The sequence below is a fragment of the Mastigoproctus giganteus genome, chromosome 6, assembly GCF_048544385.1.
Source record: "Mastigoproctus giganteus isolate SK-2022 chromosome 6, ASM4854438v1, whole genome shotgun sequence".
In the NCBI taxonomy this organism is placed as follows: Eukaryota; Metazoa; Arthropoda; class Arachnida; order Uropygi; family Thelyphonidae; genus Mastigoproctus; species Mastigoproctus giganteus.
In genome coordinates this window covers 231,759,240-231,903,418 of record NC_143580.1, presented here as the reverse complement: position 1 = coordinate 231,903,418, position 144,179 = coordinate 231,759,240, and the positions used below count along the sequence as shown (strand labels likewise).

Genomic DNA, 144,179 nt, shown 5'->3' with positions numbered 1-144,179 from the left:
ATAATTTCGGCACTGTTACCATGGCGACTGGGCAGATAAGAGTCGTAATATCTCACGCGAGTTCTTCTGCTTTGCAGACCGTGACGAGAGGGGTTTTGTCATGGTGTCGGCATCGTTAACAGCGGGCTGCACACTTCACCAAACTTTCGGATGGCGTAGGTGGTCCGAAGTTTCAGTGGGTACTCCGAGGATTAGCTCTCTGGAATACGTCTTGGGGGAAAATAATTTACTGCACTTCGATCAGCAGGGAACAACCCATAATGCCACGCACACTACAACTTACATCAACTTGATTGCCAATCGCTGCCTTTTCTCCATTTCTCAGAATTTATGTGTCCCCTTCCCAAAATGTGTTCGTCGTGCTTTAAGTGTTCACTAAAAAAAAACTTTAAAGTACTTTGTTTTTATGTGTCCTCCAAGTGTCTTGTATTTTTGTAGACAACTAATCCATCTCCTTTTAGGAAACAAAGTTGTAAATACCTGATGCATCGTACCTGATGACTCTTGCTCCAATGACTGTGTTTTGTCAATATTTTGTTTATAGTTTATACTTTTATATGTCCATTCTGCTGATTCCATTTCTATATCCACAAGAGTACGAAAAAAATGTCCTACTTATTATCATTATAGTTTTTACAATCCCCATAGTAGGGCCACTTTTGCCCATTTTGCCCAGTGCACTTTGTGGCACGAATTAGATTATTTGGTGTCTAGCTCCAGATTTGGTCATTCTTCTATCAGGATATTTGTAAGATGCTGTATTGTGGTCGATAATAAAGAACTGCGAAGCTGAACTGTAGTGTCCATCATATCCCAGATATCATTAAATGGATTCAGATCTCCATAATTAGAAATGGATATTGGGAATATTCCTCGAACTGTTCACATAAAATTTTTGCACGGTGAGCATTTGAGCTGTAGCCTTGAAAGATCCATCTCAATCCTGGTAAAAGCGACCAGTCATCGTAGTAATAGAACATACCCTACACCTTGATACCACTTCCAGCCGCTTAGATGATGGGCACGAGACAGTCATGGCTTCAGGAAGTTCAAGCCACACTTTCACCCTTCCATCGTGCAAAAAATGGAGACGCGTCAGATTACAGTCCTTTTTCACTGTCTTGGAATTAGTGGCACCAATCCTGTTGAATCTTTTGATTTTTTTTATAGAAAGAAGTGGCTTTGGTGCAGCGACAGACTACCAACTCCCAAATTCTTCAACACCCGCCTTATAGTTCAGTTGTAAATGGGTCTTTCTTTGCCTAAATTGAATTTTATACCTTTTATGACACGCACGTTATATACCACGAATACTTAGCATAAGCACGAGTAGTAATATCTCATACATTTGGCAGGGTAGTGCCCACATCTAGTTATCATTCGTCCTCCAGACGACCCCTTTTGTGCTTAAACACACACACACATACATAAAAAGTCCAACAGATCGGGGAATTGCTTTCGGTGTATTTACTCTTTCAAGAATCACTCTGTCGTCTGCAATGCAACTAAGGAGCGGGCAGCTGAGAGATATTACAGTCGAAGAAGGGGTGTTAGACAAATCTAAGTGGATTTTAATCAGCTGCATCGTATCGATCTGTCAGACACGGCGCTACCCTCGCCCGGAACTCCGCTACTTTTAAAAATATAGAAAAAACGAATAAATAACCTCGCAAACGGCGCTGCTTGCGATGGGGTTGCTCGAAGTACTCTGCAATCAGCGGATCCGATTGCATAATCGCGAGCAGATAAGTGCAGTAAAAATTGATTCCACTGCTCGAGAATCAATCACTCGGCTGCCTCGACTGCCCTCGAATTAATTTCTGTGACAGACGTGTAATTTTTAGGAACCCGGCCCGGATTTCCATTTTATTGACTTACATCGGCATCGACACATCTGCGAGAGCTCCCCGATCGACTTTAATTGTAGCCGCAGCTGGACTGTCGCTCTCCACGAGCAGCTACATTTCTGGAAACATCCCCCTCTCTGGAACATTTACAAGAAGTTGGTAAAGACGTCATGCCACGAAAGGGAAATAGATCTACTTATATCCATCTGCAGCCTCTGCTGAATACTTATTTTCAGATGTACACATGCACTAATTTGCATATTTCACCAATGACCCGCTTTATGAAGATTCAGCAAAAACAGGCAAATCGACCACAGAATACAGCAGTTTAAACACACAATATAATGGCTCCTCATTGCCTTAGTTACTTTGGTGCTTAAACACATACCTCCTCCACTGCTATCACATATATTTTTAACTGAATGTTTTAAGGTGGACGTGTGGTCAATAACTTTTCAAAGTGGAATTGCCGTTTGCCTTTTCGTTTGTCCTTTGCTATAGACATGGACATGGAGCTTCTCATTCGAATCCTAGAGGAAAATTTAAGTGTGGCCTTTATCTTTTATACTAACCGATTGATAGCCGTTTCTCTTTACCTTTAAAGTCATTGACATCGGCCAGGATCTTTGCACCTCTGTATTCTTATTTAAGACAACCCTGCAAAATACCTTCAGTGATCACTGAATTATGGAATCTACAGCCATACTGCCTATGGAAATAGATGACTGTCCCGTGTCCATACGCCCCACTTCCTGTTCCAAAACATCCCACAGTTATTCAGTTGGACTGAGGTCAGGCAAATTTGGAAGACAATCAAGATGGGTGAGCTCCTGAGTGTGTTCCTCGAATCACTCGAGGGCCTGATGACACGGCGCATTACCGTCTTCGGAGATCCCGTTTCTCTCCTGGAAAAATGCAACATGGCAGGTGCACATAGTCTCCTAAGAGCTGCCAGTAGACCCCACCAGTAGACATATGGGAGAAACTCTGAAGATTGAACAAAAAAAAAACAAAAACAAAACACATAAGACCTCACCAGTGAAACGTTGGTCTGTGCGTACTAGGGTTTCTAGTTCTTACCAGAAAAACATTTCCCATATTAAGCAACTACCTCCACCCTCCTAGACAGTGGCCAAAATGGGTCCATGGACTCGTGTTGTTTGCACCACAAACGAATTTCACAGTTCTATCGGCAGGTATTTGGATTCACTGCACCAGCAAACTCGTTTCCAGTCCTCCAGTGTCCAACCAGCGTGTTGTTAACACCATAGCATTTGCCGTCGACGATGATCAGCGGTGAGGAAAGGGTCTCTTGGGTCGTCTGCTGTGGAACACCATACGTTTGAGTGTGCGGTGCATCACCATTTAGAACATTGTTCTTGAATTCGCCATATTGTATTGCAATGTCAACTGTTGCACAGTGACCTGCCATTGAGCCCGTACATCCACTTTGCGTACTCCTTTGCAGTTCTGTCCACGGGAGGTAGTTTGACCACCGTTCTTTGTACTACTGTGAGCCGTGAGCAATCAATCAGACGTGCAGTTTCCAATATCGAAGTACCCGATGGACAAGCTCCTACAATCATGCCTTTTTGAAACTCCCTAATATTTTTATGTTGCGAGCTATGTGGCATAATCCAGTACGGTGGGGTGGCCACAATTTAGTGATCACTGAGTGTATATCCTATCAGTTGCTTAAGATGATAAATATCTTCCCCAATGTCTTGAGCAATATCGACAAACCTTTTCACGAATATTAACTCTTGTTTCTAGTAAACAGGAAATTTTTCAGGGATTCATCTAAGAGGATATGTATACGAAAAAAAAAAATAAATAAATCAACGGCGAAAGCAAATATTGAAGATGAGTTCGTCTATCCGCTTCTACAATACATTGACCCACTTATCGAAGATTAAATAAATAGGTGGGTGGATCGATAGAGACCCATCAGCTTATCGCTCACATACAGACAACACTCTTTCTTTCTCCCCACCTACCCACCTATTGACCTAACTTCTGGTCCTCTTTAGTGGAACGTGACAGTCGCTGAAACGCACGTTCCGAAATCTGTTAGATAACGGAGTAAACTCAAAGCGGATGCCGCTCAAACAGGGTTCTATGGACGAACGCCATCAATCAAAGTATAATGAAAAAAGATCAAATGTTTAACCGCATTCCCTTGAGAAAGCTATTTATCTCCATCCTCCTCGATGTTATGAGGCTTTCTCTTGGCTCGAGCATTAAATTGAAGTGGGGAAAGGAGTTGGGGGTGGAACTATCTTTTTGTGCAAGTTTGTAAATCCCCTTTTCGACTGCACTCCTTTCTCTCCTCTCCTCTCGGAAATGGCAGATATGAGACTTTCTAATTTTATCGGAGATTTTAAATCCCCTGTAAAAGGAGTTGGCACGATAACCGAATCCGAATAGGGTGTAGGATTCATGTGAGCATGCAACTGAGGCACACCTGCGCTGTAGATATCCTCCGGTGTTAAAGATATTTGAAACGCTGGCAAGGAGATTAATTTTAACGCTATTCCTTTTTTCTCCTGCTCAATGCTTTTGGAAGCATCGCTGCAAGAGTAATCTGCCTATTGAATTATCTGTAGGCAGACCTCCTGAGGAGAAGGAGCTGCATGTATCTGGTGATGAAGCTCTTTATTCAAAGAAAATGTTAATGCAAACATTTTCTCTTCATTTAATAAAATATTAACATCAAAGATTCTTACTAGACTGTAACTTATAGATTAAAATTTTATTATTTCGTGTGAAAATAATGCGTATGCACAATGAAACTGCCTTCTGCCACCTGTCTGAAACATATCTCACTCCATATCCAGCTTCATGTACTGTTGATGAATTTAATTAATTAATCGATAAATTTTATTTATTGCCCAACCTCAGTGGTTTCGTGGACCATTTATTTCTTAGTCCTGTTCTAATGAATGTGTCAGTAATTTTGATTCCACTATGTTTCGAGGTTGTGCTGCTGTAACAGAAAGAAGGAAGACGCCCATGTCAAATTATGGATTTGCTGAAATTGGAGCATCGTTCAGTCATCAACTTTGTCACCAAAGAAGGAAATGGGCCAAAGGCCATTCACGTAAAGCTGTGTATGGCAACAGTGCACCTTCAGAGTACCAAGTGAAATTCTGGTCAAAACAATTCAAGTGGGACAGTGAGTCCATCGAAGATGATCCACTTCCAGAAAGGCCTGTGAAAGTTACCACTCCAGAAATGTTCGAAACTGTGGAAACTCTTGTGTTGAATGACAGACATTTAAACTCTAGGGAATGTGACACATTTGAGGGAACAGTTATAACTATCTTCCATGAACATTTGGAGATGACTAAGGTCAGTGCAAGGTAGGTCCCGAGATTTATTACCTCTGTGCAGAAGCAATCCAGAGTACGGTGTTGTGAGGAGAATTTAGAACTTTATGGAAACTTTCATCTCCAGAATTGTTAAGTGTGATGAAACACCGGTTCATCACTGGGATCTTGAGACCAAGCAAGAATAAATGCAATGGAAGCACAAGGTGCTTCCATTCCAGTGCTCCCTTATCCAAAGAATTTCGGACACAACCTTCAGCTGGACAGATTATGGCCACCATTTTTGGGATGCTGAGAGAATTTTGTACATTCACTACTTGGACCACAAGCAGACAGTCATTGGGGAGTCATATGCATCCCTACTGTACAACCTAAGGGATGTCATAAAGGAAGAACGCTGTGGAAAACGTTCCAGATGTGTGTTGCTTCTTCATGCACGAGTGCACAGGTCAAATGCTGCTGCCGCTTTGAGACACTGTGACTTTACAGAACTACCCATCCACCTTACAGTCGGATCTGGCCCCCAGTGAATATTTTCTGTTTCCACACCTTCGAGAAAAACGTACGTGCTTTGCTGATGATAATGAACTGAAGTCTGCTGTTTCTGCTTTCTTTGATGGACAGGATTTTATTTGTCTGGTATTTCCTCATTTCCAACAAAATGGAACAAATCTATTGATGATCAGGAGAGTTATTTTGAAAAATAAAAAGAGATTTTTGCCTCTATCTCATTTCCTTCATAGGTAGGTAGATAATTTATTGAGCCCCCCTCTCTTATTAACTTCCCTTTTCAGCAAGGCTTAGCAGCTATACAGGATAGCTACCTTTCAAATAGTGTAATTGATGAATGTGACGATTGGAACACTCCACTCTAGCAAGTGTCTCGTTTGAGGCTTATTGATTTCAGCCTCTACAGCCTGGAGTGCAGACATATTGTGATGAACTGCTGGTGGAACAAAACAAAACTGCATGGGCTTGTGAACATTACTGATATTCATTAATGTCCATGGGGACCATACAGGTTAGAATAAAAATGACTAATTTATATTTCCTAAACGAATGTTTAATTTCATTTAGTGTCCCAATACATGTTTTGGGGTAGTGTACGTATTTTTGAAATAAATAAAGGAAATTTCACTCTTTTACAGCGATCAAACAGAGAACTTAAGAAATTTTGATAATGAAGTAATTAAGTTGTTGCAACTTCCTCGTAAATGTCTTCAACGGACATCCGCTTGCCTTTGTTCTGTAAGGACCCGTCCTTACATTAATTAATAAAAATTGTTAAATATTATGAGAATTTAACTGTAATATGAATAGTGGTTTTCTGGTAAAAACAACATCAGTTAAGTAGCACTGGAATTCAAAAATACCTTCCAGTCACTCCCTGTTTAGTTGTAGTTTGTTTGTATGGAAATTCTTTGACGAGTCAGTAAAAGTAAATAACCGTGACAAATCCCCATTAAGACAGAGGCAGATGCACCATAGTAAGGGCCAAGAGCACTTAAGTTGGCTCTCTTAGAAATTTCACGGTGAAACGCCATTAGAGGTGGGCGACGTCACCAGGTGTGCGCGCGTGAGGTCACGGGAAGAGCTGTGACGTTTCTCAGTTAACCTGAACTTCCGCCTCTCGTTCTAGATGGTTCTCGTATATTCTAGGCCACGGAAGTTGGGAAGAAGACCCGCCCACGGAAGATGAGAGAAGACAAATGAGAGCACAGGAAAAGGGATGCGCAGATCTCCTATTGGCCAGGAAGAAAGTGGAGGGAATTTTGAGAGGGAGATTAGGAAGAAGTTTTCGTGGCATTCAGGGAGAAGCTTTCGTGGCATTCGGAAGAAGTTTCGTGGGATTCGGAAGACGTTTTCGGAGGATTCGGGAGAAGTCTTCGGGGGAGTCGGAAGAAGTTCTCGAAGCGGTCTGGAGAATGATTGGAATGAGTGGAGAACGATACAAAGCAGAGCAGTAGTCTAATTTGGGTGATAGCTGCAGACCTGAGGTAGATGGAAGCAATGATAGAAATTCTGCGTATCCCGACAGCCCGTAGGAATGTTCACCTGTAAGCATGGAAGCCGTAGCAAGGAAGAATCACATCCTGAAAATTATGTAGGCAAAGCCAGTCGAATGAGTGGTCGAACCATTGACCTACTAGACAACTCCTCTATCCACGGAAGAAGAAATGCTGACCGGTAAAGAATATACGACCCTGATTGATTCCAGCCGTGCAGTATCCGGTAGGGAGACACCATAAATCACCGAGATCCCCAAATGAGCGCCCCCGCATTCCAGTACCTGAATGACCGATATGAAAGGAAGCCGAGCAGAGAGGAAAGTTCCAGGCCAAACATGTAAGTGCTATAGAGTTTACCGAAATAGGTGTACCTAATTTATTAAGGAGAGGACTTTAGGAGAAATAAATATATATAGTTAAGGAGGGAGATTTAAGCAATGAATATATGTATAAAAGTGTAATGTATTTAAGACGGACGTAGCCTATAATTTGAAGTGAAGCTCCTCATAATAATGCTTGATGGAAGGAGAGGGTTTAATAGATAACTGAGAATTGTTTAAAGTTGGGAAAGGTTTTTATAATATGTATGAAGTTAAAGGTTGGAATTTTGATTTATAATGAGTTGATTTGTGGAGAGTATTTCTGATTTGAGTAGGGGCTAATTAAAAGTGATATATATAAAGGTATAGGGGATTAACGGTCCTGAAGGGTAATGTTAAATTGAATTGATTAATATTTCCTGTTAACCTGATTGCAGTAAAGGTGTCTAATTGAATAAATGAAATTTTCTTACAAATTGAGACACGAACTCTGAAGGTTTTTGTGAGCCAGTTCATTGGCTGGTAGTTGTTGGTGTATTATATAGACTGTTCAGAAGAAGAGTTGGAAGAATCTATGTGAAGTGAATACCACGACCTATCCAAGTCCCTGTAAAGAACACGAAGAGACACCATTGCATAATGAATAATAATGTGTATTAGAATAGGATATCTGATGATAAAACATTGGAGTTTGAACAAGATATTTACACATATAAAGGTTAATGAAATAACAAGTCACTATTATTAGTTTCTGTATGATATGTTAATAAACATTGTTTTATTTTACATTCATGTGTTGGAGTCTGTCATTCCGAAACTCAGCCAATCCTGTGGAGAAATACTTAAAATAATTAAGGTCCCCTTCGAGTCAGGTAATCTTCTGAGAACAAACAAGTCAGATGCTAAAGTGGGAGGATTGGACTACGGGGATATACATATAAAAAAAAAGGGGATAAATTATAATAATTAAAATATAAAGAAAATTAGGGCAATCAAGAAAAAACATAATACCCAAGACCCCCACAATTGGCGATATGCCAGCCAGGAAAACTCCTCAATGGAAGGCTGTGTTTAGAAATGACAAAACAAAGATTCATTATAATCAGTTGCTGAAACTGTAAAATTCAGCTGGCGAGCCAGAAAGCGTAAGTTAGAATTATATATGTATTACTGAGTTGATTATTGTTGAATGAATTTAGATTGAACAGGTAAATAACGGTGGATTTTAGAGACAAGTATTGATTTAGCATTGAACGGGAAATTATTATTTATGTACAATTGAATTAATTAGTGAGACCGGACAGGGAAACTTCAAGGATAGATAGGTAAAAAAACTTAATAAGTTTTATAATTATTGGGTTGAAATTTTACTAATTGATTATTGATCAAGCAGGTAAATGTTAATGGTAAATTGAATTAGATTATCTAATATAGTTAAAGAATTGTAGAAAGATTAATCGGCAGACATTAATTAGTTAAAGTTGATAGCCAGAGATTAATAGATATAAAATAAAAATGCCAAGAAAGGGTAGGAAACGCGGCGAGGACTGCGAAAATTTTGGGGGCCACAGTGACGAACATGAAGACCAAGTGGGCATATGGGGAAGCGAAATCGAAGGGTTAGCTAAACATTTAAATAGCATCGAAAGAAAGATGGAGTGGATGATGGAAAGGCTCTCTTTAAGCAATGATGCTAGAGAAAATCAGCAACAAACGGAAGTGAAACAAAGATTGGGCACAGTTTCACGAACATACGAGGGGGGAGACAAGGACGGCGGTCGAAAATGGTGTTATAAGTGCCAGAACTCAGACCATTGGACCCGCTACTGCAAAGTGAAACAGGGTGCTAAAGAAAGCTGGGAAAGGGAAGAGTATTGGGAACGAGACAGGTACCCACACGTAAAAAACCCCAGAAACATGGACAAGCACAGGGAGGAAAGGCATTGCGCAAAACAAGGGGGGTATCGGAATGAACGAGAGCGCATTAACAATGCCGTAGTCAAGAGACATGGATCTTTTAGACATGCCCGCTGCAGGAGGCCATCATTACACTTAAACACCGCCAAAGGAAAGGCCATATCTTTAGGTGCGGTAAGTGCTAATGGCAGTAGAAACGACCTATTATATGTGAGAGGCAGCTTAGGAGGGGTACCAGGTAAGTTTCTGGTGGACACAGGAGCCTCGAGGTCTATTTTAATGTGGGACTACCTCATTAAATACTGCAAAAGGCCGAGTAAGGGAGATATAAGATGTTGCCGCGATTTTCTTGTGGAGGGGGTAGGTGCTGAAGGAATTCACACCGATTATATTGTCAGAGACAAGGTAAGAATACAGGGGTGTGAAAACTTGGTGGCCCATTCATATTTTGTGGCAAACAGAATAAACAGTCGTCGACACGACGCAATACTAGGCACGGACCTCCTAAGGAAATTAAGAGCCAAGATAGATGTGAGAAATGGCCGCATTACCTTCGGCAGTAATGCCCAGGAGAGTCCAAAGGTAGACAGGAGGCGAAAGGCAGGCGGCAGAGCCCAGTATGAGCCAGAGAAAGGGGAAACTTCGAAGGAAGCTAGTGGGGAAGAATTAGAAGGGTGTAAGGCAAGCACAGATAATAAAGTTCTGGTTACACAAAACAAATGGAAATTAAATAAGAACACCAAAACAAATAGGAATAATGAGGGAAGGTGCCAAGAGAAGGGGAGGGTGTTACACGTAGGAATTTTGGAAACGAGAGAAAGGGTCGGTTTACATTCGGGAGAGAAAACACATGAAGGGGGAGAGAATGGCTGTGATGAGAAGGATCGCAAATTAAATGGAGCAACAGAAATTAAAGGAATCGAAGGATTAGGAAATTACAGAACTGAAGCTTCCAGTGAGGAGAAGGCACACAAACTGAAGGAAATAAACAGGATGCAGCAAATGTATCTAGGAGCAGTATTCGACGAAAATATGGGATGGGAGTAGTTAATGAAGCTTAATATAAGTTTAAGTAATGTCTGGTATATAAGTGTAATTAGAAAATATAGAAAGGCAATTAGAGGAGATTGGCTGTCGATAAAGTGGATCTGGGATAAAGGAATATCCGTCTGAGGACAGAAAAGAAAAAAATTTATATATGGAATATAAATTTTTTTTAGGGGAAGAGGAATGCTATGTAAGGACCCGTCCTTACATTAATTAATAAAAATTGTTAAATATTATGAGAATTTAACTGTAATATGAATAGTGGTTTTCTGGTAAAAACAACATCAGTTAAGTAGCACTGGAATTCAAAAATACCTTCCAGTCACTCCCTGTTTAGTTGTAGTTTGTTTGTATGGAAATTCTTTGACGAGTCAGTAAAAGTAAATAACCGTGACAAATCCCCATTAAGACAGAGGCAGATGCACCATAGTAAGGGCCAAGAGCACTTAAGTTGGCTCTCTTAGAAATTTCACGGTGAAACGCCATTAGAGGTGGGCGACGTCACCAGGTGTGCGCGCGTGAGGTCACGGGAAGAGCTGTGACGTTTCTCAGTTAACCTGAACTTCCGCCTCTCGTTCTAGATGGTTCTCGTATATTCTAGGCCACGGAAGTTGGGAAGAAGACCCGCCCACGGAAGATGAGAGAAGACAAATGAGAGCACAGGAAAAGGGATGCGCAGATCTCCTATTGGCCAGGAAGAAAGTGGAGGGAATTTTGAGAGGGAGATTAGGAAGAAGTTTTCGTGGCATTCAGGGAGAAGCTTTCGTGGCATTCGGAAGAAGTTTCGTGGGATTCGGAAGACGTTTTCGGAGGATTCGGGAGAAGTCTTCGGGGGAGTCGGAAGAAGTTCTCGAAGCGGTCTGGAGAATGATTGGAATGAGTGGAGAACGATACAAAGCAGAGCAGTAGTCTAATTTGGGTGATAGCTGCAGACCTGAGGTAGATGGAAGCAATGATAGAAATTCTGCGTATCCCGACAGCCCGTAGGAATGTTCACCTGTAAGCATGGAAGCCGTAGCAAGGAAGAATCACATCCTGAAAATTATGTAGGCAAAGCCAGTCGAATGAGTGGTCGAACCATTGACCTACTAGACAACTCCTCTATCCACGGAAGAAGAAATGCTGACCGGTAAAGAATATACGACCCTGATTGATTCCAGCCGTGCAGTATCCGGTAGGGAGACACCATAAATCACCGAGATCCCCAAATGAGCGCCCCCGCATTCCAGTACCTGAATGACCGATATGAAAGGAAGCCGAGCAGAGAGGAAAGTTCCAGGCCAAACATGTAAGTGCTATAGAGTTTACCGAAATAGGTGTACCTAATTTATTAAGGAGAGGACTTTAGGAGAAATAAATATATATAGTTAAGGAGGGAGATTTAAGCAATGAATATATGTATAAAAGTGTAATGTATTTAAGACGGACGTAGCCTATAATTTGAAGTGAAGCTCCTCATAATAATGCTTGATGGAAGGAGAGGGTTTAATAGATAACTGAGAATTGTTTAAAGTTGGGAAAGGTTTTTATATTATATATGAAGTTAAAGGTTGGAATTTTGATTTATAATGAGTTGATTTGTGGAGAGTATTTCTGATTTGAGTAGGGGCTAATTAAAAGTGATATATATAAAGGTATAGGGGATTAACGGTCCTGAAGGGTAATGTTAAATTGAATTGATTAATATTTCCTGTTAACCTGATTGCAGTAAAGGTGTCTAATTGAATAAATGAAATTTTCTTACAAATTGAGACACGAACTCTGAAGGTTTTTGTGAGCCAGTTCATTGGCTGGTAGTTGTTGGTGTATTATATAGACTGTTCAGAAGAAGAGTTGGAAGAATCTATGTGAAGTGAATACCACGACCTATCCAAGTCCCTGTAAAGAACACGAAGAGACACCATTGCATAATGAATAATAATGTGTATTAGAATAGGATATCTGATGATAAAACATTGGAGTTTGAACAAGATATTTACACATATAAAGGTTAATGAAATAACAAGTCACTATTATTAGTTTCTGTATGATATGTTAATAAACATTGTTTTATTTTACATTCATGTGTTGGAGTCTGTCATTCCGAAACTCAGCCAATCCTGTGGAGAAATACTTAAAATAATTAAGGTCCCCTTCGAGTCAGGTAATCTTCTGAGAACAAACAAGTCAGATGCTAAAGTGGGAGGATTGGACTACGGGGATATACATTAATACAAAAGGAAAAGATACAAAAAAAAAAACCCCATAAGTAATAAACGTTACCCCGCCCCCCACAGTTCCAACCAGTCAGAAGACGTTCACGAAGTAAGGTGAAAATCTTTACCAGCAAGGACAAGACGGTTCTTGAGTGCATCGAAACTTAATTATACAACTTTCAGAGTTTCCGTAATCCTGAAATTGTGTTGAGACACTCTATGCACTTCCTAAATTCGTGTTGACAACATAAACAAGCCCATGTCACGGATGTAATATGAATACCTTTTATCTCAAATGCTTTCCGCCATCCAATAAACGCTGAAAATTTTACAACAACAACGGTTTACTTTCATCTGACACAATGACATTAAAATCTACAATTTAAATATAATATTTAAAATTTCTGCCTACCAATTAAGATGTTATCCTAACTCAACAATTGATGTATTTATCCGATGTTGTTGTTGTTGTTGTTGTTGTAGTAGGGTTTTAGGAGCATCGGCAACTAAGGCCATATTGTTCCTTGTACAATATCTGTAAATTGCAGTTTTGCAGTTGATCTTCTGTTTTCTGGACAGAAACCTCAAATTTCAGGGAGAGAAACCATGTTACTCTTGCCTGAGACCGATTAACTTGGTCACGTTGTGAAAAATGCCCATAAAAATTCTTGACGTCATCGACAGGCCTTAATGACGTCAAGAATCCACGAGTGCGTTTATCTAATGTATTCATGGTATTGAATCACGGGATTTTGATGAATTTACATTAATTTGGATATGTTTTTGAGTCTTTTCATAGACCATAGGGTAAAAAACCTAGCAAACTTACCATACCCTTCGAGGCTATGTTACCTGGGAAATTGTAACCCAACGATTAGTGTCCGCTATGTTCAATCTTTTATTTGCAGAATTTATACATCTTTCGGAAATGAAAAACAGATAATACTTGATGGCAAGAGGCTATCCTGTTTCCTTGAACTTTTATTGGTTTTTACTTGCTTTTCCAGTTAACTATTTGCAGATGATGAGGAAATATGATCCTTAAAAAAAGGCGAGAGATATTCTCTAGCTATGTCTATGTCCTGGAGTAGACATACTTGCAATCAAGCACGTGGAACTAGTAAAAGTCGCAATGATTCCTGTCTGGAGGACAAACAGGATTGCTCAAGGACTCTTCTTAGTATTGTCGTGAAAAATCATTAAATATTTCCAAGAAATGAGGACCCTTTTGTTGTATTTCTGGTAGCAAATGCCTCACCAGAAGTGAATGGTAGAAGATGCCGATTACTTTAAAAGCATCATATTCACATATTCGGCGCACCTTGCAAATCTATGGACAGAGAAGCAACTTTACCATTGTCGTACGCTTAGGAATCTAGAAAATGAAAGAAAATGTAAGTGAAAGAAAAGGAAGGAAGGAGAGAGAGAGAGAGAGAGAGAGATAAAAATGAAAGTGAAAGAAAAGGAAGGAGAGAGAGAGAGAAAATGGAAGGGAAAAAAATGGAAATTAAGACAGGAAATGATAGAAAACGAAAAGGAACATGAGAGCGAAAGAACGTTAAGAAGAGATGAAATGTGAGTGATAAATGGGAAAAGAGAGGGGCAAGGAAATAGAAAGAGAGAGACGGAAAGTACGATAAAATCGAAAACGTATGTTGTTTTTGTAGGGTTTTAGGCGTATCATCAACTTAGACCATATTGCTCCGTGTACAGTGTCTGTAAATTGCGTGCGTTCTGTGGTCGATTTGCTATTTGCTCTATGAAATATCCAATTTTCCGGGAGAAAAATCATTCTACTCTCGCCTGTGACTGAATAACTCAGTCACTTTATGGAAAAAAAGGTCCATAAAAATTCCTCGCGGGATTGTTGGGATTCGTATTCAGATCTTTTCTATCCTGCGTCGGAAAAGAGAGAAAGAAAAAGAAAGTGAGATTGTTGTTAGGTTTTAGCAGCATCAGCAACTAAAGCCATATTGTCTGCAAATTGCATGTGTTCCGTAGTCGATTTTCTGTTTTCTCGAAGAAAAACCCGAGTTTCCGTGAGGAAAAAACCATGCTACCCTTCTCCTGATACCGACTAACTCAGCCACGTTGTGAAAAAGGCCCTCCCGTTATCGACGGGATCGAACTCAGGTCTTTTCCACCCGGTGTGGGTATAACGGCAATCCTGAGAACTGTGCCACCCACACGAGCAGAAAGTGAGGTAGAAAACGAAAGAAAAAGAAAATTAAAGGGAGAAGGAAGAGGAATGTGAAATAGAAAGAAAATGAAATGTAGAGAAAGAAATAGAAAGTGAGATGGAGACTGAAAAAAGAAAAGTGAAAAGGAAAAATAAAAGCGAGAGAAAGTAAAATAAAATAGAAAGAAAAACAAGACAAGTAAAATCACAGTGGTGAAAGAAAAGGAACGTTAGATAGAAAATGAGAGGAAGAGAACAATGAAGAACCTGAAACAAAAGACTGCAAGAGAGAGAGAGAGAGAGAAAGAAATGGAAAGGAGGAAACCTGTTTTCTAATTCTGTGATGCTGAGGTGTAATGGCTCAGGAAATTGGACTGATCAAAAACAGTTTAATGTGGTTTTTTTGTCATGTCTTTAAAATTAAGCTTCTTAAGAAGTTCTAAACTAGCACGAAGTGTGCTCGATGCTGTGCACAGCCTTCCGTTTGGACAAGAGAGCCCTACTGTTTATTAAAGCGCGCTTGTTTATCTATGTAAACGAGGGGTTGCTTCCTCGCTCATGTCTTCTGCATCTCCACCGGTTGCTTGCCCGATAACAGAGAGGGATCCATCATCGACTGGCAGTCAACAGTAAAACCGTCCACGCTTGTCTTTCCACGTCATTCGTTGAACAGTCCCGATTAGGGGTGGCGATTTTTGATTTATCTTCGTTGTCCAGAGGAACGCTGATATTTGTCATTTCTCCGACGTCGCGTCACCAACAGATCGTAGATTATCACCCGAACGCAAAAATAGCAAAGAAATTCGCAATTACGACAACTGACAGTCCCCCCCCCCCATCTTGGCGACTTCCTGAAATTGCATTAGCATTGATTCGCATTAATCCTGTTCGCCAGCGTCAAGAGGGGCCCCGCCTTTGAGCCGCTAACGAACGTAACAAGCACGGACCCCGTCGTAAGATTTCTGGTTCTCGAAAGCACTTAGCAAAGACACTGATGAGAATTCAATCTCGAACACCTCTTAAACATTCAAACTAGAAACACGTGAAGCGGTTAGAAAAATGAAAATAATGAAACTTAATGAAGAAGTAAGAGCAAACGACACTACAGTAACACATTTTCCACGCCAGCCCTCTGCTAGTCCCGGTAATTAACATGATGAATGAGATTCTACGTTATCAGATTTTCTGACGTTAAGGGTTAATGAGATTCAAAGAAAACGGATTATTTCGAAATTTTAGCGAAGAGAAAGGCAAAAGACGTGCGCTCATTACCACGCCAAGCAGATCCGCGTTAAAACGTAGCGAGTTTTGAACCGTTTCGAAAGTGGTGTAACGTTTAAACAAGTTCGATTCCAATGAAATCAAAAATTAATTCCTTTTTCTGCTATGTTTGAAGCACTATGATAGTTTTACTTTTTAAGCAATTACACCAACTTTAAATTAGTTATAAATTATATATTTATTATAAATAAATTACCAATAAATTACCAAATACCAATAAATAAATTACGAATAATTAATAATGAATTAATATTAATAATTCAAGTCAGAGAAAACTGATTTCTATTTCTATTTCTATTCCATTTAATGTTCAACAATGGATGGTACTTTGCTCTCTGGTAGTGGATCTGTTTTTTTCTAATTTTTTTTTAATATTTGTACAACAATGAATGATACTTCGCCCTCTGGTAGTGGATCTGTTTTTTTAACGAGAGCGGAAGAGCAGAACGAAATCCACACCAGAGGGCGACAATGTAACTTCAAAAAATGTTTATTTGTAATTATCTTTCGACTTTTCTTTAAATTATTATAATTAATGGTTGAAATTCAAAATTTCGCATAGCCCAGTTTGTGAATGCATGGATTTGGTACAAGTTTTACACATTTAAATGTAATTTTACAAATTATTTAATTAAACTTTTATTTAAAATGAGGTTCCGGTTACTTTATTCGATAAATATTTAAGTTATTAATCATTTTTATAAATCGGTTATATGTAGTAGTAATAGAGGCATGTGATGCAAGAAATCAAGCTTATGTAGCATCAACCAAAAAAAAAATTGCACACATCCATTCCTTTCAAAAGTTTGTCCAGTTTCTCCTTGAATTTATTTAAGCTATCAACTTCCACAACGACAGATGGAAGTTTGTTCGAGCAATCAACTACCCTCTGGCTAAAGGCAAATTTACACATATCTACTTTACAACTGTCTTTCCTCAATTTGAATTTATGCCCCCTCAGGTTCGTAATCTGAGCAAGAGGAAGAATTACATCAGAATTGAGCCTGCTCAACCCATTCAAGGTCTTATACACCACAATCTGATTACCTCGGAGGTACCTAGTCTCCAGACGCTACAATTTAAAGAACTTAAGCCTTTCTTGGTAAGAGGACCACATCGTTCTTCTCACCTATCTTGCTGCCCTTCTCCGTATTCGCTCAAGCAACTCTACATCCTTCCTAAAATGGGGCCTCCAGAGCTGTATGCAGTACTCAAGGCGTGGCCTTACCATTACCTTATACAAAGGAATAATCACCTCCTTTCCCCTATGTTATAGTTCTATTTCTATATTCCGTTTTCAACCGAACGAAAAACAATTTGTCTGTTGGCTTATATGTTTATTTTTGTTAAAATAACGTCAGAGTTAGTTTAAAATAAACAAGGTATTATAAATTAAATATTATATCGCTCACTGGTAATAAAAATACTTATGGGGCTGTTTTTATATTTTTTTTTTCATCCCGGAAATCAAAAGCTAAAGCTAATGTTATTTTACTCAAAAATAAGTAGAACCTACTTGAAGTAGGTTAGAAAAATTATTATTATTATTATTATTATTATTATTATTATTATTATTATTAGCCATATGATGCAAGGAAGCCTGAGGCTTATGCTGCACCAGCCAAAAAAAAAAAAAAAAAAATTCCGCATTACCCTGAGAGAGAGAGAGAGAGAAAGAGAGAGAGGGAGGGAGGGAGAGAGAAAAGTAGAAGGGAATCACCAAGAAAGAGAAGAATGATGATATCCAGCTGAGGACCCCTGGGTTTGCCAAGCCCATACTCACCAGATTTAACTCCTGATTGAACAATAAGGTGGAAATGCATTTCCAAACCATCGCAACATAGTCAAAATTAATAGATTTATTAGATCCAGGCTATTCGTAAAACATTTATCTTTGTTTCAACAGAATTTTTGTTTAAGTTTTATTTTAATATGATGAAGTCCAAAAGTTTAATTTAAAACTGTCTCTTGTAGAATCAAATATGGGGTTTTGTCCAGGTTCCTGACAACACCAAATTTAAAGGGTGGAGTTTGAAGATATTGGGCCTTGAGTTGGAAAATAATTCCTTTGAGTTAACATACAACAATCAACTGCCAATGAATAATCGAATTCATGTACGATGCGTTATGCGGCAAAGCAACTAAGCCTATTAGAATATTGTGCCTGTAATTCGCGTGTATTCTGGGATCGATTTGTCTGTTTGCTGGATGAAAAACCCGAGATTCCGGAAGGGGGAAAAACCCGCGAAACCGTCACTAGAGACCGACTAACTCAGCTACGTTGTCATTGGCGTCATTGACGACATTCGAACTAAACCTTTTCAAAGCGGCGTGTGTAGGACTTTGATTATATGAATAGTTCTATACGCGAGGGCTACTGATTTTAATTTTGCCTTTTGAAATAGGAGTGACAATAAAGTTTCCGGACTGGTGCTGTTGCGGTTCACCAATAGGAAGGGAACAAACATCCAATTATCTATTCTTGGTCCTGTTAATTGGTGTTCGTGGGGTGGATTCACTACAGTAATGCTAGTGGTCAGGTAACTGAGGTGAATCTCTGCGAAGTTAGATATTTTCATTCTTTCAATGAAATGGTTTGACAGGATGAAAATATGTTTGATTATAATAAGTTGCCAGGTGATCCAGTCCAAACTAGCATGAAGAATACTTCTTGAAATGTTAAGCGGCTTTCTAATAAAGGTTCAGCCAACTCAGAATCAGTATTCAGCAGATGTAGTCTTCGTAGATTAACGGCTGGAACAGAGGTTCAGACACTGGAGCCATACACGGCGACTGTGGACACACATCTCATCAGCGTGGTTATATGATTGGAAATCCGTGTCTCCGGTATTTTTTGTCTAATATGCCAGTGTCCTAAGGGTTTTCTTTTCCTTTGGGCTTATTGTGTAGTATTAGTGTGTTCCGCTAATGGATATTATCTGGTTCTTTGGGAGGAGCCAGGTTTCAGATAAGCACAGAACATGCTTGAGCATGAAGGATTCTTTAAATTTGGGACAGTGGGATTGGGTGGGGCCTTTACGAATACATCTTCATAGAAATGTACCAGTGAAGGAGGGGACAGAAAGCATGGGAGGGGACGTAAAATGCTTCCAGCGATCCTGAAAAGCTGCAAACCTGATACCTCTTGTTCACATGGGTGTCATTTTTATAGAAAGTTTTCTCCTCCTTTTTGAAAGTATGTTCATTCTTTGTTTTCAGCTTGTTAGAACAATACAAGGCAGCTAGAGAAATTGAATCATTCTATTGACCAGCTGAGACTTGTAAGCGGGTTTTTACTGGCCTACCCGTGCCAGAGGGACAGAAAGTTTGGGCATCAGTGTCTTGAGATGGACTAATTGGAAGCTGTGTTTCGGTTACTGGCGATGCTTGAAGGTGGGACAGTTTCACTAAAGTTTAGACAATGCCTTGATCTAGTTCCATTACCCGTCCATTACTCTTCAGATGTGAAAGGCAGATTATACAAGAGTGGCTAGCTGTTGGTTTTGAGTAATACGTAAGAGCTCTTCTGAGTCAAGCACAATAGTTTAATTTGGCAGGCTTTCAATATTTGCTAGTTCAGTCATCTGTAGACTGTTAGAAGTCCTCGCAGTGGCACAGTGGTTATAATCGTTCTTAACTCTGCCCCTCACAGGGTGAAGAAAGGTTTGGTTCAAATCTCGTCAATGACGCGAGGAACTTTTTTTGAGTTCATTTCATTCTGAAGCTTGAGACCTACCTTCGCTTGAGACCGAACTCAGGCACGTTGTGAAAAAAGCCCATAAAAATTCTTCCCGTCATCGACGGGACTCGAACTCAGGTCTTTTCCACCTGGTGTGGGGGAGGACGGTGATTCTACCAACTGTGCTACCCACGAGTGTCATATGACAACTATTTTGTGTAAGATACAGTAGTATAGAGTGTAATTTCGTACTTTTTTATATAATTTTTTAAGAGCTGAAGCTTATTGTACAGTAACTTATATATTGGGATATAATTTCTCTGTAATGAATAAAACAAAAAAATTCCTCAATCTCCTGGAACAGTGTTATCTTCCCAGAAAATGGGGCAGTTCTTTTCCCAATGCTTGTTTTAATGGTCAGCTGTTCGTTCTCCTTGCCGTTCCATCAACGGATAGCAAGAGATGCGTGTCTTTGAACTGCCTGTGGCGTAAGTTCGGCAGACGTTTAACGGTTATGCACCACCTGCGGGTGCTCGAAATGAAGAAATTTGCACCCAAATGGACGCTGTAATGGAATATACCTAAAGATGCTGTTTCGATTATCCACCGTTAACGAAACAAGGTTACATCGATTTTAGGTGTAGAACGAGCAACGCAGACCATCTAACATAAATTCTCTATTCCCAGATGGCGTCCTCTAAGAACCAATAGTGGCATGATTAACAACTGAAGTAAAAAAGATGTTTTTATGCACCGAATTACAAAAAATAAGTGTGATTTTTTAGTGAAGGTAATTGGGCTTACAGTTAACACGAGTATACTGTAGGGAAATTTATTTTAATGAGACTTTTTAAAACAATCGAGTTTAACTTGATTTATCGATGATGTTAAGATAAACACAATAACTTTCATCGCTTACACCCTGGGGTTTTTCTATTTTTATTTGATTGTATAAGGTTCCAGTTTGCTTCATTTCTTGGTTTCTGGGAAAGTAATTCAAAATTTTAGAAACAATTCTTTTGATCTGGTGTTTGGTTCCAATATTGTTATTCGCAAAGCAAAATTAGTGAATCTTAAACAACTTTATATTCGGATCCTAATAAGAAAATAGCCTAAAATAGCCTTAAAAATGATTTAGAATTCAAAGCTGATTAACTTTCAAAATTACTGCACTTTTTTCCACATGATACTTCTGTCCCAAAAAGTATGGTAGTACAAATCATAATCCGGATCAAACACACCATGGATATTCAGTGATAACCAAAATTTTGTGAATGCTTCTATACATTATATTACTAAATCTTTGCATAAAATGGGCGGCTTATTCATTCGTATCCCAATAGTTTGGTAACGTAGTGCACACTTTTAATATACACAGATCTTTGTTCAATAAATATATGAGATATACCCCATGTTGCCAAAAATATCCGGACACACTTGAGATTTGGGAAAAGTGAATCATATCTGCTATTCGATTGTCATGAATAGGCAAAGTAATTGCATTCACGCTAGAAGCAAACAAAACAACGAAATATGGTAGATGAGTTGAGGTGTTGAACTTTGAAACTTTCAGAAGGGAGTCGTGGGTAGCACGAGGGATCATGACTTGGTAGAATCGCTGTCCTCCCCACGCTGGCTGGAAAAGACCTAAGTTCGAGTCCCGTCGATGGCATGAGGAATTTTTATGGGCCTTTTTCACAAAGTGTCTCAGGTGAAGGTAGCGTGGTTTTTCCTCCGGGAAACTGGAGTTTTTCGTCCAGCAAACATAAAATCGAGCATAGAACACGCAATTTACAGAGAGTATACACGGAGCAATGTGGCCTTAGTCGCTGATGATGATTACATTACCAACCAATCGGTTTTAGCTCCTTAGATCAATGGTGAACAAAAATTCACCCTTAATCCCGGTGCACGATTTGTTGGCTGCGTTTGGGTCTGTGGTAGAGGCAGAAAAACATTATTTACCAGCGTGTCGCCCTCGTGGGTAGCACACTTGCTCCTCCTCACACCGGGTGAAAAAGACCTGAGTTCGAGTCCCGTCGATGACTGGAAAGATTTTTATGGTCATTTTCACGTCACTCAGTTGGGCGAGGATAGCATGGTTTTTTCTCCCGAATTTTTCGTCCAGCAAGTGGAAAACCGACCTCAGAACACACGCAATTTACAGACAATATACATGGAGCAATATGGTCTTAGTTTCTGATGCTCCTAAAACCCTGCAACAACAACATTAGTTACTAGCAATTTTATAACCTCATCTTAGATTGTTCCATTTCATCCTGCGATTTGAAATCATATAAGGTGGTTATAAAGTCCTTTTCCAGCGCACTATATTGTATTATTGGCTCCTTTTATTGGAAACCATTAACAATCTAGGTATCTGGAGACTTTCGAAATTAACAGCACTCAATAGCTTAGACTATTGAGGACCAAAATCATCCCAGAGATTAATGAACGTGGCTTTCATGGAAGCATAATTTTTGTGCAGGTTATTAACTATAATGTTACCCAGTTCCTAAGCTGGGTGACATTATAGCCCAATTTTAGTCCAATTTTAGTTGTCCAGATATCCGAATCACGTGTTTATAGACTTCCTATCAACTCAATCCACTCAGAGGTGGTGAACGTTTTCGGAAAATTTTAAGATACTATGAAGAGCACAATATCCCCTTCCCCCATCTTGATTGCTCAATAGAAAATAATGGTGGACACATGGGGCTTTGAACGTCAATAAAAGATTGGTAAAACAGCCATTCGAAGTTATCTTTTGATGATGCATAAAAACCATATATTGATGACAATGATTAATTTTTAAAAGTGGGAAAGACTTCATAACCACCTTGTTATTTAAATGCTGGTTTATTCTTTTTGCAAGTTCCAGCGTAGCATATGAATGCTGCGGAATTTCTCCTAAAATGGCCTCGGTAAGTTAACTGAAATCAAACTACGGGGGACTACTATCGGAGATGAGTTAGGCGAGCAGGTCACCTGGGCGAAATAACGAGCAATAGCGGACGTGCCTAATGGCAGGAGCAACGAGGCCACATTGTCATTAAATAAGTTGCAGAAAGGAAAGTTTTCACGAGTGTCATCTTACTTGGTAATCTGCTCCACCGTAATGATCAGCGGGCCAAATTAAAATACGAAACGGCGAGCAGCTGCCGCTACGTCAGATGGCGAATAAATATCGTACATTGGTGAAATAATCAGGGATAACTAGCAGCGAGGAACGTGAGGACGCGTTTCGCTGTGTTTATATACTTTGCAGGCATTCACCGGACCCTGCAAAGTATTCTCAGAAATTCAGTTCATAATTACAGACTGCACGAAATGTCTTAAGCAAATGTTAATGTCTTTAACGTTATGAAGGCATTTCCTTTTATTAGTGGACGCCTTCATCCATGAAAATCTCGTTAATTCATTAGATAATCTTTTATTCTTTTCTTTTGGAGTCCCTAAAACACGAGGGTAGTTCAAAAAAATTTTACATTCACCCAGAAGTTGGCCTTAGTCGCCGACTAAAGCCAGAAAATGTATTCTGAGGTCGATTTTTTGGATGAAAAATCCAGTTTCTTCGAGAAAAAAACCATGGTACCCTCGCCTGAGACCGACTAACTTAGGTCTTTTCTATCCAGTGTGGGGAGCATGCAATCCTACCAACTGTGCTACCCACGATTTTCCAGGATTAATGCCTCAATTTTTGCAATATCTTCTGTTCTAACTGTTGCTGGGCGTCCTGGGAGTTCTTCATCATATACTGACGTTGAGGATTTTCGGCAGACACTTAGGAATGGCATCCCCATTATTGCAGAGTATCATATGGACCAGCTCCTCCAGTCACCTGGTAACCTTAGCGCACTGCAGAACTTTGTGGCCAAAGTCTTTGAGCGAAGGAGAAACAAGAGATAGGAACGCTGAGGACCGCGGTACTAGAGAAACTTAAAACATCTACTGTCTCTGTTTTTTCCTTTTTTTGATATACTGATACATGTCCTCATTCGCTGAAAAAGAGCAATTTAAGTTTTTTGGTTTTTTTTACTAGCATCACTAGTTTTTTTAAATAGTTTTCTATATATTTTTTGTTATTTTTTTCTTTTTTATAATTTTTTTGCGTTTTTCTCTTTTTTTAACCATAACCTGCACCACAGGTCTTTCCCCCTTTAAAATTGGGTCCCCAGAGGATTCTAGCCCACCTTCTGGCAACACCAGGTGGGTCAGTCTCTTTTGAGAGAGTACGCGCCTTACTAGGACTGGCCCACCTTCCTGTGGTGTGGACGAGTATCTAGAATCATCGCTACAGGGAACTGATGCTCCTGGGTAGTCTTCTCCATAAACACCGACCATTTCTTCGTGGGTTGTTTGGGGTGTCTTCCGTTGCAGAAAGAGGAACCGAATCACTGATCTCTATGGAGATTTCAAGGAGATTTTCCCTCTGTAATGGGCCTCCCACCCAGAGGATCCTGGCCTACTTTCTGTCAACACCAGGCGGTTCAGAGTCTCTTTTGAGATGGTACACGCCTTTCTAGGACTGGCCCACCTTCCCATAATGTGGTCAAGCTATCACACTAGTTCTGGGTGAATAAAAATCATTTTTGAACCACACTCGTATTTTTTTTAACTCCAGAATACATTTAAACCAATCACAGAACTTCTAGTCTAGTGGAAAAATTGCTGATAACACAACAACAGGTAGCTGTGCAGTGCGTCAAAGTTCCTGACTTATCTCCAAAAGTATTTCTTCGCATCATGAACTGCAGAGTTGTGATTACGAGAAGGTATCGATCTACTTTTTAAAAATCTTTGCGACACTTGGAAGAAGGCCGCTTATGACGTTTTAAACATCTTACTCCCACTAGAAAGATGATCAATCCCCAACTCTTTGCACGTTTTTATTGGTCTTGTGAATTTATGTAGTTCCATTTTGTTCAACATTTTTAACATCCTCCTCGTCTTCTTTAAAACTTTCAAAGCAATCAAACCTCTTGCTCTAAACATAATGTTACCTTCATAAGGGTTCAGCATCTTAATTGGCTCTTCTCCAAATTCCACAACTTCGAGCAAAATTTCCTTTTCAAAGCCACATTGGCTTAATGTGGGTTTTAATATTTGTCATGTCTCTTATACTCTCCTCCTGACCTCTTCATGATATTTAAGATATTTATCGCATTAATATTTGAGATTCAGTCATGATTTCAAGCGCAACCACAGGAAACTCAATTTTGCCACCAATAAATATATCGAAGATTAAAATATGTCTTCTTGGCTCTTGAATATGCGGAAAAGGACTGATAACTGTGCCAAGGTACCTACCTTCTTGGACTATGGACTTCTTGTCTTTCTAACTAGAGTACAGGTTAAGCCAATTAAAAACCAGTTGTTACCAAAAACGAAAAATCAGTTAAACCAATTGGTGTAACATCAGCAGTGGGTCCCTCAGAGATCGATTTCATAAATGACATCGACGAAGGGATAGAAGGTGAGATGTCAAAATTTGTGGATGACGTAAAGATTGGTAGCGTGGTTAATGATCAGTGCCCAGCAGCGCTCCTTCAGATGACTTGAACAGTCTTCAATGATGGTCAGAGAAGTGGCAGCTATTTTTTAATGCTGCTTGGGGAAAAACAACCCACAAATTATTATACACTTGGTGGAGTTGGATTAAAAACAGTGGAGGAGAAAAGGGATCAGGCAGTTACAATACGGGCAGATATTAAGCTTTCTGAACAGTGTAGCCAGGAAAGCCTATAGAGATAAGGTCATAATCCCACTATATAAGGCAATTGTAAGACCACATTTGGAATACTGTGCCCAAGTATGGAGACCTCATCTGAAAAAAAGACGTTGAGCAAAGGGTCCAAAGACGGGCAACTCGAATGGTGAGATCGATAGAAGGATGACCGTATGAGGCTCAGACTCAGATTATGTGGGCTACAGAACTTGGCAACCAGGCATCTCCGAGGTGACCGATTAAGGTTTACAAGAATGTTTGAAGGATTAGTAAAATGAATGAAGGTGGAATTTTCACTGTTATAAACAATTCCAGAACTAGGGGTCGTAAATTCAAATTAAAGTGTTTGAGGTTTAGATTAGATTGTACGAAGTTTTCTTTTAGCCAGAAAGTCGTTGATTGCTCGAACAGGTAGCCCTCGCAGGTAGTTGAGGCTGAGAGTTTGAATAAATTCAAAGGTCAACTGGATACTTACCTGTATGAGTTTCTATTTTTTATCTACTTGGTTTTTATTTGTAGTGCAGCAAAAGCCTGTGGCTCCTTGCACATAGGCGAATACTATTACTATTACTCGCCCTCGTGGATTCTACCACAGTTGGTAGAATCGCCGTCCTACCCACACCGGCTGGAAAAGACCTGAGTTCGAGTCCCATCGATAACGGGAGGAATTTTTATGGGCCTTTTTCACAACGTGGCTGAGTTAGTCGGTCACCGGCGAGGGTAGCATGTTTTTTTCTCCCGGAAACTCGGGTTTTTCGTCCAGCAAACAGAAAATTGACCACGGAACAAACGCAATTTACAGACAATATACATGGAGCAACATAGCCTTAGTCGCTGAGGCTCCTAAAACCCTACAACAACAACAACAACAAAATTAAAACCTATATTCTATAACCACTGCACGGGCATTAATAACCGGACACCAGAATATCTAAAAATAACCTTTATTTACAGGAAAACTAATAACGTGCTGAAATCTTTAGAGCTCTCAAGTCTCTGTGGAATAGTCCACCAGTTTTTTGTAAACGTCCATCGATATTTTCCATCATTTGCCTTTACAAAGCCTGACCAGTTCAGCTCTATTATTTGGGCAATCTCTGCTCAAAGCACCCAAAGATCGTGGTTGTCTCCTCGAAGGCCTACACGTATATTTATAGTTGTGTCTGACAAGTAATACTTGGGTAGGATGTGACCAACTATCAATGGAGGGGTGTCAGGATATTAATGGTAGAGCAGTGTATGAGAAACATTTCTAGTTCACTTTTGGTCCGTTTCCAGTTTAAACTATTTAATGTTTACTTGGGACTAGTATCGTGATACATCTGGACATCAGCAACCCTTTCCTTTAAGGGACATGCTCCAACACAATCACCTCTATAAAAATGATCCAGTCCACACCAACTGTTTAAGGCCTCTTTATTTTTTTTTTAAATTTATTTTTCTAAATGTGAGATCGAATTACTTTGAACTTGTGTGACGTCATTGAAAATGCTTTACATCGATAATTACAAGGGGATGGTTTGGATGAGGGGAGAGAAAAGAAGTGTTCACAACACTGGAATCTACCATTCTTTCTCCTGGCATGCGCTTTCTGGTGACTGACTTCGTGAACGGCATCTAGTAGATTTGTAAAGTAATCTGGCAAAGAGAACTGGAAGGTGAAGACACTGGGAAAAGAATCTTAAGTACAGCGACATCTTATAAAAACATATGAATGACACACGACTTCGACTACATTGAGGGAGAAGTTCTGGAAGACCGGTGGATGAAGACGTGCACTTTGATTCTCAATGCAGTTGCTGTGAATAAATTTACACTTCGGCGACCACTATAGCACTTGGGGGAGCGGAGGGTGAGGACAAGAACGGACTTGTAACACCAGATACTTCTACGGTTGCATCGGGAGGATGGAGGTAGGTTGTGTGCAAGATGTCCGTAGTGGTCTGCAGTTGATTGGGGGATTGACAGAACCTGATGTGAGAAGCACAACTCGTATATCCTCCAGTGCTACGGGGATGAGGGTAATGCCTTCTAATGGTGTTGCTCAACTTGGGGAGGATGTCCTCCAGGATCCTTAGAAAGGCGTAGCGGAACTCGGAATTCCTGTAACCGTACACCCAAGGATTGATGCCACTGTTGCTAAGGGCAACCACTCCCACGTAAAATGTGGTCCTTCCTGACAGCACGTGAGTGTCCTGGAACACATCCACCAGCATGCACACTTGAAACGGCAGCCACATGGCTAGGAATAATCCCACGGTGGCTGCTAACGTCTGCCCATACCTCGGCTCTAGGGCGGTGCCCCTAGTCTGCTGTCGGAAAGAAAGCTCCACGGTGAATATGGCTCGTGCATGGTAGCGAGCGATCACGTACACATAGGCATAGCTAGCTACGATCATCAGGGCACAGGGGGCGAAAAGAGCGAAGAACAAGAAGATACGAACCTGATACAGGACGAGGTCAAACGAACAAAATGGGACACGGGCGTCTTCGGAGTAGTAGAACCAGTAGATGATGGGAGTAGTGCTGAGGAGGAGGGAGTAGACCCAGAAGAGGGCGATGTAGCGCACCACAGAACGATGGGTGATGATGTTGTTATATCGTAGAGGAGAGGCGAGGGAGGTGTATCGATCGAGGGCGATCGCAGTCAGACTCAGAATCGACACGCTGCACACCAAGATGAGGGTACAGTAAGGGAGCAGGCACAGCACCACGCACTCGATCTTCGCCCGCGAGAACTCGAAGTACAAACCAAACGGGAGGAGCACTCCGACCCCGAGGTCAGCGGATGCCAGCGACAGCAGGAAGTAGTTGCTGGCGTTTCGTAACCGCTTAAATCGACGAATGGCGATCACTAGGAAGGCGTTGCAGCAGATGATGACGGGCGATATGACGAAGATGATGACTACAGCGAGGATCACGTGACCAGGAGAATCCCAGGGTGTCGAGCGGGAAAGGATGCTGACTGGTTCGGATTCCGGTTCGGATCCTTGAAAGACGTCCTCAGAAAGAAGGTCGTCCGGAAGCAGTGCGGAACTGCTGTTAGCGACCAACTCCATCCTCGGCAACAGGCAGGAAGACCGGGAGAACCTGAAGAGAGTAAAACAAACAGAGTTACCATCTTGCTTTCATTCGCAATAGCTTTAGAAATATGTATGGAAGGGTTCTCAGTTGGGATCGTGTCAATTCGGCGTACGAGACAATTTATTGAATGACATTTCGCTGTATCTGATAATTTGGTGAAAGCCAATTGGTAGCTACAAATTTTAAGATATACACATGGTGGAGGCAAGTAGTTCAAGTGTGATTGTTGCGGACCCCAGGGTTCCCCCCATTAGTCGCATTTATACTTCTTGTGGTGAGGCTTTGCGCCATATCCAGACTCAAACATGGTGGAGGCAGAGTGGAGCAATGGTGGAGCCAGGAGGGATTTCATGTGTTGTTGAGGAGGATCCCAGGGGGTTCCCCCATTAGCCGCCATTGTAAATATTGTACATGGTGGAGTCATGTAGACATGTATATTATCTTGTTTAGGATGGCACCTGAACGTCACTTCATCTCCGCCTTGGTACACTGTAATGATTACAGAACTCTGTAAAAGGCCAGATATGTGTGTAGTGTTATGTTTCTTGGGTTGTTATGCTGCAGGCAGGCGATGTCACCTGGAAAGTCTGCCCAATGTCCGTCAACACCACGGGGGTCTGCCACAGCACTGCTCATGTGGTGTGGCGGACCTCGACTAGCTCGTGGGTCTATTCCCTGTGTGTGCTGTATTGCACAAATCCCGCACCCACCAGAGGAAGTGGAAGTGCTATATCGGTGGGTGCCAGCAATCCGGCCCCTAGGTTGCCCAAACCTGGGGGCAGCAAAAAAAAAAAAAAAAAAAAAAGGTACGTAGAAACAAGTCCACAAGTTCAGCCCAGTAATACTAAGACCAATATTCTATTTACATAGCTCAGAATTTCTGAGAAACAAGTTTACATTAACATTGAAAGGATACTTGCGCCAGGCAGACGCAAAGAGACTGTCTTCATAAACTTCATTGTTCTCTTCACACGTCTTTAACGTGGGTCTATCCCTGGGTCGAAACCTGAGTTCTTAGCCGTTAAAATGTGTCCTCCACATGTTAGTCTCTAAAGTCCATCTCCACCATTTGTATTTTCCAACGAAATGCTCTGAAGAAGAATATTCTCAATAAGGTTTATCTTAGCAGCCAAAACTGCGACCGCTGCCATGATGCCCAAGTCCATAAAATTCAGGTTACCATCTCTGCAGAGTCCAAATCTTAAAAGAAGGTCTGGATGTTGTATATTCTTGTTTAATACTCACAATTATTATGTCATCAATTCATAGTTCACAAAAATATTTAATGCCATGTCTTGTAGTACAACCCAGCGAGAAAACGAACAAGAAGGCACTCAATGTCTATTTGTGAACCGTTGTCTGGTGTTATTATTGTGTCCTATCTTAGTCTTGAGTAAGGAAAGATTCTGTATTCAACTTACTCTCAGCATATTTATTTTTATGTCTTCAATTTGTGAAGTACAATATGGTATATAACTCGATACCAAATCCATTTTTATTTATGTAATGACCAATTTACAAGTATTAGCCAAAATTCAAGCAAAGAATCTTGTTAGTCTAATATAGTTTTATGTTTTTAAGAGATTTTCTTTACAATAAAGGTGGCAGAGGCAGGAGTTATTGCGCAGATCAGAACTGGAGATCATTAATGGATGCCGGCTGGGTAATCCTGTTTAAGCCTGGCATGCAAATCCCGAGTATCCGATAGAAATCAATCTACCCCCTAACAGAGCCGCATATTATGCAAATTATTCACGCCTATAAAAACATGGATTACAAACACATCACTTCACTCTCGTGTTTTGGCTTGCTCAGTGATCAGCCACAATTCCAGTACTCAGGATGGCAAGTCGTCTTTTAGATTATTCTTTGGGTTGACGAGTCGTTGGACGACGAAGTCATGCAGGCGGAGGTGGTACGTTGGCTTCATGTGTCACACAGTGTCGTCTCTGCACAATGGAAGGAGTTTCAGGAGACAGGAACCATTAAAGAAGAGCCTGCCAAGGTCGCCCCAACGTCAACCAGAACAGACCGCTATCTGGCTCTAGCAGCAAGACGGAACCCTATGATGTCCAGTAATCAACTGTCTCTTGAGGTTGCTGCGGTCACAGGTGAAAACATTTCCAACCGGACTGGGTTACGAAGGCTCAATTCAAGGTACAAAAGGAAGCAAGTGGCTTGTATCCCATTACTCCAAACCACCACATTCATGTGACTTGGAGCCCTGACAAATGGGGTACAGTTCTGTTCTCTGATGAGTCCTGTTTTAGCCTACAATCATATTCTAGTCGTTATCTCATCTGGAGACAACGAGGAATGCGGTACCTTCCCTCCAACATCAGGGAGAGGGACACTTACGATGGAAGCAGTGTTCTCGTGTGGGGCGGAATAATGATCAACGGACATACCCCACTTCATGTTTTTCATAGGGGCGCAGAGTTACCGAGAACAGATCTTCGAACTCTATGGGAGACTTTTTACGTATGCGCTTGGCCCAGATTTTCTTTTCATGCACAACATTACTGAACATAGAGCTAAAGTGGTGGAAGAATATCTTGAAACTGAAGATATCGAAGACTGCCGTGGCCAGCATAATCATCAGACCTAAATCCAATCGAACATGCGTACTGAACGTCCCGCGCATAATTACGAAAATACAGTAAAAGTATTACAATATAAATTAAATAAAATGTTTCAGAATTACAAAGTACACAATGGCAAATGCTCACTACTGTTCCTTCTTCCCGACGAAACTGTTGTCAATGTCGTGACCTTCTCGGCAAAAACTGCTTAGTGCGAACGCAGCACAGCGGCTTAGCAGTGGCAGACTAATCACGGCAGAGGTGTCGACAGGCCACAAGATATTTTTATTATGGCGTGCGTTGCAACCTGGCCACAAGGTGAAGCTACACACATGGCACAATGAAAAGCCCCCTCTTCCGATAATTGCATTGTAAACAAAGACATCTGCTCCTTCTCAACCCCTTGAACAAAGTTCTTTGTCTTCATTTATTGCGTTCAGTAGTGGCAAGGTCCTCTCATAACGGTGTGGCCTTATCTTTCTCATGACGAGAATTTCACTTTATTGGGGAGGTAATCCCTATACATTATTTCTCGACGTCTCTGTTCTCTTTTCTTTTCTGTCTCATGAAACTATCAACGTCACGTGATTAATATGTTGTTGTTGTTGTCGTAGGGTTTTATGTGCATCAGCGACTAAGTCCATGCTGCTCCGCGTATATTGCTGTAAATTGTGTGTGTGTTGTGAGGTAGATTTTCTGTTTGCTGGATAAAAAACCCGAATTTCCGGGAGAAACACCATGTTACCTTCTCCTGAGACCGACTAACTCGGCCACGTTGTGAAAAAGGCCCATAAAAATTTCTTCCTGTTATCGACGAGATTCGAACTCAGGTCTTTTCCACTGGGTGTGCGGAGGACAGTGAACCTACCAACTGTGGTACCCACGAGGCATCAATCTGGACCAATCAGAGATGCGTTATATTTACAGCATTCTCTCAATGTTATCTGCATCTCCTCTTTGCTAATAATAATACTGGAGATTTGTTTACATCTCCTATCCAAACGGGGGGGGGGGGTTATAAATCCGGGTATTATTTTTCATTGTGAATCCTTGGAACTGCCATTTCAGAAAGGAAACTGGACTGTACTGGTGTTGCAATTCGGTATTACAAATTTGTTAAATTTGTATATAATTATTTATTTATGGCGGAGAAAATGAATGTCTGTGTGACAGAGCAGTCGCTGTCTTTCCAATAGAATTCAGAAGTATTAAAGCAGGGGGGTTGTCGGACAGGTAGGTGGTGGTACCTCCAAATACAGAAACTGTATTCCATTTTTATCGGGATTTCAAGTTGCACAGATTGGGACACCACTTAGAAGAGAATTAATGTTTGTAGCGAAAAATATCCTAATAGGTGCATGCAGAGGAAGAAGTATCCACAATATTTTATAACCCTATATGTATACCGTATTGCCGAAAGTAACTGGACACCTGCATATTTCAAAGAACCTTTTAATGATGCAATATTTAATAACGTGTTGGTCACGTGTGACCTTCATTACCCACCTCATCCTAGTCGGTGTACTTCGAACCAATTTTTGATAACAGGATGGCAATTTTTTGGTACGTTCCTCCTTCAAAACAGCAGTCAGTTCAGTTAGTGATTGATGGTACTGACCTTGACCGAAGCACAAGTTGCAGTTCATCCCAAATCGAGTCGACATCAGAGTTCTAGTTAGGCCGATGAAGGTTGTCCCCAAAAATCTTTCTGCAGGATTTCCAATGTACAGCGTGGCTTTCATTGTTCCAGTTGTCCATTAGATGGACAACTAATGGTCCAACTCAAAACTACGAGAAACAACCGCAGATAGCTCTCCAGTCATTCACCAGATCCAAGAACGAATATCAGATGTAAAACCAAGTGCCGTGATCCGATAATTCATGATACAGCTTTCCAATATTCCAAAGACTTATTACGATGTCTTGTGCAGTAGGCACTGCATGCTGTGAAGTTTGGTTTGTGTGTCCTTCCGTAAAATTTAAATGCAACTCTCTACACATCGTTTTTGTACTGATGACAGGTCCTTCCGCCTCCCTGTACTCCCAGTTGCAACATTCAAAGAGGACTGACCCGATCTCCTTCTTATTTTGAGCGCTGTCTGATTTCCTCACAACAATTTTTGAGGTGTGTCTAAACATTTCCCGGCTGTAGCACCATGACGTTCCCATTTGGTGATTACGTTAGTCATGTTGATGTATGGCTGCAGTTTTCTGCATGGCCCAAACTGATTGCTAAAGTGGCAGACTACGATGACTTCCCAACTTCCCACTTGAAGTCGCTAAGCTCAATGCCTACACCTATTTAATGAATTTCGTTGATCTGCTTACTTCTAGCGTGAACAGTTGCTTTTATACCTATTCCTGAGGTTGCTTACATACCTACCCCGAGGTTGCTTACATACCTACCCCTGATGTTGCTTTGACAACTACTCCTGATGAAATAAATAACCATATCCTGCGGAGGTGGTTCATTATTTATCAAACAGATAATGTTTGATAAATCATTGATATGACACCATGGGCTTTCCTGACAGCTTGTTTACACTGCTCAAAAAACTTCCCATCTGCCCATATTATAACTTCTAGATCCATTTCCTCCTCCTGTACTGTTTTTAATGCAAGGTCCCTTGCATTTTGCTGCATTAAAACATAGCTGCCACTTCTCTGACCATTTCTGAATTCTGTTCAAGTGATTCTGAAGGAGCGCTGTTTGGCGCTGATTATTAACGACTCTCACAATCTCAAACATCGTCTGCAAATTTTGATATCACGCCCTTTATCCCTTCATCAATATCGTTTATGAAAATCAGAAACAAGTGGTCCAAGAACCGATCATTGTAGGACGCTACTTCTGACATAATATCAATGTGAAGAATATCCATTGGTCACAACCCTCTGCCTTCAGCCCTGCAGCCATCCTGCGATCCATCTTAGAATCTTTCCAGTAATCCCAAAGTGTTCCAGCTTATACAGTAACTTCTCACAAGAAACTCAATCAAAATCTTTGCGAAAATGTTGAAAAATTTCCCTACATTCAGCTCATGAACAGCTGTATCAAAATAGCTTACCAGGTTAGTTAAACAAAATCATGTCGTGTGTCCTTCAGAATGCCATTTTCTTCTAAATCTCCCCGAATCTTAATCATTGCCTCAAAGGTTTTGCCTGCCACTGAAGTCAGACTAACCAGTCTGCAGTAACTGACTTCATTCTTAGAAGCACCTTTGTATATTGGTGATACGTTGCCACTCCTCCAGTCCAAAGGAATCTCTATCGAGTCAAAAGATGCCCTCATAATTAACTTAAACGTTTCAATACACTATTTGACCGTCTCCCTCAAAATTATTGGGGTATATTTCATCAACTCCATGATCCTTACTTACCTTTAGGTTCGAAAGTTTTTCTAATAAACAGTCATCTGAATTTCTAAATCGCTAATTTCATATGGCTCAGCCTCACTCGCACAGCTTCTCGCCTTCTTGGGTAGCACAGTTGGCAGAGTCGCCGTCCTCCCCACACCGGGTGGAAAACACCTGAGTTCGAATCCCATCGATAACGTGAGGAATTTTTATGGGCCTTGTCACAACGTGGCTTAGTCGGCCTCAGGCAAGGATAGCATGGTTTTTTTTTCTCCAGGAAACTCTGGCTTTTCTCCAGAAAACAGAAATGGACCACAGGACACACTCAATGTATGACAGTACACACGGAGGAATATGGCCTTATTAACTGATGCTCCACAACAACAATAACTAGCATAAGATTTTGCAGTACAGGTTTTGTACTGACATGTCATAAGACGTTAATTGGTTGAAGATTCTCTTCAGAGGTGTCAATCTCTACAGGACATTGTCTAATACCGCTAAGTATAACAAATAAATGCAAGTCATGTGACGCATTGTCAGACTCTTCAAAAGATGAAGAAATCCTCTTCCTACAGGGAAAATTAGGGCAGAGTGAGAGTCCACACAAAACCTGCGATCCCCTTAAGGGATCCACGAACAAAGAACAGTCCCTGTGGCATTCTGCACAGAGGAGTAAGTAAGCAAGCGGGTCTTATCTAATCGTGATGACGTCATCAATATCTCTCCCTCCGCAGGAAGGAAGGAAGACGCAACTGTCATTAGCTACCCATTTCCCCGCGTGCACTTCGAATATCTTCGTTCTTCCCTTGGGATACTCCAGCAGAATGTCGAGAGATTCCAGCTGACATTTCCGTACAAGCAGCAGCGGCGAAAATGCGGAAAAGCGACCTGTTCGTGCTACGGTACTCCCACCGCTCAATATTTTCGGTGCTGCTCCTGTCGTTTGGCGTCGTCAGAACGGTTGGAGAGCGTTCCACAGTCCCACACGTCCTTCATCTCCGTAAAACACTTGTGAGGAACTACGTTAATGCTCCCAGTGTTCATCTCACCAGGTTCCTCCCCTCTCTTCTCCAGAAGAGGAGAAGGAGGAGGAGGAGGAGGTGAGGATCACCCATAACTACACATTAGCCTTTAATCTCCGGTAACTCACAATTACCGACTTCTTGCAATCCAAGTAAAAGCATGCTGTGACGTCACACAAATCTTATTCATCCACATCTGCTCTCTCTAATTCGCTTTTAAATCTATAATTACACAAAACTCAAGGAGTTAAGTGTTTTTTAGTTAATGCTTTGAATCCTTCCTTTTAATTTGTGATTATACATTTGTTTTAATACACAGTTACACGGATGTGATCATTTTTATTCGGTCCATCCATTCACTTATTTTTAAATCCACGTTTAAGCTTCCTCCTCTTATTAAAACCCATTTTCTTTCTTTGAATAATCTCCTGTTGAACAACTTAAAAATTCAGATTAAACTACAGTAAAGACTCCTCCGTAGTTCAGGATTAAAAAGAATGAAAAGATGTCAAATTTTGGATTAAGAAGTTTTTTTAATAATGGATGAAAGCTTCTTCTAATCACAGCTTTTGTTGAAAAGTCCATTCGAAGATTATTCCATTTTCCTTTTAGATGAGTAAATTAAATTTCGTTTCTTTGCAGCGTTATACATTCATAGAAGGAATTTCAAGTGACATTTCTCAATAACTCTTTTATTATGTTAACGGTTCCAAGCGTTATGTCTGTAGAAGTGTGTTCACACCCTATTTGCATGTTATGCGGGCTAAAACACCATACTCCCATCGAATGAGTTCGCAACCACAGTCTGGATAAGAGGACTTCACAAATTCTTCCAGTACTTGATGGAATCGAACCCAGACTTTTCTCAATAAATGTATACTGAGTACACTGAGTGGACAGAAATCGTGAGATACCTAGTAACAGGTAGGCCCACCTTTCACCCGGATAAGGGCAGTCACACGGAGAGACATTGAGTCCACTGTTCACGAAAGCGTGCTAGGTGTCCAGCGTATTTCCATCCGCTGTACAGCTGTGCAACAAGCGTGGATGAAAATACCGTCATAATCCGTTGCGTTCTTGGATAGAGAATCCAAAGCCCAAACGGATCTTTCCACAGCATCCCGAAGATGCTCCACAGGGTTCATGTCTGGTGAACGGGAAGGCCATTCCTTGGTGGTAAAATCTACAGAATGCTCTTCGAATCATGTTCTGGTCACCACGGCTCTGTGGGGAGGTGCATTGTCCTGCTGGAAAAGCCCATTGCCTTTGGGTGCACGATGACCATGAAGGTATGCAGATGGTCTACAAAAGGATGGACACTTAACCTGGACCGTTCAGATATGCGTCTAGACGTACCAGAGGTCCTAACTGTGCCAGTTGAACACGCCCCAGACCATTATCAACCGTCCATCTGCCCAACAGTTCCTTATTGACATGACAGGTGCATAGCTTCGTGCGGTTTCCGCCAGATGCGCACCCTCCCATCCGCTCAAAATAGCTGGACTCATCGGAGCAGGAGACCCATCTCCAATTTCGCCCAGTTGAGGCGTAGAGTCCTCTGTGGTGGTGTTAGCAATGGGACTCTGGTGGCTCCCATAAGCTATTGTGGCTAATGATCACGTGATGGTCTTGGTGGAGACGTTTCTGGCACCTCCTTCGTTGAAGTCGGCGGTGATTTGTGCGACCGTCGCTCTCCGGTTGGCTGAAGCAATGCGAGACATGTCCACGCCATGTTCCTCCACCACCTTTCTCCACCTGGAGAGCGCTGTCCACGATGAGATATTATTCTTGAAATGGCGTATTCTCGATACACTGTTGATACTGTCGAATGGGGATAGTGCAATTTCTGTACTACCACCTCCGCGATAGAGTGACCCATGCGTCGGGCGCCTACTATCATCTCTCTTTCAAAGTCGGTTAACTCAAGATGTTTATCCATATTGACATCGAATTACCGTCTATCTACGTGAATGCAGTGTACCTATATAATTGCCAAGCTGTGGGTTCGTCCACTAGAGAGAGAGGGGTGACAGAGCCCAGAAATCAGGTATCCCACGATTTCTGTCATTTCAGTGCATTTTAATTATTCCAAATTAAAAATATTTACGTCATAACTGCGGTCTACTTGTCCTCCAGTCCACTTTCGCTCTGGATTTAATCTTCGCTGATGAAGACTTCCCTTTCACTTGGATTTCGCCTGACTTCCAGCTTACATCAGGACAATTCGGGCATTTCTGTGCAGAAATAAATGACTCGGCAAAGCTTCGCTTTTCAGTTGGTTAGTTCGGAAACAAGTACGAACAACCCATTCTCTGCCACATTAGCTCCTAACAACAGCAAATCGAAGTATGTTGGTGTTCTTCAAATACCACTCAGGGGACGGAAGTGTAGATCAACTTTGACGTTTCATTTTTATTTTTTTTCTCGAAATCAGCAAATTCGGTCACTCTTCTCGAAACAATATTGTTTTTCAATTGGGATATTTTGGACGCTATTTTAAGCGAATTCTAGAAATAGAAATAAGATGTAACATGTATGCGTATGCGCTGGATATAAAAGGGAGTTGTCTTCCAGGTTTTCTTTTAGCTCCTTTTGGGTACCATTCTGTTATTTTCTTAGTCCATCTGTCATCGTGTCTTCGAGCTATGTGTTCTGCCCAAGACCATTTTAGTTCTTTAGTTTTAATAAGACTGTCCTTTACTTGAGTTTGCTGCCTAATCCATGTGTTTATCTTCTTATCTAACAGTCTGATTCCCAATATAATTCGTTCCATTCTTTGGTGTGTAGTTCTCAGCTTCTTTTCCATTCTTTTGGTGAGTGCCCAAGTTTCACTTCCATAAATCATGGTGGGCAGTATACATTGGTTCATTATTTTACGTTTCAGACAAACTGGGATATTACTCTTCAGTATGTGACTATACAAATTTCCTGAATGCTATCCATCCAAAATTTATTCCTCTCTTGACTTACAGCCATTTATCATTATTACAGCTAATAACTTGTCCCAGATAAGTATATGACTCCACCTTTTCAATTACAGCTCCTTCAATAATTATGTTCCTTTCTATGGAATACTTGTTCATCGTTACTTTTGTTTTAGCCATATTCATCTTTAGTCCAAAATCCTTACTACCTGTGCATAACTGATTAAGATTTTCCTCTAATTCTTTGGGATCGTGGCTTATGACCACAATGTCATCTGCAAATCGTAAATGGTTTAGGTACTCTCCATTCACATTGACTCCTTTCTGCAACCAACCAGTCTAATCTTCTGAAAGCTTCCTCAAGGGCAGCAGTAAACAGCTTCGGAGATATTGCGTTTCCTTGTCGAACTGCTTTCTCGATTTTAAATTTCCTACTGTCTTTGTCTAGTCTAATAAAGGAGGTAGCGTTCTCATATATTTTCTTCACTGTCATAATATATGGGGTATGTATGCCTTGTCTTGCCAGTGCCCGAAACATTACCTTATGCTGTATGGAGTCAAATGCCTTTTCATAATCCACAAATGCCAGGCATAACGGTGTTTTATATCCATTTGCTTTCTCCATTAGCTGTGATATTACGTGAAGGTGATCCATAGTTGAGAATCCTGTCCTAAAGCCAGCTTGCTCTTTCGGTTGATTCTCATCAAGTATTCTTTCTAATCTGTTAGTAATGACCCTTGTGAACAACTTTGTAGATGTGGGATAACAAGCTGATTGATCTATAATTTTCAATTTCCGATTTTTCTCCTTTCTTATGCAGCAAAACTATGATTGCATTATCCCACTGCTTAGGCGTCACACCTTTTCTAATGCACTTTGTGAAGAGCCTTGCCAGTTTTTGTGTTATGTCTCTTCCTCCCAATTTTAACAACTCTACAGTAACTTCATCTTCCCCCGGAGCTTTCTGATTCTTTTTCTTCAATGCATGTTCTACCTCATCAGGAAGAATATCGGGTATGTCGTATGTGTTGCTACTTTGCAATCCATCTTCCCCACTGCTGGCATCATTCCCCTGCTCCTTGTATAATTCTCTATAGTAGTCTTCTGCTATTTGAATTATACCTTCTCTGCTGTTTATAAGTACACCATCGCTATTCTTCAGTTTCAGTACCATTTGTCTTTCTGTATTACTGCTCATGGCTGTTGATTTAAGTCCTTTGTTTTCCCTTAATGCTTGTTCTACTTTTCTTGTGTTAAATCTTCTTATGTCCTCTCTGAGTCTCTTTCTAATGGCTTTGCATAACTCAGTATACTCAATTTTCTCCTTGTCAGTGTTTAGCTTGCTCTTCATTTGTCGCCTTCGGTTCATCATAACAAGTGTTTCTTGACTAATTTTTTCTTCTTTGGATTTCTTTTTCCCCATAGGTTTCTTGGGCTTTATGACTTTCAGAAAGTTGTAATATTCCTCGTCGATATCTTGGTCCTGAGCAGTGTGCAGAAGCTCAAACTTGTTCTTAAGTTCTAGTGCGTACTGCTTTTTCTCCTCTTCTGTTATCTCAAAGACCTTCATATCATTTACTCGAGTCAGTTTTTTCCTTTCTTTTCTTACATCTATATCAAGTGTGCATCTTATCATTCTGTGATCGCTTCCAACGTTTAGCTTGTTCAGGACGGTAACATCGTTCACAATATATCTTCTGTTAGTGAGAATGAAGTCGACTTCATTAGTTGTTAATCCATTTGGGCTCTTCCATGTCCACTTTCTGTTCACCCTTTTCTTGAAAAAAGTGTTCATTACTGACAATCCTTGAGATTCTGCAAATTTCACAAGTCTTTCACCTCTTTCATTTCTTTCACCAATCCCAAAATTTCCTATAGTTCCCCTTTCTGCGCTGTTTTATCTCTTTCCAACCTTAGCATTGAAGTTCCCCATAATAATAGTGTAGTGGGTTTTCTGCTCATCTAGAAGACTCTCAATTTCGGTGTACATTTCTTCAACCTCTTCATCATCATGGCTCGATGTTGGTGCATAAATCATTATAATCTTTTGCTTGTACCTCTTAGAAATCTTGAGTATTAGTCTTGACGCCCTTGGTGATGTATTTTTGAATTCCAAAATGTTGTTTTTTATATCTTTATGAACCAGAAAGCCAACTCCACCTTCGCTCCTTTCACTGTTTCCATTGGTGTACAGCAGATTTCCACTTGATAAACTTATAAGTGATCATTTCTTCTTCTTCTTTCAGTCAAACCGATGATATTCCAATTCACATTTTCTAATTCCTTTTCCAGTTCTAATATCCTGTCTTCACCGATGAGCGACCAACCACCCCCTAAAGGCTAAAAGAAAACCTCCGCACATCTATTCTGCAACTGTTCTTCCTCAGTTTGATTTTCTGCTCCCTCAAAGTGTGTGGTCTAACCAACAGGAAGAACACCTTCAGCATTGAGCTTACTCAATCCATTCAAAGCCTTAAACACCTCAATCAGATCACCTCGCAGGTGCTTAGTGGCAAAACACTGCAATTTAAGCTGTCCTGGCAACCTGTCTGCATTGCTCAGGAACTTCATAACTGACTGCACAATTACCCCAAGGTCTTTTTAATTCTCCACTACCCTGAATGTAGTAACACACAATTGGTACATTATTCTGGGATGACTGCTACCCATATGCAGTACTTTGCATTTGTCAATGTTAAACTTCAACTGCCATTTCTCAGCCCATCTGTCTACCTTTTCTAGATCCTGTTGCAGTAGCCTACTGTCAATAATATCATTAGCCACGCTGCCAACCTTTGTATCATCTGCAAACTTGGATATTAAGCTGATATGCCTCCTTGGTCAATATCATCGATAAATATAGAAGACAACAATTGGCTTAACCCCGAAACCTAGGGGACTCCACAAATAATAATAGTTCATGAACAGCAATATCCATTGATTACCACTCTCTGTTTTCTCACACTGAACCATCACTATATCCATAGCTGTAACTTGCCCTTAATAACAACTGTTTCAATTTGTACAGCAATCCTTTATGTTCAACTGCATCAAAAGCTCTCGAAATCCAAATATATGATATCAAAATTATTTTTTGCATCCATTTCCTTTGTGATCACATCGTAGTATCCAATCAAATTTGTCAGACAAGACTTCCCCTTAATGAACCCCATGCTGTGTTTGAAGTATAATTACAGCCTTGTCTAGATGATCTTGCATTAATTCTTTTACCAGTGACGCCATTACTTTTCCTGTAATGGTGTCAATGATAATAGAAGTAACAGAAGTTACACTAACATGTCTGTAATTATTCGTGTCACCCTTTGATCCCCCTTTGTGAATTAGGGATATATTCGGACATCTCCAGTCCACGGGGGCCTTTCCTGACTCCAAGGATAATCTCGTAATTGTGGATAAGATGGGATAGACTTGCAGTCGATCCCATCCACTCCAAGTGACTTTCTTATGTTTAACTTCAACAATTTCTCCTCCACTTTTCTCTCAGTTATTACAAAATCATTTAGCCCCCTGTTAGAGTTTGATAAACTTCCGGCTTCTCCTTCCCTACAGAATTCCTCATGTGTGAATGTAGATGTAAAATACTCATTCAGTTTGTTAGAAACCTAAGCAGGATTATCAACAGTCACAGCGATATCGAGTGGAACAATCTGATTCATCCCCTTTCTTCTAGTGTTTACATAAGTAAAGAAGACTTTGCTGTTTTTCTTTGCATTCTTCTCCAATAATTTATCGTAATCTGTCTCCGCCTGCCTAATCTCCTTTGTGACTTGATTACAGACTAGTTTATATCTACCATATGATTCCTTCCCTCTGATAATTCATATGCATCCCACGCACTTTTTTTCTCTGCCACGAGTCTCATCAGTCCATCTGACATCCGTTTAGGCCTATACCTTGAAGAGTATTTCTTAGTTGGTATGAAAAGCGTAGTAGCGTCTATGATTAATTCCTTGAACGCTTCCCATTTACAATTTGGTGGCAACATCATCAGTTGGTCCCACTGTATAGAATTTAAAAAAATGTCTGAAACCACTGTAATCATCTTTACGAAAGCAAAAACACCTCCCTTTACCCTTGATGGTAGTTACACCTTTAAGTAAATCCCCCTTCAGCACACTGTGATCGTTTATCTGCAGATTCTTAATGCATGAATCACTGCTGATAATCAGATTAAGAGTGTTACTCCCTCTGGTTGCCTCTCTAACATGTAGCTGTAGAAAACAATCCTCCAATAAAACCACAAAAGTCTTGCTGGCGTGCGAGTGACTAACCACAAGTTCCAGTCAATATCTGGAAAGTTAAAATCCCCCATTATAATACATACCAATTTACTGGCCCACTCTATTTATCTGTAACACACTCCTACTCTTATTTTACTTTTCCAGTGCTTGTGTCACACCAAAGTGACTCACCAGCAATGCACTGGCCACCCATGCCAACTGGATGTACTGCCTTAGATTGTCTTAAGCTGTGCATGTGTCTAAGGCAGTGCCTTAGAAAAAAAGTATCTAAGGCACTGCATTAGATACTTGTTTCGTGATGACTCCCAGCAGTTCTTGAAATCCCCATCACCTTGCATTTTTGCACACCATGTCTGAGTTACTTGCTCTCAGGAGAAGGAAGCGTGTTTTTTTCTCCCGGAAAGAAGGGTTTTTCGTCCAGCAAATAGCAAATTGACCACAGGTTACATGGAATTCACATGAACCTACAGTATTCACCTATCTGGCCGTTTTGCAGTGATACTATACAGAGATACAAGATGGAGTTGAACTGACATTCTAGGAGCAGCTCATTACAAAAACTCATGTCCACACGTTACGTGACCGCTAGGGATCAGTCCTGGGCTCCTCATGTCAGACCTTGTATTCTCGGTCTTTTAACAATAAACTCAAAATAAGTTATTTGAAAACAAAAATGATGTTATTAAAAACCAAGTTGGATCTTAATCGCCCACCACAAATTAAGCTGAATGGATCTGAAGTTTCAATAGTTATGGAGGGAAAATATCTGAATGCAGTTATTGACAACAAGTTCTCTGTCTATCCATATGTAGGACTCTTTCGACTGTTGCCGTCCAGGTGCTGGCCGAAGTGATTCCATTGGATCTATTTCTTATTTATCGAGGATTATGCTAGCGAATTAGGAAACACATACCAACTAGGATATACTAGGATATCTTTGTAATTATTTCAGGAAACAACTCATCTCCTGGAACAATAAATTTGGAATGATAAATTTGGTTTGCATCCTATTTGGAATCCTTGTTTTTAACACATGTCCACAGGTCATATGACCTCTAGAATTAATTGCCACTTTCCAAGGACAAGTTGATCCCCCACAAGTCGATCGACAATGAATTTTACCTATCTTTAATGCAATAAACTTAGGCGGCTACTCGATCCACTTTGAAAATAATAAACGAATGGTGTAGTTAGTACTACACTGGTCTCTTTGGAGATTCCAGCTGCGACCGAAGTACGCATTTCACTGGACGTTCTGTTCTTCAAGATTTCACTATACAGAATGTTGCATTAAATCGCTTTAAAACAACTATAAAGCAGCCTCGGTACATTGTCCATTACAGACACATTGTCCTTCAAATTTCTCATTTGGCTTGGGGTTTCCGTGCCGCAGGTGTGGTTTATTGATTCATTACATATATTAAACCACACGCGGTCCATTCAAGTTCCACAGATTCTGTTCCAGGCTGCATCCCTTCGTTTGTGAGTACACGCTGCTCGGGACAATTAGGAGAATATCTGGAGCGTATTCTGCAACAAATCGAAGCTGTTGTTCCTCAATATTACATGAGGTTCATTTTCAGTTTATTGAAGGAATACAGACAAGGAAAATGCCGACTTTGATTACAAAGGTGTTCAATCGCTTATGAAGAAAAAAAAAGACAAATATAGATCTGGATAATATGCCAAGCAGCGCTCAGCGTGGTCAGTGGACTGCTGTATTGTCCAAAATAAGTATTTACTCCATTGATTAACAAATCAGAATCAGGATAAAGGTTATTCTTCCCCTCACCACTACATAAGGTACTGCCTTAATACCTTGGTGAGAACCTTATCTAAGGCCCGCCATGCATGGACTTTCAAAATACGTTATCTATTATTAATAGAAACACAATACATGGATTACTAATTCACAGGTTCTGTGAATTGAATGAATGGGCAATGTGGCAAAAAACATCACATTTCAGGCGAAACGAGAACATTTCGATTCTGCATATCTGCCACATTGCCCATTCATTCCAAGAACCGGTACATGGCAAGAAACGCAACGTCCAGTGCATCAGCCAATACATAGCGGTATATGGATAGATTATGTGATATTTAGGGGGGGAAATGAATAATTGTTGGATTTGTGACGGTTCCACAAATCTTTCTAAAATAGAACCATTTATAAAATTTCATTAAAATCCGTCCAGTATATTCATTATCTCGTGGGTTGGTATAATCAGTCCTCCGGGTAGAAAAGACCTGAGTTCCAATCTTATGGGCATTTTTTCACAATGTGACTGAGCTAGTTGGTCTTAGAAGAGGGTAGCGTGGTTTCGTGAAGTAAATAAAACTTGGTTTGCTGCCTTTTGGATCACTCTTCACTCAATAAAATTACTGTTAGGAGGGGAATCGAAGATATGTTGAAGAATATTGAGAAAACTCTGATATCAACTAGTTGGGTTAAGTAGGTTTCTTTGGTATTTGACCAGGGCATCTACACTTTCTGTTTTTATTCGAGAATTCTGTCCAGCGACTGAATGTAACAAAATTTCTGACAGCGATCTAGGGGTGAGGGGGGAGGGGTTGTACCACCGGTGCAAATTTGATGGTTGTTCTCTAAAAGAAATTACAGCGACCAGAAACAGAGAAATGCAAACATATTCTGTCTTTTTATTATTATTATTCCCTTTTTATGGTCAGTAACTCACTGAAACAAATTATTTTTGTGTAATTTCAGAAAAACCGAATGAATGGCAATCACTGAGATCACAGCACGCAGCAACAACCAAAATCCCATTTGTAGCAATTCTTCACGTTTATTTTATGATTTCTGTCAGAAGAATATTTCGTATAAAATTGAAAAGCCTTTCCTGGATTATTAAAATGACAAAGACTTGATGAGAATTTCTTCCTGCTTCTCCCAGCGGTACGCACAATCTTCAAATGAATGATTTTATTGCGCAATGAAGAAATATTTGATTTTATTCTCGTGCAGCAAGCGTTAAAGATTGTATTGATTTAATAAAGTGACATTACCAGATACACCACGAGAAAGCATTCTTAGATTAACGCGAACCTGCTTACAACACTCCAAGCAGCTTTTATAAGAAAAGATTACACCACCAAGTTTGTGCCATGCAATATTTTAGCTGTTTTACTCCACAGTTATCACGAATTTTCTTAATAGATTATTCTAATTAAATCAAAGAGAATCAAACTATTCTGAAAAATCCTTATATACGGTCTGTAAATTGCGTGTGTTCTGTTTGATGGATGAAAAACCGAGTTTACCGGAGAAAACACCTTGTTCCACACCTGAGACCGATTAACTCAGCCACGTTGCGAAAAAAGCCCTTAAAAATTCCTCATGTCATCGACGGGACTCAAACTCAGGTCTTTTCCAGCCGGTGTGGGGAGTACTGCGATTCTACCAACTGTGCAACCCCCGAGGGCACAATCAGTGACACAGATGTTTCGAAAAAGACAGAACTACATACAAATTATCGAAAAATGTTAAAAAAAAAAGAAATATAAAGAATTTTATGTTTATGTTTTTCTATATGTCCTCAACTTCCTGAAATCTCTTCCCTTTGAGGGCAGTTTTCACCTTGGGAAAGAGGAAGAAGTCCGCTGGTGATAAATCAGGAGAGCAGGAGGGATGGTTGATCTGTACAATGCCATTCTTCGTCAGAAATGTCTTCATGATCGGAATGGGCGGGACCCAGCTGACTCTCTCTCGAAATTGCGGTCACACCCAAGAAATGCGCCACAATAGTCTTTGAGCACCTGTACATAGAACGCAGCATTGATTCTCTCTCCCTCATAGTGTGATACACTGGGTGTATATTCACAAATTCCTTGTGAATCACGCCCCGGTTGTCGAAAACTACGATCAGCATCGTCTTGATCCTGGATTTCTGTAAACGAAATTTTTTTGAGCCTTGGCAATGATTTTGAAGTCCACTACATGCTCATTTCTGGGTAAAATTGCAACATCCAACAGTCATCTCCAGTGACAATACAATCGAGGATTATTTATTGTCTTGACAAGTATGGATGAATTCTTCGCATGATGTCACTCTTCCTTGCTTCTGCTTATTAGCGAAGACTATGTGGTACAAATTTTCCTTTTACCTAAATCTTCATGCAGAAACGACAATGTCACTGCCATCGTTTTACAGATTCACATATTAAATTTTCAGCTGGCCGGTCAGCAATGGCAAAAGCATGTTTTTATCTCGAAACCCATCGGGGAGAAATGAAACTGGGTGGAGGCGCGCTAGTCTACTCGCAATAAATTCGATTGGAATACAAGAGAACCTTGTTCATACTTTACATTCGCTTCTGTAAGTCGAATTTTTTAGGAAACACATATGGGAGAGGGATTTGTTCCAGAGACCAAAATTGTAGATCATTAATGGATGCCGGCTGGGTAATGCGTATCTTCTGACGTTCGGTTTGCAACCCGCGTTATATTTTTTATTGAAAGGAGTTAGTAGTAGGCTAGTACTACCGTGGATGAGTTAAGGTTAGGCGGGTAAGATTCCATGGAGATTGTGTAGGGGTTGAAACTGGAGTCCGAGTCCCCTACATGGAAAAGTGCTCTCGCCCAGTGAGCTTTTTCACCGGGGCTTGTGGCGGTTCTCAACGCTCCTAAATAAGGGATGGTACGCCAAAAGACACTTTGTTACCAGGGAGGATGGTGGTTAAAAGACTGTTCATTTTTGAACCATAAAACTAAAGTCGTGAGGCGTCTGTATACATTGCCTCTGAATTGCATATATTGTAATTTCTGTTTTCCTTGCCTGCTTCATAGAAAACCCTCTTTTGTGATGGGATTCGAACTATCTCATTTTCCACACGACATGATCCCAACCACAATGCTATCTAAAAGGCCGTTAGTATGGAGACAAGATGTAAAGAAATACACTGCTCGACAAAATTAACAGAGCACGTAGAAAACGTGGTGTAGCTCGTGCAACTTGCGATGAAGGGGGACAAAATTTGATATGGTGATGTACCATAGAATAACGATGAATGAGGAGACAGCGAGAAACTTGGGACCATTATAAGGGACACTTATAGTGGTTATATAAGAATTGCCAAAAAAAGGCCACATTACAGAAGTCGATACAAAATGTTAGAAAATATGGTCATATGACATCGGTGTAATCTTCCATATGGGTCATTTTTTGCATAATATATTTCCCATTTTCCTGACAATAGAGTCATCGACAACAGCTGCTACTTCCTGTGGAAGACCAGCATAGATTTGGAGATGTCGGTGTGTTGTCCAATGCAAGAATGTCAACTCTAGCAATGAGCTGGACAAGGTTGAGTTGTTGATTGGCCCTTCTTCAGATTTGCGATCTTGTGGCTGGAAATAGCGTGAATATGGTCCAAGCATCCCGATGGCCTTCTTTCGATACCTCATTGAGTCCATATCATGAAGAATTCCAGCTGTTATGGGGGGGGATTAATCTCTATTCGCAAGGTGAACCTAATACAGTAGACACCCAGTGTATGTCTATCTCAAGTTAGAGCACACACAAAATATTAAATTGCAAATAAAAATTGAATTGTATTTAACTTGCACTAACACCCTGCAGACCCAACTTGTGCTGTTGCAAAAAAAGGTGGCCTATTTTAATTGGCTGCGTAAAGTCACGTTGTCCAATCTGTTGACATTATAAAGAAGGCTGCCTTAAGCCCTGACTTTTCAATTTTAAATTAAAACAAAAGCTTGCAGAATTCATTAACGTTGGTAAATGCGCAATTCTTTATTACTGTAATTAAAACTTTATGATTTTTAATTGGCAGACGTTAAATAATTAAAATGCAATTATGCGGTTAATCAATGTTCTTAAAGTTGCTTCTTAATGCAACTTGCCATTGTTATTAGTGGATAAGTTATTTAAGAAACTGCATTTTTTAGAGAGGGACATCATTATATTTTATTTAGTTAAGTAATAATTACACAATTAAAGAGATGGAATCATTCGGGCTTAATTCCAAATTTTTCTGCGACCACACAACCAACAGTTTCCCCGAGCTAATTTTAATTTAATATCTGTCTGTTTACAAAGCAATGCTCGATTTAAATTAATTATTCTGTTAACCATGAAAGGCAAGGATGGATTAAATGAAAACAGAAGAATCTAAATGAACAATTCTTAATTCAAATCGTGGCAACCGAATCTTATTTTCGAACACAATCTTTTCCTTCTAAAATACACGCCTTCTGGCCATTACACTCAGAGTCAGGAATTGTCTTCGACCCCAAATTACCATTACACTATCATATCGAAAAGACACTGGCTAGCCAAGTGCTAACAACTCCAAGTCCGTGATCCTGTGCTATCTCACAAATACATAGCCATCTTCCTCTAGCTGGAATCATGTAAGGAGCTGAAAGATGGGCATTGGGTATTCATACTAACTTGAAGCGCATTTATGCCAGGAATACTGGTTGGTATAACGGACTACCCAGAAATTTAATCTTCCCTTTCTACAACGGACAACAGCAGTGGTGCAAGAACTAGGACTAAGGAGGCTACCAAAACAGATTGAAAACAGAAGACTAATATTCACTGCTAAAAAAAAGGTCACCGGCATTATAACTGTCCCCACCCCTACACGTCTAAGATCAACGCCAACTTTAATTCCAACAGGCTTGACTTATCGAACCATTTCCTACCGAATCAGATGATTCACAGAATCCAAGAACTCAGTCAGTGCTTACCTCCATCTATTTGCCGCAGCTTATAGGTGCCATGTGCTCCTCTGCAAGCTACTCAGGAAGTGTTGACTGGACTAATCCATTCAACACCTTCCGCTCTTCCAACTGACTTTAGCAACCCAGCTATGGAAGGAGAACCCGTCATATTCTCTAGTTGGACTACCTGCATCTGCAACAGCGCTCCATAGTTTTTTTAAGTCTTCCCCCATATACAATTCTTTGTAGCGGAGATGGGGGAACCCCCTGGTGCCATCAGACAACTAACAAACACACAATTATTTGTTGTGACTTCTTTTCATTAAAAGATTTGGTATTTTGTTCTTGTGTATGAGTGAAAGACAAAAAAATCTCTGAAGCGCTGTGGCAGATACAGGTAGTCCAACTGCAGAATGACCTTTATTATTATACACAGTACTATGTTTCTCCAAGTACCATTTTTCTTTGTAATATCCATTTAATATGTACACCCTGGAAACCTGCCGTGATGACAATAAAGATTATTTATTTACTGTCCATATATCATCAGAACCAAATGTCTAGGTGTGAATCCTAGACATTTGGTTCTGATTGCGAATTTCATAAAGAAGTACGAAGCACTGTTGACAGATGTCCTCTTCTCCAAAATAATCCCAATTTTTAAACATTGAAACCTATTCATAAACTTTAGTGGAATCCACGAATTACCGATCGGCCATATCAGAAGACTTTTCTCCATACTCTCTTAGTATATTGAGAAACTTTTTTTTTTCTTTTTCATTTAAACGAGATGGTTTCCACAAAAATCCTAGAATTTGAAGGATGAAAATTCTGGAATAAAATCTTGACTTCTTGGGTCATGGACCACAAAAGTCCAGATTTTATTCCAGGATTTTCATCCCTCAAATATTAAACCCAAATATCGAACATAACCGGTTTATAAACAATCCCTCATAGTGGGATTTTAAGAGTCGTAGAAGGCCATATGTTCCATAACACATGGAACATAAGACCAAATTGCAAAAGAAGGGAGAACTATCCTGTTCTTCACTTCAGCCGTCCTTGCGGGTTTCACAACAGTTATAACCACTCTCTTGCCTCTACTGGGTGGAATCTCCCCAATGACTCACTCTGAGGATCAATTAGTCGGTCTCTGGCAACGATAGCAAAGTTTTCCCTCCAGGAATCTCGGTTTTTCATCCAGGAAAACGGACCATAATACATATTTGAAATTGTTCTAGGGTAACCCTAATATGACAATTTTTTATTCTTCTGTTCAGACGCCTATTTCTACCAAAAAAGTCCATATTTCGAAGGCAGTAATTTAGATACTTTAGTTTCAGGTTTTATTTTTATTTGGTTTTCGGTTTTAATAGTGCAAAAAGGACTAGGTTATAATGCTCTGGGACAAAATTAAAATTTTTAAAAAGATTAAGATTTTGGTAACTTTTAAAAAAGTTCCCTTGTCAAACAGTTATATAAATAAATTGTCTATTTTACACGAGTGCATGCACAATAGCTTGTAAAAACTCCATAAGTTTCAGATAACTGTGCTATTTGTTCACCACCCCGATAAATGGACTTTCCACGAGTTCCCTTGTCAAACAGTTATATAAATAAATTGTCTATTTTACACGAGTGCATGCACAATAGCTTGTAAAAACTCCATAAGTTTCAGATAACTGTGCTATTTGTTCACCACCCCGATAAATGGACTTTCCACGAGTTCCACGGTTGGTTGTACGGTGTACGTCCATCAGCAACTTAGACCATATTGCCCGTATATGACGTCTGTAAATTGCGTGTGTTCTGGGACGATTTGCCGTTTGCTGAATGAAAAACCCGAGTTTCCGGGATTTAAAACCCTAAGACATTTATTGCACCCACGATAAGATCTTTTTCAAAGTCTAATAGATCAAAGTTCTGTTGATATAGGTCAAATAATACGATCTATTAACAATGGAATTTGTTTAAAGGCCAAAAAAAAGCAAATTTTTTCCAATGAATATAAAAAACTACCCAATCGTTTACATGCCTTCCAGGAGAAGATTTGAGGCACCTTCTTCGATATTGTAAATCATCTCAATCTTTGATGATTCACAAAAAGCGTAAGGTTAAGTCTTACTGAGAATTAAAAGGGAAGCTCAAGAGGAACATCTACTGACCTTCGACAGCAGGGAGGGGCGTGCGGCAACTCCAAAGGTTACACTTAACGCTTGGGCATGCATCTGTGCGAGATACGGCACTCGGCAATATCCAGTTCGATCAGTGACGGGAGTCTTACCAACAAGCTACTTTCTGTAACCACGTGCGATCCAGAAGAGAATGCTCCGCGAAGTGCTATATTTAGCGGAGCGGCGTATAGAGGGAGCTATATCGATATGTCAGCGACAAAACGAACGATGACAGTCAGTGAGTGTGGTCTCTAGTTAATACCGTGACCCCCACTCTGGTGACGTCATGGTGCCGAGTGTCTTTAGGTCGCAGGCTAAAAGACAACGGTCCCCGTTAGTGCAAATCTTCCTTAATCGGGTAAAACAGCGTCGACCTCCGACGAACATTTGCATTCGTTATTTGGTTTCTGGAAATGTGGTCTGGGTGGGAGGAATGGCAGCGTGGAAAATATGAGCGCTCCTTGCCATCACTCATTTGTCTCGTGGTGTGTTTGACAGCAACTGCCGCGATAGTTTCAAACCAACATTCATCCCGAAAACCACACGCCGCTTTCGCCAGTTTCTTTTCGCTCCCGATTGTCGTTAACAGTAACTGGCGCGGCACGAAACGTTTGTATGTACGTTGCGTTCGGCAATTTACTTTGATGCCATCTCCACGAGAAAGAATTGGGACTGTGATTTAGGGACCGTGTTGTGCAAGAAAATTTTCTTGATGTAGCAATCTTTTTATTGGACAACCACTGCCTTCCGAAACCAACAGTTAAAGATGAGGGCAATGAGTAGGTGGATGTGCCGATTTTCTGTCATCCCCTAATGAGTAAAGGAAATAACGTTATATAGCTAGTTTTCCCTCCAAGCATCCTCACATATTTGGATCTTATTTGCTGTTCTAAGATTTTTCAGGCGCATCAACAACTTAGGCCAAATTGCACGATATATATTATGAATTAAAATTGCGTGAGTTCTGTGGTCGGTTTGCTGTTTTCCGGAAGAAAAATTCGTATTACCATCACCTGAGACTGATTAACTCAGCCACCGATTACTTGGAAGACGGGATCTAGGTGACTGTTTATTATTATGTGCCATTTTAACCTCAATGTAATCATTAGTTTTACTCATGGAGGGAGGGGTGGGGATTGCATAAATTCATTTAGTATATTAGGGGGGGGGGGGTGCAGTATCCCAAAGTTTGAGAACTCCTGACTTAACAATTTATGGCTACATTTCCAGAACTCGCTGTTACCCGTCTTCAAGCCTAAGGGGGAGGGATTAGAACATTATTTTAGGAGTGACACTACAAGTTTTTAATTTTATAATGATGCTGCATTGATTGAATTAAGTTAATTTAATTCAATCAGTAGCTCATTAATTATTGATTAAATTAATCAATTAACTTAGTTCAATAATGCAGTGTTTACTAGATATTTATTTGTCCCTACTGTCTTTTCGATTCTTGAATATGCTGTCCCTATATGGACCCAGAACAGCAAAACATTTTCTCAAGAGTTGGAAAATATTCATCTCTTGAGCAAATGCTCCTAAAACCCTATTATGAATTTCGGAGTGTCAGCGACTAAGATTATATTGCTCTGTATATTGTCTGTAAACTGAGCGTGTTCTGAGGACGATTTTCTGTTTTCTGGATGAACTCGAGTTTCCGAGGGAAAGAACCATGCGACCCTCTCCTGAGACCGACTAACTCACCTACGTTGTGAAAAAGTCCCATAAAAATTCCTCATGTGATGTACGGGACTCGACACAAGTCTTTTCCATCGGTTGTAGGGTGGACGGCATTCCTACCAACTGTGCTAGCCACTAGAACTTATAATACTATACATATACATTGTCATTGGAGTTCAGCATGTAATATACATTATTGAATGAAAAACTTATAAAACCTATATCCATCATGTAGCAAGTGGAGTAGGATCGTTGCCTTCCGCACCATCTTTTAAAAATTTGGGTCTGAATCTCATCACATCAAGAGGAATTTTTATGGGCTATTTTCACTTCGACCAAGATAGCCATTTGTAGCCGAGGGTTGCTCGATTTCCTCTCTTTAGAACATCAAGTTTTTCATCCAGAAAAACTGGCAAACTGACTATAAATACACGCAGATCCCAACGCCTCATAGCCTTAACAGCCAACATCCCTTTTTACAATCACCTATGTCACTCCAGAACCACACCACCATTCAACGCTTGAAAGTCACAAAGCGATAGATCAGCTAAGTGTGATGGTCAAAATGGTCACTGAAAAAGATTCAGTACCCTACGTTGTTATCAAACACCAACCGATTCTCTTCAGTACCATCAAAAAAGATTCGCTCCCAAGGAACAGAAATCCACTAATTATATCAGTGCGCCTATTAACTAGGTGCACTGATCATAGTTCAGGAACCTTAGAACAACAGAAACAGTAGAAAGGTTCTATGGGGTAAAGAATTGCGATTCACAATATACATACGCAACTTATCGAAAGAGAACTGTTATTCTTTCTTCTGTAGAAGAAGAAAATCGAAGAGGCTGGAACAGATCCAGTCGAAGGACGTTTCGAACATCCAATTTAGAAATCAGCAGCATTCAAACCCTGCCGCTAGCCATTATGTTTTGATAAATTGGATGCTCGCTTTCCGTGTCTGATTGCACAATAGCAAATCAATTGATTGTTATTGTGCAGGCCAGACGTGCTAGGGTAGCTAATTAGCGCGCTGTTTATCACTGCAGCCGATGCTCCCAATCACCATGTTGCTTCTTGGGTGTTGTTGTAAGGTTTTTAGAAGCATCGCTGATGCTCCTAACACCCTACTGCAACAGTAATTAAAACTTATGTCTATATTGCATAATGTATATTGTCTGTAAACTGTGTGTGTGTTTTGAAGTTGATTTTCTGTTTGTTGGATGAAAAATCTGAGTTTGCGGGAGGAAGACCACGCAACACTCGCCCGAGACCGACTAACTCGGCCAACAGACCCTTAAAAATTCCTTACGTCATCGAAAGAACTCGAACTTATATATTTTACGCTTCTTGTGTGTAAGCAGAATAGTATCGGGTGTAAAATTCGTTTCAAATCCAGACCGCTTATAAAGTGAGTCGTGGTGACATCTCATTTGCAGACCCGTGTACAATCAGACACATGTGGTGCGCACAATGATTCTCTTAATTAATTACTGTTATTAATGCGTCAAAGAGAACAGACAGAAAGAAGTTAACGGGATTTTTGTTTCTCTCACGACTTAAGAAAAAGGTGCAGCAGAGAGGAAATTAATTTTTATGTTAATTAGTATGAAATTGAATTAATTATTGTATGAAATTAACGTGCTACTCTCACCTGGAAGTGTTCATTTTGTGGTGCTTTTTTTTCATTAGAAACTCCAGTTCTGTCCCTCATGAGAGGTTATTGTATAAGCTGAAAACAGACGGGTTTCCCGGAAAGATTTTAAGATGGATTGCAGGATGGTTACGGGGCAGGAGTCAGAGAGTTGTAATTAATGGGCATTCTTCTGATTAATACATGAGAGGTGTGTTTCCCCAAGGCCAGTTATTGGACCACTGTTGTTTCTGATTCTCATAAACGACATTGACGATGCGATAGAGGGCGTGAGGTGAAAATTTGCAGATGATGGAAAGATTGGGAGGGTGGTTAATGATCAGTATCTGGCAGCGCTCCTTCAGGATGACTTAAATAGGCTTCAAGAATCCAGCAGCCAACAGGCCGGATGAACAATGGGCACAACAAACTACATACCACATGACCCATACATTATTTTTAAATCTCTATCATAGACAGGGTACTGTCACTCGATACATAGAACATACGCGGAGATGGGAGAAATCCCCGGAGTCGTCTGACCCTCAACATACCTATACTTGACAGCAACCTCAAAATAATTTGGTGGGATTAATTAAAAAAGAAAAGCCCATGGTGTCCTATCAATGAATTATCAATTAATAGGGAAGTCATAATCCCACAGTATAAGGCAATTGTAAAACGGCACAAGGAATACTCTTCAAGACTGGAGACCTTATCTAAAAAAAAAGAGATTGAGATCCTTGTAAATGTCCAAAGACGTGCAACTCGATTGGTAAGAGGGGCAAAAGGACAATCGTAGGAGAAAAGTCTTCGATTATGTAGGCTGCAGAGCTTGGCAACGAGGCACTTTAGAAGGGCCCGATTGAGGTTTAGAAGGCTCTGAGAGTGGTTCGTAAAATAAATGAAAGGATTCCAGAACTAGGGGTCATAAACTGAAATTAAGAGGAAAGCGGATTAAGCTGGAATTCAGGAAGTTTTCTTTTAGACAGCGAGTTGTTGCAGGAATTGGTTGCCTACGCGAGTGATTGAGGCTGAGAGCCTGGACATATTGAAAGGTCAACTAGATAATTCCTATGCGAGGAGGAAAGCACATAATTGTCATATTTTTATACTTTTTTTCATTTATCTTTCTCTCTGTCTGTCTCTCTCTCTCTCTCTCTCTCTCTCTCTTTTGCCGATGATGAAACAAAAACCTGTAGCTTCCTTGCACAATACTCATAGTAATAAAAGTAGTTGAAGCCATGATGCTTCCGTGTATTGTAGCTGTAAGTTGCGTGTTTTCTCAAGGTCGGTTTGTCGGCTTTAGATAATAAAACAACTCACTTTTCCGGTTGGAAAATCATGTCAACCACCACAATGTAAACAAGCTCTCAGTCTTTCTCACAGTAACCAAAGAATTAAAACTAAACGTAACATTTGTATTTCCCTCGTAAGTAACCGGTTTTTGACTTCCAACAACAAGAAATGAGGAAACTGGTCAATGAAATCAGTGAAAAAATACCACCTAAAATCAGCAGAGGAAATTCATCAAACGTATTAGGGCTGAGTTTTCTTTATTCTCTCTTTCGTTCGGTGTTTCTGGAACAGGCAAGAAACAATTCCGTTTCCATCAGCGCTGACAATAAGAATTCGGCGCAAGCCTCTTAAAAGGCCAACAGTGGCGCACTCAGTTCCAGCAAAGATAAGACAGGCAACAAACAAAGCCCATTAGAAGTCTTCAGCGCGCCATTACACTCCACACTAAGATCTCCATCAGTCTCTTTGCTGACCTCAGCGTGACAACTCGGATAACCTCCATCAGAGGGAACAATAGTCACTAGCAGCGAACTCTGGAAACAAAATCTGATGGAAGAAAGCAACGTACTCATGTTCGAACTTTGAAGCCTTGAAGAAACTTTTGAATGTGATAAAAGAAATTCAATCCTTACCAGAAGGTCGACATCTACCCATTGGTCAGAAGAGGTGAAATGAAGAGAATGGTCGCTTCCCCCCCTTTTTCTACTTCTGCTTGGTTATTTAAACTTCCTAAACAGTAATGTGCAAGCAAAAGTTCGCTTTCCTGGAGGATTGTATACACTCTTCTCAAAAGTATTTGGACCTCCCTTTGAAGGTATCGAATGACGCTAAACGGTTGTGTGCAGATAAAAGACAGCATGCAGGAAGCACAGAAATAATACACAATACGCACATAGGGATATGGGTTACTTTCCGGGAACGCTAAAATAATAATTAATATTTACTATTATCTTTTAACCAGCCTGCGATCCAGTGTAGGATCTTACCAGTAACTGAAACTTCCAGTTTACATAGACCTTGAGAGAACTGCTTAATGATTACATCGTAGTAATTTACTAGACTGATCAGGTGTGATCTTCTTTTACCGAACCAATTCTGGGATCTGTTCAAGATAACATTCTTGTCGAAACGAGTTCTGAAGTGAAACGATCAAACCTGTCCCTCTTTAACCATTCAAATTCTAAGAGTGCTAAAGGTTGAAGTCACACACCAATTTAAAGAGTGAATAAATCCGAGAGCTCGACAACCGCAATCCAGTCCCAGCTATAATAACACAGTGGGTTCTGCGGAGGATAAAGGAATATGCAGAATGAGAGCGGTGCCCCCCCTTCCCTAGTTCATTCCATTCTTTTTTGAGACTGATCTGTCTCCAAGGAGATGCAATCAAGTTCGGTAATGGAACAATTCGAAGCGCGAGCACCATCAGCACTTAAGGATTATTGTGCACTTAAACGACAAACTCTTTCTAACCCGAAATAGGGTCGGATCATGTTGTCCTACTCATCGGGTGCAGAAAACAAAAAGAATAAATGGTTTAAGGAACTCTGTTGTTTATAAGTGTGTGTGTGTGTGTGTGTGCGAGCGCACGGGGGGGGGATAAGGAAAGAGGAGTCATCTCTCTTTCAGTTAATTGTAGAGTTGCCGACATCACTCTCGAGAGGAAATGAAGAAACCACGCACAACTCGACTCTAATCATCCGCCACTAAAGACGGGAGCTACCCGACGAGAGTTTGCAGCGGATGTGCGTGTGTGGGCATCATCAAAGCAGCGTCTCTTACAGGGGTACGAAGAACATCAGTGCGCTCGAAAACATGCACAGTCTTTCAAACAGTGTACAGAGTAACAGTGAAAAATCGAACAGAAAGCAATGCGCTGATTTGTGTGTGCAATTACGTACCACAATGTTTTATTGCTGATGGAAATAAAGCTAACCCAACAAGAATGCTTAATGGGGAAAAGAAGAAGGAAAGATAGCACACACAGGAAGTTAAATATAATTGGTACATTCCAGTGTAACTTTAAGTTTAAATCAGTAAAACCAATACCGTATTTTTTTGTATATAAGCTGGATCTATATTTTGATTTCATTGCGTATTTTTATAATAAAAGATTGTTTTATAAACAGAAAATACGGTATTTCGATTAAAGAAAATAGTTATTAAATAAAAAGTCTTTATTTTATACAGAGGGATGACGTAAATTGTTTCTTCAGACCAACGCTAGGAATTATACAAATCGTTGCGAACTGATTTCGATTTGCCCCTAAGTTTAAGGTATTAAAATAAACGGGGATATTAGATTATTGTAAGGTTTTAAGCGAGTATCATTGAGTATTATGTTTGTAGAAGTATGTGTTCACGAGCCGATTTGGGTTTTGTGCGGGCTGAAAAATCCGGTATAACTCAAGGGGGGAACTACACTTGCTGCCAGAGATTGGTAACTACAGCCTCGAATGAAGAGGTCATTAGAAATTCCTCCATTCATAGATGGAAATTGCACCCAGACTTCTCCAAAAGAGAGACAAGTGGCAAAACTTAATGAACCTCTTTCCCATATTACACCCCGTATACGTCTTGGCATGGAACTCTACTCTACCAGAAGTAGCAATGTGTCCAGTAATGCCAACACATATCAGGTGGATGGTAGTAACATCGAATGCCTTTTCTACCAGGATCCAAACATGAGCAGTTCGGTTGAGTTCGGTGAGTTGGACGGTCAAAGGACGAAGAATTCATTGTCATGTTACTGAAACCAGTTAGCAACCAGCCTGGCATTGTAGCATGGCGCGTTGTCTTGTTGAATCATCCTCTCATTTACAACCTAGCTACGTCAATTATAAATTCTTTACTTCCCTACTTTGATCACCATTTTCGAAAATAAAAATGAGTGATTTTGACGTTGAAGGTCTTGAACCTTAAATGGTACTCCCGCATTAACAAAACTGGGACTCTAACTTACCAAGAAGGGGACTACAAAGACATAAGGCCAGTGCTCCCATCTAAGAAGAGGCCCCGCAGACCAATAGAACAAGTTGCCGAGAATTCACTAGACCAAGAGATAAAAAACTAGAAGAGGAACAAGATGAAGAAACAAAATACAAAAAAGGCAGAAAATGTCCCAGAAACACAACAAGACAAAATTGAGAAACCTAAAACAGCCCTAGACTGCACTGTGGTAGCAATACAGTCCTAGACAAAAAGAATTGAGGAGTTGCCAATCAAATCGGATATAAGAGGCCGTGAGAGTCCAGATCATTTAACAACTGGACAACGTTGGAAATCGCCCTAGTATTAGTATTAATAGTGGCAAATGATGCAAGAACGTTGAGCTCGATACACCTTCATAAAAATCAATAATACAAATTTGATTATAACAATGGACCCAGCACTGAGCCCTATGAACTCCACTAATAACATTAGTCCATGAAGAGCAGTGTCCGTTGATAACTACTCTCTGTCTCTAATTCAACCATCCCTTTATCCAGAAGCATTAACTTGCCCTTAAAGCTCCAATTTGCATAGCAGTCTTTTATGCGCAACAGTATCAAAAGCGTTCGTGAAATCCAATTATACGAGATAAAAATTATTTTTCACATCCAGTTCTTTGGTCACTGCATCACAGTAAACTATCAGATTGGCTAGATAAGACCGTCCCTTAACATATCCATGTTGTGACTGCAGTATAATTGCATTTCCAACCGCCTATGACCAAAGGCTGCCCATAAGGTTCCGTATTGGACACATTTTTGGAGGACAATATTTGATGAATTTATGAACCTAAGTCTCGCTCCAATGGACAAGGCTGCCTTCGTCAACAACTTTCTCCTCCTTGTTGTATGAAACACCAGATGAGCGGTAATTGTGCCAACTCTGCGCTGAAATAACTGCAAAATGGGCCACAACCCACAAACAGGACACTCTTGAATAAAAATAAACTCAATACAAATAATAATAATATTAACTATACCAGAGCTTGTTGACAGTTAGTACACTTGCAATCCTGGTAGTAGCAGGCACATTACCTGTACCTAGAAATTGTGCATTGTTCGGTTTAGGTAAATTATTGCCTACAATTTTATGAACTATAATTGTAGTACATAAAACTATAGCAATGAAAGAAGTCCATTAATTAATAAAATCGGCCCACTGCCAAAATACCATAAATACCTTTTCTCAACAGAACAAAACTATTACATGGCGATGGTTGAATATGCTCAGACAGTTTTTACAACAAGACGCGCTAACCAACGTCAAGCCCTGCCTCAAAATACAAGTGTAAATAAATTAGATAATCCAATGGCACTATTCTGCCGGGCCCCTTCAGAGACGAGCCACAAGCCCACAACTGCTTGCGACCGTGTCTGACGGGGTTGTCGAGATGGGACCATAATGTGGTCCGATCTCGAACTTCAATCTAGTGGATGCCTTTCCCTCCATCCACACCATATAACTGTAACTCCCTCTCCCGTTCTTTGTCGTTCCCCCTGCGCTCCTGTTCAACGAAAACTTCCCCGAGCGTATTTATTCTTCTTCCTCGCGTGTAGCACAGTTGATAGGATCGCAGTCCTCCCAACACCGGGTGGAAAAGACATGAGTTCGAGTCCCGTCGATGACGAGAAGAATTTTTATCGGCCTTTTTCACAACGTGGCTGAGTAGTCGGTCTCACGCGAGGGTAGCATGACTTTTTTCTCCTGGAAACTCGGGTTTTTCTCCCAACAAACAGAAATTCGACCTCAGAACACACACAATTTATAGACAATATACACGGAGCAACATGGCCTTAGTCGCAGATGCTCCTAAAAACCCAATAACAACAACAGTAGACGTTTCTGACTTTGAGCCTTCACCAGCGTCATAGACCAATCCATTCAGTGGCTATTTGTACAACCGGATGCAAATTACAACTTGGGAGCTGTTTGGATTTTTATATTGCGAGCTATGTGGAACAGTCCAGTATTGATGAGGTGCCCTCGTGGGTGGCACAGTTGGTAGAATCGCCGTCCTCCCCACACCGGGTGGAAAAGACTTGGGTTCGAGTCCCGTCGATGACGAGAGGAATTTTTATGGGCCTTTTTCACAAAGTGGCCAAGTTAATCGGTCTATTTACAGATAGTATATACGGAGCAATATGGCCTTAGTCGCTAATGCTCTTAAAACCCAATAACAACAACAGCAACTGATCAGATGGTCATAGTTCAGTGATCACTGCGTGTAGATTGTTAGTGGTTTTAGGTCTGTCAGTGCGCTAGAACTCCTGCATGTAAATGGTTTTAACTGTGCATTCGCAGTGACCTTAGACGGAAAAACCGCAGTGAAGAGTTCAAAAAAGAAAAAAAAAAAAAACTAGTCCAAATTACACACGTCAGTAAGCCATTATGTTCATTTGGCAAACATTGAAAAGGGCGCATTTTCGGTAGTCTAGAAAAAGGCCTTTCACAGTGAAACTAAATGAAAATTATTCTTCCCAGAACTCCATTAAGAGTGAAAGAGATTATTTTATGTTCGAGTTCCCAGCTTGGGCTTTGAGAGGAAAATCTGCGCTAGAAATATCCCTCACATTAGAATTCCATAAGGAAAATTACGGAGAAGAAAGAAAGGAAGTCGTTCAAGTGTAGCCAAGACTAGATGTAAGCCAGACGTTGATTTTCATCTTACATTTATGAAACAGCAAAGTTAAAGAGCTATTTTTATAGTCTGGAAGAGGAAAGTGATATCGCAGTCGTAGACCAGCTGGGTTCTGATTACCGACCTTAAAATCTTCCAGTCTTTATTGAAAAAGCCCTAAACGTAATTTTGGTCGTTTCCTGATTCTCGTATAAATATCTTATTTCATTATTTTCAGTGGCCATTTAACCTTCTCGGAGGATGTAGAGGGATTCTGAAAAACAAGAAAACACCTTTAGAAGCAGGGAGGCTACGAAGAATTGTGAAAGAGAAAACTTCCTCATTAAACGAGTCGAAGACTTAACTCCTTTCTTGAGGAAAACTTTGCTGCTAAAGTGTTGGTGCATTGCCAATTTCCATCGGTCATTGATGACTGAGAATGCTATGAATATAGCGGATGTCTGTCTGTCTGAAACAACTTACAAGAGTGGCTGGAAAAATAATAAAGTAGTGTAGATTTTTTTTTTTTTTTTCGTCTGTTGAATCCTTGCTTTAATCTAGGTTATTGATCTGTGGAGCCGTAAAAACAGCATGTAGGAGCGAAAAGAAACCTCACACCATTAAGGAGCAACGGATACGCCATTGAGAGTACCAAAGTAAGATCATCTGGAAATGTACTGAAACTGTAAACTACAGGAATGTCTAGAGGTGTTTCTCGTGATATGAACCAACTCCTGGATCTAGAAGGAATGCGGAAAAGTTGCGAAAACTCATTTATTTCTCAAACCAATCCCCCTCCCCATTATGTCAACGCACTTTCTGACACGATCTACCAGCATTCGTAACCCGCTCAAATAAAATTCAGAAAATTTTTACTCAAACCATTTGTTTACTGTATTCATCACAGCATTGTCACTGTAGAATTTCTGTCCTATCAAGTCCTCTTTGAGATTTGGAAACAGAAAACAGTCCGGTGGAGCCAAATCCGATGAGTAAGGCAGATGCAGTAACATCTCGAACCTGCAGTCACGCAGTTTTGTGTGAGTCAAAAACGCTATATACACCGGGGCATTGTCTTGATGCAGGAAATTGTCCTTTGGTCAATTTCCTGCGCCTTTACCGTTCAGTTTCTCGTGGAAACGTCTCAGTAGGTTAGAGCAATATTTTGCATTGATAGAGGCACCTCGTTTCGCGAAACAAACCATGATCACTCCTTCTGCATCGCAGAAGACGGATGTCATGATTTTCCAGACGACTTCTTCACTTGAAACTTTTTAGGAGGGTGGAAAAGGGATGCTTCCACTGTTTCGATTATTCTTTTGTTCAGGCTCACTGAGATTCATTATGCTGCACAATCTCAAGACAACACCTCACTCTCTCCCGTTTCTGATCTGCATTCAGTGCTTTAGGGATCCACCTCGAATAAATCTTCATTCCTAGAACATTCACCACAATATCGTGAGCTCGCTCATTGGAGATATTGAATGTTGTCTCAATGTGCTTCAATGTTATTATGCGGTCTTGCACGATCGAGTCATGAATGGCATCTACATTTGTAGGTTTCGACACAGTAAGAGGCCTCCCACTGTGGTGTGCACCTTCAACAATGTCTCGTCCACGCTTAAATTCTACAACCTAGTTTTTGACTGTGGCGCATGAAGGCTTCCTCTAACGTTTGATGCAGCCTTTCATGAATTTCTTTTGGCGACATTCCCTTTAAATGAAGATATTTAATGACTGCATGGTGCTTGATTCTCTCAACAGTCACCTTCCACATTTCAACGCCTGTAAAGAAGAATATAGTTACAGACCTGAAATTTTCTATGAACACAAAAGAAGAGTTACAGCACAGATTGGCAATATTGTCTTTCCCGAAAGCCTTTTCGACCTATAGTGGGCTAAAAAAATTTCAACCCCCATCGTAAAATGTTCTGGCCAATTCTGTGCATCCTTACTGTCAACTTTATGGAATCAGCTTTTACACCGTCGAAGACCATAATGCTCCATATCACAAAACAAAGATTGCTAATGTGCAGTTAGAATAACATCGGGACGTTGCACTGCCAGCACAGAGTACCAACTTCAACCCAGCTATGCATCTTTAAATATTAGTGTACCACAACTTTTGTTAGGGCAGTGCTTGAGCGTTTGAGGCACAGAATAAGCTCCGTGGTATGTACGGGCAGCACATTGTGTCTGCAATATTTTTTTATTTTATGGTTGAGTTCTGAGCACAGAAAGACATCATATAGAACTGGAGCGGCGCGTAGCACAGTTGATAGAATCACCGTCTTCCCCATGTGGGGGTGGAAGAGAGCTAAGTTCGAATCCCTTCAACAACGCAAAGACCATTTTTGAGCTTTTATCTCAACATGGCTGAGTTAGTCGATCTTAGGCGACCATTCCATGATTTTTTTTCCCGAAAACCAGGATTTTTCCTATAACAAACCGAACAAGAAATACACGCAATTATAAACATAATATACTCATACCTCTTTCTTTGGAGTTAAACCCACATCTAACTTAACCAAACCTAACTGCTAGGAATACAAGATTCAAATGAATAAAGAAAAAAATATTTTTCCATACATAAGGGATCACTTCCAAATCGACATTCAAAACTTTCCGAGAAAAAATGGTCACCGCTGTTGAAAGAAAAAGCTTGGAAAGATATTTAGATATGGAAGCTGCTAACAAATGTGCCAGCGGTGGGCTTTAAATCAACCCAGAGAGAGAGAGAGAGAGAGAGAGAGAGAGAGAGAGAGAGAGAGAGAGAGAGAGAGAGAGAGAGAGATTGCTTGAAGCCATATAGATAGCAGGGAATTAACGTGTCACTGCTTTTATCGCTATGGTTCCCCAAAGACCAATTGCAGTTAGTAAGATTGTGTTTCCTGAAGCATAACGCGTATTATTAATAGCCGGAAATGATTTAATTATTGCCTTAACAAGCTCATGCTTTGCTATCTCTTAGAAATCGCAGATGTTTAACTGGAAAAACGAATTATTTAACCGAAGGGAATACAAAATAATGGAAAATCTGTTTGGACCAAAGTATCCATTGTCTCAATTCAAGAATTCGATATGATCTTTAGGCTAGTCCAAGAAAAAAAATTATTCTCAGAGTTATTATAGTGCTCTGGATGAACGTTGAAAATCTTTTTCTAAATCCATGATTAAATTTTAACGAATTCGAAAGCTGGAACACATCTATTGCCTTTCTCATGTATTTGTAAACAGCAAAAAAAAGTATAGTACTTTTATCCAACAATAATAAAAATTATTAATCTCAATTTTATGGCAGAAGGCTGCGAGACGATTCTACTTGAAAAGCAGGAGAGCTTCTTGGCTTTCCAGGCCTTTGCAACTGCCATATTTCTTAGGCGGAAGACACTTCTCCATCTGGAAGCCTTGGATTGGTAATGTGGTATGGTGTAGTGCTGGATTACCTGAAGTTCTGTGCAATCGTTCTGAATGATTTTGCTTTGGAGAGGCATGAGTCTGCTATATCCACTGCAACTCCGAAGCAGCTCCTTGTACTGCTGGTTTTCCTAAACGGAGTTCCTGGTACTGAAAGACTTTAAGCAGATGTAGCTCTTTGCGATGAAGTTGGACTTTGTCTGATATTCAATTAATTTTTATGTAATTTGATTATTTTCAGTTTTTTCATATGTATCTGTTTTGGTCGAGGCAGTTTTTCCCTCCCTGCACTTGGGCAAACAGAGCACTGCTAAATTATGTGCAACTGACAGCGCGGTTGCCATAGGTTGGCTGGGACCGCTTTAATTAATAAATAAAAATAATAATAATGAGTGAAACAGTATTGGTTGTTGTGTTTTAGGCGCATTAGCATCTTAGGCCATATTGCGCTGTATGTCTGCAAATTGCATGTGTTCTGTAATCGATTTGTTAAAAGCAGAATCATTCTCCCAAGCCTGAGACCGACTAACTCGGCCACATTGTGAAACAATATTCAAATCCTTTAAATGCCGAGTATTATTTATTTTTTTTTCGTTTCTGTGATTAACAGAAGTTAAAAGTATATGACTAATTATCTTGTAACTACCTATCTACCTAATGATGTCTTGAACCAACAGTAAAAGGCGGTAGACATCGACAAATCTTATTAGGAAACCTTGTCCTCAAAACACAAATCCTGTGTACCTAAGTTTTGGATTAAGACTCAATACCACAAATTAAGCATATGCTAGAAGGTGCAAACGTAAAGAGTCAAGTGAATTTGCACATGAATCACAAAATTCTAAAATAAAATCCAATAGCACCAAAAATTTTAGAAACTTCTAATTACATTTCACCCGAATATGAAGAAGTGAAGAAAACATAAAACTAATTGCCTTCACAGGTAAAAACCAGGAGTATACAGATAGACAGATAATTACTCTTCGAATTTTATTTTTTTTTAACCCAAAAATGTACACTATATGAATAAAGAAATAACTGGATCATTTTACTTCTACATTTTAATTAACAGTGCCGGGAACTTCGAGCTGGTATTCAAACAAAAAAAAAAAAAAAACAGAATGCAATTCTCGTCATAGAAATACTTAAGACATTTTTAAGAAAATAAATCAAAGGGAATGTTCTTCATAGTGACACTATAGATAAAACACTTCATGCAATTAAAATAAGCACTTATTAAAAAATAGGAACTTCACAGGTATTAGAAAGTGTAAGCGCAAATGTTGGTCTGGCATTTAGCTCAAAACTCGTTTGGAATTTTCAAGTAATCTCAGGGAGTCGCAACCAGAGTGTAACGTCTATACATTGCATTTGTCGTGGTTAAATAATTATTGCTGTCCATTATTCCGAATAAGATACAAAGAATTTTCTCCATCGAGCGCAGTTTGTTGTAGGGTTTTAGGCGCATCAGCGACTTAGGCCATATTGCGCCGTATATACACACACTTGCCAAAAAATACGAACCTTTATTCAATATCAAATCGGGCCGCCTTTGTTTCGAATAACAGCAAGTATGCGGTTCTGCATAGAATCTATAAGGTCTTTTAGCGCGTTTTAGTCTAATTTTAACCATTCTTACAGCAAAACATCGCATAGCTGTGACAAATTTGAAGGAAGGAGACCTCGTTGCCGAATAGCCCTTTCCAGCACATCCCACATATTCTTAAGCGACTTGAGGTCAGGTAAATGTGGGGCCAGGGAAGATGGTGGAAATCCGTGTGATGTTCTCCAAATCATTCTTGCACGATTCTGGCACAAAGCTGTTGCATTTTCATCCAAAAAGAGGCTATCACCTTCGGGATAAAAGTGCAACATTGCCCGGTGAAACAGATCTGATATAAACTTCAGGTATTCCATGGATAAAATTCAACTTTCCAACTGTATCAACGGACCCAGTCCGTGCCAACAAAACATTCCCAATACCATGATACCATTCCAGACGCTTGGGTTGTCTAAAAAAAGGCAAGCAAAGTCCATAGCTACGTGTGGTTCTTGCCACACTCTCTGCCTACCATCAGTGCAAAACTACACTTTGTTTTTATCGTCTGACCACAAGACTTGTTTTCATTGTTCCACTCTCCAATCACAACGTTGTCGGCACCACTGCAAGCGGATTTTTCTGTCTTTCTTTGAAACAAGTGGCTTCCGAATAGGCAGGCCAATACTCAATGTCTTCAATTCCCTGTATCATGCGCAGGGAATTGAAGAAATTGGGGAATTTAGGTGGAAATAGGGCAGTTCTGGGCTTGGTTAAATTCAGATGTTATTTTCTGCACACTGGATTTCTAACTCAGCCACGTTGGAGAAAATGCCCATAAAAATTCCCGGCTTTATTAAGGATTTGAACAAGGGCATTTTCCAACAGATGTTGCGAGGACAGCGATTATACCCGAGAGGACGAAGTTGTTCGATGTGATTTTCCATGCGTTATATGAAATCAGAGCTTCAAAGTTATAATGCTATAAAGTTATGCTTCAAAGTTATAAAGCTAATGCTATATAGCCACAAAGATATTATAAAATGTTTGCAAAAGCAAACTTTTTATAATTGGTGAAGCTGCTCCAGAGTTCCAAAATCACGGTAGGCCTTGAACTGATGTTGTTCCAACCCCACACACGATCTTATTTTTTGGGCCTTTAAAAATATGTGTGCCACGGCCCCAAACCGATATTGGTTGTACAAGTCTCTACGGATGATGTCACTGCTTCAGGAATGACAGCATGATTGACTTTTTTTTTCATGGAACTTTTAGAAACTTTTAGATTACACCTGGAAACATTTGACGTTGATATTAACATAGAGGAGGAATATATAAATATGGCGGATAAGAAATCTCTGAACCAACATTTTTCAACTGGATTTGATTCAAAAATATATTTGAAGACCTTGGTTTATAGCCGGTATCAGCTATGATGGTGGTGCTATTCACTTAAAAGTTGTCCTCGTGGTTTGTACAGTTGGTATAATCACCGTGCACTTCTAATCCCTTCAATGACAAGAGGAACTTTTATGGACATTTTCCACAATGTGACAGAGTTAGTCGGATTAAGGTGAGGGTAATCTGTTTTTTCTCTGCAGGAAACCCGGGATTTTAGTCCAGCAAAGAGCAAACCAATCACAGAATAGAAGCAATTTACAGACATATTATATAGGTTCCACAGATAAGCCATTACCTCGTTGTTGGACTTAATGCAGCATTCCTTTCCAAGTGAATCCGCCTGTCCAAGTGAATTCGCCTAACCACCAATCACAACGAATGATAGCGATCCGAACAGGCACATAACGGCCACCTTCAAGCATCCACTCTGGAATAACTTTCCGAATGCCATAATTTGCAGCCTCTTCAGGGACTACTCTGCCTGTAAAAAACACTTTACTATCATTTTATTTCGGCGCTTCATAGATGAGTCACTCGTGCATCCTGATAAGCCATCCAGCTGCCTGGTAATTGCAACCTCATAAAGCCTGTCACTTGCGACGTATTTTAGCAGCGTGTGTAGGGGACTTCCGGGACCCGCGTTCTGCATTCATCGGAATATAATGAATAAGGAAACAGATTTGCAGGATAAGCATGGACTTTGCAGAGCTCTGCTAGAAAGTCAATGAAAATTATGAGAGATGTCGTTATCGATGGCCAATTCTGAAGTTTCTACAAACTTTCGGATCAAATCAAGCGGCTTTATCAGAACGGATTTACGTTTTTAACAAATTGAAAATTAATTAGACTGCAAGCAGATTCGTGTATGCAGATTGTTTCTAATTCAAAATCCACTCTTCTGTCTCGCAAGCACTTTCCGAGCCATAATGTAAACAGCCTTTGTTCGCTTCGATGAATATTTACAAGTGCTCCCTGTGCTCCACCAAGATGGATGGCTGTATGGGTTACGCTAAAACATTAGCCAGCAAATGAAGCACTTTACACTACTACAATTAAAGTAAATCGTCTCGCGGGGGAGGGGAGGGGCGTTCTTTATAAATAAATCGTATAAGTAGAGTAAAGAGTGAAATCTGTACCAAATGCAAGCTTAGCTGCTAAGTGTACAAAGTGAGTCAGCAATTTACTTAAATGTTTAAATTACTAATGCACTTTGGGTAAATTAAATATCGGAATCTCTTCTAAAAGTTGTAACTATGAATGCCAGTTTAGTCCAATGCAGTTGAAGACAAAGAGAACAAGAGATGTTTAGCAATGGTATTAACTCATAAATAACCTACCCTGAAGGGTGCCATAGTTGGTAGGCTCGCTGTCCACCCCACACACGGTGAAAAAGACCCAAGTTCGAGTTCTGTCGAAGACAGGAGGAATTTTTATGGGCCTTTTACACAACGTGGGTGAGTTAGTCGGTCTCAAGCGAGGGTAGCATGATTTTTTCTCCCGGAAACTCGGCTTTTTCGTCCAGCAAACAGCACACAGACCACAGAACACATACAATTTACAAACAGTACACATGAAGCAATATGGCCTTAGTCGCTGATGTTCCTGAAATCCTACAAGATCATATTTATTAGAAAAACTATGGAGCCTGAAAGTATTCTGATGAATATACCCAATAATTTTGAGGGAAGTGAAAGAACGTTGGTACGTTTGTTGTCGTAGGGTTTTAGGCGCATTAGCAACTTTGGCCATATTGCTGCGCATTTAATATGTGTGTTCTGCGGTCTATTTGTGTTTGCTGAACGAAAAACTCAAGATTACATATTGCGATAGATTCTTTGAAGACGAAAACGCAACTAGCCACCCTACAAAATTTGTATCTGAATGGTTCGAGAAACATTCCAAAGAATTCCAATCCTGGCTTCCTAAATCTCCAAGACTGAGTGCAATTGAGAATGTTTGGAATACATTGGAAAAGGACAGTTCGGCTTCGCTGTTCTTTATAGAGAGAATAGAGCAGCTGACAAATATTTTATGGAAGAATAATGAAACATGGAGCTAGACTCTTTCAAACATCAAGTGGAATTTATGCCAAGATGTTTTCGGACTGTAATTCAAGCAAAAGATGGCAACACTAGATATTCAATAAAGGTTCTAAATTTTTTAGCTAGTGAGTGTATCTACAGTATATACTAATAAATGTCAGACGAACAGTATGACTGCTGAAAGGAAACCAGGACTTGAAAAGTATCCACACAGCAGGAATGTACACTGCTCGACAAAATTAACAAAACAATGTCTTTCATATGAATATTTTATTGTAAACAATGTCGCATTACGACCACATCACATTTGGGTTGCTCAGTGGGACAGCCACATCTCCAGTACTCAGGATGGCAAGTCAACGTCGTATTGATGATTCTTTGAGGTGGCGGGCCGTTGGACGATTTTAAGCCGGGCAGTCGCAGGCAGAAGTGGCACGTTGGCTTAATGAGTCACGCAGTGTCATCTCGGCACTACGGAACCAATTTCAGAAGACAGGAACCATTATACGAAGAGCTGTCCAAGGTCGCTCGAGGGCTATTTCAACCAGAAAATACCTCTATTTGGCTCTAAAAGCAAGACGGAAACCTACGATGCACTGTCATCAACTTTCTCTTGAAGTTCGTGAGGCCACAGGTGAAAACATTTCCAACCGGACTGCGTTAAGAAGGCTCAATTCAAGTGGACTCTATGTAAGAAAGTTCGTATCCTATTAATCCCAAACGACCGCAGAGCTCGTCGAAACTGGTGTCATGAACATGTGACTTGGAGCCCAGACAAATGGGGTACAATTCTATTCGCTGATGAGTCCCATTTTAGCCTAAAAATAGATTCTAGGTGTTATTTCATCTGCAGACGAGGAATGCGATACCATCCCTCCAATATCAGAAAAAGGGGCTCTGACGGTGGAGGAAGTGTTCCTGTTTGGGGCGGAATAATGATCAATGCTGCACCCCTTCATGTTTTTGATAGGGTTACCGTCACCGCTCAGAGAACACTGAGAACAGATGTTCGTACCCTGTGTGCAACTAATTAGGGGTGCGGTTGGCCCAGATTTTCTTTTCCTGCACGACAACGCCACTGCACATAGAGCTCAATGTTGGAGGAACATCTTGAAACTGAAGATATCCGACTGCCGTGGCCAGCAGGATCAGCAGATTTAAATCCGATCAAACATGTCTCTGACGATCTTACGCGTCGCATTGCACGCAGACAACCAACTCCTCAGTCACTTGGTGAGCTAAGGTATGCGCTAGTGGAAAAATAAGATTTTTTGCCATAGAATCTTATAGACACCCTTATATCGAGCATGGTTCACGGCTGTCAGGCCTATTTAGGGTGATTATATGCTGTATTGATTCATGTGACCATATTTTGGAGAATCTTGTGTCGACTTCTGTAATGTGATGTTTTTGGTAATTCTTGGTAACACCACCAAATTTTGTCCTGTTTCATCGCAAGTTACACGATCATACCACGTTTTCTACGTGTTCTGTTAATTTTGTCGAGTAGTGTAGTTACCATAGCAATGTCTTCAAAAATCCACGTTACAAAACGCACTTTGATGAGTTGCGTGACCACTGTCTTGTAATGTCATTCTGCACAAACCCCTGGAAGGATATTTACGCATCCCTAGTTTTTCACCACCCTATTCTATTTATAAATACCGCGACAAGGCTCGATTAATCTGTATCCACACATTAACACCTAGTGGAGCCAATAACGAGGATCAAAGAGAGTTTTGACGTTTATTTCCTCATTTATCAGAGTTTTTCACATTACGAACTGCCGAGGGAATCCGTAATGGCTCTCATCATTCCGCATTTAGTGTGAAAGATCCGATTCCTTCGCCAAGGAATCTTAAAAAAAAAGAAATAAAATAAAAATTCGTGTTTCTTCAGTAGATAAATTTACAGAAGCTGAATTTGCCATTTTTCTTACATTAAGTCTTCCCTTTCTCGGAAAAGCATTAGCTTAAAAACTGAGAAAGTGGTTAGAAAAGGGAAAAAGAATGTAAGAAATGTTCCATCCTCTTACTGCACTTTCCTCCGCAAAAATGAATTTCTTAATTTAACTTCAAAGAAGACGCTGGCAATTGTGCGCGTGCGAGCATGCAAAAAAACTAAAGAAAAGAGCCATAAAATGAATGAGCTGTCCGTCTAATGATGGACTACCATTTAGAAGTGGGTACAATCCACAGAAAGACCGAAATTGTTTTGATCATTTCATTATCTTGAAATACTTTATTCAATCTCATCTCTAATTTTATAGTTTTTTCTAGATTTTAATCGATACCATTAAATTAATGGGCTCAATCCAAAAAGAACTGACGAATACCGCAGTACTTGACTGCACCGATGGGGATTTTTCACTTCGTTTTCTCCACTGATGAGCTCTTTGTCTTGTGTCGTATTAGCGCGGTGTTCCTCAGAGATTCTTGGCATTTTGGAATCTCATTTGTAGTTGCGTGTTAGGCAATAAGACACTTTTGTTCTATCACTCGAGTCTGTTTGAGTACTGTGATGGAAATCTTTTTATTTTGATCCGCCAACTTGAAGCAAGGCGACCACCAAGGGCAACATCACAGTAAAAAGACCAAACTATTAGTGCTTCAAGCATTAACTGTAGTTCAAGAATAGGATCAAAAAATGAGACATGAATGCAATCTTTCAACGTAACATCCTTCCTCAAGTCTAATGACCATAGAAGTTACCACAAACAGTACTGTATTGGGCTGTACTTTCTGATCTGTCTTCAATCTTGGATCTCGGTTCTTCAAACCTAGACGCATTCACCGTTTTTTTTTTTCAGAACGCTGAAGAACAGCCTAGAATAGATTACCGAGGATTTGGAGATAACAACCAAACTGTTGATGAAGTGAAAGAGCGTATTCAAATGGAAGGACAGAAGTTTTTCTAGCGAGGAATGAATACTAAAAGTCCTCTTTATCATGCAGTGGGGAAAAGGTCCGAAGTCCGATTCGAGAAAAATTCTCTATCTGCGCTTTTTTCATTAGGACTGCAGTCAGCAACTCTCAGAAGGCGATTCTACCAACTGTGCTACCCATGAAGGCTTTATTAGGGGCATAAGAACTTAGGCTATATTGTGCAGTATATAATATGTCTGTTAATTGCTTATGTTCTGTGGTCGATTTGCTGGACGAAAAATTCGAGTTTCCGGGAGGTAAAATCCATGCCCATCGCCTGAAACCGACTAACTCTGCCACGCTGTGAAAAGGCCATTAAAAATTCCTCGCGTCATTGACGAGATTCTAACTCAATTATTTTCCACCCAGTGTGGGGAGGACGGAGATTCTACCCACTAGGGCAATGGAAGCATAACCACTGGTTAAGTTTCAAACTTTTTAAATAAATTGCATGTGTTCTGTGGTTGATTTGCTGTTTTCTGGATGAAAAACCGGAGTTTCCAGGAGAAAAACCCATGTTACCCTCGCCTGAAACGGAAACGGACTAAGCCACGCTTTGAAAAAGGCCATTAAAAATTTCTCACGTCTTCACAAAACTCGAACTCGGGTCTTTTCCACCCAGTGTGTGGAGGACAGCGATTATACCAACTGTGCTACACGAGAGGGAGGACGGAACAATAGTTCAATTTTTCTCCGAATTCGGCAATCTCTTATTATGGGGACCTTCACTACGAGTTGCTCCATATTGCACTACACACTTTAAATAAAAAGCACTGTTACAGTGGAATGCTGATTGCTGTTGGTAATGACACAAATTTTAAATATACCAGGTGTCAATAAATTATTATTGACACCTGTTATTTAAATATATTTACATGGAAATACCAGATTTCAAAAAATTATTCTCCTGATTATGAAGCTCGATTAAAATTTCATTGTAATAGATATTATAAAACGATTAGCTACACTTAATAAAGTAACTCAAAGAATTTCTTATCACACAACTGGGCTTCGGTAAATCTTCACATGGGCATCTTTGGTTGCCCATGTTAGAATGCCAAGACGGTAGCCCGATTTTATTCCAGGTGTTTTAAAGCATCTCTTGTTTCTCAAAATATGGAAGGACTTCCATTGACTTCCATTGTTTCTCAATGGAAGTAATTAGAGGAACCCGTAGAATGGACCAGTTGGCCGATTCACCGATTAGAAAGTTTTTTATTGAGGAAATCGCGCACATGCAAGCTCCAGTGTGGTATCTGGTATAGTGGTATAGGGACGTGATAATAAGGCTTATGTTAGACCACACTTGGAATACTGTGTTCAAGTATGGAGACCGCACCTAAAGAAAGACATCGAGCTTCTTGAAAGGGTGCAAAGACGGGTAACTCGCCTGGTGAGATCGACAGTAGGGCGTCCTTATGAAGAAAGACTTCGAATATGTTGGTTGCAGAGTTTGGAAACTAGACACCTTAGAGGAGATTTGATTGAGGTGTTTAAGGCTCTGAGAGACATCAGTAAAATGAATGAGGACGAAATTTTCAAGATTATAAATGATGCTAGGACTAGGGGACATAAATTCAAGTTAAGGGGGAAATGTTTAGATTGGATTGCAGGAAGTTTTATTTTAGCCAGTGAGTTATAAATTACTGGAATAAGTTGCCTACATGGGTGGTAGAGGCTGACAGTTTGGGGAAATTTAAAGGTCATCTGGATAGTACCTTTGGATGAGGGAAACGCATAGGATGATAGGTTTAATTTCTTTTTTTTTTATTAATTATTAGTTTTTTTATCATTGTTTTATTCAGATTTTTTTTTATCATTGTTTTATTCGTTTTTTTTTTTTTTTTTTTTTTTTGGCAGGTGCATCATAAGCCATAGGCTTTCTTGCACCATGCGGCCATTACTAATACTAATACTAATCTCATCTTGCTAATAGAACACGTGGCTGCATATCTATACAGTTGAGATCGTGAACAGCGAATTCTTCTCGTTGTTTTGTCATGAGGCTTAATTTCTTGGACGATTTACACTTTCTAAGTATAAAGTTTCAACCTCCTGCGAACCCTGTGCAATGTTGCTAGTGGTATTTGCAACTGCAGGCCTGCCTGGCGGATAGATGTTTTAGGAATTCGGGGAAAACACTTCTGAATTTCCGAAACTTCATCTGCAGATACACCAGGTCTACCTGCTCCTTTCTGGTGTAGCACACTGCCAGTTTATAGAGCCCTTTTTAACTGTCACCTCATTGATTTTTCCTTAGGTGGATCTTTCTGATACTCCTGAACGTCTCTTTACAATCACTGAAGATTTGGTGTCTCACAGTCAAACACGCACACTGCTTACCCCTGCACTGTCTCCATTTTAATGATGTACTGTCCCAATGCTTGCTGGGATCAAGGCTGCCAACCGAATGAGAAAAAACTCATTGAGTTGCTTTGATAACTGCAGAAAACCATTTTTTATTACAATAAATTTTTAATCAAGTTTCATAATCAGGTGATTAATTAATAGCCACCTTGATTTTTCAGGTTGTCCCGAAACAGCGCAAACATTCTCTGAACAATTCTGGAATGAACTGTCCCACTGCTAGCATTTAGGACAGTCTGACACCGCACATATAGTTGATAAAAAGAGACACAGAGCGCTCTTTCTCTCTCTTTTCCGTCTCGAAACTGATACCAACCGAACACCCGCTGGGAGGTTCTGTCATCGGAAATGGAGTCATGAATGCCAATTCAAAGTGACATTTGAAGTGCCATAAAAGATACTGCTTCCATCATGGAAATACGTGTGGGCACTTCATCTTTAGAGCTATCAAACTGACAGCTAATCCATCTTTAAAATCGCCATTTCGGTTCTAGAATGTGAAGCAATTCCATTATATCGTTTCAGTATTTTCTCTTGTGGTATTATTGATTGTAGTGTCCTAAATCTTCAAATCAATTACGCTTTGGTGGTTTTCGATTAAAAAACAAAAATATCAATCTGAAATAATTATTGGAAGAATAAAAAAATATAAAAAAGATCTCGTTAAATCGGGAGTGCGTTCGATTGAGGATAGGGATGAAAAGAAGCTCATATGTACAGAGATCTACGAAAGCACTTCTCTTCAGAGTAACACTATGTTTTCTTTTTTCCTTGAGATAAAAAAGAAGCCTCAGCGAACCTTCCCTTACAGATTGTTGAGCATGTTCGATAACTCCTGGAGTATTCCGAATTGTTTGACAATCATCCACGTTCTGTTCTCAACGAACTTTTGCATCAGGAACAGGGATAAAGTAAACTAAAGACAACAAGTCAGTGGAATTCAATCTGAAGAGCGTAGAGACCATGTAGTTTGTCCACCTCTACCAATCCTACGGACAGTATACTTACTATCGAGTAAGAGCCTGTAATTTTGGCCACTAAAAGGACGTAGTTTGGACGAAACACACCGAGTTTCTGGGAGTAAAAACCATGTTATCTCGCATGAGACCAACTAACTCAGTCACAGTGTGAAATAGGCCCATAAAACCCTCTCACGTCATCGACGGGATTGAAACTCAGATTTACCACCCAGTGTGAGGAGGAGGGTAATCATACCAACTGTGCTCTCCACGAGGATGAAAATTCATAATGACATCTCTTGATATTGTTGTTGTAGTAGGGTTTTAGGGGCATCAGCGACTAAGGCCGTATTGTGTATTGTATGTAAATTGCTTGTGTTTTGAGGTCGATTTTCTGTTTGCTGGACCAGAGTTTCTGGGAGAAAAAAACCATGCTACTCTGGCCTGAGACCTAGTAACTCAGCCACGTTGTGAAAAGTGTCCATAAAAATTCCTCACTCTATCGACGGGACTCGAACTCAGGTGTTTCCCACCCAGTGTAGGGAGGACGGCGATTCTTCCAACTGTGCTACCCACGAGGGCACATCTCTTGAGAATTATGATTTATCCGTAGAGTAGAATAGACAATGGAGTAGAGAAGGTTCAGTACACCACTACTGAAAAGTTATTGGCAAAACACGACTCGTGGGTGACCATCTTGAGAGAGGGCTGCACTCATTGTATGTGATATGGTCAGTTGGTTGTAGAATTTTAGATGCATCGGTAACTTAACTTACGCCATATTGTGACGTGTATATGTCTGCAAATTCCGCGTGTTGTGTGTTCGATTTTCTGGACAAAAAACTCGAGTTTCGGTAAGAAAAAACCATGCTACCCTTATCGGAAAACGACTAAAGAAATTCCTTACATCATTCACGGGATTCGAACTCAGATCTTTTCCAAGTGGTGTATGGAGGACTGTGATTATGGTAGAGATGAACAAATAATTTTCCATGCAGTTGAAGATGCAAACCTAATACTGCTGAAATATTTCTCGTGTGAGTTTCAGAGTCCTCCTTGATCGTGCCCTCCACTACTTTTTCTTCTAAAGCAGGTGTTTAGACAATTCAGATTCTTCCCCAATCAGTCGTTACAGGCGAAAACGTTCCTGCGTCTCTCAAAGACGCCGATCATGAAGGCCACTTCCGTTCGTTGGTCCATAAATGAAGCACTCACTGGTAGCACAGCCGATATAATCACTTACCTCTCCAAACTGAATGGAAGAGGACTAGATTCGAATGACATCAATGACGAAGAATTTTTACCGTTTTTTTTTTTTTTTAGTGGTATCATCACCGGCCTCCCCAGACCGGTGGAAAAGGCCCGGGTTCGAATCCCGTCGATGACGCGAGGAACTTTAATGGGCTTTTTTCACTTCGTGGCTGAGTCAGTAGGTCTCAGGCGTAGACAGCAAGGTTTCCCTCTCCCCGGAAACTCGGTTTTTTTGTCCAGCAAAATAGGCAAATAGACCATAGAGCAGACGCAATTAACAGACATAAGACACACACAGAATGGCAGATTAATTTAATTATTCGGGTGGCATAACAATAATAGTTTGGTTTTTTACAACGTATATACAGTATTTGGAAGGAATATACTATGTCCATGATTATTTTTTTTTTCATACCTATTCTCAGTAAAACACCTCCCAAAGTTTGACAGGACCTTACAAAAACACACTATACAAACTGAAAGGACAGAGTTCATGGGATAACTCTTTCCTGGGCAACGCGACGCTGTCACTCCACTCGCTAGTGGACAAACCCACCGCTTGGAAGGTACATAGGTACACTGCATTCACGTACACGATATTTCGATATCAGCACGGATAAACGTCGTGAGTTAACCGACTTTGAAAGTGGGTGCCCAATGCATTGGTCACTCTATCGCGGAGGTAGTACAGAAATTGCATTATCCTCGTTCGACAGTATCAAGAACGTATCGGGAATACGCCATTTACAGAATAACACCTCATCGTAGTCAGGGCTTGGGTGGAGAAAGGTGGTGGACCAACGTGGCCGTCTGCCTCGCATTGTTTCAGCCAACCAGAGGGAAACAGTGGCACAAATCACCACCGATTTCAATTTTTTGATTGAAATCGAAATCAATTTTTTTTATTTCGATTTCAATCTTTATGGGACCCACCATAGTCCCATTGCTAACACCAGGACACAGCACTCTACGCCTCAACTGGGCGAAAGAACATCGGTGCTTTACCTTGGATGATTGGAGACGGGTGTCCTGCTCCGATGAGTCCAGTTATTTCGAGCGGACGGGAGGGTGCGTATCTGGCGGAAACCGCATGAAGCTATGCATCCATTATGTGAACAAGGAACTGTTCAGGCAGATGGACGATCGATAGTGGTCTGGGGCGTGTTCAGCTGGCACACATTGGGACCTCTGTTACGTCTAGGGCATCTCTGAACGGTCCAGGTTACGCATCCATCCTTGCAGACCATCTGCATCCCTTCATGGTCATCGTGCACCCACAGGGCAATGGACTCTTCCAGGAGGATAATGCGCCTACCCACAGAGCCGTGGTGACTAGAACATGGGTCAAAGAGAATTCTGCAAATTTTTACCACCATAGAATGGCCTCCCCATTCACCGGACATGAACCCTGTGGGGCATCTTTGGGATATTGCGGAAAGGTCCGTTCGAGTTTTGGATCCTCCACCCAGGAATGCGACGGAATTATGAACAGCGGTGCAGCAAGCATGGATGGAAATACCTGTGGAACGCTTTCGTGATCAATTGGAGTCAATGCCTCGCCGTGTGACTGTCCTTATCCAGGCGAAAGGTGGGCTCACCCATTACTAGGTAGGTATCCCATGATTTCTGTCCACTCAATGTACTATGTCCATAAGTTTTTTTTTTTCCCCTTCATTGATGAGACCTTTCAAAAACAGCATGTATAGCAGACTAATGAATTCGCGATTATAACTACCATTACACCCCTCCCTTTGGTAAGTCACTTTAAAAAAGCAGCTACAGTGAAGGGGAAAAAGTATAAAAACCCCTTCCCCACACACAAATACATTAAAATTCCCTTCCTCAGTTTTTAAAACAAATTATGTTTAAAGCAAAGATAATCAGCAAAGTTCATTTATTTTGCATGACAATCGCAAGCCTCAGCAGTCTTCTCATATTAATAATGGTCGCGGGAGGACATTTTTTCTTTCTTTCTTTCTTTTTTTTTTTTTTTGGCGAACATGATTAGCATATTACAGCCTTTGGCAACTATTAAATATCATCTCCCTTTCGAGTAGACTGGAATTTGTAACACAAAAATATTAGCAATAAATCGCAATATTTAGGATTTATGAATATAATTTAACAAACTGCGCAGTAGCGCCATGTTCAGAAATAAAATCGCCATATTTAGAAATCGTTTGGCATAATCAGGCTTCGTATCTAAACGATGTTTACAGATACTCCGGCTGTCAATAAAGGTAATTAAACTTTGTTCTAAAATATGCTCACCATGTTAAAACTTTCCCAGTAAATTCTGACAATATTTATGTCAAATTGCTTTTTTCTAACTCACTTTGAGTGATGTTTATTAGGTAGCCAAGTGTTCAATCAGATTACGCTACAAAAAGGAGAAAACGACACGCCATCTACATTTTGCATTAAATTACAGTACAGGAAATAAAAAAATATCGAAATTCGAGTTTTAATAAATTTTGTCAAAACTAGTTTGAATGTTTCCTCGGGCGTTATTTGTGTTATTAGTTAAAAAATAATTTTTTTTTTTGCCTGAAAGGAAAACAAAATGTAAAAATCGTATATTAAACTGCAATGCGATATGTAATGTTGCAGTTAGCTGGATAAACGTAAAGCAATTTTTTTAACTTCTACTTATAAAAGTAAAATTTCAAACCACACACACAAAAACTGTTTCTAGTTTAATAAAAAAAGCAATCTGAAATTAATGGAGGATTGATGATTGGTTTAGCTGAAGATAACACCAAACCAGATGCTAAAATGGGTGACTATCGAAACGATAATCTGAAAGATACGACCGACTGAAATTATTAAATTGGATTAGGAAGCAGAGATCTGGGTGTTGTGGAATTATTTCTTCAGCTCTGCGTAATCTAGAAAATTGAACCGCTAATCGATCTTCGTAATACAATATTGAACTGCCCTAGAAAACTAACGGGACAAGAGTAAAATTTTAGATGGTACTAATATAAAAATAACAATAATAAAATGAAGGACAATGTTTGGGTGTAATTTATTTTTATGGTTCCAAAGAACGAAAAACTTACATACACTAGCTCTAAGAAGTGATACGTACATTCATAGTTGCCCATAACTCGAATGAAGTACAAGTTCTGGAATAATCCAATTTACAAACTTGGTCGGAAGTTGTTGGTCGTGTAGCAGGACTTCTTTCAGTTTTTTTTTGGAGACAGAATCTTCCTCGATTCCTTTTTTTTCTTTCGAAACAAGGAGAAGTTTGGGAAAAGGGAAGAGATGTTCGGTATCGATTATTAATGGAATATTTAAAGTCATTTACCACGAGACGAATTCACTTCAAATGGCGCAGACAGAATAATAAAAAAATACAATAGTTGCTTCATTTACAGTTTTATAAGGATTTTACATTGCATTATATTCTCCGAAGCGGTATTTTTAAAAACTTTTAATACACGAAATATTTTTAAACCTCGCTGTTTCACGATTTTATCATTCTTAGAAAAACCTTTAGAGACTATAACTTGTCCATCGCAGGTTAAACGCTAGGTACAGTGAACCTTGATCCTTTATTGGGTTCATAACTGCATTTTTTTAAAAAAAAATTTCACACGTTACATTACTATTGCATCAGATAAATATGAAAATTCATGTTGATCTGATGCAATTCTTTGCAAATTTACTTAAAGCAAGCAATTATCTTGTCTAAAGATAATTGCTTGCTTTAAATAACCTTGTCTAAAGCCTTCAAAAACTGTTTCATTAACTTTAATTTCATGCTTGTAACAGATTGGGTCTACCAAATTTTCGCATTTAACACATATTGAAGCTGGTGAGAGGATATCTATGGGTGGCCTTCCTTGTCCCAAGCACACCGTACTCTGCTGTCCCATTCACACATGAAACATGATATTTAATATAACTTGATTGCTGACCCAACATATGAAGGTTCGAAAAGTTCGTAGCCTGAGTATGAAAGCGGAATGAACAATGTTAAAAATTTCTATGCTTAATGTATAATACTTTAACCCACCAAGTTTCACGTAGTTTCAATAATATCTTATTTAAATTACAGGTCCTGAAGTCAACAAAGTTGGGTGAATGAGGAAAGATGGACAAAATCAATCGCCACGTAGTCATCCAATAATTGGGAAAGAAGGGACTAACGCTAAAGGAAATTCATGAGAATGTAGTTGCAAAATTGGGGAGGATGTCCCTTCTTATTTCATAGTTAACAAGTGTGGGGTGGCAGAATTTAAACGAGGGAGCCAGAGAGAGCAGCCTGGATGATGACTCACGCTGTTGAAGATCTGCAACGTCCAGCACTCAAGAAGCTGCTGACAGTGTGCATGATCTGGTGATGACTGATCGGTGAGTGACAGTATAGTACATTAATCTTTATTGTACGCAAAGGTACGTCTTGGGCATCCCACCCTCTTGGGTAGCACAGTTGGTACAATCTCCATCCTCCCCACACCGGGTGGAAAAGACCTGAGTTCGAGTCCCGTTGATGACTTGAGGAATTATTATGGGCCTTTTTCAAAACGTGGCTGAGTTAGTCAATTTCAGGCGATGGTGGCATAGGATTTTCTCCCAAAAACTCGGATTTTTCGTCCAGAAAACAAAAAATAAATCACAGAACACGCGCACAATTTACGAACAATATATATACGGAAAATATGGCCTTAGTCGCTAATGCTCCTAAAACCCAAATACAACAACAACTTGGGCATCCCATCTGAAACTCCGTACCACATAATAACAGAGGTTCTCGCTATGAAAAAGGTATCACCACGATGTGTCCTAAAGTTGGTGAGAGCAGATCAAAAAAGCAAAAAGTTTCAAGCAAAGTGAACATTTGCATCGTTTTAAAGCAGATCGAGCATATTTCCTTGCATGGTTTGTGATCATGGATGATACGTGGGTCCACCACTTTCAGCTAGTGACAAAGGAATCCAAACAGTGGAAATACAACTTTTCTCCTCCTCCAAAGAAAGTCAAGTCAATTCCTTTTGCTGACAAGGTGATGGCATCTGTTTTTTTGGGTATTGCTAGTGAAGTTGGTAGCCTTCAGAAAGCCCAGGCAGTCACAGAAGCATATCAAGCATACCCTGTAAGGTCTTTTCGTGAAAATATCAACGAAGAATACTCAGAAAAGGCGTCTTGTTCATCCATTTTCCCACCAACATCATTGACGTAATTGCTGCAGAGGGTGCATTCCTCCACAGCTATCCACAATGTACGCCTATATATTTTATAATTCTCATATTTATTTTTTTTTAAAGAGGTTTCAGGTTTTTATCTTTAAGTGAACTAAATGTACAATTGAAACAGACTCATAAATGTTCCCAGTATGAAGGAGAACTCCTCTCATGCTAGTTTTTGGAGAAAACATGAACAGTGTCCACACGTTTGGTCCTTGTACTGTATGTATGCTGCAGTAGATAAGTAAATATTCCTGAAAAAAAGTATGGCATACACTCCTTCTCAGAGCATTTGCACTAAGAACATTAAATCATTGGAAGGAACAGGTTTTTAGGAGAAGGTACAGACACCTACACTGAACTACCATTAATATCCAGACACCCAACCTTTGATAGTACCCATGTCCTGCTCAAGCACCATATGTCAGATACAACTATAGCCCGCGTGGTTTGCACATTTGGTATAATCAAATAATCCGTCATCCCCACACTGGGTGAAAAAGACCTGCATTCGAATGTCAACGAAGCGAAAGATTTTTATGGGCTTTTTCACAACGTGACTGAGTTAGCCGCTCTCAAGTGAGGATACCATGATTTTTCGGATAAAAAAATTAAGAATTAGTTAAAACCGAAAACGAAGAGAACAGAGATATGACAGAGCTGCAAAAAACAGGTGAAAAATACGTTATTCTGTATAAAATGCAAAATGGATTATTGTCTTAAATGTGCCACAAAAAGTATTTCAGAAAACGAATCAAGATAAAAATGAATGGATTTGACTGAATGTACCGTAACAAAGATAAACAGAACCGTGAGGAAAAAAAAAACCGAAAAGAGGCTTTCTCTTGGATGACTGTGTTTTTCTAGATAACGAAGTTTCTTTTGAGGAATCAGAGATAAAAATCCTTGAACCCAAAATCAACAAACAAACCAGATACGGTCATTACCAACCAGGATCTTTTAATACCGAAAATTCGGAAGATATGAACAACACAACAAGAACTCATTATGATCGCTAAAAAAGGAAAACAACGGAACGAACAACCCGAAGTTACCACAATACATAATTTGATGAGTAGGTCTAAGGACAACCATGCTTTAAATTGCAAGGTGTACAGTTTTATTATTATTTTTTTTTTTTTTGTGTGTGTTTTCTTTGGTTTTAGGAGCATTAGCGATAAGGCCATATTGCTCCATGTATATTGTCTGTAATTTTCTTGTGCTGTGGTCGATTTTCTGTTTACTGGACGAAAAACCCAAGTTTCCGGGAGAAAAACCATGCTCCCATCTCCTGAGATTAACTAAATGAGCCACGTTTTGAAAAAGGCGCATAAAAATTCGTCCTTTCATCGAGGACTCGAATCCAGGTCTTTTCCACCCGATGCAGGGGAGGACGATGATTCTACCATCTGTGCTCTCCACGATGGCGTTACAATAAAGATTCCTCTTCTTAGAAGAAGAAGAAGAGGAATCTTTATCGAAAATTTATTTTTACCTAAAATTCAGTCCGTGTGATCCACAAGGGGTTCAAGTAATATTAAAATTTATTCAATCCATAAATTGTAACGCTGTTTTGGTGATAATACCCCGAGGAAGAAATGGCTTTAAAATTCACAACTGTTTAATTAATTCCAACGAAATTTGTAGATGAAATTAGAGGATATATATCGCCAACTACAAAATAATATAATCCTATGAATGTACCCTATATCTAAACGTAAAACCCAAGTTTCCGGGAGGGAAAATCTTGCTTTGTATACCTAAGACCGACTAACTCGGCCACGGAGTGAAAAGAGCTCATAAAAGTTCCTCGGGTCATTGAGGAGATTCGAATCCGGACATTTTCCACCCAGTTGGGCAATAAAAATGTTACTCTAAAAACTAAAGGAGAATGCATACAAATTGCTTCGGGGGTTCACGAGATCAAAGCCTTGGAGTAAAGATCCGCACATAAAGATATTAAATAAAAGGAGCGATGTATCTCATTATTAATAATAGGTGGAGGAACCGGTATTTAATGCAGTCGAGCTTGCTGGCTAAGTGCGAACCATGGACGCCTTCCCTTCGCCCGCAAGTCCCGGAGGCTGTTAACGCGCCGACTAAAGATGTCTTCTGTCGATCACTTCGAAGAAAACTAATGCGAAGTATAAAATCTAACCGGGGATGTTCAAAGAATCAGCAGCATCACAATAAAGATGCAAATGTCATCTTTATGACCTTTCAAAGTTCTTTTTAGAAACTTCCGAAAGCTGTTAGTGTGCTTTTATTACGCAAAAAATGCAAAGAGACATGATAAATGGTTTTTGGCAAAGGAGAATAAAAATGGTTGAGATATGATGCACGTCTCTAGGGAATTTTTTAAATAATCTCTTGTTGGTTAAAATTTTGCAGAACATGGTTATTGCAGCGAAAGTACTGCATTCAAATGACCTTCCTCTTACAGTCCTGTCCAGAAAAATATTAATTAGATTGAATAACTCAATTATTCTTTAGCGACAAGAATAAGCCTGGTGACATTTCTATAACTTAAAAAATTTCTTTAATCGTGATTATTTTAGCCAGTGCGAATATCAGGATATCGATATTCTGGGCATCATTTGATACATGCTGTTTTGATACATCCAAAACAGCATGTATCGAATTGGAAGCATTAATAAGAGAATTATTCGACTCCGAGAAGATCCCCTTGGGCTGCTAATCTCTCCCCAGTCCATAAAGCTGGTGTCAGGAGTTGGATAAAAAGTATGTTTGACTTCTATGGTAGGGAACATCATGGAATCTGTGGTTAAGATGCGATTCAGGACTTTCTCGATAAGAATGGTACCTTGAATATATCCCAGCATGTGATATAGGTAACAATTTGTCATAACGTATACACTCATGAGCCAAAACATTATGATCACCTGTCATAGAGCGTTGGGCTGCCTTTCATTGTGAAAAACGCTTGCACCCAGCGTGTCATCGACTTCACGAGACCGCAGAGGATGTCCTCAAAGTATCCTGGACCAGCTGGATAGAAGGATTGCCTCTGGGAGAGACAAAGGAGTGAGGCACTGGCAAATGCTGCGTTCCACCGCATGCCATAAATGTTTATTGGGACTGATGTCGGGGTAATTTGGCCGCCAGATATTCCAGACATCTGGACATATTCCAGAACCATTCCTGAACAATGCAAGCCCTGTGACATGGGGCGTAGTCTTGTTGAAACGTCAAGTGCCATCTATGTTCAATGGGGATGAGGGGAACCAGTGATGTCCATGAAAACATCCCCCTATTCCACCGCTGCTGTTCTGGTTTCGTCCAACGGTGCAGTCCGATTGTAGCTGTTTAGCTGCTCGCTGTCGAATATGCACTCGTCCATCGGCATGATGGAGCTGGACCCTTGATTCACCAGACCAGGCGATTCTTTTCAGTCACCCAATGTCCAAGAATGGTGCTCCTGTGTCCACTTGTCGATGACAGTCGGTCAACATGGTAACATGAACAAATAATCTATTCTGTTGAATACTGTTCAAATAATCTATTCTGTTGGATACCGTTCAAATAATCTATTCTGTTGGATACCGTTCAAATAATCTATTGGATACCCTTCTCAATATTCTTTATGAAAATTTGGAATTTTCGTAAAGGATATTGAGAAGAGTATCCAATGGACGCTGTCAAAGTTTGCTGATGTTTTAAAGCCGGGAAGGTTAGTTAACAATTCGAGAAAGCCCATCAAAAAGAATTAGCTGCAAGAATTGCAGAAAGGTATTGACAACGGTGATGTCTATGGATCTATCGACTGGCTACAGGGCATAGGTTTATAACTAATCGTTAAATTTCAATCATGATAATGCTGCGTGTGATGCAGTCCATAACAACAAGCGCCATTAACAGACGACTGAAAAAAAGCATGCCGCGTTCTGGTCTACGGTTGCTCCTTGTGGTGATGAAACACTCCACCAAACTGCAGAACTTAACATTTTGAGCAGGTCAGCCTACGATATCGTCCACGAGATGCTTGTACAGGTAAGTATCACCAAGATGGACCCGGCCACAACAAAAAACTTGAAGGTTGAACAAAAGGGCTCCTGAATAGGCACAAGTTTACACGATCTGCAATGGTATATAATTGAGCCCCAGTTCTTAAACAGGTTATGATTTCAAACGAGAATTCATGACATGAAAGCATACATTGTCACTTAAACAAAGAAATTCAAAGTTCAAAGTGATGCCCATCGTATTTGAGGACCATAAGAGAATCAGTCTGCTTGAAGTATATCATATTAGGATTCCCCAAGGGAACAAACTGAACCACCCATATGTATTATGTCCGTCAATTGCGTGTGTTCTCTGGTCGATTTTCTTGCTTTCCTGGACTAAAAAAAACCAGGATTCCAGGAGAAAAGCTTTCTATCCTCAACTAAAGCAGGGTGACTCTACCACGGTGTGAAAAAGCCCAAAAACGTCCTTGACGGAATTTGAAACAAGACCTTTTCAACGCAGTGTAGGCAGAACAGTGGTTATAATCACTGTGCTACCTGCGAGGACACGGTACAAGAATTCTCATGGGCCTTTTTCACAACCTGGCTAAGTCAATTGGTCTCAGGCGAAGGTAGCATGGATTTTGGATTTTAATCCGGAAACTCGGTTTTTCATCCAGTAAACAGCAAATCGATCACTGAACACACGCAATTTATAGACATATTATATACAGCGCAATATGGCCGAAGTTGCTGTTGCGTGTAAAACCCTACAACAACCAACCACTACCGATATTCAGTTCCTAATTGTCATGAAGAACTGGGAAGAAGGGGACCATGGAAATCTATTAAACTCCTCTACCATTTTGTTTTCTATTGTAGAGTCACTGATTGTAAAACTCATCTGAAAAATAAGCACTAAGGTCCCAGAGACTGGTGTGTAGATGACTTATATTATGATAGTGTAGTTGAAAAATGGCTTTCAAAATTTGCATAATGAAACTGTAATTCTGTACATCATTTAAGTCATCATCAGTCTCTTAAAAGTCGATAGGTGTTTTTGCCTACTCTTCTAATGGCAGTGTCATCGCGAAACAAAGGATCATCAATTGAAATTCGAACAGCGTCTGTATTATGGATGCACGAGTCAGAGAGAAACATGGACTCAATGCTGGCAAGGTGCCAAAGTAACAACGACAGTCTCTTAACCCTGCCTCGAAGCTCGTGGGTCTCACCCTAAAGAAACTTTGCAGCGGCCTGTCCTATTGATTTAGAATCGCCCCGGTTTCTCGAAAGGCCAATTAATTCCTAGCGAAGATGTGACCATTACCGCGACATCTTATGACCTCCAGGGATTTGTCGGCTCGTGTTCAGAACAGCAAGAAACGAAAATAATCCGCCCAAATAATTTCACGGGGATTGTCCTTTTAATGCATCGATGAAGATGACCCAAGAGATGGATGGCGATTTTTGGAGACAGTCAACCGAATAAAACTGCACAATGGGACTGTTCGTGTCATAAATATTACTTGTAATTAAAATGGCTCCACGGTTTATGGCACGTATCAAAAGTGACTGCATTAAGGGATTGTTACTGCAATAACAATTAACCTACTAAACACAACATGCCAGGGCCGGACAACCCTTCTTCAATGTGGACGGATTAAATTTTTGTAAATTGCCGCAGCCAAGTACCCTACTTATATATATCTCGAGGGGAAAGGCATAAAATACGAGTCTGTCAGATGCCACAAGACACCTGCTACATCTATTTTGACATCATATACTTAGATTTCAGAAAAGGTTTTGATACTCTTGCACAAATAGACTGCTGTTGAAGCAGCGTGGCATTAAGAGCAAGTTACTGCTCTGGATAAAGGAATAGTTCAGTGGGAGAGGACAGAGAGTGATTATCAATGGGTACTGCTCGTGATATTAGTGGAGTCCCTCAAGGTTCAGTGCTCGGCATATTGTTGATGATATTGATAAAGGCCTTAATATCTAAGTTTGCAGATGACACATAGGTTGGCAAGATGATTAATCACAATAATCAGGGCATGCGACTGCAGCAAGATTTAGAAAATTTAAGCAGATGGGGTGAGAAGAGGCACATTTGCCTCTACAAGTTTGCAGATGATACAAAGGTTGGCAGGGTTGTTAATGGCATTATGCTATTGCAGTAGGATCAAGAAAAGATAGGCAGATGGGTTGAGAAGTAGCAACTGAAGTTTAACATTGACAAATGCAAAGAACTGCATACGGGTAGCAATAATCCCAAATTAACGTACCAACTGTGTGGTACTACAATTAGGGAGGTGGAAAGTGAAAAAGACCTGGAAGTAATTGTGCAGTCAGAATGAAGTTCTCTGGGCAGTTCCTGTCTGCACTGCCCAGAGAACACAGCTCATGGAGTTTTGTCAACAATATACACGAATTTTGACAGCAAGGATAAGGAGGTGATTGTCCCATTGTATAAGGCAATGGTTGAGACGCAGCTTGAGTACTGCATACAGGTCTGGGGGCCTCAGAAGAACATGGATTTGTTGGAACGGGTGCAGAAAAGGACAATGAGATTGGTGAGAGTAAAGAATGCGCTTACCAGGAAAGACTTCAAATTGCAGCTTTTGGACACTGGGCACCTGAGACGAGATCTGGATTTAGCCGTTTAACGCCTTGAACGGATTGAGTAAGCTCAATGCTGATAGATTCCTTCTTCCAATTCAGATTTCACACATATGGGAGTGTAAATTCAAACTGACGAAGGATGGTAGCAGGACAGATGTGCCGAATTTGCCTTCAGCTAGCTGGAAGTTGAACATGTGAAATGGGATGCATTGGTTTTTCATTATAAGCATGCTTTCTTGCATCACTTGCCACCACTAATGCTACTAATGCTAATCTCTACATTTTCCCTTAGCAATAATCTCTTTTTCTTGGTAGAACCATTATTTTAAATCTATAATCCTGACAATTGTAAAGATTGTGTCAGTGAATTTATTCCTGTAGTGGACAGTCTCATTATCCGTTGCCTCAACTCTGCTGATCTCAGTTGCCCTAACTGTTCACGCTATGATTCATTTCACTTCATCTTGGTATTAGTGCATATGTCTGATTTGATCTTCCCTGTCAGAGATTTAGTAACTGGAAATCTCCTCTTTTCGATCTTCTCTGGCTCAAAATCTCTTTACCCCATTCTGTCGAATTCATCTGTTGCCTCTATCGTTCTCCCAACTACACTAATCACTTGAAACCCTTTGACTTCCTTTCTAAGAAACTCAACTTTCTCGAGTCCAACTTTCCTAACAGAGAGGTAATTTTCTTGATGATTTTAATCTTCACAGTTTTAGCTGGCCTCAGTTTTCTAGTACATGGACCCATCAGTTGGAGATACGGAGGCTTTTGTGATTACTAATGAGCTTGTTCATTTACTTACCAGAACACAACGCTAATGTTCTTTTTTTTTTTTTTTTTTTGACCAACAACCCTTCCAATTACATGGCCAGTGTTAATGGTCCTCTCTAGACATCTCAGATCACATGGTGATCTCTTCTCCAACGGAGAAGCCTCGTGTTGTTTGGCATTACAAGAATGCAAAATGGAACTATCTGAACGATTTCTGTTCTTCTTTTCCATGGTTGGATTAGTTTTAAATCCTGTGTTTTATAAATCCAAATATTTGTTAAGATTATGTCAGTGAAATTTTTCTTGTAGGGATGAAATCTTTTATTCCGGATTCAATCCTAAAAGCTCGTGCTTTATCAAGACCTTGATCTTCCAAGAAAAATGTTGTTTAAAATAAGAACATATTGCAATTGGCTTGCATCCAAATTTTCAGCTTCACTTTCTGCCTACACCAAAGCTTGCAACAGTTGCAAAAAGTTATTAATCAATCCAAACTGTATTTTGAGAAGGAAAGAACAGAAATTCTTTTTGTCCAAATGGTAGTCGAACATTGTGATCTCTAGCCAAAGAAATTTCTGTTCATCCATACTTCAACTTATAATACATCTTGATGGTTCTATGACATCCTCATCTAAAGATAAAGCTTCTGACTTTAAGGGAAAAGTAAGCTGATTTTAATTGGGTCTTCAAAGTCCACACAAGACCTACAGTAGCAGTAGGGTGCATTCAGAAGTTCTACCGGAAATGAGGGCAACTTTTAACGGGAACTAATCACACGGGCAATCTAATTTTGGTTTCCTTTGATGGACATTGTGGGAACTGTAGGAGGTGGCACGTGCTGCAACAATTCCGATTAAAACACAAAGAGAGGAACAGCTGGTTCTCTTCGGTACTGCGTCCCCAAACTATCTTAGAAAGTCTTAATGAAAGTTGTAATTATGGTAATTAATTAATTAAGTCGACTAATTTGAATAGCATTGGAGTTTAAGGGTTCATTACGATGCACCCACTTCGGCATGCCACGATGGCGTCCGTATGTTTTAGAAATTTCTTTGCAGAACAGAAAGGAGAAAGAATAAATTTCCAGCGATGTCAACTGGAAGTGGTCTTCCGAGAGCAAATTTGATTAAAGGGTCCTACAGTGCGCTCATAAAGATTACGAGGAAATGATAATTAAGCACCTCTCAGTTTGGATTGTACACAACACACGCACCCTCACCACAGGAATGTTTTTGTCGTCTGCGAATTATAATCCCATCCGCCCCCCGACTTAACCTCAGTTGACAGGTGAAAAATGTTTTAATGTTTGTATCTTTGCGCGCAGTTGCCATATAAAAATCAAATCACAAATTAAATGCAAATACGAATTACAATTACAACAGAGAACATTCCAGGTGAAGAAAGAGAAATATCTTTGGCTGGAAACTCGCCGAAGACACTGAATGAATTGTCTTCTGATCACGTGATTTCACAAAGACAGTTGTGATTAAAATTCTGAAAATTTTAGTAAATGAATTCTTGAAAGAAATTCAATACAATTGAAATTTTGTTTTATTTTCTTTTTAAAATTAGCTAATTCGTCCCTTTTTTTTTAACCGAGTATATGCATAATGCGCCAATAGTCTTCACTATGTCCGTCCGTCTGTCCACATGCAACAACTCGAATCCCTCTCGGCTGACAGATTTTCATGAAATTTTACATTTAGGCCTTTTAAAAATATTGTTCGCCAATTCTAAATTTCATTGAAATCTGACTAATATAAATTCGGAAATTATTATTCCCCCCTCGTGCTCGTGCTGTTGTTGTAGTAGGGTTTTAGGAGCATCAGTATGTTCTGTGGTTGTTTTTTGTTTGCCGAACGAAAAACCCGGGTTTCTGGGATAAAAAATCATACTGCTCTCCCCTGAGACTGACTAACTCAGCCACGTTGTGAAAAAGGCCCATTAAAATTCCTCACGTCATTGACTTGACACGAACTCAGATCTTTTCCCCGTTCTTTGTGGAATAACTGGACTCCCAGTAGATGGATTTTTCATGAAAGTTCATATTAGGACCTTTAGATCGATTTGTGGAGTCATCCAAATTTCATTAAAAGTTCAATAATTATTAATATTTTTTGTCCGTCCGCATGTCATAAAGCGAATTTTCATTAAATATTATTTTTCTTCCTTTTAGAAAAAATTATCGAGCACCCCAAATTTCATTGAAACTATAACAATAGAAATCCGACAATTATTACTATTATTATTTCTTTGTCCTTCCGTCCGTCCGCATGAATTAACTGGACTACTGAATGGATTGTCATGAAAAATTATGAAATTTCATAAAATCCATATAAAATGGATTTTATATTTAGAACAATTGGAACAATTTGTCGACGCTTCCCAAATTTTATTAAAATCGAACCAATAGAAATCCGATAATTATTATTTATTTATTATTATTATTATTATTAATTTTTAGTACATAATCGCTTGTAGATCTAAAGGGAACATGTCCCTAAGGGAACCAATGATTGTTAGGTTAAGCTACAGAGGGAGACAGGAATCGGGGTGTTCTCCTCTTGTCTTCTTTGGCCCAGAGTTTAATGGAGATATAGACGGAGCATCAATTCGACCTGTGATAAGCACAGCCAGTGTGAGTGTATTTCTTTTCGTGATGAGAAGTCTCCAGAAAGGTGCCTAGATTAGCTTGGAGGATGGATCTGGAGATAGTAAAAGGGTGGTCCACCATCCTGTTCATCCATCTGAGCAACCAATATTCCAGACTGAGGTACTTTTTTAGGTGGGGGCAGGAGCAGATGACCAAATTTCAGATACGTAGAGAGGGACAGGGGTAATGCACCGAGGGATGTGCCGAACAAGCATCTCTGGTTGATGCACACCAACGAGCTCCTCACGCACCGACCAAAATGCCGCGTACGTCTTCTGTCTCATCCTGGCAAAGTGAGGCTGGAAGGTGAGTCCAACATCCCAGATGAGGCCTAGGTCTGTATGGGAAGTTACCCTTTGCACCCTTTTAACGAAGATTTGAAAATCATTTTTTGAGTCTTTTTTTTTTTTTTTTTTTTTTAGTTATCGGTAGTTGAGCAGATTTTGAAGGGTTCAGCTGCAGCCCAATTGTGTCTAGATAGTTTACTATTCGGAAGCACTACTTCGGTCTGCCAGACCGAAGTAGTGCTTCAGAATAGTAAAGAGAGCTGGAAGCTTTCTGTCATATGCGGTTTTAATGTCCAGGGAGATGATGTCGACCTCGGATTTGCTGTTGAGGGCTTGTTGGATTCTGAAGAGACTATCTAGAAGATTGGTGGTTGTTCATCTCTTGTGCAAAATGGTATGAAGGTACTCGGGCCTGTGACCAAAGCAGTGCTGGGCAATTGCTGGATGAATCGCTTTTCAAAGATTTTAAGTAAAGAGCAGCTGATGAAGATTGGTCGCAGATCTTTCGGAGATTTTTGGTAATCTTTGGAATAGGCTTGACATGGTAAGATCTCCAAATTGATGGAACGATTCCAGATTGTAAGATTCGTCGGAAAATGTGGAGTAGAAGGTAGGACCAGAACAGTTCCCCACTATGAATAGTGGGGAACTGTCTGGTCCTACAGTAGCTTTATTGGGTAATTTGTTAATGACATCAATTAGGGAATCTATAGATATTTCTATGTCATTCATCCGCACCCTAGGTAACCAGTCCTCCTGTGAGAGAGAGGAATCTGGGTCGGGACAATCTGCCTGCAGGAAGCTGCACTGTGCCCATTCCTGTACGAGCTTTTGATCAATGACAAGGTGATTTGTATGATGTGGAAGAATCCTTCTACCCCTCTTCAACCGATCGAGAACAACTTGCCATTTCTTTTTCAGGAAGTAAGCCCTTTATTTCTTAAAGATGGTAAGGTCTGAGGAATTATGTGTCGCCATACGCTGGTTGGGAAAATGGCGGATGCGCAGCAACGAAATTCTTTCGGTTTGTACATAAAAGCCGTTGGTGTGTTATGCTTACGAATCAGCTGGATTATTGAGTGGTAAACTTTTATTATATTGATTGGCTATGTGATTTAGTGATATAAAAAAGCACAGTGTACCCTGTATGCACGAAAGATGTTTTGTGTGAAAATATTTTTGAAGAAAATGTGATTAAGTGATGTCATTTCCGTCTCGCATTTTCGTTACCAATCGGTTTTATCGGCTCATATTTAGTATGAATTATGTAAACGTTTAATGTTCATGCTCACTGAAGCCTTATTACTAGAAGCGTCATTAGCATCATTTAGGAAGTGATGTCATATGCGTCATTTCCGTCTCGCATTTTCGTTAACAATCGGTTTTACTTCTGTCCGAAAGAACGATCTAACGTTTTATGCTCACGCCCGCTACTTACTCTACCGAATCAACGTTAGTGACTGCATTAGGAAATTACGTGATTTGCGTCATTTCCGTTTCACATTTTCGTGACAAATTGGTTTTGCTTCAGCCCAAAATTTAGTAGGTGACGCCTTTTCACATCAAAAATAAACTTAGGGATTTTTTTTAAATTAAAAACTAGGGGGCTTCTCGTCCTGCTCGCTTCTTTTGATAAAATAAAATAAAATACTTACAGACGCTTTCGACACTGTGTGTGTATGTGCCTCTTCCTCAGCTATGAATACATAAATACGTTACATATGGAAATCAAGGATGGTACCACGTGGTCATGCTAGATAAATAAAGCGCGTGCACGAGATTTATCTAGCATGACCACGCTAAAACAGAAGCTTGTTTTTCCACAGTAAAACAAGCTTCTGTTACTTATTTTAGCATTTTTTTTTTTCGTATTACCCTCTTCTCCCATTGGTTGAATAAATATCACTAGGAGGAAAATTATTTTAATGTATAGAAAGATGATTAATTTAAGGAAGGCAAAACAATATTCAAGATTTATTAAAGCATTTTTCTAACCGAAAATGTGATGACACTATATTGAAATTTTATCCGCAACATAAACCGTTGTTGACTTTTCTTTTAGTGACCCGATACCTTTGGCAACGTACTGTATTTTTATTCAAGTCACTGAACAATGTCCTAATATCTTGTTTACAGAACGGCCAAAAATGGCCACGATGTACCGATAAAACAGCAACGCACTAATCCCTGTTTACAGACTGGTTATCCTGAATGGCATGTGACATACAAATACTAATCGGTGTCTAACAAGAGATGTCAGTTATCGGCGAGCCGAATTCTTCAGGGCCATATCAAGAAGATTACAGCAAAAGTAACAGGTCCAGTAATCTTCCTGGAACAACATATCGATGTGACAATCCGCAGCAGACATGGTGTTATCTTAAACAATCCCACAATGCAAACACCGTGTCACCTACCGTGCGTGATTAAAACTCATTTCAAAAGTTGAAGATAGTATTAAAGTTGAACTAAATCAGAGATATATTTTGAATCTCTAATTTTTTGGGCCCTCGTATACTTTTCATTTAACTCACTTAATTTTCCTTCATCGGTTTTGCGGGATGAAAAACTTTTTCATCCCGCAAAACCGATATAAGGTACACAATTAGAAAGTGTCAAGTTTATTCTAAGCAAGCCAAGTCTGCATGTTCTACTTGTTGCAAATTGTTGAAAAGATTATCCCAATGTTGTTGAGAAGTGCGCAACTACGCATGCGTGTGTCTATCCCTGCTTACAAAATTTAACCAAATAAACTCTCTCCCTGTAATTTAAGTCTTTATAATTAAACTGTCGCGACAGATCCCCGGATGCTTATTTGTCACTCTCCAAACGACTTATACCTGTGACTCGCTTGTTAATAATGTCTGTTCCTGTTATGACTGAGTTCAATTCCCACAGTTCCCCCCCACAACCCCCCCACAAATGTGCACCCAGCAGATGACTGCTGTGAAATCATTATATTATCAGTTGCGGCAGCTTTCTCCACGCGAGACTTCATTACGGCGCGCGTGTGTGTGTGTGTTCACGAGAACACCGACAAATGTTCATTTCGTCGTCTGCACTGCACGCTTTCCTCCAGTAGCGCGTTCCGCTACGCAAAGTGATAAATTCGATGTTAGTATCGATTGGCGTTTATTTTCCTATTTGCCATCCGATAAGTGGAAACATCAGCAGCTGCAGGGCGGGGGGACCCCCCACCAGGCATCGGAAATGTACTCCAATAGGACAAGTTAAACTATTCAGGCATGTGGTGATGTTTAAGAATCTACTAAAAATGCAGTTTGCACTTGTGTTTGACAGGCACTACGTCATGCATACAAAAATGGGGAGAAAAGCAGGTTTAACTGCCGATAGATGCGTGTCATTCTCAGTGGGCAGCCAGTGGAGATCACTCATATGAATATGAGCACCAAACGATTAAAAAACAAACCAAACCAAACGATTAAAAAACAAACCAAACCAAACGATTAAAAAACGAAACCAAACGATTAAAAAACAAACCAAACGATTAAAATTTCAACTTCTTCGGTAGAATGGCTTGAGCAGCAGACATATAAACAGTATCAAAATAAATAGAGCGCTTGAATTTCTTCATACTACTCGTCTGCGCCGGGGAAGGTTGATCCCCATCTGTTTCGACGCCAAACGTAACTACAACGCATGTTCGTTTGTTTTTTTTTTTGTTTTTTTTTTCGAAATAATTTTCGGGGCTTCAGATTTAGTGGTTTGCAAGTAGTTGACAAAGCAGTGATTCTGAGCAACTTTAAGGAACCCCAGCTTTTTTTCGAAGAGTACTTCTGAATGATGGTGGGGGACTCCACCCAGATCAGGCACTCACACGTCCTTATGTTGAACCTTCAAGGATGCTCTGAGTAGCAAAAGTCTGAAAAGTACTGCTTCAGAGGGCCCTATCCTATCGATTCAGCGATTCCTACTTCAACCCCCCCCCCATTTAAGAGAGTTGTGAAGCAAGAATCGATATCTTTAAATCCCAAACATGTTCGATCTTCTTATTCCCGATGTTCTCTGCTTATCTTCTCTGTCTCAATTCCCAAATCCCTAAAAGAGCTCACTTTAAGTGCTTTCCACTACCATTTGCAGCGTTGCAAGTTCTCCCACATCTCTCATTGCGCGAGAACTTTGCCCACCCCGTAATAAATGTACCGATATTTCCGCTAAGCCGTAACATCTCGCTTGGTAGCATCCCCGAAACCATTTTCTTCGTCTGCTTTTGTCTACTTCAGACGTTCCCTGGCCAGGGTGAAACAATAAACGCGTGCAAAATAAACAGCTCGAGCTCTGGGTAGCTCCCACCCGTTGTGCCACAGTTATTTCCACACCGGAGGCTAGAAAACGCTGCGCACCTCCTCGTCACCGTGGGAATAAGCGTTCGGAACTGTCACGTGATAAAACACCCCGTAAATCACAGACTTTGCCCAAACGACTAAAACTTACAACAGATCAATAGAGAGAGTAGGCGATGTTCACCAACCTAACGCATTAAGAAAGAAAGGCTGAGCGCAGATGGATGGATGGAGAGTAATATTCTCGCGGGTTAGTGAGAATAATCTCCCCCCCCCCTCACAGCATTTTGACCCTTCTGATTTTACACGCAAGCATGGAAATGAAAGTTTACGATTTATTTATTTATTTAAACAGCAAACAAACATGCCTTAGTGCGCAGCAACAAAAATAAAGTTGCACAGCTCCACTTGGAATACAAATTTCATCAGGTGAAAAATGGCAAAAGTACATAAATAAAAAAGGCAATTTAAAAGGCTCAGGTAAGTGGTGCGGTTGGAAATTTCAATTGCCTCTTGAAGTGTCCAGGGGTATCCAGCATCTCCAAGTTTGCTTTGTTAATTGATTTTGAAGTCTTGTTGTAATATCTATAATTGTTCTTGCATAGGATGGTTTAAGCAATGGGTGGTTTCTTAAAGCTCTTTTTGGTGCGTTGACGTTAACTGAGACGAGGTGAGGGCAGTTTATGGAGTAGATCGGCTTTGTCTCTTCTTTCTTCCAGCGTTTCAAGTCCAAAGAGTCCAAACACCAATTGATTCTTTTAAGAAATCCTAGTTTTTTGTTAGCTGCCCTCACAATGTTTGAGACTTGGACATCAAAGGAAATGATTCTTTGACAACCATTCTTTCTCTTTCAGCCACTGAATTACTCGTTGCAGAGCTTCGTTAAGAATGGTACAGTCGTTGGTATTGCGATCTTTATAAATTTTTATGTCATCTGCAAATATGTTGATTTTGATTTGGTAGTCTCCAAGAATACTTGGCAGGTCGTTCAGGCAGATCAGAAGTAGCAGCTGGCCCAAGGATGATCCATGCGGGACACCCATTTCGAGTTTAAAAGGATGTCAGATCTTCCCTTTAGTCACCGACATTTCTCTCCCTTCCAAGTAGTCTGCTATCCAGTCAAGAGCCTGTCCTCTGAGCCCATAACGATCCAGTTTATTAATTCATTTTTGGTGAACTACCTTGTCGAAAGCTTTTCTTAGGTCAAGGAAGATGGTGTCGATTTGTTTTGCTTCGTCAAGCGCCTGGGATATATTCGTCACAAAAGAGAGCATATCAGTGTAGGTGGAAGGTCCTGATAAATCCATGAGAGAAATCCGACAGATTAAGTTTCATAAATTGAACAGCCGCTTCATTACAATGGATTCGATTATCTTTGAGAGTGTAGTCAATTGATAAACTGGTCTGTTGTTGTTTGGTGAGGATGGGTCTCCTTTGAGTGCACAGAAATCATGAGATACCTGCCTAATAACGGATAGGCCGACCTTTCGCCCTTTTGCCACACTAAAGATCAAAACAGAACAAACCCTCAGAAAATGCTGAAGCCTCTATATCTGAAGCTACTTTCTCCAAGCTTCCAGCCAAAATTAAAGAAGAATATGGATTCGGTGTGGATGTCTGTTCTCTGAAGACACGGTATCCCGCATACTCATCTTTTATTATAACCTGCCTTCCATCTCAAACGGAAAAAGTGCTGAATCTAAGATCCCTCTTATCAGGGGCTCTGGTAAAACGCTTCACGGACAGACCGCAAGGGAGTCCAAAATCTCTTCTCCAAATGCATAGAAATCAGTGGCCCTGCTATCTACACATACTACGCTCTCCTCTCTTCACAGAATCCACAGATCTCAACTGTTCAATGTTTACCTTCAGAATTGCAGGAGTATAGTTAGCAACCTAAACCACTTTGGAGCAATCACTGAAACTTGGCCCTCCATTGATGATCAGGAGATTATAGATGGGCAATATACAATCCATAGAAAAGACAGAGGATCTCGTGGAGGTGGAGTAGCTATTATATATTCTAACCATATACTCTGTGAAATTGCACGAAATTTCACAAATATTGAATCATTATATTGTCTTCTCCATCTTGGCAAGTTAAAAGTTTTAATCGTATTGCTTTATTTTCCAACTCCTTTAACTAATAGTGACCTTCAGTACTCGCTGGAATCTACCATCCCGTTAATTCAATCTACTGACATAGCAATGGTTTTGGGTGACTTTAATTGTCAACTGGCCGATTTAGAATCTTCTTCTCCATCACTGCAGACGAAGGCTCTCTTTAATATGCTTCACAGCTTGAACAAGTTTGCAATTTTCCAACCAGACAAAATGCCTACCTTGACCTAATATTCCACTCGGATCATTTGCCAATTACTTTTGACCTCACTGTGATTTCTCATAACCTCAAATGCAGCTCCCGGTTTCCATGATTCAATTTCAGAATGGCTGACTGGCCTCTGCTCAACCTAGCTCTCAACAATATGGACAAGCAGCTCTTTGATGCTGTTGATGATATTGATGTGTTCACCAATAACCTGATCAACTTTGTCCACTCATTTATATCTGACATTGCTACTCAATCCCATCTGAAGACACGCTCTACCTACTCGCACTGGTATAACAGCGAATTAATACTTATTTATTTATTATATTAATAAAATAAATTATAAATAAATTATATTAACGTATTAATAAAATAAAAATAAAAAATAAATAATTAATAAGCTGGAAAAAAATAATTTTTGTAGAATTATTTTTCTAATAACTTTTTTTTTTAGTGCACTCCTACTAAAAAATTTCTTTTTCAGAAAATTTCACAGTACGTTAGATTCGAATTCGATAAGGCAGATCAGAATTCAACGTCTGCTGCTTATTAATCTCGATCCAAAACTGTTGCTTTCATTTAGACCAAACGATTTTTCTCAGTCGCTGTTGACGAAAGTAAATTGGACAAAATAAGCCGCAGTTCGTTTGGTCGTAATAATCTACGTTTTCGTAAATTCCACGCTGCAATTATACGTACGGCTGGGTCTGTCTTCCAGGTCACATCGAATCTGCTGACCCAATGAGGTGAATGTGACGGGAGGCGTCATAAAGAATCGCTCACGGCTGACAGGACACACAAGTGTGCGATCGCCAGACGGATCAGCGGGGAAGGTCGCGTGCTTTGGAAGAAGCTCAAACGAGATCAAGAGGACGTGACATATGGACGAAGATAACTTTTTCCCCAAACATTTGGGATTTTTCTTTTACTTCTCCTGCTTTAGAACTCCTGCTCTTCCTTCCTTGTTTTGTCGTCTGCACTCACTACCCACCCCTCACCTCTGCCCAATCTTTGTTTTTCTACAAGGAGAAAAATCGATCTTGCTGTGGACCTATTTCAATACTTCTGCCAGTTATCGTTTGGCGACAAAGATGGTTAATGCGCATGACAGAGCGTGTCACGTGCGATAAGTTATTAGCACGAAGCAGCCGATGATTGATAAAATGTTTTGCCTCGAAGTCCTGGAGAAACCACGTTCGCCCCACTTTTAAATATTTGAATAATTTTCTCATTTCCTCCTCGGCAAACGAACTTCCTGCCTCTACGTACCAGGTGCGAGGCTACGCGAAGGACGCGTGTTAACAAGGGCCGCGGGTCGTTAGGGAAATGAGGTAAACGCTGATATCTGCTAACTAGCAGCTTCCCTTGCAACCGCCACTAGGCTAATTGATGGGGTCTAAGACGGCCCACTGAGGTTAAGGGACGGAAATATCTCCGCATATTAGAATTTAACATGCGGTGCATACTGCCCACTAAATGTGATGGACCACCAGATGTCGCTGACAGCTCAGATCTTTCTCGTTACTGATTTTACAGGCAATAAATAGTCCGGAAATGTTTGACAAGTTAGGTGCGTGTGTTGAGCGCCAAAGCAGCTAAAGCTATGAGGCGTCAGTATGATGTGTCTGTAAATGCGTGTATTCTTCTGTCGGTTTGCTGTTTGATGGAAGGAAAACTCGAGTTTCCGCAAGAAAAAACTTTTTTTCTTTCACGGTAATAATTTGAAAGGCAGCATTCGTTTTTTGTTATCAGTTTACTAAATATATAAATAATTTTTGTTATCAGTTTACTAAATAAATTTTTAATAATTTGTTTACTAAATAATTTTTAATAATTTTTTTACTAAATAACTTTTTTTATCAGTTTACTAAATATATAAATAATGAGCTATATTATTTGTTTATTTTATTAATCAAACAGAAAATGATAAAGGCGTTGTATTTCAGGGTTTTTTTTGTATGATCGAAAAGGAAACAAGAGTATAGTACTATACAGTACTACAACTTCACATACTTCACTGCATATACCTTGAGGTATTTGCAGTGAAGTGAAAAGAAATGTTTGTATTTGTATATTATTAGTTAATAAATTAGTAATTATTTAACTTCTTTATATATTTTTCGCTTTTATTAATCACCGAAAATGAAATTCAATTATTGGAAGAAGAAAATAGAACGAAACGTTCCTCCTGTGTGTTGTCCTCCAATTGCGTGTGGTCTATGACCGATTACCTGTTTTACTGGATGAAAAACAAGATTTTTCGTGGGGGGGGAGAACTTGCTATCCACACCTCTGAGACCAACTAACGCAGTCAAGGAGTGAAAAAGGCCCATCAAAGTTCGTCGCGTCATTAACGGGATTCGAACTCGGGCCTTTTCCACCCGAAGTGAATCATTAGTAGGACCTCTGGTTACTCAGCGTTGCAAAGAGTAGGGTGGAGGAAGGAAAGAATTAAAGCCGTGTATTCTTAATGTATTATAACCATGTTTCTGAATCTTGGGACATAGCAGTGTGGTACAGGCCTGAGTTTGGACCTTGTCGAAAAGGGAAGAAGTTTCTAACACTTTTTAACAGTGTGGCCAAGTTAGTCGGTCTCATGAAAGAGCTCCAATTTTTATTTTCTTTTGTCAATTCATCTAGGTTGAGTTACCATTCGGCAAAATAAACACATATCTCATCTCAATCACGATAAAATCCTTGTACCGCCAGTGACAAATCCCAGTCTACTATCAGCTCCAAACACATCTCTTTCTTTGATGATAGTGCGATGGATTGAATCTATTTCCTTCAAACAGTCGAAGTTTCCTTCAAAAAAAAAAAAAAAAAACCTGTCTCATAAGAACTTCTGAAAACGGTACGCACGCATAAACGTCTACCTGTACACTGGATGGACAGAAATCATGTAATACCTATCTAGAAACGAGTAGGCCGACCTTTCTCCCGGATAACGGCAGTCACACGACGAGGCATTCAGTCCACTAGTTCACAAAAGCGTTCCACATGTATTTCCCTCCACGCTTACTGCACGGCTGTCCATAAAACTTGGGTGGAGGATCCAAAGCTTGAACGGACCTTTCCACAGCATCCCAAAGATGCTCCACATGGTTCATGTCCTGTGAACGGGGAGGCCATTCCATTGTAGTAAAATCTTTGGAACCATGTTTTAGTCACCCATAGGGTATTGGAAGAGTCCAATACCCTATGGGTGCACAATGACCATGAAGGGATGCAGATGGGACGGACACGTAACCTGGAACGATCAGAGATGCGTCTAGACATACCAGAGATCCCAACGTGTGCCAGTTGAACACGTCCCAGACCATTACTGACCGTCCACATGCCTGAGCAGTTCCTTGTGCCAAGCGGTGGGTTCATCCACTAGCGAGAAGGGTGGCAGCGTCCCGTTGCCCGCCCAGGAACCAAGTATCCCATGAATTCTGTCCTTTCAGTGTATATTGAGAATTTACAAACGACGTAAGAGTAACTCTTAACATAAAGCAATTGAGTATTTTATAGCAAAACAGTCTGTGTAAGACGTTTGCAAACTACCGGCCTAAAGGCATCGATGTCCAAGAAAAAAAGGTAAGAACGTTTGTGTGGAACTGTGTTCATCCAAATGAAGGTTGGGTGGTTACCTAGGACACGACTCGTTTTATTACCTTCAAAGTGTTATCGATCCCCGCAATAAGAGCAGAGAAAACAGAAGATTGTGATCATGAAATGACTCCCAAATGGTAAAAGAAGATGTTTATGAAACGCATAAAGTTCCATCTCTTCGTACAAAAGGTCATGAGTGAAAAACGGACGGTCTGGTGGGTTCTCGACAGTGTAAGGAGCTCTCATTGAAGACTTTCCGTCCTCTTCACGGGTTGTTATCACTGTGGCGCGGATGTTCATCTTTGCAGCGAAATTTCTTTATTCTGTCACTCCGAGCGACGCCTCTTGACAGTTTTACTGGCTGCGTCCATTATCTCCACACGCAGACGTGCTCGGACCATCTCTGGAGACGTTAAAGTCGACTTTCGACATCGTCTTCGTCCGCCACGTCTTTATCCTCGAAGCACGCGCCCATTTATCTTCGGCCCTGTCCACCTGCTGCTCTCCCATTGGTCGCTCATTGTGTCCCATAACTGCGTCTGCCAAGTCGTTTGTAAACGCGGAGGCCTGTCATTCCGCGGACACTTTAACACGGGCAGGCAGACAAGTACGCAACTCAAACAAATAACTCCAATGGCTGCTAATTTCCCCCGATTAAAGGTAAAGTTCGTTAAAAAGTGTTCAATACCAGGACAAGCACAATGATCGATTTGGGCAATTGGTAGGAAGAAACCATTAAGAATGTTCGAGACATGTAAATCTTTGAGCATAAATCTTCCACTGAATCCCTTCCATAGATGTCCCAAAGGCCTCACTACTGAGACAAATGTTGTCCTAAGTTGTGTTCATTATGTTTAAATATTTATACAGTATAAGTACACTCCCAACTAAAAGTTTGGAATCATGTTTCATTTTTCTTAATTTTAAAAGTTTTTACTAAAATAGAACCAACTTGTTTACCAATTTTTATTAAAATATTTTCTGTTATGCATAAAAATCACAAAACTAAAATAATATTCAAGAAATATTGAAGAAATTTCTAGTTTAGTCAAGAATTTCAGAAAGATATAGAATGTTCCTCAAAGTGGTAGGACATTTTAGAAGATTGCTGAATGTGGAGGACATTATAGAAGATTCCTCAATGTGGTAGAACGTTGTAGACGATTCCAGAATATTCTAGAAAGTATTTTTCATAACACCGATTTCTAAACGCAGTTGACCACTTACTGCACCTTAAATCCGAGCTGAGTTCAATAGGAACAGAGGAACTCCCGTGTCTTCATAAATTGCATCTTAAACAAGCAGGACTTCATGGTCGTGTAGCGGCACGAAAACTTTACAAGAACCGGAAAATCGAAAGAAACAGTTGACTTGGGCTAAGGGCCATCAACGTTGGACAATTGAAGAGTAGAAAAATGTACTGTGAACGAATGAGTCCAAATTTGGATTTATTCGTCCACAGTACGATCTGTCCACGATCAAAGCGCACAGTTTATGTGAGATGATCAACTAAAGAATAAATGGTGCCACATTGTTGATCTTAATGGAATCACCACCGTTGTGGTAATTCCATTAAGATCATGGGATTGCTTCTGTTTTCTATGAGCGGGAGTTGGAATCAGGAAAAATTCCTAGATAGATCGCAGGGTGGCGGAATGGTAGGAAGTCAAGGGTTTTGATCAATGGTTACTCTTGAAATTGGGTTAACGTACGAAACGGGGTTCGTCAGGAACTGGTGCTGGGAGTGTTGTTTCTGATTTTTGTAAGTGGCACTGATGAAGGAATACAGGGCACGATGCCAAAATTTGCAGATAACGTCAAGACTGGGAGTGTAGTTGGTGATCAGCACCAAACAGCACTTCTTCAGGATGGGCTTCAGAGATTGTCAGAAATGTGAAAGCTCTCTTCTTTCCACGTTTGTTCTGCCAAACCCGTTCTTTTGGCTGTGGTTTAGCTAGATAGTATATAGACAAAGATGAATCATGTTAATCCATATTTAGAGGCCGCCCCATCAAGCCTCTTGAGAGGGTCCAAAGACGTGCAAAACACTTGTTGAGATCTGCAAAAGGGTACCTGTTTGAGGAAACACCGAATACGTGTGCTACAGAGATTGATAACTAGATATCTTAGAGGGGACCTGATTGAAGTTTACAAGGCTCAAAGGGACGGTAAAATGAAAGAAGGCAATATATATACTGTTATAAATTATTTCAGCACCAGGGACCATAAATTAAAATTACATGGAAATAGATTTAGGGCTGTAGGAAATGTTATTTTAGCCAGCGTGTTGTCAATTATGGGAATAAGTCACCTCCGTTGATAGATGAAGATGACAGCCTGGGGAAACTCAAAAGTCAGTTCGATAGAGAGGCACCTATGTGAGGAACGAAACACAAAGATAGTTTATTTTTTAATTTAATTTTATTATTATTTTATTTATTTTTTGACTGGTGTAGCAGAAGGCTGCACCTACGGCTAATACTAATACATACGCTGGTGTTCAAAGAACGCGCCTTCAAATTGTAATTGTCGTCCGAATAATGTAAGTATATGGCAATATTTCTTACAGATTGCATCAGATAAGATTGACACGCGTAGGTGATGACGTAATATTGCATCAGCCGTTACTTTAAGTTGCAACAGTTGCAGTCACTCCTTGCTTGTGTCAGGATGGTGAGTTACGTGCAGTTGACAGCATGAAGAAAGAGTTGCTTTACGTGAGGAAGGATGTTCTTCCCGTCATATTGCTTATAGAGTGTCTTGTAATCAGTCGATAGTGAATAGATTTCTTTCCAAACTCAACAACACTGGTTCTACTGATAGGAAAAAAGGAACCGGATGCAAACTAGTCTCTATGCCAAAACAGGACGGCGTTTTGAGGTGCTTATGCCTTAAAAACCGTAAAGCTTCTTCGTCTGAGCTGAAAAGAGAATGGGAAGAACATACAGGAGTGGTAGCAAGTGTAGTAACAATCAGAAGACGCCTCTTCAAAAATGGACTTGTAGCCCGTCGTCTTAAGAAGCTCCTCCTCACACAAAAGATGAAAAAGGCCCGATTAATTTGGTGTAAGGAGCATGTCAAGTGGACCCCCGAGCAGTGGAAGTCAGTTATTTTCTCGGATGAGAAGAAATTCAACCTGCATGGCTCAGATGGGAGACAAACGAGACGTGGTAAAGAATACCATCCAGACTGTATAGTGTGTACAGCGAAATTCCCTACCAGCCAAATGATATGGGGGTGCATTTCGTATCACCTGCAGTTTATAAAAGGATCCGTAAATGCCAATGGATACCTGGCTGTATTGGAAGGCACATTTCTGCTAACCATTAGAGACCATTTCAACCTGCCAAGTAATTGCATCTTTCAGGCGACTCTGTTCCTAGTTACTTTGGCTTCATTTCTGCATTAGAGGTTCGACAGTAATGTGTTTACATTACAGGTGAAAAAATGGTTGGAAGAACGGTCCATTACAACTCTTAGCTGGCCAGGAAACAGCCTGGCCGGACCTGAATCCTATAGAGAACTGTTGGCATGCATCGTGTGGAATGTGCAGTTGCCAGAAAGAAACCAAAGACCCTTCGTGGAAGCCATGATTCGTGTTTGGAACCACGAACTATCAGTTGATTATCTTCATAAATTGATCAATGCCTCGACGGTGTCATCAGGGCCAGAGGCAGTTCAACTAAATATTAGTTTGCACCTGGTGAACTTTTCATTTTGTTTTCCATTTAAAATAATAAACTGAAGCAAATTCTGATACCATTATTTTGAGAGCACCTGTCAAATATTACTTAGCTTTGCCTTAACTATTAATAACCATCTTTTGTTTATATTTCTTTTTGTGTCATTAATGTAACATACCATCGCGAAAAAGGTTCAGAAATGTGAAATTCTTAGGTGATCCACTTTCTTTGAACGCCAGTGTAAGTGCAGAGGGGAAACCTTAATTTTCTTTAACGTTGATTGCTTTAAGTGAAATTTTTTGAAAGTATTGTCTAGTTATAAGCTGAAATAGTATTCTACGTGTTGTGTTTTTATTTTTGTCCTTCTCTTAATGTTGACACGCGAAGTACTTTTATGTTTTGTTTTTTTATTTTCATCCGATTATGCGACGTTATCTCTGCTTGTCCAATTTCTTAGAAGTTTGCTCGAGTCGAACATTTTGTTTTACTTTCTTGGAGAGAAAGCTAATCTGAACTCACACTGTCGAGAAAAGCGTTTCCATAGCAACGGGCGAGCTAAGTGAGTTCAACTGTTTGCATGGGGATGGAGAGAAATCGCCGTTAATTCTATTTAGTCAAAGTTAGAAAGCATTTTCGTAAGAGGCAACAAATCAGTTTTAGCAGATGGCCCCTAATTGGCAGTTTTCTTCGGGAGTTTAATGCACCGTTTTAGCTTTTCTGGGAAGGGGGATGGCCTTCCTAACGATAGTGCAGCCAAAGAAACTACTGTTCTTGTTGGCGTGGAAGGACAGAATGAAGTGGAGATCAACTGCCCGATTTTCGATATTCTGTCCAGTTTCTGCTGGTTTCCATTGATTTCCTGATTGCTCGAGTATAGGAAAACTTTGAAACAGTTGCTTAGAATTGATCAGAGATATTGCTCTTAAAAATCGATCAGTGTTTCAAGAATGCGCCTGTTTTTGTGTTTTTATATCGTAAGAGAAAATGGAAAGATTATTTTGTGGGTTCCATTGTCTTAAATCTTACATTTACTCGTAATATTATTTTTATATTTATTATTACGTAATGTTAAGTTTCTTGTTCAAAGAGTAGTGTAGAATAACGCGACAACAAAATCTAAGGAAGTGTATCCAATTGACATTGGTGGACAGTGCAATGTTGACTCAGTTTGGTGTGACATAAGCACAGGGAAAGGGAAAATGAGAGTAGGAGTATGTTAGAGGACTAATGACTCTCATGAGTACAACGAACAGTTGTGCAGAGAAATACACTGAATTATGACCACCTACCTAATACTTCATAGGCCCTCCTTTTGCCCTCAGTACAGCAGCTATCCGACGTGGCATTGATTCAACAAGATATCGGAAGCGTTCGGGAGGTATGGCCAACAAACTGTGTGTAATGCGGCTAGCAATGCAGGTATGGAGGTTATTGGTGTATCCAGACGCCTGATATGCCTTTCCATAGGGTCCCCACAAGTGCTCTATGGGATTGATATCGGTGGACTTCGGAGGCCAGACGATATGCTGGAAGTCAGAACTGTGTTCCTCAAACCATTCCTTCACAACGAGTCCCCGATGACTTGGCGCACTGTTCTTGGAAGACACCATCGCCATTCGGGAAAAAGTGTAACATAGCGGAAACCACTGATACGTTGTTCCACATGCACCAGGGGTCCAGGTTCCTGCCAGTGAAACATGTCCCACACCATACAATCGCCTCCACCGGCCTGCACTTTTGATACCATGCATGATGGACGAAGAGCCTCATGTTGTTGACGCCAAATCTGTACACGACCATCCACGATGTCGAGTAAATAACGTGACTCATCCAGCACTCCTTCTTCCAGTCTTCTAACATCCAACTTGCATGCTCTTTGCATCAGGCGAGTCTTTTACGCCGATGAACCTTGGTTAGGAAAGGATGCCGTAGGGGTCGTGTGCTGGTATAGCCCATGCGTGCAACGCATGGTCATGCCAAATATTGTTCCGGGTTGGCCCATGTTGTATTGGGTAGTCAACTCTTCAACAGTGCTGAACCTGTTTGCCTGTACGAGTCGTCGGACCCGGCACTCACCTCTGACATCAAACTTTCGCTGACTTTTGCAATTTTGCCGTCGGGTCGTTGTTTGACCATTTTGACGCGAATCTTGGTACACTTTAACAACGGCGGCTCTCGAACACCTCACCAGTTCAGCCGTTTGGGAAATCGAGGCACCAGCTTGCCTACTGAACCACTAACACCTTATCTATGCTACGTAGGTCTACTAATTGTGCACCCCCGTACCTCACATGGTCAACGGGTTGCATTCAGTTTTCATAGGGGTGGTCATAATTCAGTGATCACTTAGTGTAGAGCGCGCCAATAAATCAGAGAGTCTTATAATAGGGGATTTTAACGTTGCAAATATTGACTGGTACTTGTGAGTTGGTTACTCGCACACTATCAAGACTTTCTGGATTTATTGGATGACTGTTTTCTACAGCAACATGTTCGAGAGGCAACCAGAGGAAGTAATACTCTTGATCTAATAATCAGCAGTGATTATTTATGCATTAAGAATTTGTAGATAAAGGAACCACTGGGTGATAGTGATCACAGTGTGCTGAAGTGGGATTTACTCAAAGAGGTAACTACCATCAGGGGTAAAGGGAAGGGCTTTTGCTTTCGTAAAGGTGACTAAAGGGGTCTCAGACAGTTTTAAAATTCTATACAGTGGGATCAACTGATGATGATGTTACCAACGTTGAATTCTAAATGGAAAGCCTTCAAGGACTTAATCTCGGAGGCCACTAGACTTTTCATTCCAACTAAGAAATACTGTTCAAGTTTTAGGCCTAAATGGATGTCAGATGAATTAATGAGCCTGGTGGCAGAGAAGAAGAATGCATGGGATGCATATAAATTATCAGGCGACACAGAAGCTTATGGCAGATATTAGCTAGTCCGTAATCAAGTCACAAAGGAGGTTAAGCAGGGGATTAAGAGAAATCTTTGGCAAAGGATGCAGAGAAAAACAGCAAAGAGTTCTTTACTTATATGAACTCTTGAAGGAAAGGGATGAATCAGATTGGACCACTTAACATAGATGGGTTGACTACCGATGATCATGCTCAAGTAGATGATAAACTGAATGAGTATTTTGCATCTACATTCACACATGAGGAGTTATTCAATGAGGAGAGTGCCAGACGTTTATAAAACGCTAACAGGGAGCTAAGTGATTTTGTAATAACCGAGAGCAAAGTGGAGGAGAAATTGTTGAAGATAAACATAAGGAAGGCACATGTGGGGGACAGGATCTATCCAGTCATATTAAAGGAGGCAGCAAACGAAGTAAGCACACCCTTAGCCATAATTATGAGAGCTTCCTTGGACTCAGGGTTGGTCCCCATGCGCTGGAGGTGTGCAATTATATTACCAATTCACAAAGAGAGTTCAAAAGGTGACACAAACAAAGGTGGCACAGGTGACCTGTTAGTTTAACTTGTGTTCCAGGAAAAATAATGGAGTCACTGCTTAAAGAAGAATTGCCGGATCATCTAGGCAAGACTGCAGTTGTTGTTGTTGTTGTTTGGTTTTTTAGGAGCATTAGTAACTAAGGCCATATTGCTCCGGAATATGCGGTGGTCATTCCCTGACCTTTCCGCATCCTTCGTATTTGGTGGTGACGGGCTCGAACCCAGGTCTAATCAAGAAGCGTGTGGTACTCACTGCTGCTCCTTCCCACCTGGCTACGTAGGCGCCAAGACTGCAGTAATAGTTAAGACACAGCATGGGTTTGTTAAAGGGAGGTTTTGTTTGACCAATTTGATTGCTTACTATGATGTGGTCACAAAGAAACTGAATGCCAAAAATAATTGTGATATCATATACTTGGATTTCTGGAAAGCTTTTGACACTGTTGCGCATGGAAGACTATGGTACAAATTGGAGCAGAATGGTATTAAGGGTAAGTCGCTACAATGGATAAAAGGATGGTTGAGTGGGAGACGACATAGAGTGGTAATCAGTGAACACTTTTCTTTATGGACGAATGTTATTAGTGGAGTACTCCAGGGTTCGGTGCATGGCCCATTGTTGTTTTGTGTATTCATCAATGATATTGATGAAGGTATATCAGAATTAATGTCCAAGTTTGCAGATGATACAAAGGTTGGCAGGGTTGTTAACAACAGTAAAGACAGTATGCTACTCCAACTGGATCTAGATAAGTTGGGCAAATGGGCTGAAAAGTGGCAACTGGAGTTTAACATTGACAAATGCAAAGTACTGCATATGGGTAGCAATAACCCAAGAGAAACGTACCAACTGGGTGGTACTACTCTCAGGGAAGTGGAAAGTGAAAAAGACCTGGGGGTATTTGTGTAGTCAGATATGAAGTTCGCAAAGTAGACGGGCTGCCAGGGCAGGTTATGGAGTCTTGTCAATGATATATAGGAATTTTGCTAGCAGGGACAGGAAGGTGATTGTCCCATTGTAAAAGGCAATAGTCAGGCCACAACTTGAGTACTGCCTACAGATCTGGAGGCCTCATTTTAGGAAGGATGCAGAGTTGCTAGAACGAGTACAAAGAAGGACAACAAGATTGGCGAGGAGAACAAAGGGGTGCCCTTACCAAGATAGGCTTAAATTCTGCAAATTGCAGCGCCTGGAGAGTAGGCACCTACGAGGTGATCTGATTGAGGTGCATAAGGCATTGAATTGGTTGAGCAAGCTGAATGCTGATGAGATTCTTCCCCTTGTTCAGATTAAGAACCTGAGGGGGGGATATAGATTTAAATTGAGGAAAGACAATTGTAGAATAGATGTGCGGAAATTTGCCTTTAGTGAGCGGGTAGTTGATTGGTGGAACAGACTTCCATCTCTTGTTGTGGAAGTTGATAGCTGATAGCCTAAATAAATTTAAGGCTGAGTTGGACAGGCATTTGGAATGAATGGAGGGATGAAATGGGAGGTTTTTTTTTTTTTTTTTGCTGATGTTGCATAAGCATGCTTTCTTGCATCGTATGCCTCTACTAATGCTAATGCTGATATCAGTCATTCGATTCATTTGAATATTTGATTCGATTATATCATTCGAAATATAATCCAACGATTAGTAATTAGTAACTACTTATCGTTTGATTAATGAAATCCTTCAATCATGCCAATGACTAGGTTAAGGATTATAACACCTGTGGTGCTCAGCGCCTTCCAGCGGAAAAATAGTAAACAAAATATAAAAATAAAAGTAAACAAGATAGATAATAAAAATAAATAATAATGCAGTAAATACGAGGAGTGAGCGTGAAAAGTTTTTTTTTTTTTTATCAACGTGTCACTGACGATCGTTTTGAAGCAAGTATCATGTCGGACATACGGATTGAACAGCGACATGTGATACGACATGCTTTTTAAATTTATATCTCTAATTTATACCGCTTTGTTCAAATTTTCTATCAAAAGAATTTAAGGGAGAAAAAGAAAAACCCTGTATGTGGATCTGATCACGTATATCCGCAGAAATACAAACCTTTATGAAACCCTTTTATTTATTACACTACCAAGTCAACTGTTATCGTTTTCTTGTTTTCTTATAATACCCTGATTTACAATGCCGGTTACCCATTTGCGCAATCAGTCAGATTCTTGATTTCGTATTTGAAAATTAATTCATTGAAGTTTGGCTAATATTATAAACTCGATTTCTGGTTGAGACTTTTCGAATGACATATTATTGATCTTTGTAGATGCAAAACCCAAGGCGAATATCGTGAACAAAAATATATTCAAGAACAGTATTGGTGATACATAATAGACAAAACTGTAGAGTTTTAAGAATTACTCATGAAACCAGCGGCCTCCAGCGATTCCCAATAAAAAAATGATACAACGAAAGATTAAAACATTACTTCTAAAACAATTTTAACCATTCTAACTACGAAACTAGTTTAAAAGTTTAAAGAGCTGCAAATCAAATCGTAACAGGGACAGTTTAATCGATTAGGAATAATACATTTAATGTTTGCTCAAATTAGAAGAAAGTTTCTCGAGTTACTCCAAAGTTGGTTAATGCCCTTTCCTTTTGCGTGGAATTAAGCCGCTCAATGAAAAATATGGCGGTTCCATGCTTGAACGGTTACAAAATGTCAATGTGCTGATGGCGCATAGTTTGTGTCGCCTTTGCTGGAGTAGTCTTTGCCATGGGTTACTTTCACGTAATCAAATATGGCATCTGTCTTGTATCGATCTTTCCTTAAACATTCATTCCAGCAGTCACTTAGGGTAGAGTTCTTTGATATTCATCTGCCATGAACACTGCACGCGAATGCTATTTACTTGGGACGTCATAACCACTAGATAATGGCGGAAAGGTTTGCTATGAGAAAGAACAAATAGCGCGGCACGATGCCTGTCGTCATGCCCATGCGACATATGGTTCTGTGTGTGTGTGTGTGTGTGTGTCCTCGGGCCACTCACCGACTCTATCGAGGCTTACATGGAACATTAAAATAAGAAGATGGAAACAGGAAATCCCGTGGAAAGACTGCAGGCCATAACAGATCGAAAACATACTGGAGGTAGTGAGTAGCGAGCGAAAAGTTGCTGCCTTGACAACAGAAAAGGATCAAAGAAGTAGATTTATGTATGGTTTGGAACAGAGCAGAGAGAGAGAGAGAGAGTAGAGCACAGCATAGTATTTTATAACAATATCGTTGGCCCTTGGTAAAATAAAAATGAACTTTTTTTAACTAAGGTTTAGATAGGATTCGATTTTATAAAAATTAAAGCGCTGTTAGTTTTCTAAGCTATATAAGTTTTAAGTAATAGATTGTGATCGGGCTGCATCATTATTCCATTCGGGTCCGCTGGCTTCTTCTGTACCATGTAAAAAGCAACACAGTAGAAATGTGTTCGATGTCTTTTAGGTGCTGCCTCCATACTTCAACACAGTATTCCAAGTGCAGTTTTCTTATAGAAAGAGATTATGGCTTGCTTATCTCTACAAACAAATGACGAAGAAATCATCGATAGGACACCATGGGCCTTCCTTGTCTGCTTACGCCATTCGGAGAACTTCATGTTCAACCGAATTGTAACTCCCAGATCCCTTTCTTTCTCTACTGTTTTCAATTCAACTACACGAAGCATATAAATTATTTTGGAGTTGCTATTTCCCTAGTGTAATACCTTGCACTTTACTGTTTCAAAACATAGCTGTCACTTTTGTGATCATTCTTGAAGCCTATTTAAGTCATCCTACAAATATTGACATCATGCCCTATATTACTTCTTCGATATCATTTACTACATGAGAAACAACGGTGGTCACATAACCGATTCTAGGGATCGATCATTCATGTCAGACTTGTCTCTACCGTTCTCCCAACTCCACTAATCACTTGGAGCTCTTCGACTTCCTCTATTTGCAACTTGACTTTCTCCAGTCCAACTTTCCTAACAGTGAGGTAATTTTCCTTGGTGATTTTAATGTTCACAACTCCAGCTGGCTTCCGTTTTCTAGTCACACCGACCCAGCTAGTCGAGATGCTGAGGCTTTTGCAATTACTAATGACCTAGCACAGATTGTTCATTTACCTACAAGAATCCCGGACAATCCTAACCGTACAGCAAACACGCTTGATCTTTTTCTCACAAACAACCCTTCTAAGTACCCAGTCTTTAGGCACCTCAGATCACAACTTGGTGATTGTCTCTTCTCCAATGGAGCCTTTATCTCATGGCTATTACCTTGTATTGTTAGGCATTACAAGAAGGTAAAATGGGATGACCTGCGAGATTTCTTTTCTTATTTTCCTTGGTCGGATTACTGTTTCAAAACATCTGATGTCAACTTTTGCTCCGATCGTGTCAGTGAAATTATTCTTGCAGGAATGGAATCCTTTATCCCACACTCCACTTTAAAATCTCATCCTTTATCTAAACCTTGGTTTTCCAATAAATGTGCTAGGCTGTTCAAGAGAAGAACGTTGCATATCGTAATTGTCTTGTTTCTAATTCTTCAGTTTCATTTTCTGCCTACATCAAAGCTCGCAACAATTGTAAAGCAGTTATTAATCAGTCCAAACTAGAGTTTGAACAGGCTAAGAGTACAAAACTTGCTTCTTGCCCTAATGGTAGCCGAGCATTTTGGTCTCTTGCCAAAACTATTGGCCGCAACTTTTGCCCATCTCTGCTCTCAACTCTGACCAAGCCAGATGATTCTGTTGTCACTTCAGCTAAGGATAAAGCTGACCTGCTAGCATCCCATTTTTCTTCCAACTCGTGTATTAATGATCGTGGTAAAACACCTCCACCAATCCCAACACGCTCCATTCAATGCCTCCTGTGGTCTTCCGTCAAAAGGATGTCAGAAGGATTTTAATCAATCTTGATGCTAAGAAAGCTCCAGGTCCTGATGGTATTTCTCCACTTGTTCTCAAAACCTGTGCTCCTGAACTTATTTCTGTTCTTTGCGGCCTTTTTTCACTTTCGTATTCCAAAGGTGTTTTTCCTTCTGCTTGGAAATTTGTTCATATCCAGCCAGTTCCTAAAACGGGTGACAATTATCGTCCCATTGCAATTACTTCTACTCTTTCTAAAGTAATGGAGAAATCAATTAACCACCAACTCTTAAACTACCTAGAAACCTTCCGTCTGATCAACGATCGCCAGTATGGATTCCGTCAGTGTCGATCGGCTGTTGATATTCTGGCTTATGTTACCCATTTATGGACAATTTCAATGGGAAAGTTCGGTGAAACATAAGCAGTTGCTCTTGACATCTCAAAGGCTTTCGATGGTGTTTGCCATAAAGGTCTTCAGGTGATGGTAGATGGCTCTCTGGCATCTAACTTCTCCACTAATGCCGGTGTCCCCCAAGGTTCAGTTCTTTCTCCCACTCTTTTTCTCTTGTATATTAATGACCTTCTTCCATTGACTGTAAATCCTATCCATAATTTGCTGATGATAGCACATTGCATTCCACTTTCCATTTTGAGAAACTTTGCCCTGCTCAATCAGCTTCAACTTCTAGAATATCCGCTACCAATTCCTTAAATGCCGATCTCCAGGTAATTCTCCAATGGGGCAAAGACAACTTTGTTGATTTCAATCCTTCTAAAACTCAGTCCTGTCTTATATCTCGCAAAAAGGATTCTTCTGCTCCTATTCTTATGTTTGGTGACACTCCGATTTCTAGGCAAAATGATATATCTCTTTTGGGGATTACCCTGACTTCTAATCTCTCTTGGCACAAGCACATTACAAATATTGCTTCCTCTGCATCTAAAAAACTTGGTTTTCTCTTTCGCTCTCAGAGTTACTTTTGTTCCAAACAGCTGCTCACTCTGTACAAATCGCAAATCCGCGCTACCGTGGAACATTGTTCCCACATCTGGGGCGGTGCCCCAAAAACCTCTCTGCGACTTCTAGATTCCATTCAGAAGAAGGCAGTTAGACTAATTAATGACTCCTCTCTAACAGAGTCTCTCCACTCACTGTCTCAGAGGCGTACTGTGTCTGCTGCATGCCTTTTCTACAGATACTTCCATGGGCACTGTTCTTCTGAATTGGCTTCTATAATTCCAGCTCTCTCTTTCAAAATAGTCGGAACACGTGCCGCCACCAGCCAGCATCCATTTACTGTCCAACTTCAAACTCACAGAATCAACTTTTCATCTTCCTCATTTATTCATTGAACTACCGTTTTCCTGAACAACCTTTCTTTTTGCATATTTCCTGAAAATTGCAGTCTACAGAAGTTCAAGTCTAATGTCAACAAATATCTTCTTTCGTCTTCTCAACCTCCAACCCAAGCACGGTACCAAGTACTATATGTTCTAATACCTCTCGTGTTTGGGGTTTTCATGAAAAAAATAAAAAAGAAAAATCCTTGACCTTAAATGTTCCACGTTATACAGCAATATTTAATAAGGAATTGAGTCGAATCCTAAACTCCAAATAAACTTTATCGAAATTATTTCCTAAATCTAGCTCTTTATTTGATTTTTGCTTAACGAAACGTGTTGTTCATTCTTCAGAATTCCATTAGTATCTGAATGTCGCTGTATTTCGCTCTTTATCCCTGCCTCCATGATTTTTCTTACCACTGAATTTAGTCTGACAGGTGCTTCAAAGACCGGCATGAGTAACGGCGGTCTTTGAAGCACCTGTATGTAATGCTGATACACTGGGAATCTTCAATCAAATAGAATTTCCCGAGTTCTATAATGCCATCATAATTAACCTCAATGGTTCAATGCACTTGCTGCCTCTCTGAAAATTACTGAATTAGTGAATTACTAAAAATTACTAAAACTCTAAGAGCCTCTTAGAAAGTTTTTCTAATAACAATTTTTTGAAAGGCTCAGAAGTTTTTCTAATAAACAAGCTTCGATAATTTCAACGTTTCTAATTTCATTCTTCCCAACTTCACTATTGCCGTCTCTCCTCTCTGTGAAGAAATGAAGGATCGTGTTTAAATATCGATGAAAAGTACTACTGCGTTATCTAAGACTTTCCCGGACCCATTACACAAGGGTTCGACCTGATATTGCTTTTCATTGTATTCACCTGCGTGAAAAATTTCTTATCTTCCTCTTTGCTTACTGAGCCAGCGAATTCTCATAATCTACCTCTGACAGTCTAACCTTTTCTGTGCTATTATTGCAGTTCAATTTTTAGCTGTTATAGGCTTCAGCAATTTTCATCACTCTGTAACTGTCGGTGCTTTTCAACATTCTGTAAACTTCCATCAGTTTCTATTCTATTAAACTGGACAGCTCCATATTCATCCATCTCGATATCCTCCTCGTCCTATGTTTTCTTAATGGTATTTATGTATTCATCGATTCTGTGAGTATTTCTTGATGAGGTACAACAACAATATCTCTTTTAGATTTGAAGGACGCAATCAGTTGGGAGGTAATGAATATTCTATCGGACATTTTGAAAGCAATGTGGAGAATACATTGCTTCGTCTTGACTGCTTATTAGAAAGTTACGATGGACAGGTGTGAGATTTGATCGTCAATAAAGATTGGTGAAAAAATTACCTTTGTGCTGTTTTTATAAATTACTGATATTGAGCTCCCCTGGTGATCAAAAGTTGAACTAATTTTATTGTTAAAAGATTCCAATATATTCTGATTACATCAGCCAAAAAAGAAAAAAGAAAAGAAAAAAAAAGACAGACACCCCATTTCACCTATTCATTCCCTCCAATAGTTAGTCTAGCTCTTCCTTAAATTTATTTAAGCTATCAACTTCCACAACAACGACAGATGGAAGTTTGTTCTAGCAATCAACCACCTGCTGGCTAATGGCAAACTTCCGCACATCTATTCTGCAACCTTTCTTCCTCAATTTGAATTTGTGCCTCCTCATGTGTGTGGTCTGAGCAAGAGGAAGAATCTCATCAGCATTGAGCTTGCTCAATCCATTGAAAGCCTTAAACACCCCAATGATATCACCTCGCAGGTTCATAGTCTCCAGACACTACAATTTGCAGAACTTGCCTTCATTGGTAACTTGCAGAATTTGCCTTCATTGGTAAGAGTCCCCCTGTGTTCCGCTCTCCAATATTCCTTTCTTTGTACTCTTTTCAGTAGCTCCACATCCTTCCTAAAATGAGGTATTCAGACCTGTATGCAGTACTCAAGATGTGGCCTGAACATTGCCATATACATTGGGATAATCACCTCCTTGTCCCTGCTAGCGAAATTCCTTTATATCATTGACAAAACCCCCATGAACTCTCCTGGCAGCCTGACATTTTGGACATTTTGAAAGCAATTGCTCTCTGTATTGCTCAGAGAAGTAAAGAATTATTTCTCTAAGGTGAAATCTTTACCTTGCATGAGCTACCGATCGTGCTGAGTGTTGCCTGATGATGAATTGTCGGATTTGGGAGTTTATATACCTCAAGACAATAGCATATCCAGGTATCATCTTAAGCGGGTGCATGGCGACCAGGATTTGAAGTTTTTTTTTTTTTTTTTCTTAGAACGCCTCCTGCGTTCTTTTTTTTAGTTTAAAATTTTTGGTTAAGGGGGGAATATTCCCCCCTCTGTCCACCTCTGAACACGCCCCTACCTCAAGGTACCAAGGCCTACTTCACAATGAAAAGTGGCCGTTTTTAACATTTGTCACTATAATATGATTAAAATTCGCTACTGTCAAATTAATAAACTGATTGCATTGCAAAAATATGAAATTTCATTTAAATTATTTGTTATCGGAGTGCTGTGTGACATGCCTAGTACCGCATTTTATTTTAAGTTACAATTTAATATAACTTGAAAGTCTTATGACAACGTGAAACAGCCGTTATCTTGTACTTCAACAAGCTGATTACCGCCTTGGGATATGCAGTTTAAAAATTTATGTAATGTCTGACAAATAAATTAATCTCGAGTGTGTTTGTAAACATTTTAACTTTCTGTGTAGACAAAGTTTTGAAAATGGTGTTATGAAAATCATTCGTACACTTTTGGGCTAATGTACACACGTAGTTTTAAATGAGAAGTTTTAATTTCTCTGTATTATTTATTCAGTGACTACTGGTGGTGGCGCTTGCGTTTGGCTTGTTGCCAAACGAACTTGCTTCATGTTGTTAAAAGTACCAGTGCCATTTTCGGATAATTTTCAGCTAACTATTAAATGTTCACACCGTGATGAAAGATTATGAATTATATAGCCATCGTTGTATTAAAGTTAAGTAGTGCAGCTTCTTTATTTTTGGCATTGTTCATCCATTACCGGAAGCACCTGAAGACATTATTTATATTAGACAAGTATTTAGTTGCATAGTTTATTCAAGATCTTAATGCATCTATTCAGTCGTTCTGGATTGCTTGTGGCAATAAATAATCAGTAAGTAATTTTTTTTATTTACTTCTTAGTTTTTTATGATATTATCTTGCTCTTCGTATATTTGTTTTTTAAATATTATAATGATAAATATTCATTTATCGATTTGCTATAAAAATTGTCTGAAAACTGTATATTATAGTGCAATGTTAATTTGCATAATAAACTTTCATTATATATCGTGAACTTTTTAAATAAAAAAAAATGATATATTATCTTTGTTGAAAAGTTCTCTGAACACTGTATTAATTTGTCTAATAAAATCTCATTATATACCTTGAATGTTTTAAATTAAAAAAAAAAACATAATTTGTATTTAAATTTTAATGCCAGTAATTTTTTTTTCTGGCATTAAAATAAAGTAAATTTAAAAATGAAAAAATTCAAATAAAATTAAAATATGTCTGAACACTGTATTAATTTGTATAATAATATCTCATTAATATATTTTGAACTTTTTAAATTTAAAAAATAATTTAACTTAATTTATATTTACATTTTAATGGCCGTAATTTTATTGCTGGCAGTAAATTTAATTTAAAAATGGAAAAAATTCATATAAAATCTTAATTTTAATTTTATTTTTTTTTTAAATATTGTTTGAGTGAGTATAAGATGTTATATATGTAGTATGATGTTGTTATCTGTTTTTTTCATTATATTCGCGGTATATATTCATTATATACCGTGAGCGTTTTAAATTTTTAAAAATTTATATATTATATAAATGAATGAATAAATGACTGAATGCTGTATATTGAAATGCAGTGTTAATTTGTATAATAATATTTCATTATATACCGTGAACATTATAAATTTTAAAAAAGTTTTAACTTAATTTATATTTAAATTTTAATTCCAGTTTATTTTATTCTAATAGTAAATTTTATTGCTGGCATTAAATTAAATTTAAAAATGAAAAAAAAATCAAATAAAATTAAAATTTTTAATATTATTTGAGTAACTGTAAGTTGTTATATATGTAATACAATGTTGTTGGGTCTTTTTTTAGTTTAAAAAATAAAATAAATGAATAATGCATGGAAGCAAGGCTTTTATTTTATTTAAGGTATAAATAAAATAAATAAAATAAAAATCCTTAAGTAAAATAAAATAAAAGTCTCCTTAAATAAAATAAAAGTCTGAATTAAAATTAACCTGCATTAAAAAATTTTCTGTTATAACTTGTGAGCGTTGAAAATCAATTAGTATGAGTTATAAGTCTGTCATGTATCATTAAGTGTGGGCTTTAGGGACATGTCAAGGCACAAGTGAACAAGGTACTCGCCACTGGTGCATTTTTGCCAGAGGTGCAAAAATGAAATAAATTAAATTTTAAGTAAAAGGGAGTAGAGTATGAACTATTTACCCCGGATGTAAAATAAGCTAGGTACGCCCCTATAATTCCTACTGTAATTCCTGTTAGGTCAACTTTAGGAAACTTGCTTCTTTTCCAAATTTGTTGTTCCAAGGCTGGTTGGCTGAAACTTCTATTTATTCTTACTTTCACTTATTTTTTCACTTATTTTACGTCCCAGCGGTTCTATTGCATCTTTTTCTTCTAAATTCGTCTAATATCTCCAAAAGAAGATATTAGACGAATCTTGAAGAATCTTGATACCAAGAAGTGTCCAGGTGCTGGTGGAATCTTTTCACTAGTTCCTGAAACAAGAGCTCCACAGTTAACTCCTATTTTGTCTTGCTTTTTTACTCTCCTTTTATACTGGTGCTTTTCCTTCTGCATTAAAATTTGTCCATACCGAACGAATTCCTAAAGAGGGGTCCTCCCCGCATTCGGTGGAAAAGATTTGAGTTGAAATCCAGTGACTGATGCTAAGAATTTTTAAGGGTCTTTTCACAAGTTGGCGTTAGTCGGTGTCAGGCGAGGGTACCATGGTTTTTTTTTCCTCATGGAAACTGGGTATTTACATCTAGTACCTCAATGGCAAATCAGTCACAACACAATATACTAACTCATCATAGCCTTTTTTGATTTGACGCTTAACACACATTATAGTACACTTAAAGGACAGAATTCTTGGGATACCTGGTTCCTGGGCAACGCTACGTGTCACTCCTCTCGCTAGTGGATGAACCCACCGCTTGGCAGGTATATACTCAAAATAGGTACACTGCATCACTGCATTCATGTAGACGGTGATTCGATGTCAATGTGGATAAACGTCGTGAGTTAAGCGACTTTGAAAGAGGGATGATAGTGGGTGCCCGACATGGGTCACTCTATCGTGAAGGTGGCACAGAAACTGCACTATCTCCGTTCCACAGTATCAAGAGTACATCGGGAAACGCCTTTTCCGGAATAACATCTCATTGTGGACAGCGCTGTGGGTGGAGAAAGGTGATGGATGAACGTCGACGTCTGTCTCACATTGTTTCAGCCAACCGGAGAGCGACAGTGGCACAAATCACAGCCATCTTCAACGAGGGAGGTGCCAGAAACGTCTCCACCAAGACTATCAGGCGATCATTAGCCGAAATAGGTTATGGGAGCCGCCTAACCACCAGTGACCCATTGCTAGCACCGAGATACAGGACTCTACGCCTCAACTGGGCGGAAGAACATCGGCAGTGGACCTTCGATGATTGGAGACGGGTCTCCTGCTCCGATGAGTCCAGTTACTTTGAGCGGACGGAAGGGTGCGTATATGGCGGAAACCGCACCAAGCTATGCACCCGTCATGCCAATGAGGAACTGTTCAGGCAGGTGGACTGTCTGTAGTGGTCTGTGGCGTGTTCAACTGGCACACGTTGGGACCTCTGGTACGTCTAGACGCATCTCTGAACGGTACAGGTTACGTGTCCATCCTTGCAGGCCGTCTGCATCCCTTCATGGTCATCGTGCATCCACCGGGCATTAGACTCTTCCAGCAGGATAGTGCGCCTCCCATCAAAGTTCCATGGCTTTGTGGGGACAAAGCCGTGGTGACTAGTACATGGTTCGAAGAGCATTCTGTAGATTTTAGCACCATGGAATGGCCTCCCTGCTCACCGGACATGAACTCTTTGGAGCATCTTTGGGATGCTGTGGAAAGGTCCTTTCGAGCTTTGGATCCTCCACCAAGGAATGTGACGGAATTATGGACAGCGGTGCAGCAAGCATGGATGGAAATACCTGTGGAACGCTTTCGTGAACTAATGGGCTCAATGCTTTGCCATGTGACTGCCCTTATCCGGGCGAAAAGTGTCCCCAGATTTCTGTTCACTCAGTGTATTGTAGGTGAAGAAATTATTATATTGGATATAAGCGCTAGTTTATGTTTGTTGTCATGCGCTGTTTTCTGTCCACTCAGTGTACATTACATCCTAAAAAAGGATGACAAACCCCCTCCATTCAAATATCATTTAAAGAAAACCTAGTTTTATTTAAGCGATAAGAACTATTTTTTTGCCAATACTTTTCAGAGAATAATTTTCTTTATACAGATTTATAATACGTCTCCTTTTAACACTCAGTCCTTATTTCTTTCCAAGTTTATCCCGAAACACTTGCACCGAACACTCTTTCTGAATGACGAGTGTTCGAATTTGTGAGTTACAGCTCTTACTCCTCAATTTATATTATTGAAAACACTAGAATCGAATCATTTTAAAATTTTCTATAATATTGAAACAATACTTCCACTTTCTAGAATCATCTACAATGTTCAGAAGTCTTCTACAATTTTCCACCAGATTTACGAGTCTTCAGCACCTTTCTGGAATGTTCTTGAATTTTCTAGAAATTCCTTAAATATTATTTAAGTTTTTTGATTTTTGTACGTAATAGAAAATATCTTAATAAATATTGGTAAGCAAGTTGGCCATATTTTAACAAAAACTGAAAATTAAATAAAATGAAATGTGATTCCGAACTTTTATGCTGGAGTGTATATGCTACCCGCCTAAAAAATTATAGTAAATGTTACTAATAACGAAAAGTGGGTCAGTAATTGTGAAACTGTTGATTTATTTGGTACTGCTGAATGGGGATTTTTTTTCGAAATTGCTTTGACGTTCGCTTATGATTTTGAAAAAAAAAAAAAAAAAAGTGTTGTTCGGCTAAGGTAGGAATTTATCAGGATGGCTTCGTCACTAACAAACCAGTATGGATGAGTTGGTGTAAGTGTAACAAACAACCACAGTGTTGTCACTGATGTTTTATAAGGATTGCATTGTTACCAAAATTATCTCTTTTGGTTTGCGCTAATTTGAAACCCCGGTTTATATAAGGGGTGTACTGAAGTGTAGTCAACTATGGACAAGTCATGGGGTTGTTCCATTGACTCAAGCTGGCTGTTGTGAATAAATCATCGATGTTGTAGCATATTCAGAACCTTCCATCCCACTTAATTATAACAAATTTCTTCGCGTGAAATGAGGACCCTGTTTGAAGCCCATTTTACATGCAAAATATTCAGAACGCGTTTTATCGAAGGCTGATATTTTCCCTAACTTGTTCTCCCCGATAGGGAAAGTTTAATGGGAACCTATTTACCGTTCCGTGCCGATCCTATCAAGCTAATAAATGCGAACCTAATACGAGGCTTCATTTCGGTGCAGATGTAGCGAGTCATCGATTATGGCTGTGATAATTACCTGACAATGCGCGTCCATTGCTCTGCTAACAGAATTAGAACGAAGATTCTTTTCTTTTCTTGTCGCCACTTTATTAACCAGGGCTGACAGTTGATTTTTAACGACTTGGGTCGATACAGATTTGCGGACGCCTGTTCACACCGAGGGAGGACCATGCCGCTAGTTAGGTAGTATTTTTAGAACGGGAAATTACATTAAGTAACAGTTAATGAATGGAGCTGATTGATTCATACTTCGCAACCACCAGTCGACATGGCTGTAGCGACAGCATTTAAAGCAGTATTGGCACCGCCTTTAAATTTGTTTGCTTTGAACGAAACACCTCAAATAAACAGAAAGGTCCCCTGTTGGCATTGAAAAACTTTCGGAAGTCTTTTAGCAACTCCTGGCTTAAAATTGTCATATTATGGTTACCCGAGATCAATCTGATCCATCCAGGTGTAATATGTCCATAAACTGCAGGTGTTCTCTGGTCGATTTGCTGTTTGCTAGATGAAAAATCCGAGTTTCCTGAAGGAAAAACTTGGCTCTCTCCTCGCCTCAGCCGACTAACCCAGTCAGGGAGTTTCAAAAGCGCATAGAAGTTCCTCCTCATCCACGGGATTCAAATTCGGGACTATTCCACTCGGTGTGGGGAGAACGGTGTTTTTACCCACTTGCTACACACAAAGACTAATTCCTGGGTTAATCGGTGTCAAGGAATACTTCTCCAAGGATTCATTAGAATTCGTTTCTGATGAGTAAGTTGGATTCAGTACTTCCTTATGGGCAGCGCAGCGGTAGCGTCATTGTTCTCCTACGCCATATAATAAATGCCTGGGTTTGATTCTTTCTCAAAGTAAAGTTGAGAAATACTTCCACTGGGGCAGGAGAAACATTTAAGGAGTCCTTCCACATCTTGACTGAGTCTGGTTTCGTGCGAACGCTGCACTTTTTCCCCTCACAGAAACATGATTTTTTTCATAAGCACAACAGGCAAGCCCAGTCCACCTCTCATAAGAAGAAGACATTCAACATGATTAGCGTTGCTCTGGCAACGGACCGGCGCATTGCACTAGTAGGTAGCTAAGTTTGAAGACCAATATACAGTATTTACGTGTACAATTTATTACATAAGTTTTTATACAAATATACATTGTTGCTCAGCTTTTAAAACCCAAGGGCCTATAAGGCTTCCAAAATCTGGCAATGAAAATGAGGTATTTAAATTATTCATTGCAAAAAAATTATAAATCCAAATAAACGTCACGAAAGTACAAATATCATCTTGTATTATTCTAATTTTGTCCACTCCCGTTGATGGCTGTTTCTTAATTTCAGTTGTTTACCTTGTCCTGTTCATTTTCTCTTTCGTTGTACATGACAGAAGTAGCATTACTTCTACCGTAGTAATTAACACACCTTAAAAACTTAACTACTTTTTAGTATAATGAACCAGTCCGTTGCCAAGACCACGATAATCACATCGAATTTCTTGAGAGGAGGAATATACACCCAACTTAAGGAGCAGTAGAGAATTTTGCTAGTAGGGAAAAGGTGATTATCCCTTTGTATAAGGGAGTAGTGCTTACAGGTCTGGAGGCCTAATTTTAGGAAGGATGTAGAGTTGCTTGAGCGAGTACAAAGAAGGGCACAAGCTAAGAAGGGAACTAAGGGGTCCTCTTACCAAGAAAGGCTTAAGTTCTGCAAATTGCGGCGTCTGGAGTAGGCACCTGCAAGGTGTATAAGGCCTTGAATGGATTGGGCAGGCTCAATTTTGATGGGAATCTTCCTCTTGCTCAGATTATGAACCTGAGGGGGCATAAATTCAAATTGAGAAAAGATAGTTGTAGAATAGATGTGCGAAAATTTGCCTTTAGCCAGCGGGTAGTTGATTGCTGGAACAAACTTCCATCTGTCGTTGTAGAAGAAAATAAATTCAAGGAGGAACTGGACAAACTTTTAGAAGGAATGGATGTGTGAAATAGTTTTTTTTTTTTGACTGATGCTACATAAGCTTGCTTTCTTGCATCACATGCCTCTACTACTACTAGTACATCGGCGCTTCATGACCTTTGTTACCTTGGCACATTTTCCACCCAACCCAGCCATATCCTTGAAAATAAATAAAAAATCTATAACTGATGCTTATTCGATCGCGTTACAAGTTTAGGAGACATTCACAGCTCTTATTAAGCGGGTATATTCTGACACCGAAATAAAAGAGCAATTCCTAAAAAATGCCATGGTGTGTAATTGTCATTTTCATATTTTACCTCCCTATTGTTTATGAGAAAGCGCCGATATCAGGGATGTCGGATGGAATTTTGAACGACAGTATTAACTTACAGATGAAAAGCGACATGTCACAATGGAATTCATCTGTGGATAGACAGAAAGCAAATCTGTACGGTGGTAAAAAGATCAAGTCTTCTGACATGATGTCATTCGATATTGTTGTTTATGGTCTAGAAAATCAGACTTCATTCCTCCCAGTTTTAATTCCCTCATATGGCGTTCTCTTAATGGATCGAGGGAACGCTATTATTGGAAAGTCCAGTCTGATTAAAAACAATTCCGCCATCTTGGCTTTCGATGGCTAGACTTCTTATTAAAAACTAACGTCGAAGATCATTAGTTCCGAGGCATTCCTGCTTGCACGTGATGGCTTTGCGTGGGTTTTAAATACGCGTTGACGTTGTGTGGCTATTCGCCGTCCTTTTAAGTTAAGAGTTTCGCTGCTAAGAGTCGGGAAATAGCACACAGAGGATCAACTATGACCTTTCGCAAGCGCTCGAAACGAAAGCTAAAATATGGTAAACTGCACGAGATATGAATGTAAAATCCACTCAAAATTCTACTCGAGAGAGATTTCTGGCATTCAAATGATAAAAATGCCATACGAGGAGGAATTTTTCATAGGAAACACATAAGAAGGATTAGGTTCAAATGCACAGAATCAGCGGAGGAATGTAAAGTATAACTCTCCCCTCCTCACTCCCAGCACTGCCTCTTACTATCATGAAAGATTAGTTTGGCCTCTCCTTTTTTTCTAGGCACAGTTGTATATAAAAAACAAATTTCCTTTTATACATGATAAATCACTGTGATATTCGTAGATACTGTGATTCAGTATTTCTAACCAACTCCTCCTTCCATCGAAAGCAGTACCAATGAGTACTCAACTGTGTTGTCTGTTGTAAAATTTTAGGCGCATCAGCCATATTGTGCAGTATATATTAAGTATGTACCCATAAAAATTCCTGACGTCATCGACAGGATTGGACCTCGGATGTTTTCTACCCCGTGTGAGGAGGATAGCGATTCTACCAACTGTGCTACCGCGAAGGCAGGAGTACTTACAGATCAAGATTAATATAAGAATAAAATTTACTCTTAAAATACGATATTAAAAGTTCCAGTGCCTCTTCTCAACGCGTTAAACTATCGTGTTCGTTAATAATTCATTGAAAATGTCTAAACAATTTGAATCTAAGTGGTTGGAGACAAAGTACACTGCCTGACCACTTATTAGGATCATGGAGGTTTGCATTATATGCAACCAGGCAGTGTATTGCTAATAAGTATGATTTCAGGCCTGGAAGCTAGGCGTTGGCATGTCTGATGGCCACAACAAAATAAAATACGGTTTATTAGAAAGTAGCTTAACAAATTTAAACACTTGTAAGCACCGTAATTTTGAAAACTGGATTAATCCATCTTCCTTGGAAGCGCTGATCACGACATGCAGTTACCTTTCGATGACAATGAGGGGGGGGGGGGGGTACGCCGTCTCTTTGAAAGTACAACATATTAAGACAAATGCATCAAATTATAGTGGAATATCTAAAGTTTTGGTGAGTTGCAGCTACAGGTTTTCGACAAATATCCCACCAAAATCCATTGGCGTCGAGTCTGGGGATCGTGAAGACCCAATGAATGGGGCCGGCACGATTAATCCATCTTCCATAATCCATATTCATTATTCGTTGCAAAACAAATCAACAGTTAATAACCTGATTATGACTACTAATGCAATCCTTGGATCATTTGAGGAGAAAGAAGAAATGGCAATCACATATCTTGATTTACAAGCTGCGTTCGATAGTGTTCACATCCCAGCCTTGCTTAAACTCCTTCGAAATTACTATCACATCACAGGCCCAGTATTGAAGTTTCTGACATCCTTTCTTCAGAATAGAATCATCCAAATGTACATAGGAAAACAAAGGTATACTAGACAAATACATGCAGGCGTTCCACAAGGAGGAGTCCTGTCCGGAATTCTTTTCACTGCTGTCATCTACCCACTAATACACAATAGAACAGATATGATATCATATGCAGATGATTTAAAGATCTTCACAAAAATAAATTTGACCGATGAAGCCAAAAACGCCACAGTAACCATCAATAAGACCTTATCAGAAGTACAGCAGTACCTCAAGAATTTTGACCTGCAAGTGAACCCTGAGAAATCTGCCATCATGGTATTCTCTCTTAAACCCATACCAACCATAATTCAGCCTGCGATTGACGGAGTCCCGATCCCCTGCGTTGAAAAGCAAAGAGATCTGGGTGTCTTCGACAGAAAATTACGATTCCATCACCATATAGAAGAACTCTGTGCTAAATTCAACAAGAAACGGTGGGTTGCCAAGCAGCACTTGCTACACATTCACAACAGAAACCTGATAAAAATGTATATCAGGATGATGATTTTTGGAAGTGTACTGTATGGAGTAGAGTTGTGGGGCTCAGCTGCAGACACCACAATTAAACCATTAAAAGCCGCTGAATACTGGCTCCTGAAGTGGGCAACCTGGAAGTGTCATCTCCCACCACAGCAGCGCACAACACCGATGGCCAACGCGCTGAATTTAACCAGGTTTTCAGCATTAATGCACGAGAGAAGACTCATCTTCACCGTAAAAATGATTGCCGGGAGAGTCTCAGCACCCAACGTTTGGGACACCGTGTGCTGGCAGATTCCACAACCAGGTCTCCGCTCCACTCCCAAGCTTCTTGCTCTTCCTTCGAGACTACATTTGAAAGATCGGTTCCTCCCTTATCAGAAGCTCCACCTGGTTCAATCCCTGGATGCTGACTTATTTAAAATCATAGATGATAAAAAATATAGACGGATCATCCTAGATCTGCACGTGGTCTCCAGAACTACCAACTGATCTCAGATCGTTATGGCGGGGCAAGAGACTCTCAGAAAACTGGACTTGAGGAAAAGCTTTTGTTATCATAATTTGTTATTTTTGTTATTTTGTATTAGTTTTCCTTTCAAGTCAATGTTATCTGCTATGAGTACTTTTTTTATTTTTTATTATATAATTTGCTTATAATTAATCTTTACAATTCCTTTATTATCTCTGCCGTTTGTTAACCCCTGGCATGGTGCCGTGAAGGGTATTGTATGGTCGTGGTACCTGCGTGTATCGGTGAACTGTACAATAAAGATCTTATTTATTTATTATCTTATTTATTCCTTGGAAGCGCTGATCACGACATGCAGTTACCTCTCGATGACAATGAGGGGGGGGGGGGGGGTGCGCCGTCTCTTTGAAAGGACAATCGCCCATTGGGGGTCACTAGTGCTGATTTGTGGTATTAGAAAATATTCAAACATATTAAGAAGTGACAGTACTGTAATTCCTCAGCTGCAAACGTTTCCGTAGCACTTTCCAGACTGTTGATTTTGGCAGACCCAGTTCATTGTTGTTTGTTTGTTTGTTATTTAGGAGCATTAGCAACTAAGGCCATATTGCCCCGTGAATATGCGGTGGTCATTCCTGACCTTTCCGCATCCTCCATATTTGGTGGTGACGGGCTCGAACCCCGACCCAGTTCATGAGTTGCACATGTTGGTGTAGATTTTCTCGAGCTTCTGACGAACGTACAGGGGCGGACAAAATAATGGAAACACCTGATATGAAAATAGTAGTTTTTGTAATGGATACGACGTATTTATGAAAATGCCGTGGTGGAAGCTGACTGAAAGAGACCGCCGGATACTGAAAAGGATTGTAGCCCGAAAACACAAACCGTCCAGTTTCTGACAAGACAGTTCAGCGAGAACTTCATAAAGCTGAAATTTACTCAGAGCCGCTATTGCCAAGCCACTCATTACTAATGGCAATGCTGGAAAGGGGATGCAGTTGTGTAAGGAGCACAAAAACTGAACACCTGATGATTGGAAACATGTCATCTTTTCAGACGAATTCACCCTTTTTCCAACATCAGGGTGAGTTTATTTTTGGTGAATGCCAAAGGAACGCATAATCCTGACTGTCTTATGCCAATCGACAAACATGGAGGAGGAGGAGGATCAGCAATGGTTTGGGCAGCAATAACTTGGTATTCTTTAGGTCTTATCATACCCCCTGAACGGGTGAATAACTGCCACTGATTACCTTGATATTCTTTGATTTGATATTCTTCTATCAGTTATCGTGAAATGCTGAGTGATCAGGTTCATTCCATGGTATAAACGTTGTTTCCCACAAACAATGCCCTCTTAAGACAGTTCAAAATTTATTTGAATCTATTCCACTTAGATTACAAGCTATTTGAAGAGTAAAGGGTGGGTCAAACATCATATTAACTCATATCTATAACTCTTATCACAGCTGTTTACATTTTTGTCCACTCCCCTGTCCGTCTCACTTCCTCCACTGTTCATCACGCACATTTGGTCTTCCTGTTTTCTTTGCATGAGTCCCACAACGTTTGGTATTCACGAAATTTCCACTGATACATGGAAATTAATTCTACTGGGAGATTATTCGTAAAACGAGTGCAAAATCGTCTCTGAACTCTGATTTTGTTTCCTCAAATCAAAAGACACCACTGAAATCCGCCATTTTGTTTATGCTGCTGCAATTCCTCTTGGGGGGAGCGTTATTTATTTATTTATTGTAAGCGGTAAATACTTTTTTGGTAAAAAATTTACCGCTTAATATAATAAAGAACTTCTAACGCGACTGTCCGTCCATTTCAACGATGTACTGGAGATGCCTCACCTAAACTACATCGCTGATAGCATTCCTCCTTATAAAAAAAAAAGGTAAATTGCAGCCATTATCAACCTAGTGAAGGATGGAAGCCTCCTCAACAATTCATGCTGAGGGAAAAGGACATAATCTGCCACGCTGGTCCAGTGCGGGTTGGCAGATCGACCGTATTTAGCAGTCAAGGGCTTGAACCCCGGTCTACTCAAAGAGCGCGTGCTACTGCACTCTCGCTCCTGACCACTCGGCTACGGAGGCCTTAATCTGGGGAGACCCTCCTTATGGGTCTCCCCAGATTAAGCCTGAAGCCTTAAACCTACATTTTTTTTGTATTAGATATCTTGGTATCAGAATAGGTGTAACTGTTTGAATTACTCCTGCTTTTTATACTATGATATTTCGTTCTAATATGAAATATGTGTCTATGCTGCATATATTGTGGATGTATAATAACGATAATCATTTATCCTCTGTGCTCTCCTCAACATTTTCGCATTTTCTTTTCTTTGCTTTCAAGAAAATGCTTGGACTGATGAGTGCGTGCAATTTCCTTCAGAAGTTTAAAGAACATTCAACTTGTTTTTTTTCTAATAAAAGTGATCTGTTATCACTTCAAATTGCCTGTCATTGCATGATAGATAGCTTACTGAGCTTCATCAAAGATATCATTATGGGAGGCAATTTTTCCTTTGAGACAGCATTCCCATGATGAAGCTATTGTTCACAGGAATGCTGCATCTACAGGGGTACTGCATACCCTACTTTACAAAAGTTGGTTGGGATTTTTTGGTGCTTCGGCTAATTTCGTAATGTTAGGCCCAGTTTTTGTCACTTACAAGTGCGTATTTATGGGTCGATTTTCATATTATTTTAGCTCAAAACCATGGTTACTCGAATTTATAATTTGCATTGCCCGTCTGGTCATGTTGTCAGAAGCCAAACAAAACTTCAAATCAGGGCAATAAAATCTCTGAAGACTTTAAATAAACAACCTATTTGAATATCATCGTATTGATTTTGCAAAATATTTAATAGATATAAAACTGAATAGTTTGGAGAATATAAGAATCATTATTGGATTGGGATTTGTGCATAAAATTTGCACAACTAAAAAAATGCATGATTTCACCAAATGTCTTTAGATGCCGCTTAAAGTGAAGAAAGCGATGGAAATCTGATGGGTTTTCAAATCACTCATTAATAATCTTGACAGTTGATTGGGACGAAGTTGCTTGGAACTTGACGAAAATTCAGTTCCTGATGGACAATACCCCAAAAGAAATATAAACATTTGACTGATTTCTTTTACACTTATTGATTCGTTTCAGTTTTAGCAACATTAACTGAAGTTCGTGGGCGTTCAGGCCGTTATTCATCTTCTCTCTCCCGTAAAGTGACACGTATTACGAATATTTTTTTCTGACATCCTACTCCATGATACAACCATAATTTCTTTTTGGATTTCTATTGGTTTCTTGCCAGCAGTCAATTCCGCCTAATTCGTTGCATATCGCTGTATAAATGCACAATTCGTATTTACATACTGTGCTGATTTCAATTTATGTGTGGTTGGGGAAAAGACTGGATTGAAATCCCACCTTTACGGGAGGAATTTCTATGGACTTTTTTCACAATGTGGCTGAGTTAGCGGTATCACGGTAGACCGACTGGTTTCACCTGCAGACATAGGATAGTGTTATTGTTATGCGGTTCCCATGGCTTCCCACAAATCCGCGTTAAGTACTCTGTTAACATTACAAAGCCAGTCAGTGTGGGTTGTGTGAGTAGTGTGTTGTTTGACTGGCCTCTTCGTTACTGGGAGGCGCAGTCACCAGGAAGGAGCCTCCCAGCATCCGTCCACTGCCACGAGGAGCCGGACCAGGGAGTTAAAAGGCATCTGACGGGCCGTCCACACTCCTGCAGGAGCGAGAGTGGGAAGGGGCAAAGGATAGAGCAGATAAGAGACAAGAAAGTGGAAGATAGGGAAGATAACGGGGGATGACAGAGCGTAGGCATCCCCCCAGGCGAAAAGGAGCAGGAAGAGTGCTAGGTGCAGTTGTGGGAGTCCTGGGGAAGGACTGTGGGTAGGGAGAAGAGAACAGGTAAAGTTCAAATTAAAGAGTCCGGGATCGTCACAATGGAGAATCACGGAGCGGCGTCGGCAGGGCTGGCCGCAATTTGCAGTTTCATGATTGGAAGTTTCCGGTGCTGGTTATCAGTTGCTGTGTGGAGGAGGTTATCCATGAGTAGTGTTAGGGAGTTGCAGATGATTCCAGCGTCGACGAAAGACCTCGTTGGCATAACTGGTCAGTGCACGGAAGACATCGTTAGATTCCAGTAACTTGGTTTCTGGCCGAAGTGATGAAGTGTGGAGGTCTAGGAGTAGTTGGGTTCTTAGATCTAAGTATATGTTGCATGAGTGCATCACGTGATCCCAGTCTTCAGGTTCTCCGCAGGTGCAGAGGGCATCCTCGACTAGGCCGAACTCTAGAAGGCGTCTCTTAAAGGACCCATGACCAGTTAATAGGAAGGAAGCATAGAAGTGTGGGAAGAACCAAGTGAAACGTTGTTTGTTGACGTAGGTTACCTCAGGGAGGAAAACTTGAGAGTTGCACCAGTTGTGGAGTTATTCCAGCGGGTTTGCCATAGTTTATCAATTCTTCACCTGCAGAAAGTATGAATTATATCGATTTGAATATAAGGTGTTTTATATGTCTCAGTAAAATTACTCATATTAAAATGAGTAACTTTGCTGAGTAGTGAATTTATATGAAATTTTATTTCAAATTCGAGCAAGATACAACAGAAACACATCAAATGTTGAAAACAGCTTTCGGAGAAGATGTTGAACGTCATTTGAGGAACTTTGGTTCGCGAAGTTTAAAGTGGGTTGTTGGTCAGTCGAAGATGATCCTCGTTCTGGCTCTCCTTCAACTTCAAAAACGAATGATTCAGTCGCTCGTATTCGTGATCTGATCAGAAGCGATTGACTTTTGATTATCCTTGAAGTTTCAAGTAAAATAGTATTTTTTATGGGACATATTAACATAAAATTTGCCAAGCATTTCAGCTGTTTGCGCCTCACATCCTTACTAATGACCACAAAGAGTGGTGAGTACTCGCTGTCAGAACCTTTGTCAACGTGTTACTCTTAACCCACACTTTGTTCTTTCATCGTTACTGGTGATGAGTAGTGGCTATCACTCGGAAACAAAGGCACAATCTCTCTTTTAATCGAAGTCCTCTTTCTTCGTCTTCTCCAAGGCTCAAAAAAGCACGACAATCTCAATCAAATGTGAAGACATGCTTTTCGCATATTTTTAACTCTCAGAGCATTGTTCATTATGAATTTGTACTTCATGGTCAGCCAGTGTGCGTGTGTTAAGTGTCAAAGGAATTAAGACTATGAGGCGTCAGTATATTGTGTCTATAAATTTCTTGTATTCTGTGGTCGAATTGTCTGTTGGACGAAAAACCCGAGCATTCGTAAGATAAAACCATGCAGTCTTCGACTGAGACCGAATAACTTAAGCACGTTGTGAAAAAAATAATAAAAATCCTTCGTATCATTGACGGAATTCGAACCTAGGCCTTTTCCACCCGGCTGAAAGGTTCGGTTTAGCTCACTATAATTTTGTTTTCGTTTCTCAATCTAAAACTCCTTGAAAAGTTACACATTTGCAACGACTGAGAGAATTATTGAGATCGCAGCACATGAACTATTGGCAATTCCAAAATAAGCCTATCAGGAAAACTTCCAGAGGTTGCAAATGCATCGGAATAGTGTGCAGTGTCAGTGCAACTACTTTGAAGGAGATCCATCCTGATAGCCGAGCTTCAAAATGTACAGATGACATAATGATATAAATCAATACATTGGGCAATATGCGACTGGAGAGATAGATAAATCAGTTTTATGCGCAATTTTACATTATTTCGCGATTTTTTTCTGTTGAAATAAAAGAAATATAATTCATCACTGTACAGAGATGCAACAGCATATTATTTATTTTAAAATCGTTTGTAACGCTGTACACTAATATTTATAATAAGAGGTTAAGACTGTACTCTGTGCAGGCAATAAAAACAATTTGGACACCGAGTAACAATCACTGACCATAAATACCGTCGTGTACATTAGTCGGGTGGAATACGTCCGTAAATCTTCAATAATTCATTTCAGTTTTAGGGTGGGAGCAGTTATTTTCTGAAGAGATTATATCCAGATTATTTTCTGAAGCAATTTGTGCAAATGAAGTAAAGCATTATATAACTTAGAGAAACTCTATTCTTCTCCTCCTGAGATCGGCTAACGACAGCCCGATTGAAGAGGCTTTTAACGATTCTTCCAGTTTCCGACGGGATTCAAAACGATATCTCTTCGAGTAATGTGATTATCCTAGGTTGTCCCAATACTTTTGGTAACATGGTGTATAATTAAAATTGGCTTACTCGAATTTATAATTTGCTGCTTTCTTCTTTTCCCATAAATTTGTGCTGCTTTCTGTGTACCTTTCTGGGCAACCCTGTGTATACTTCTTTCATATACAGTATATAATGAGTGGGCAATGAATCATGACCACCAACCTAACAACATAGCGCCAACTGTGGTGCAGATAACCACATGAATGCATGGCAGTATGGAGCTGAATAAACTGTAAAAATCACGAGGAGATATTTCCAGCCATGCGACTGCAAGACATCGTCTCCAAACGAGTGATAAGTGGCGAACCCCGCTATACTGTCACGGAAGGATGTATCTTAATAAAGATGGGGAGTAGTTTTCGTTGATACCTTTTACAGATGTGAAACAGCATCTCTTAAAGATTTGTTGGAGCTGTTTGCTGCTTTTTTTTTAATTCTCTCCCTGTAAATGTAAGTATATAATGTTTACATTTAGAGGACACGAAATGGTCTCTTCTCAACTCCCTGACAAACTGCTACCGGACCAAAACAAAAAAAAGAAGTAGAACGCTGCTAGTGAAGAAATAATGGTATTGGCTATATTTTCATGGCACATTCTCGGTCTGATTCCAATGACCAGCAACGAGGATAAAAGTGGATACTTGACCATTATTACAAGTAAAGTGTACCCAACAATGTTACAAGTTTAAACGGTAACATAGATGGGTACGTCCTGGACAGTAATAGGCTGGTCACCATGCAGAGTGCATGAGGAACAGACGGGGAAAGTAATACAGGCGAAAGGTGGATAAATACAACATGGTCCTTGTAAACTGGCTTGCAGTTACATGTAAAGTAGATATGACTGAAACAGCGGTGAGATTTATAGAGAACTTATATTTACAATAGTTAAGAAAATACGATTTTAAATTATTTAAAATAGAAGCCCGAGGTTTGAGAATTTTAAATATGAAACAATTCACAAAGAAGCAGAAGGTACTCCAAGTCACTTTCTAGCAGGTAGATAATCTTTTAAATCTCATTTTCAGTATCGAAGACCCGTTGGTATGAAAAGCTTCCAAGTTGATATTTGGAAAAAAAGGACCATTTTTCAGTGTGTGATAATCCAGTGTTGCTAGTGGTCGAATTACGAGTGGGTAGTCTCTGCTCATGTGCCACATGAACCAACTTAAGCCGAAGTGTTCAATGGAAAGAAGCAATTTTGCTTTTTAGTCAGAGCTTTTTATGTGAGAAGTGACATTGCTTTTCTTTACTCAAAGCGGAACAAAAGTGGTTTTCTTCTGGTACAGATGTACAACGACTAGAAAATGCAAGCCTGCCGGTACTTACCGTTAAAGATTCTTTTACAGAATTTCTTTTTTGAGTTCTGTCTGGTAACATTTTAACCATAAATACAGGCTTAAATGAATTCATTTTGGGGAGAAATAATTGATAAAACTTTGGCCATACCGTATAAAGATTTATATATATTATTTTTTAATAAACATCATAACGTTAATGTGCATCGAGAAATCAGTGAAACTTTTGGGCCACTGTCTAATCTCACCCCGTTCTAAGAACACCGGAAACCTCTAGACAAGATAAGTGGGCACATTGCCACTTATCGAAGGATCACGTGTGTAAGAAGCAGGAAATTTGTTTGGGACAATAAAGCTTACTCCAAGAACTAATAAGCACATGATTCTCGGATGACTATATGACGTCATAGTGTTTTTAAGTTACTGTATAACTATACCATACACTACCCTACAAAAATATTAGAGAACGTAAATCTTCCGCTCGCTGGAGACATTTTCTTCTTGTTGCAGGTTATGTTCCACAATAACCATTGATTTAAGGCCTTAGACAGTGTGTGGGTCTATGCATGATTAAAGTAGGCTATGTACTGTAATGATGCTCTGCCTATGACCACTGTTCATACTCTTCTTGTAGGTATGTTGTAACACGTGAGGAAGCATGCCAGTGCGCATTTCATTCGCCTTCGGCGGAAGGCATAAAAAGCAAGTTTTAACTTGTTACACGCAAATCTATCGGAAAGCTGCTTTGGGTGAACATTTGTTTGTTCACTTTATAAAAGGCGCCTCCGTAGCCAGGTGGGCAGGAGCAGCAGTGCGTAGCACACGCTTCTTGATTAGACCGGGGTTCGAGCTCGTGCCCACCAAATACGGAGGATGCGGAAAGGTCAGGGAATGACTACCGCATATCCCCGGAGCAATATGGCCTTAGTTGCTAATGCTCCTAAAAACCAAATAACAACAACACTTTATAATAATAATAGCCAATTAAGACTTGCGTGAAGTTGACATGTGCAGGAAATTTCAGCGGAATAAAAACTAGTAGATATAGCGCATTCACAAGTGCAGATAATTAGCTCACGTTGAATTCAAAAGATACATATGTCTGAAAAAGAAATAAGTTGTGAAAGAAGCGCTTTTGAAAATATTTTTAAACTGGATTTATACAGCTGCATTTCTTATCTCATTTGCTTCACAAGAAGATCGGAAGAAAAAAATGTTTTTTTTCTTCCGATCTTCGGAAGTTTTTTTTCTTCGGAAAAAATTTCCGAAGTCTGGTTTGAAGAAGAAAGCCTGAAGGTGTCACTGCGTTTATTTCTTGTGAAAAGGAAAATTATTTGTTCGTCTGCTCTCCGACAACGCCCTCAACAAATGAATTAACAGGTAGCCAAGATTAGCAGACGATCAATGAGCAGCCAAGGCTGGCAGATGAACCCGCATGGCCACCTGCTGTAATAACAGAGAAGGTTATTTTATTTAATACGACTGCAAGTGAAAACACAAGGTGTTTGTTTTCATTAATGGTAATCTCTTTGCCCTCATAACTCCTGGAAACATGTGGAGGGTGCCCCACACAGTCACTGAAGGACGATCGAATTTCTGTTTCCATCGTTGCCTCTCTGACCGCGTTACTTAATGTCCTCTAGCGAACAGGATGGCAACAAAAAACAAAAAAACAACAACCTCAAATCTATAAGTAATGTTCTGTGTATCGTAAGCAATAGATATATAAAAACACTGGTAAAAAAATATGAACCTTTGTATTAAGACAGTCACAGAAAGAATAAGTGCAAATGGATGCAAAGAAAACTGTGACTTGGGGTAATGACGTGTTACCTCGTTGAGTATTAAAGACTGCACAGTAATCTGAAGCCAGAATGGGAAAAACGTGTGATCTATCAGACTTTGAAAATTTCTTATCGTGGGTGCACGTTTAGCAGGAGCCACGATTCAAGAAACGAGACAACTGGTTTCTCAAAAGGATCCGTCTGAGAAGTTTTTAATGATTGGAAAGAAAGCGGTTCTTCCATATCCCAAAGGCTTAAATGTGGCAGAAAAACAATACGTATAAGGAAGATTGTATGGAAAAGTAGTCCATCCAGCGTGCAACAAATAACGTATGAATGCAACCAAGCCCAGAGCTTCCCCTATGCGCAGAGAACTGAAGAAATTGCGTATTGGTAGTCGCTTACCTATACGAAAATCACTTCTTTCAGAGAAAAACAGAAAACCCACTTACGGTGGTGCCGAGAACATCGTGATTGCACAGTGGAACAAAGTCATGTGGTCAGACCAATCATGATGCACTTTGTTTTGCTCTGATGGTAGGCAGAGAGGTGGCCAGTACCTCACGATGCGATGGACCCTGCTTGCCTTTTTTAGAAACCGAAGCATCTGGAGTTGGTATCACGATATGGAGAAAGTTTAAAGTTTTGTTGGTACGGACTGGGTCAGTTGATACCAGTGGCAGGTCGAATACCATCCAGGGAGTACCTGAATTTTGTATCAGATCTAATGTAACCTGCATTGTTTCACTTTTATCCCGAAGGTGATGGACACTTTATGGATGATAATGGAACAGCGGATCGTGCAAGAATAGTTCGGAATACGTCTCACCAATTTCCGCTATCTTATATGGCCCCACATTCACCTGATCTAAATCTTTTTGAGAATGTGTGTGATATGCTGGAGAGAGCTATTCATCAAAGAAGTCCTCTACTTTCAACTTTGTCATAGCTACGTGATATTTTGCTGGAAGAATGGTTAAAATGCACCAAAATACCTTATAGTATCCATGTTAGGAACAAACAGCGACCCAGAAGTGAGATAAATACTGAGATCATTTCTGTTTCCTGTATTGGATTAGAATCTGATCTCTATGCAAGGACTGAGTTCCAATCTTCAGCCCTTGCACAAAACAGCGGCCTCTTCTTTTGGCAAATTGATGCCGCCCACCACTCTTTTATTTTGACCCGATGGTAGATTTACAAAGTCAATCCAGAAACGTAGCCCAACTGTATATTTATTCATGTACTCTATTTAATATTGTGGATATATTAATTGCCATCTATTAAATTAATAGATGGCAATTAATATATCCACCATCTACTTAAAATATAATTAATCTATCATAAAAAAGCGTGAGATAGCCGGAAGCCTGTCCAAAGTAGAGACTTGTGTAAACACTAGCCTGCTCGTGTTAATCTTTGCTGACTTTAGAAAATCCAGGAGGGCGTTCTGTCGAAACTGCAATTTACAACATCCTCTCAACTGCGCAACACATCTATCTGCTCATTTGGCTGATTCGCTAATGGAGCTTTCTAATTGACAATTAAAATTCCAGTCAACAACTTCATCTAAAGCTACTAAATCTCCGGTCTGAATCGCGATCATTCCAGATAACTTTGTTTATTCTCCATAAAGTCCCGGTTTTAATAGGATTACAATTCCTTGATAAAAAAAAAAAACAAGCAGAAACGCGTCTCTACGTCGCTTGTCGTATTAATCAACCCCACCCCTCTCCGGCATTCTTTAAACCCAACGTATAGCCGATTAATTCAGTTCACATGCAGCTGTAAAAGTGCTAACATTTTAGCAGTAGTGCAGATGGAAGCATGTCAATTTTGCGCTGGTTGCAAACAAGAATGAAATTCGAATCAAACACTCACCAATTCTTCAGCGTCTCTTCCGCCTCCAGCTGGCCAAGAGTGACACCATGGGCTTTAGCCGCTCGCACGTGTGCCGTACGTGCGCTTGAACGCTATCTTCCCGGTACGATGCCAACCATCACTTCACTGAGAAGATCGGAGACCAAATGCTCCTTAGTAACCGCCGCTCACAACACTTCCAGGGATCTCCGCCGCTTACATCGTGTGACGTAACTAGATCCGACTGGATGACGGAGAGCGAGTCACGTGACCGACGGGCAGGCGGCCTCGGTTTTAAATGAAAGAGTCGAATTTCGATGTCCGTGCAGAGCGTGGCAAGTCCCGTCACTGTAAGCGCGCGATGGCACGGATGAAACGCCACTTGTTTGTTGCTAGAGCCCATTTTGAAAAGTTCTTCGTTCTTTCTGTCTCCGGCGCTGGAATGAGAGAATGACAGAGTTTCACGTATGCGTATCCTTGGGCCTATAGGAATGGCTTGAAATGCTTGAAACGTTCAAGTAGACAGACTCAGAGGGGATTCTGCCACGATTAAAGGAGCAATTTCAATAAAAATGTCAGTTTTGTTACAAAGTGAATACAAAGTGGCTGTGGCTGTTTATAAAGAAGGGTACGCGTTTGTAAATGTCGCTCCCTCAACTTTAATAAGGGGATGTTACTTGAAAATATGTCGAAAATTGACTTAAAATTAATACGTGCCATCCGAATTGATGGATTTAAGGAAGATTCGATTCTGTTCGATCAAAGCGATATTCGGAGGTCAGGGGAGGTAGGCGTCAGTTCAGAATGCTACCCAAACACTGTGTGGAAGCAGAAGATGAAGAATGTTCACAATAGTGCGACGTCGTTAGAATGCGTCGTTTTAAGGAATTTTAGAGCTACCAAGTGCTCGGATGAAAACATTTTAGAAGTGCATAAGTTGTACAGAAGTGCCTGCAAAACAAAACTTCTCAGAATGAGCGACTCTTCTGTCCTTTGACTCTTGCATTTCCACCTGGGTAGTCGCAGAAGCAGCGAATAATAAGGACGTAACTTCAGAGATTTGTATTGATAACAAAAGAACTGGAAGAAAGGGGGGGGGAGGAATATATGTTCTCTCTTTCTCTCTCTCTCTATATATATATATATATATATATATAGTGACTAAATATTGTATTTTATTTGTACAGTCTTGTATTTTCGCTCATTTTCTGTTTCTTTCTTTTCTCTTCTTTCATTTTTTCTCTTCTCTCTCTCTCTATGCACACACACATATATATATATATATATCTGCATCCATTGCTGCCGATTTGCGCGCTTTGGTGCATTTGTCATATCCAGTTTATTTTTATTTTTCCGCCATTTCTCCTAGTTTTAACTCTTTTGGTATTATATTTTATATTATATATATATATATATATATATATATATATATAGAGAGAGAGAGAGAGAGAGAGAGAGAGAGAGAGAGAGAGAGAGAGAGAGAGAGAAGAGAAAAAAATGAAAGAAGAAAGAAGAGAGAAACAGAAAATGAACGAAAATACAATGAAATACAAGACTAAGAGAGAGAGAGAGAGAGAGAGAGAGAGAGAAGAGAAAAAAATGAAAGAAGAAAGAAGAGAGAAACAGAAAATGAACGAAAATACAATGAAATACAAGACTAAGAGAGAGAGAGAGAGAGAGAGAGAGAGAGAGAGACAGACAAAGAAAATAAGAGAAAGAAGAGAGAGAGAGAGAGAGAGAGAGAGAGAGAGAGAGAGAGAGAGACAAAGAAAATAAGAGAAAGAAGAGAGAGGGAGAGAGAGAGAGAGAGAGAGAGAGAATAAAAAAGGAAAGATGTAGAGAGAGAAGAAAGGGAGAGAGAATAAAAAAGGAAAGATAAAGAGAGAGAGAATAAAAAAGGAAAGATGGAGAGAGAGAAGAATCGACAAACAAATAGATGGAAAGAGAGAGAATGAAAATACAAGAAAGTTGAATAAGTAAAGATTTAAAAAGGAAAAGAAAAGTGAGAACGAAAGAGAGAGAAGAAAAAAGAGAGATCGAGAGAGAGAGAGAGAGAGAGAGAGAGAGAGAGAAAATAAAAGAAAGAGAGACACAAAGAAAAAATGAAAGAGAGACAAAGAAAGAAAATAAAAGAGAGACACAAAGAAAAAAAAATAAAAGAGAGAAAGTGAGAAAAATAAAGGAAATAAAAGAAAGAGAAAAAAGATGAGTTACTCATTTTATGCTTTAACTTGTGAGGAGCAGACGCCTGTTAATGATTCCCATTACTTTTACATGTTAGTAAAAGGCAAACTCCTCTTCCAAATTAACAAAAGTACACTTTTATTTAGTTGTTCACAACTTAAAGAATGCATTTCTGTCACGAGATTAAAAATGGCTGCGATACCTCTTGTTAAGCGAATTTTACGCTGCGGGCACATGTAGTAATTTCGTAGTAGTTCCTTCTTTTCAGAATTACAAGGAAAATGAAGCGATTAGCTGCGAACAAAGTTAATGCTGTCCCCCTATGGAAGAACTACACGCGACTACATCAGGTATTTTCAACTTTGTTTCCCTAAACGAGCATAGCAAACACAGATAAGTGGACATGTGTGGGAGGGACTACAACGAATATCTTTCTTTTGAGATATTACCAAATAGAATCGCAAGTAGACAGTGCTTTTGCTTCCTTCCCTATCTCCCGTTCACCATCTCTCATTACGTCATGGAACAGTTCAATCGAGATGCAACTGCAGATTGGACAGAGCTTGCTGCAAATGCTCAGATATTCCCATGGTGGAATACAGTCCTGTTATTCATAATTAGCAATTATTTATCTGTTCATCGATAGCACCTGACAAGACAGTGATGAAGGATAGTGGTGTTCAAAAATATGAAGCACTTAGTATCTTTAATCTCTGCACCAGAAAATTTATTAAAAATTAATCGATCAAATGATTATTCAATAATTATATACCAATTTGTTTGTAGTTTAGTTATGTACACGGTAAGTCAAAAGAAGCTTCGCAACTTTAAAAGTTTTTATAAATGTGTTTACAACTATTCTAAACTACACTGCTCGAGAACAAAATGTTTTTCATGATTATTTTATTGTGAACAGGGTCGCCGAATATTTGATAACACAGACATATTGGCAAGCAAATTCCGAGTATCCAATACAAATCGATCTATTACAGAGCCGCACATTAGGCAAA

The 144,179-nt window shown here is 39.9% G+C and overlaps 1 protein-coding gene across 1 annotated transcript; it reads right to left on the bottom strand.

Annotated features, from left to right (window-relative positions):
* Positions 1 to 27,006: 27,006 nt before the first annotated feature.
* LOC150085078 (adenosine receptor A2b-like) lies at positions 27,007 to 141,111 on the bottom strand. Its single transcript, XM_090375752.1, has 2 exons — positions 141,007 to 141,111; positions 27,007 to 28,621 (listed from the first exon to the last, which is right to left on the bottom strand). The coding sequence occupies exon 2, from the start codon at positions 28,588 to 28,590 to the stop codon at positions 27,343 to 27,345; it is 1,248 nt and encodes a 415-aa protein (XP_090231878.1). The 5' UTR covers positions 28,591 to 28,621; positions 141,007 to 141,111; the 3' UTR covers positions 27,007 to 27,342.
* Positions 141,112 to 144,179: the final 3,068 nt, after the last annotated feature.

Coding starts and splice junctions, on each gene's coding strand:
- LOC150085078 (XM_090375752.1), bottom strand. CDS start 28,590: ATGGAGTTGGTCGCTAACAGCAGTTCCGCACTGCTTCCGGACGACCTT.